This window comes from Protopterus annectens, chromosome 1.part1 (genome assembly GCF_019279795.1).
Source record: "Protopterus annectens isolate FY-2018-M chromosome 1.part1, PAN1.0, whole genome shotgun sequence".
NCBI lineage: Eukaryota > Metazoa > Chordata > Ceratodontiformes > Protopteridae > Protopterus > Protopterus annectens.
In genome coordinates this window covers 678,792,513-678,936,691 of record NC_056726.1, presented here as the reverse complement: position 1 = coordinate 678,936,691, position 144,179 = coordinate 678,792,513, and positions in this window count along the sequence as shown.

Below are 144,179 nucleotides of genomic sequence, written 5' to 3'. Positions count from 1 at the left end.
ACTATACCTCTACAGTCATATCCAGAAGAAAATAGTGTGTTCCTCTAATTAAGTCCTTGAAAAAAGCCAATATTAAAGCTCAAATTCTTTTTCCTGCGAGAATAAAAATCACCTTGCCAGAAGGAGTGAAGATCTTTGATTCCCTACAAGAAGCAGTAGAATTTATCCAGAAGAAGAAAATACTGTTGGACATAGAAGAAATGGAATCGTCATCCCAGAGTTTGAAGAGAGAGGCAACAAAAAATGGATAGTCTATGAAGGAAGGAGCAAAGAAAACTAAGAAACTAAAGGACAAATGAATAAATTCCTTCTAATTTTTAATGCTTTGTTTTATGAATCATAATATATTTGGTCCTGGAAAGTCCCTATGCTGTAAGGTAATGTGAATAATTTTTATTATTAACTTTCGCTTTTCCTTTCTATATCTACTTCTTCTAATTAATGGTAGTACTAAGTATCTAAATAACAGTCTCTCTCTCTCTCTTCTTTCTTCCGATTCTTTTTGTTACCAATGTTCCTTTTCCCCATTATAAGTTCTTTACATGCTTTCCCCTTTTAAATAACTACAAATGATGTATGTCTTCTATTTTTTCAGTAATAGTATAATTTGACTTAGTACCAAAGTGCATTTTTTACTAGTGGGTCAGTGGTGGGGTAACAAGGTGTTTCTGATTAGTGTTTCTAACTAGATGTTTTAGACTCTTTGTTTAGATACATTTAAACATTAATACAGCACATTAATGGAGTTTTATATATAGCTAAATATTTCTCTGGCCTGGTTAACTGGTGGGTAAATGATTGAAATGTTATAATATAATTTCTGATTTGAGGCAGCTGTTGTTACTTACAAATAGCTATTTTTATATGAAAGGGTTAATTTTTTCATGATGTTGATGTTTTGTGAGGAAACTGGTGGTCTGTATGAGTATTCTCATTGTGGAGATTCATGACATGCACTGACAAGGCAGCTTGAGTGTTTTTTTTTTTTTTTTTTTTTTTGCTTTCTGTAAACTCTAAAAGCTTCAAGATCTGATTTTCCCACAACATGTTTTTTTCTTCATTAGAGACAACTCCTGCTGTGCACGGGCCTATTTAGATACTTTTTAACAAGTTTATGAAGCTGTAGCTTGAGGAAACAACAGTGATGATATCATTTGACCTTTTTAACTTGTTAAATGGTTGCACATATAATTCTTTTCTCTTGAAATTCTGTTATCCATCACTAGATACTTTAAATGGTAAATAATTAGTTCTGATAAAAGTATTTAACTCCTATGAAAATGTCTATGTTCTCTTAAAGATGCATACATTCTGCATATTCAGTGACACTATTAGTAAATAAATTACATCAAGTGAACTAGGAGCTGAATTAGAAAAGTCATTATGCATATTAACATCAGACTTATGTTATATAACTAAACCTTTAGTAACTAAACAGAGGGTTGTGAGGCCCCTTTTTTTCTCTCTCTCTCTCCCTCTTCCCCTTCCTGATTAAATACATCAACATAGACATTGTTAATACATATGAGTGATATGTGTATAATTGCAAAATATAATAGTTATGTTGTAATAAGTGTTATATATATATTCAACAGATCCTTACATGAAAAATGTTAGATGACTGACACAATGGTTAGATTATCTGATGTTTCTTGAAAAGTCATGGAAATAATGACAATCTTCTTAACCTTCATCTTCTAATGTTTATACATACTTTGATCTGATGTGTATTTCTGGCATGTCTATGTATTAGAGGTGTTATTATCATATGTGACATATTCATATAGCTTCAGATATATTGGACACTCTCATTCTAATGTATATTTCATGGATTCAGATTTCTTTAGTTGCTTTCATAATGCTTTTCTTTTTTGTTTTTATAATTTATTCTAAGCAGAGATGGATAATTTGTTTAATTTTGTATTGGAGAGGTGGTGGATGGATGGTTTAGTTAAGGTATAACTAAACCAGAAACTTTATGTTTCATGTATGTGTTTGTAAATAGTTTTGGGTTTTTGAAAGTAGTGCTTAACACTCGTTAAGCATTCATGATAAGTATGTTTTCAGTAGATTTCAAGTCAACATGGAAGAAAGGTCTTTCAGTTAGCAATAACATACACATTATAGTCAATGGCTTATAAATGTTTATCATTAAATATTAATGTGTTGAACAGTAATGTCAAAAGAGCTGGTTTGCGTAAATATATCAAAATGCATAAAGCCCAGATCATCTTTTTACAGAAAACCCATCTACTAAAAAAAGATCTACAAAAATAATCCTTCAATGGCTATACCATGTTGGCTAATTCATGTTTTAAGACTAAGGGAAGAGGCACTCTAATTTTATGGAAAATACTTATACTATACCAAGAATTATAGATACAATTTCAGATAAAGATGGGATGTTAAGCATGGATATTTTGGAAATCAATAGGAAGTATACTTTGATTAATACATACTGGATAGCAGGACTGAGTACTAACTATGTTGACAAATATCTGGACCTGATCACTTTAAATGTAAAAGGGGAAATTATAGCAAAAGGTGATTTTATCTACCTATTATCAGACAATGATACTTCTAAAATTGGTAAAATAAAACTAACATCTCAAGCCAAGAAGTTAAATGACTTTACAAACCAGATGAATCTTAAAGATTTACATGGTGTAAGAGAACGTTATTCCTTATTCTCTACTCACTATTCATATCAGTTTGCACACAAACAAACATTGATAAGATATTTGTATCAAATAATATATCCTCTAAAATAAGTGACATCTCTATAATGACCTGTCCACTTTTAGACCATAATGCTATAAACTTTGTATTAACTACACATACAGATGATTTAAGATTTCTACAGAGAATTCTTGCTTTCATAACTAACTTAAAAACCTTTAGAGAATGGATAATGAAAGAAATAGACATGTTTATGGAAACAAATGATAATGGTGACGTGACTGATACTATACTATGAGACACCTTTAAAGTTGATATATATATATATATATATATATATATATATATATATATATATATATATATATATATATATGGTAGAATAAAATCTTGGTACCTTAAAAAAAGGACAGAGTGGGACAAATATACTTACAAGAAAGCATCGACAAGATAAAAATGGATGCAAAACCAAATAACAAAGTAGTACATAACAAAATTAAATCAAAAATACTTAGAAGTTCTGTATCTTAAGGTATCCATAAACCCGGAAAAAATGAAATTACAATCTTATGCTGTAAATCCCAAATATCTACATAAAATAGTGATAGGATCCAAAAAAATAAACAATCAAAATCTTATTAATGAGATTAAATATAAAAGTGATGGTTCATTTAAGAGTACATCTAACTTAATGGGCATATTAGAAGTGTTCAAAAACTACTATAAAGATATAAATAATAACACACCACATTTGGAGACAGATAATGTAATAAATACTTTTATTCATGAAAATATAACTACTAAGGTGCCAATGCAACAAAATAACATATTAAATAAACAAATAACACTAACAGAAGTGAAAGAGCAAATAAAAAAAATAAAAGATAATAAAGCTCCAGGACTGGATGGAATAATTTCTGAACTATATAAGATTTTTCCTGAATATATAATAAAGAAAATGATGAGTGCCTTTACTATGGTTAAGCAAAAATGTATAACACCCCAATTGTGGAAATACTCAAGTATCTCCCCCATATTAAAACAAGGTAAGGATCCCAAATCTTGTGATTAATATAGGTCAATTTCATTACTAAACACAGATCATAAAATTTTCATGACAATATTAGCTAATAGGATAAAGAAATATTATCTAATCTAATACATAATGATCAGACAGGGTTCATTCCTCACAGAAAAGTGCAAGATAGCATTATTAAATTAAATACAAAAAAAACTAACTATTATCAGCCTAGACATAGAAAATGGTTTTGATTCTATTAGTTGGTCTTAGCTACAAAGAATTCTGATTGGTTTTGAATTCTCCTTAGATTTTGTCAAATATTAATGAAAATTTATAGTGGGGCGCAAGCTTATGTGAAAATCAGATCATGTCTATCCTCACCACTAAAGATCCTCAAGGAAACTAGACAAGGTTGTCCTTTGTCACTATTATTGTTTGTTCTTTCAATGGAACCTTTTGCTACATATATCAGAAACAAGTAAGATATAAAATACTTTCAAAGTAATAAGGACTATTGTCCCAAGATACAGTTATTTGCTGATGATATATTACTAATGTTGGGTGATATTGATGGTTCTTTGCATGATGTTATAAATACCTTAAGCAAGTTTGAAAGAATTTCAGGGCTTACATTTAATCATACTAAATCCAAAACATTACTAATTAACAGAAAGATCAAAAAAAACTTAAGAGAGGATAGCTTGTTTAATTGGGAGAATGATATATTAGAATATTTGGGAAAGAGTCTGTTAAACTAAACTACAATAATTTAATAACCACCATTAGTGAACTAATCAAAAGATGGAATACAATGTTATTCACAAAGGAGGATAGGCTCTCTTTAATTAAAATTACAATTTACCTAAAATTTTGTTTTGTATACAGTCATTGATACTACCCCCTCCCAAAAACTTATTTAAAAAAATTAGATTCCATGCTACTTAAATTTTTATGTTTCCCCTTAAAACCTAGGATTGCATAAAAATGGCACATTAGAGCTTGGAACAGTAATAGGATAGCATTCCCTAGCTTAGATCTTTATTCCAAATCAGTTATAATTAATGTAATATTACATTGGATCACACCTGCCTATATATCTGGCTGGAAAACAATACATGAGATTCATATAACCAATGTCATAACTATAGAAAATCAATTTAAGAAACACTGTGGAATAAGTAGAGTTTATTGGCTTTTACGTGAATTTTGTTTATTTAATATGAAATGTGATCATTTTTCTTATGGCATTAATTAAATATTTACTAACTTTAAAAATATAATTGATTGTAATTACAAAATAAAACAAGTTCTATTTCTTATATTCCATATACCATACTCCCCTGATTGCCTAGATTCTTTCAACATCAATTTGATACAAACATTAAAGGAAAAATAACTTGATATTCTGGTATCAGTTTATTGAAAATAAGAGTATTAAACCACTAAACTCTCTTTTATGTAGTTTTGATAATAGTCAAGACGGTTGTTTATACACTCATGGCAGTTTATAGAAAACAAAATGAGAGTATCAATCAACCTAGAGACTGAATCTATACCTTGTTTGATTCAGCTTTATATTAGGTGTCTTGAAAAGACAGATAATAAAAAAATAAGTATCTCACCTATCTATAAGATACTAAGAGAAGACACTCTAAAGTTGGACTCAGATTTTTGGAATTACTATGTAAAGATTAATGGAGATCAAATATCTGATTAATCCAAAAAATTGTTATTGAATTCTACGTACGATACCTCTTCTTCATATTGGAGACTGTATTCATGGAAATTTATGAATAGGGGTTTCTATACTCCACATAAAATAAATCTTATACTCAAAATCAGTGAAAGTAAATGTTGGAAATGTGCTGAATTATTAGAGTCCATCTGGGTTCACATGTTCATTAAATGTAGAAATGTTGTTCAATACTGGAACGACTTCAGATATTTTGCAAATGCTTTATGGTCTGATAACTGTCATATTTTTAACTCACAAATCCTATTCAATGTTCCTATATCTAATGTAACACCTAAATCTCAGATTCAGTTACTCTGGTTAATTCTTGCAATTGTCAGAAAAGTTATTACTTTGAATGGGAAAAGTAAACAAGATTTGATGTTTAAAGATTTTATTAATTTAGCAAAAGTTGTTTGTAAAAAAGACCTGCAAACCATTTTTTTATAAAACTCATAACATTACTCATAAAAAAATATCATGGCAAAAATTGGAAAACCTTTTGAACAAATGCTGATAACTTCTCATGGATAAAATGATTATTTATAATGGATGAATGTAAATACTGTAAATAGATTTGGTATTGTTTTATTGTATTTGTTATATGTACATTTGCATATGTTTATAATGAAAACAAAATAAAAATGTTTTTGAAAATGAAAAAAAAAATAACTGCTGACATTATCATTTATCCAGTCTCTATACTCATCAACTGTTCCATAACAGAAGAGTATGTCCCTAAATCTGGCAAATATCTTATACTGGGTCTGCTACAGATGATCAGAATCCCAAAAAACAGACTTTCATATGGCTGAGACCATATGATTGACTTTTGGAATTTCGAAGGTTCAGAATGGGCATCTCCATATAGTGCAGAATGGGAAGATTTCCATTTTCCGCACTGTAGTACAATCTTGGAGTTGGTATATTTAAATTTCAGGGGGTGAGAGGGTGCAGCCCCCATGGGGGTGCAGGAGGGCTTGCCCCCTGCTAGCAACGTGTAGGTAAGTTTTTGTTTTTTGTTTTTTTAAAAGGTGTCTGAAATTCTAAAAGTCAGTCATATGCTCTCGGCCATATGACAGTTGGCTTTTTGGGATTTTGATCATCTGTATATATCTTATATTTTACCATTATATTTTATCATTACATAAAGGTGGAACCTCTACATATTTCTCTAACTACAGGCTCATTGCTGTCTTATCTTCCCTATCAAAAATATGGGAAAACATATTAATTTCCTGCTCATGAATTACCTACTTGCTAATAAACTTCTTATCAATTCTCAACATGGCTTCCGATTCAACCATAGTACAACTACAGCACTCTTAAGCTTCACAAATACAGTCAAGCAGTTTAGAAACAATAGATAACTAGTTTCCTCCATCTTTCTAGACATGTTCAAAGCATTTGATACAGTTTCCCACCAAAAACTGCTCAATAAACTCTCTACCCTAAACCTAAGCCACCCTGCCCTGATTTGGTTCTATGAGTATCCATCCAGCAGACATCAAGCTGTTAAATGGGGATATGATTACTCCTCTCTACAACCTAGCACAATATAAGTTCATCAGGGCTCAGTCATAGGTCCACTCTTATTTACTATCTTCACAAACAAACTCCAAATTGATTCCCACATTGCCTCAATTATACAATATGCAGATGACTCCACACTCATCTGTGCAGCCCCCACACTCTCACTACTCCAACATATTACTGAGGAGTCCTTTTCAGCTGTTGAATGTTGGCTCTCTGATTTTCAACTAATGCTCAATCCCAATAAAACTAAGTTAATGCTCGTTTCAAATAACAAAGCCTCAGACACCTTGTCCTCCTTCCAAATACAGTCTTTCAATAACACCTCTATAGCCCCTGTAACACATACTAATTTTCTTGGTATTGCAATTGATAACAATAGGAAATTTAATAAACACATCATTAACCATAAAAAAGTTCATATAAAAGTTTGCTTGCTATATATAATCAAACCTTTCCTCGCTGACTCTATGCCAGGACTCATTTATTTTCGACCCTATTTTATGCTTCTTCTATCTTTATCAATGTAAAGAAAACTTGCAAAACTAGATGCTTGTTATAATAAAATTGACCGATTTGTGTCTAAGTCCCCACACAGAACACACAACTGTATTGCTCTATGCCAATTAAACTGGCTTGAATCACCCGACCTCCTAACATGTTCCCAAGTCATGATAGCCCATGGCATAGCTTACAAACCTGACAAGTGCCCAGCGCTTCATAACCTACAGCATTCTCAAGTCAATAAAAGACAATTGAGATCCTCTGATAGATTTCTACTTCAATTCACAAAAGCCAACAACAAATATGGTGACTCTTTATACTCAAATCAGATTGCCAAGACTTAGAATTTAGTCCCCAGCACATTCTAGCCCTCCCCAATCCCTTACAATTTAAAATACTTCTTACAGCTCACCTAGCAAATTCTTGGCATTGCTCTTGTCTAACACCTGGCTGATCCTCACCCCTTCTATATTGTATACCTCTTCTTTGCCTTTTTGAGTATCACCATTGCATACTATTAGTTCTTTCATTGAGATACCATCTTATCTTGCTCACGATCTCATGTTTTGTCCTATCCATTTATGTTTTGCTGTATCTTCTATCTTCTTTGCCTATTCTTCATCCTCATTTTATCCTCTTGGTCCTATATTCTACCTTGTACTGCTATGTAAATGCATTATACTCCAAACACATGCTTTTTTCCCTCTTCATTTAAATATATTGATATTATTTACGTATTTTTAAAGATTGCTATGTATAAGACAAAGTCATTAGTATTTTTGGCAATTTTATTTAGTACCAGCTCTGTTTAGGTCACTTTTGTATTGTTTTGTACTATTTAGGGTTTTGTATGTAATAGAGCTTTTAGCCCCTGTCCTCCACTGAAATTGAGCTGTTGCCCACTCAGACAATCCTAGTAAACAAATATCAAATAAATAAATAAGATAAATAAATAAATATAACATTAAACACCAGTAAATAATTGCTATAATGGTAAATGTGTCACTAAATGTAGAAAAGCTTATTTTTTTACTCGTCTGCTTAGCAAAGTGACTTGTGGAAGAATCTGTTCTGGATAGTCATGTAAAGAAACTCTTATAAAATTCAGAATAACATATAATAGGGGTACCCCCCCGCAAAAAAAAAATAATATGCAATCATTAGTCGATGCAGAAATGCTTTGAAAACAAAATATTTATGAAAATTTAGAAAAAGAAAATTATACAGGTAAACATAGTCATTGACATGTCAAAATCCTTTAATTTGTGAAGAAGCCTGGAAAGAAGAGTACACCAAAAATAGTAAAAAATGCAAGTATAGTTGCAATTGTGTACTTTAATGAAATTCAGGATAAAAATAGGCATATTGCGATAAAGATAAATTCAAATAATGTACTGTATATACAATTAGAACATGAAGAACTAGACTGCTCTTTTTTATATTTTGTTTAAAGACACACGCACATACACACACACACACACACACACACACATATATATATATATATATATATATATATATATATATGAGAAAACATATCAACATAAAACAAATAATCAGTTACACAAGTGTCTATGTTAAGTCTTTTATATGTACCACTAAAATGCATTAAACAGCCATAAGCCACAACATAAACCATTGAACACAAATCAATATATCTTTATTGAGTTCAGTTCTTTATTAGCATTCCCAGTTTTATCAAACTCAGTCATGATTTTGTTTGTTTTGGTCTTAGCAGTCATTTCTTTATGACACAAATCTGTAACTGTATATTTCTTGAAACTGAAGGTATAACCTAATTTTTCAGGTTCATTGTAATCATTATCCAGGATATTGTCAATTTGCTCCGATGAAGTGGGAACTGAGGCTTGTGTACATATGCAGGAATCATACCATTCAACTGTCCAGATTTTTGCAAAATGTCCAGATTTTTTATTCATATTTTTGGTCTGTTCCTTATAAAATTTGTGCTTTTCTGGATTTTTGTGGCAAATCACTGATGATTGAATTCACTAAATAATGACAGGCATTTGAGTTTCAGACTTCATATTCTTCAGAAAATGTCCTTTATTCTAGCAACATTCTAAGTTCATAACAGCAATATTTAAAATGTATCCCTATTTTTGTGGCTTTACCTCCAGTTTTTTTTTTTTTTTTTTTTTTGGCATTGTCCAAATATTTTGTACTAAGATGTTAAGAGCTATGACAGGAACTGGAGTGTTAAACAACACAAAAAGTGCAGTCAATATGAATTTATCAGATCACATTGCTTATTGGAAGCATTGACTGTTTTTTTTTTACCAAAAAACATTGAAGTAAAACACCACAACAAGTACACCTATAAGTGCTCTCACGCTGCGACAATATGTAAAACTGAAGGCAGCAAGATGTATACTTATAATCTCAATTTATTAAAATAGCGACTAAAAACAGCATTAATCATAACAAGGAAAAACAAAAAAGTTAAGCGCTTTCACCCAGCAACTCTGGGCTTCTTCAGAACTGAACACATAATACAATCCAGGTGTTTTAAGCCTTTTCTGGCGCCAATAATTCAAAAAACTCAAATTTAAAGTGATAGTTGCTACAAAACAAATATCTGTTGCTGGTACGAGTGACTATGAATATAACTTATAATTGGGTCACAATTTAAACAAGGTCACTACCAAATATTATACTATTATTAGTTTTATCATAAAACACATCAAATCCTATAATAAATAACATAAAATAAAATAATAATATTATTATAAAATAGGATTTTAAAACAATCCATATAAACATAGTCTACAAAAATCTAATATATAATATACATTAATTCCTAAATAAAAACTATGTTCTAGGTATAAGGTGTTGCTATGAAAAATGTATTACTTAATAAAACCAATGAAATTTGTTATATATATCAAAATGATAAACTAATATATAGCATATGAAATATTCCCAATCACAATAATACATTTCTCTTAATGTTATGAGAACAATAATTATTTAGTGTAAAAATCTTTAAAAAAGTTATTAAAACTCATTAATAAGTTTATTAGTTTATCATTTTGATATATATATAAAATTTCATTGGTTTTATTAAGTAATAATTTTTTTATAATAATATTATTTTATTTTATGTTATTTATTATAGGATTTGATGTGTTTTATGATAAAACTAATAATAGTATAATATTTGGTAGTGACCTTGTTTAAATTGTGACCCAGGTATAAGTTATATTCATATTCACTCATACCAGCAACAGATATTTGTTTTGTAGCAACTATCACTTTACATTTGAGGTTTTTGAATTTTTGGCACCAGAAAAGGCTTAAAACACCTGGATTGTATTATGTGTTCAGTTCTGAAGAAGCCCAGAGTTGCTGGGTGAAAGTGCTTAACTTTTTTGTTTTTCTTGTTATGATTAATGCTGTTTTTAGCTGCTATTTTAATAAATTGAGATTATAAGTATACATCTCGCTGCCTTCAGTTTTACATATTGTCGCAGTGTGAGAGCACTTATAGGTGTACTCGTTGTGGTGTTTTACTTCAGTTTTTTGTTGCCATTCACCTCACTGATTCAGTTGTTACCAAAAAACATTGTAAAACTTTGCAGTCATAAGACATATGCTGCTTTGATGAAAGATTTACAACTTAGATAATCAATGGCTGTACATGCTTTTAAGTCCAGGTGCATTGATGCATAATATATGTAAAGATTTCCAAGAGGATAATCAGCAAAATAAAGTTGATTTTTGAGGATATTAAACTGATTCTTTATCTAATGTAGTTACAGTTGAGCCCTCGTGTGGACAGTATAAAATACCTCTAAACATCTTAGTGCAAGATACCTGGACAAAGGCAATACGTGTCATTGGATAAAAGTCCAAAATTGGACAAATTTTAAATATTGCTCGTACAAACTTATGAAATTGATAGAATAACAGGTTTTGCTTTAGCGTGCATTTTCTGAAGAATATGAATTATGAAACTAACATCTGTATCATTGTTTAGAGATTTAAATCCTCAGTGATTTGCCAGAGAACCACAGATTTTATGATGCACAGACCAAAAGCATGAGTGAAAAAATCTGGACATTCTGCATTTATACATAAGATTCAAAAGGTTTGTGTAAGTAGAATCAACAGGATTATTGGTGTTTTAAATTAAGTTTTTAACAGACACTTCATATTGTTATTCAAGGTTTAGATATGTTGTATCCTGAATATTTTTCTTTAATCAAATGGGTTCACACATTTTTCCTATTTGAATGAATAATAAGAATTTAACAATGACGCTACTGTTTTAATAACTAAAGCTACACACACACACACACACACACACACACATATATATATATATATATATATATATATAGAGAGAGAGAGAGAGAGAGAATTGTTTTTTGTTTGTTTTACATCAGAAAACCCTGCTCCACCATCTTTCTATTATCTTACCTGAAACTGCAAATATAGTCTGTTTGTTGGACTGCCATAAAAACTTCAGTCAAATATTGTTAACTTGTTTCATGTGTTCTTTAGATGGAACTAAAGAAGCTATCTGTAATGCACAGTACTTTGAGAGAAATAATTTTCATTAAAATCAATACATCTTCCATCTAATATAATTTATTCAATTTTAATTACAACCTTATTATTGTCTAAAATATTTTTTATAATGTATTGCTACAAATTCTTTACAATTGCATGTAACAGTAATTCTTAAATACTGAATCTTTTACTAACTCATTTAAATTTGGTAATTAATATAGTGTTTTATTCTGATTGAACTTTAGACCTGACATCAATTCAGAATATTTTAATGACATTTTTGTATAACTGAAGAATCAATGTTGCCTATTGCCTGCAGTATATCATCAGCAAATAATTGAATTTTGGAAGGATATCAATAATTTATTTTAAATCCTACTATATTGTTAAATTGTATCTTATTGGCTAGAGGCTTAATACCCAAAGAAAATAATTAAGGAGACAAGGATCAACCTTGTTTCATACCATTGCTTATCTCAATTGACTGAGAAAAAAATCCAAGTTTAATTTATGGGAACAAATTTTAATAAAGATAACTAATACAACATATAAGAATTTTTAGAAATGTGCTCTTTTCTAGTACTTTAATTAAATAGGGCCACATTACTTAAATGAAGAATTCATCTAGATCCAGGCTGATTATAGATAGTTCTTGTTTATTGTTATTACCGTAGGTTCATAGGTTCATAGGTAAGTATTAGGCTAACCACCCTTGTGTGCCATTTTAAGATTAGACAGTTACCATTTTGGTGCTTGAAGTAACCTATTCCATATGATGTTAAATTTGCATTACCCATGCTATGGTCAATAACTATATATTACCCTTTGTGAGAATGATTGGGATCATACCATGGATAATATGAGGAGACCTATGCATGAGGTAAAACATGTAGGTCTGTCATCTCAATTAGTTGTATGGGGACAGTATTGGGGAAAATGTTGTGTTTCTCATCCATAGATTAAAGTTGGACATGAATGAGCTTTCTTTTATGTGGCTTAGGAGTCTGTTTCAGAGCAATGCTTTCCTCTGTGAGTTAAATCTATACATACCATTCTTATAATGATGCAGATGATGTTTAGATCCCTAAACTAAGTATTTTTGATACTATTTGACTTGCAGATATGCAGCAAATCCATCACTACTGCGTCAGAGGAAGCCTTGTGTTTCAGAATAGGTCACCTCTTAGCAGTCTGAAGAATACAGAGTATAGTGACAGGGCTTTGACCTCTATGTAGGACATATTGTTTAATCCTTTTTTTTCTTTTAGTAAGGTAAGTCTGTAGGTATTTCAGTTGTTGCATGTGTCTGGACAGATATATGCCAAAGATGGCATTATTCTCAACAACTGACTTAATGATGGCTGCAGAAAGGAGTACAATGACATCCCTACATGTACATACAAATCTTTTGTTTAGAAGCTGTGCAGTATAGAAGGACATTCTTATGACAATGGCCACGTGTTGGTCAAGTGTTAGGTCACTGTCTACATAATTTCTCAAATCCCAAACAACTAAGTCAACTATTATGGGTGTATTGTCAATGTCATAGTTCTCCAAGTTAGATAACTTCCCAAAGGATACAATATTGCATTTTTTGGCATATAGTTTCAGTGCAGGATTTTGGCACCAGTTATTTATTTGCAACAAATATTCTTGCAGGATGGCTACATCATTTGGAAATTCATTGACTGCTCCTGGCCTGCAGTCCTCTGTAAAATTAGTCAACCAGAGCCTGTTGGTATTGGCTTTTACCTCAGAGAAGTAGATGGTAAACAGGAGAGGACCCAGCACAGAGCTCTGGGGGGAAGGTCTCCACTGATGAGTCCTTGTGGTGGTAACTTCCCATGTTTTGATTTCCTATATCCTATCTGTCAGACAGTTGGCAATCCATTGGATTGCATAGGTGTGTATTTTGCTTTTCTACTATGCCTGTGTGGGTGATTATTTCAAAAGCTCTGCTAGGACAAGGTATGTTGTGTGTACCATTTTACCTTCATCCATTGGTTTGGTGATCTTTTTAAAAAGTCCACCAAGCTAAGTAAGTATTACCTGCCCTTCAGGAATACAAACTGAGATGGGTCCAGTATTTGGAGGTTGTCTATTTTGTTATTGATTAGTCCCATGATATGTCTTTCCATGGCTTTTCATATGAGGCTGGTCAGACTTATAGGTCTGTAATTACCTGGGTGAGTTGAAGGTCCACTTTTATGCATGGGATTGACTGTAAATGTTTTTCATTTGCTTGGTGCAAAACCTGTATGGATGCTAAGGTTATGTTCTGAGGGGGTAGGGGGCTAAATCATGCTTCATGCTATTTAAGATGTATCCAGGGATATTTTCAGGACCCATGGATGCTGTATTTTTAGCTTTTGACAGTGCTTTTAAGGCTTGGTCTTTTGTGATAGTTGGAGGCGGACTAGTTTCAGGTATATCTTGAGGGACAGATGGAGGGGAGAGGGAGATAAAGTTAAAGCTAACTTTATCATCCATTAGGTTAGCTGTATCTTCAGCCAAAGTGTAGGTATGGTTTATGATCACCTTAGTGCATTGCTGTGTTGTCCTTTTGAGAATATGGACATAACTAAAGAAAGCCTTGTGATTTTCTTTGGCTTGGCAGCTATTTTAGTCTCAAACTCGGCTTTGGTAGGTTTCATTAAGCTCTTTTTTTGTTTGTTTATTTCAGTGGCAAGGGCTCTAACATCCTGAGAATTACTCTTCTTACTTTTGATCAAAATGCTCTCAGCTAAAGTATGATGATTTTAATTACCTTACTGATGCATGATGGGTATTCCTTTATTCCAATCAATATACATGTTATTGGGGAAAATGCAGGATGGCAAATAGGGGAAGAAACATTTCAGTTCAAAAAATATGTAAACTAATAAATATACTTCTATCCTCCACTGATCCTCAAGCCTGTGCATCCACTCAATGTACTTGTCTCTGTTCTGGCTGTGATCCTCCTTTCCTGAAATCAAAAAAGGCAACGTATGAATAATGCATTCCTCAAATAACACTGATATACATTTCTCAGCACAGTTTACAGAGATTTCTTTCTGAAAAACATTAGATGACCACAATACAGAGTTGACATTTTTACATTCAGGTGTTAACATCTTTGAACACAGATTGGAGGGCATGAGCTTCAAACCTTCAACCGCAGTCTACATTGAAACTCCAGCCTCAACAGCTACCTCCTACTTAACACATCTTAACTGAACAAAACATGTTTTGCACACAGTGAAAAGACTATGTTATGACATCATCTGGATATGGGGGATGGTCTACTAATAAGGATCCCGGCTTCCATTTGTAAAGTATGAGCACATGTTGCTCATGTAGCTGAACAGTTAGAAAATTTAATTCACATTATCACTGTGTTCAGAAGTGTTAACAGTAATGGTGAGCATACATTCTTAAGGCAGTGCGACAGAGTTATGTAACCTACAACTTCTGCGAACAGAACCATATGTTTATGTTCATAATGGACACGGTAAGATATGAGTGAGGACCAGGATATTCCTTGCAAAAATTGCACATAAGTAGAAGAATACATATATCTTGCCTGTTCTGGATTTCATCTGTTAGGCTGCCCAACCCACTCAGTCAAATTTTGAGAATGATATTGTTTTACAATTGACTTTAATATTTCATGAGCAAAAATACCTTCATTGCACTTTTAAAAGTATACAGTATTAACCAAATAATTGCTCAGACATGTAGCAGGATTTTTCAAGATTTACTGTCCTTGTGGTTAAATAGCTGATGTTAATGGAATATTACAGATTATGGATATGCTAGTAAGAGTTCGACAAATAATCCAGTTATTCGCAACTATGCTCAAAGTATATGTAATATCTGTAAGTGTAACATGCTTCTATAAATCAATGCTATGTGTATAATAAAGCAAGGTAACAGTTTCCAATATATGTGTGCTTTCTCTGGATTTGAGCACATAGCACTTCAACATGTAGATATGATGGCATGTTTCCATACAAACTAAGCTACCAGCCAACACATGCTATTCTTAAACAGACAGATACTGCTCTACAAACCATGTTATTAGAAAGCTGATGTTCTCATAGTGTTATGGATTATGGCCGTATTCATAGAACTTCAAAGACTAACTTAGTGAATGGTCACCATGTACAGTATAAAGATTAATGTAAAGTATTAGAATATGGTTCTTCAAAAAAATGCTATGGGTGAATTTAACCACAGTAACAGGTACAGATATATGTTTCCCCATATGGATTGGAACCCACAGCAAGCCGAGATTTAGACATGCTGGCCAGTTGTCTTACAGGACAAGTTAACAGTCAGCAAATGTTGTTTCTAAACAAACAGGTACTGCTCTACAAACCCTGTTGTTAGCAAGTTGATGTTATCATAGCACTATGGATTACAGCTATACTCGTAGAAATTTGAAGACTAACAGTGAGTCATTACCCTGCACAACAAAAACATTAATAAAAAGTATTGCAATATATTTCTTCCATATTGACTTTACAGGCCAAACTAACTTTTGACAAGGGTTTCAGTTTATAAAATAGGTAGTGCAGATGTTTATTAAAAGACCTGCAATGAATAAATGAATACTGAAAATGCAAACAATTATTGGACCTTTTATTGAAAAGAAATAATAGCTATCAACTCATAACTAAAACATATATGTAAGCAACTGGACAGGTGTTACTTTTTAAATTAAATAAACGTCGGTGTAATTTATTAGGATGAATGATGGAATGAAATTATATTTATATTTTTATTCCAATGTTTCCTTGTACAGTAGGTAATACTGTCGGACTGTAACAGAAAACTACAAAGTACACAGTCATCCACAGCCTAGGTGCTATAGGCATTAGTGATGCATGAGGAAAGTGTCAATGAGAAATTATGTACTTAGATGTTGTAAAAGATATGCACATCTACAAAGGTCATAATTATAGATAATATGCACATTATTGAATAAATTAACAATGTGGGACTCAAACATATAGTTATTGCTACAGGATTTACCCAGCCCACTTAATTATTCCCATGAGCTAAATGTCACAACAACTAATACATGGTCATAAAAACATCTGTTTGATGTATATGGGCCAGAGAAATATCTGTAAAATCTGTAGCAATACTCAGGTATGCATAGAATATTGATACTTACTGTAGGGATCTACAGGCAACCTCTGCACCTTGCCGACCCTCCTTCAAAGCTCCTCTGTGTCCCTCTGATGCAAATCTTCATAATGATGATTAACCTTCACTCCAGTGTGGTAGATCCCCTCCTCCATCGATCTCCTTTATGATCTGCATCCACACATCAATCATGTTAAAGTTCCTCATTGTGGCTCTTATCTTCTGTTACAATCCGATGTACACAGTCAACATATGGGTCATCTTCTTGTTATGTTCTAGTTGTATGGACATATCTCAGTCTCTTCAAAGTAGCCATTATGATCCTCAAGTTGAAGAAGTCTGGAAAATACAAACACATAGAAATGCTCACTGAGGTACCACTCAGTTAACAATTAGCAATGGTCTGATCAGTAAATGTATCAAAGTTTCAGTGCATGAAGCCAATTTGGTGGATGTGCATGAAAAGGATTCCAAAAAGTTGAATTTTAATGAACCTCATTAATTATGTATATCGCGAATGGTACTTAAAGGTGGGTGCACACAAGGTGCACTATAATTCTGTGATTCAGAGTGAGATACTCATTGGCAATTGGTGGTATTTCTGTTTTGGTGATTAGTAAATCTCTCAAAGTTTATTATTTCAAAAGTTACACGTTGAAATTAAATTGTTATTCTTAACAGACGTTGCTATAAGTTAATGGAGTGATGCTGTCTTGAACTTTATGCATACAGGTGTTGTTTTTTAAAATCGTTTATTTCAGTCTTATATGCAGTTGTATAAAAAGACTTCCATTGCAAATGCTGACAGTGTATAAAGGATGATACACAGATCATCTGCAATTCTTACTGATAATTCCTTGTACTCTGTGGTATATCTATGGAAACCTACATACCTCTCAACAGTACAGATTTTCACAGAATGTCCAGATTTTTGCCTCATATTTATGTTCTATTCCTCAAGAAAATTGTGTTTTTTTGACTAATCACTGAGATGGTCTAAGGATTAAAGTCACTAAATAATGACACGCATTTGAGTTTTAGACTTCATATAATTCAGGCAATGCATGCTAACACATATTACTAGCAACTGTCTAAGTTTATAAGAGCAATATTTAAAATGTGTCCCTATTTTTGGACCTTTGTTCCCCCTATTATGTCAGGCTTTGTCCATATTTCTTGTGCTAAGAGGTTAAGAGGTATGATTCTGACATTATCTGCATGTAGTATGTGATCATGATATTACAGATATTTCTTAATTCATGTCTCCTAACAAAACTGTTAAAAAGTGTGCTGTTGCTGTTATGGATATGTATTCAATGATGCTTCTTAACAAAGGTGTTATCAGTACTGGCTCACTATACTAATGATCTATACTGTCTGTGGCCTGGTTACAGATCCTAAAGTTTGCCAACATGTTCAGTGACTTTTTTAAATTTTAACTTGTTGTAGTATTTGAATGCAATATACAGACTTGTGGTATGATTCTGCTGTCTTTGGACCTCCATGCACTATATATGCATTGTCAGTGGTTCTAATTCAGTCATGATTAGAAAAGCTATTGCAAATTTGTTACTTGCAATATGTCACATTGGTATTTATCACACACAGTGTTATACAGACATTTTCATTATACAAGAATGCATACTATTTATTTTGGCATATGTTGGTCACAGAATTAAATGCATAAATGGGCTCAAACATGAATATTATCGTGTACATATTGTTATATTTCAAATGGCCAATCAATCTAGGTATAGCAGCTTCTCCCCCAGGAAAATGACATCATAATAGATGCTCTCAGCCAATATGGAAAGAGACTCCTAGGCCATTCAGGCGATACTGTCTGGAAAAATTAAATCTGAATAGACCTCATCAATATGAGCAATGCATGAAGCCTGTAGATGATGCTCCTAGGACATGATCCTTCATGCAACCAGCATCGTGACTCCTTATGAGAGATCAAGGGGTGTCACTGGTGAAGGACCACCACTAAGCCCCCAGTGGCATCACAATATTTCTGGCCTCACTGCATACAGCAAGAGTGGAATGATGCATTCCTGGTGATGGGATAGAAACTGGGGTTCCAGGATGAAAATGTAAGCCTGTATTTCCATTACAGGGCTGTGCATTGAGTCAATCACTGCATATTGCTGTAGCATGCATATTCATGTATTGCTGTTTTTGACTTACAGCAGCAGACTTGAGCCATGCACACACATCCACATAGGGTGAAGATGATGAACATAAGTGTAGTGACATGCATTGAGTCAAATAAGTTACAGACAGAGCAGTCCAAGCAACATTTGTAATGTTGTTTGCATTAATATTCACAGAGCCATCTACTCTGGGACTAAACTAGGGATCAGCAGGTGAGTGTCTCTGTATTGTTACTGTGAACACTACCTTGTTAGTGCTTCAGCTTCATTTCATTGCAGTGCTGTTTATTTTCATATTGTAGTTTCCCTTCCATTGTACACTACAGATACATCCATTGAAGGGACAAGCCATGCATTTTCAAGTGCTGACAGGCCAGGTATGTTACAGCAAAATTGTAATAGCTTTCAACAATGTTCAGCACATGTGATATCTGACATTCATGTCAATATTTGTCAATACAGTCCCATCTGGTCTACAGTTCCAGCATCTATCACGCGAGTATTTGCCACCCATGTTACTGTGTTGTATATGTTTTGGTGTCAGTATTCTTTTTGCTAAATACATGACTGTGCTGTCTTTCTATTTACTTTACCATTGCAGGATTCACAGTATAACCCACAACCTCTACACAGCAGAAATCTGTCAGTGGTATGCTATTACATATGTTTCATGCCGGCCCTTGCTACTAATCCTGTAGTTGACCTCCATTAATTCTGTGTCCTTCTTACCATTCTTAGGTCAGTATGCATCAACATCTTCAAGTGCACATACAATTGGTATATGTATTTCACACATTCTGTATGTTTTAACTGCATTCACCTGGTTAATGCTATAAAGGATGTGAGCATAAATGCTGTTATTTTTCCCTACACTAGCTGAAGTTCATCACTGTTCAACACCACCATCTTCTTATAGTTTGTTGCCAGGTGTGTGTTTTTTTAATCATCACATATATCATGTATGTTAGCCATGTAAACAGATTATATACTTCATTTATGTAGAATCCATGAAACGTACATACAGCAGACTGCATGTAAAGTCATTACTATTTGTAATATTGCAGATATATATATATATATATATATATATATATATATATATATATATATATATATATATATATATATATATACCATGTTTTTGATGATATCCATTATGTGATATAAGTACATTGTCCTGATCTGTGTCATTGCATCTTGTAGCACATCAACTATCTGTATCATCCAGCAGCTCATACAGCAATCATGATGGTGTTCAAGATGTGTCTCAGCATGGTAATATGGCCCCTAATACAGAGGACTTTGAGTTGTTTGGACAGTCCGTCCATGAGGTTGACAGTGATGTTGCAGCAGATATAGTAGCCTCAGATGTGGAGGTCCACTTGTCTAGCCATTCAGAAGATGTTGCCACAGTGGATGTTGAGCAGGGTCAGGCCATTGACCAACACACCACAGTTAACAGCACTGCTTCTGGCAGTTCCACACAACAACTAGGAATGGGGCATCACTTTTGATGTAGGAGAGCGGATGTTGTGCATGGCCAGGTGTCAGAGGATGTCCACCTCCTGCTGGAGGTATATGAACACTCACAGCAATGGCATCCTTCAGATGCCCGTGCACTTGCCCATGCCACAGATCATGTGACACACCAGCTACATGTCATGCATGAAGGACACAAGCAGAGATACAGTGATATTATGGCTGTGCTGGCCGCTCCGAATGAAAGTCTGCTAGCTGTGGCACAGTCAGTGGAAATTCTGGCCTCTATCGTACTGCAGCAATGCCATTCTACCAGCAGGATATGGTGTTCTGACTGTGGTTACCAGATTGAAACCTGTGAGAGGCAGGACACTTATTCTCAGAACCATCACTGACCATCGAAAATTACTGTCTGTGGTCTAATCTGCACAACGTTCAGTTGCTTGTCCATCTGTTGTGGTCTCACTAGTTACAAGGCCTTCAACTTGCAGTCATGGTCTTTCATCTCAATATAGTATTGTAACCCCATCCACCTCTTTTGAGGAGCAACCATGGCACAGTGCATCTGTACATGGTCAGGGCAGAGCAGACCATGGTGTGAGATGTCAGCAAGGTTGCAGTAGAATGTGTTAGAGTGTGTCCAACAATGTACTGCACATGGCCAGCTCATATTATTGAAATACCACTGTACTGTGATATGTATCTTCTGCAATTAAAATTTTTGCATTATGACTTGCATGATTTATCTTTTTTTTCACATTATTAAATTGCACAGATATGTATGTGTAGCACTGATGTGCGCCCTTATTGTTTATCGTACAGTGATACAACAATCTGAATCTGTTGCTGTGGTGGGGCCACAACTAAACATCAGTGCTCAATTTGTGTACTCATCTACATTTAGCTCATCACAATCAAATATTTTGGTTAGATGCTGCCATCTTGCCTGGGCCTATACTTGTGGTCCCATCCAGCATTGCTTACACCTGTGACTTCTGTTCCTTATGTCCTTCTGCTCCTCCTCCAATACATCTGGGATGTCTTCTTCAAATGTTTAAGGTTCCTGGTGTAGTTCACACACACCTGCAGCTGGAAGATAACCATGTGTTCTGGTTAGCATGCTGTGCAGCATGACATACACTGTTATCATCTTTGCTGCCTTTTCCGGTGTGTATCTCAGTGCATCCTCAGATGTGTCCAGGCATTTGAACCTATTTTCAATACACCAAACACACTCTCTATGCTGCTTCTGGTTGTTGCATGTGCTCTATTGTAGGCCTCCTGCACAGGGTTTGATGGTTCACAGTGCAGGGTCATTAGCCATGGCTCAAGTAGATAACCAATGTCACCTGCTGTGGAAAAAAAAACTTTTGGTTAGAATGGATATTGTTGTAAGGGGTATCCTTAATTGGTATCCTAGCTGTGTTCCTGCACATACCCATGAGCAGTCCATCAGGTATTTTGCCTTCCTGGAATGCAGCCCACAGTCCAGTTTCTCTACAAATGGCTACATCATGGACTCTTGCAGGGTGTATTGCCATGATGATTCTTATACTGCCATCTGCTGCACACATAACTTGGCAGTTTATTGCTGGTCTATATAATTCTACTCCCCCCCAAAACAAAAGTAAAGAACTGAAAACACATACACACGTAACTCAACCATAAGTTTAACACAAAATATAAAACAGTAAACACTTTCATACATATGCACTTACCTTACCCCGCACCCTAACCCTAAGGTCAGTAACTGTTGCACAATCATGCTCAGGAGCTATACCAGACAAGGGACCACACTACACTTCAGAAAACAGCAAAACAACAAAGCGGCCAAGCGACTTCTTTCCCAGGGAAAAAAAATTGCTGAACAGCCACTTCGCTGTTTTGCCTGTTTGCTCTACATGTGTCCACAAAAACGCATCTGACCTAATGCATTTTTGTTGTACTCATAGGAACCTGTTTATTGCTGGCCATCCCTTTATGTTTATGTATTGGTCTACTTCAGGAGGTGCTGGTATCTTGATAGGTATGTGTGTGGAATCTATTGCAGCAAGTACATGTAGGAAGTTTGCAAAGTTAAAGAACTGGTGCATTACAGTTCTCCACTCCATGGGGGTGGATGGAAAGTATATGTAGTCATCTACCTTGCTGCAAATTGCTTCCTGAAATTTTGCCAGGATATGACTGCATCTGTCTGTGATACTGCCAAATCATTGCCCATGTGTCACTGGAATATCCTAAATGTAAGTACACATAGGCTGAGACACACTTTGCTTTCAAGATGGATGGGATTTCATCACAGGATCTGTACAGACCTTTGTGTGGCATGCATGTTGCAGACAGCCTGCACTATTTGTCTGTCTAGATGGTATCTATTGATTATTTGCTGGTCTGACAACTGGTTTAGTTGCAGCCTTTCCCTGAGTCTAGCTGGTTGCCTTCTAAGATGCACAGCCACAGGCTCATTTATGGCTTGCATCACTGCAGCCTGTTGCAATATATTAACAACAGGTTGCATTTGTATATATGTTTTTGTTGTTTTGCTATGAATTTCATTGTAATCTGTAGTATTCACCTGAATTCCTTGGGGTCCAGAAAGCATGCACCAAGGATTTCAGAAACCAAATTGGTGTGGTGTGACTGTTTGTTAAATTTGAGTTGCATTGCATGTACACAATGTGTTTTGGACTCAGACCAGCATGCACGGAATCCCTAATTATCTTATGCTGAATACTTAAGTACTTGGTCTGCCTTCAGCATTTCTTCTGGAATTGTGACCACAGCTGGTGTGCTGAAGTCCTTTGGCATGCTGTGTTGTCTGCAAATAGCTTCTACAAACGTTACAGAATCTGGCCCTATATCTCAGAAATATTAATGCACAGCAAAGTAGCCAAAAGGTTATTATTTAAACTCTTAAATATCAAAATTAAATCAGACCCTAACAATCTATAAGCTGCTGAATAAAGAAATAATTGTTCAAGTCTCTTATCTTAAGATAAAAGGTCACATCCAACTACATGCCTGGTTAACATTCTTCATATACATTCTATTATCCTTAGCTGTGAAGCTCTCAGAATGCAAACAGAGGCAAAATATTCTGCAAAAAGACACATAATCATTGTCCATAGTTTAACTATTACATTTCAGTCACTAAGCTAGGATGTTTACTCTTTATAAGTCCATAACACGTCCTAATAATGTTATTAACATGCACAACAAATGTAAGGGAAGTGATCACTATAATACCCAAATCCTTCACCTGAGTAGAAAATTTTCAAATATGGTTGTCTAATGTGTAAGAAGAATAATGATTGATGGGTCCATATTGAAAAACATACTTTTTTTCTGTATTCAATTTCATACATTTCAGTTTTATTCATTCATTCAAATTATCAAGATATTTTAAATCTTATAGTTCATAGCTCATAGGTAGGTACTAGGCTATCGGCCCAAGGGCCTAAGTAAGCCTAGCCAACAAGATTCCCTGCCTTACGCCACCCAAGAAAGTTATTTTCCTGTGCCACTGTCAAGCAGAGACACAGAAGTGATCCTGGGGTGAATTTCCTTCTTCAGTAAATTTATAAAACCGTACTCAACAGAAGGTAAGGCAAGTATTCATAAGAAGTCCAAATAATAGTGTTTCCAATATGGACTCCTATGGAATACTTTTACAAACTGTTTTGAAAATAGAACACTTATTTCTAATTCTAATACTACACATTCTACCCAATAACCAATTTATTATTCATCTTGCAACATAAGAAATTATATTCACCTTGCATAAGATGTCATCAAAAACTGCATGGGGAATAGAATTGAATATCTAGGCCAATTTCAGATAAGCTGCATCTATAGCCAAACCTTCATCCAAACAATTTACAACATAAACATAAAAACTTATCAGATATGATATGTTTGATCAAGTGAAATAAACCCATGCTGAAAAAGTATTTGTCCTACAAGTAAGCATATGTTTAAATGATAAACTCATCACCCACTCAAAAAAGAATCCAAGAGAAGATAATAGTCGCTAGTAGTCCTAAAGTCATTAACAGAATAACAAATATTACTTTTTCAAATTGGAATAACAATAGGGTCTTTCCATTTATCAGGAACATAACCTTCAGTCAAAGATCTCTAAAATAAATATTTTAAACTAGAATAAAACTAATCTGTTCTTTTTCAAAAAAATACCGTAACAGGTACAAGCATGCAAAATCTGAAGGTAATGTTACTCAATGCTAGAAGTCTAAACCTCAAAATGCACTCTCTCGAGGCACTCCTAAAAATGGAGAACATCGATATCTGTGCAGTAACTGAGACCTGGTTCAAGGCTCCAGAGAGCATCCCTGCAATACCAGGCTACAACTCTTACCACACTTTTCGGCCACCAAACCAGGACCGAAACACTAAAGGTGGAGGAGTGTCAATATTCACCAAGGATATTCACACCACCAGGCTAGTTGGCCAACACAATGTGTCTGAAATTCTCCAAGTGCAACTAACACTAGGTAAGACTGCAATCCAAACTGTAGCTTGCTACAGATCCCCCACCATACCCCAAGATTCTCACTAAACCTTTCTAAACATACTGGAAAATATTAAGATAGAACCAAACACCCTAATACTGGGTGATTTTAACTACCCTGCAATTAACTGGGAAAACTACTCATGTCCCAACACCTTTGCGCAACGGTTCTTGGAATTCATAAATTCCAATGCCCTGGATCAACTAATCCATAGTCCCACCAGGGGCTCCAATATCCTAGACCTGGTCATTACCAACATGAGAAATCAATGCTCCATACCTATGGTCACCCCCTCGTTAGTCAGGTCTGACCATAAGCTAATCACCCTTAACATCCACATCCCACCCCCACCCCCCAGTAAAGAAACCACCATAAAAAACTTCTCCAAAGCCAACTTCATGCTACTCAAGTCAGAAGTGACAAACTTCATAACACCCATGCAGACGGGAACTGAAAGTTCAACTGCTGAATCCTACAATAAGGCACTGTATGAGCACATCCACTCATGCATGAATCGTGCCATCCCAAATAGAACCAAAATGCTCTCATCCAAAAAAAGGAAGCCAATATGGTGGTCCCCTGCCATAAAAAAACTTTACAACAAAAGGAAGAAACTTTTGCAGAAAAGAGGAAAATCCCAGGATGCAAAAAACTCCCTTACTGGCCTCAGTAAAAAACTGAGATGCCTCATAAAATCCTCCAAAGCTAATTACGAAAATAAAATTGCCAAAGATTCCAAAGACAACCACAAAGCATTCTATAACTATGTCAAGAATCTAAATGGCAATGCTCAGATCTGCGCTGAGCTAAAACAGAATGGCATTAAATATACTGATCCAAAGGATATTGCCAATATCCTGGCAGATCGATTCAGTGCCAACTTCACCCCCCTCTCACCCCCTAAATGGCCCATCTCAATACCGGAAGATTGCCAAATTCCAGTAATAACGGCCACACAGGTACAAAACGCACTCTCTAAAGCCAAGAATACAGCATCCATGGGACCAGATGACATCCCGGGCTGTGTACTACATGAACTACAATATGAACTGGCACCTCACCTAAGTGTCATGTTTAATCATAGCCTCACCTCAGGTTTTGTGCCCACTGAGTGGCGCAGAGCTACAGTTATCCCAATCCACAAGGGGCGATCCACCTTGGATCCCGGAAACTACCATCCCATCAGTCTGACAAGCCTTATCTGCAAGTCCATGGAGCGTATTATCATGGAACTTATAAACAAAGACATTGGCAACCTTCAAACACTGGACCCCACCCAGTTTGGGTTTGTGAAGGGCTGATCTTGTCTCCTGAACCTGATTGACTTCTTTGAATCAGTCTCCAGAGCCATGGACAAGGGTAAGGTGGTCCACACAGCCTATCTAGACCTTGCCAAGGCCTTTGACACCATCCCCCACTCTGGAATCATAGATAAACTTACTAAGTTGAGCATTAATCCCTATGTCACCCAATGGGTTGCTAAATGGCTTACTGATAGAACCCACACTGTAAAAGTAGCTGACTCCAAATCCAGCTCCAGACAAGTGACAAGTGGAGTACCTCAGGGTTCAGTCCTGGGGCCGCTCTTGTTTGGCATCTACTTCTCTGAAGTACAGGTCAACACTAAGGGACTCTGGCTAACAAAGTTTGCAGATGACTGCAAACTGGGAGCCATTATTGAATCCCCAAATGATGTGGATACTCTACAAAAGGGCCTTACAGAAACAGATGCTTGGTGCCAGAGCCATGGGCGCAAGCTCAATGCCAAGAAATGTATTGTTATCCCCTTTGGGAAAAAACATGTATCCATGAATTACCATATAGGTGGCAGTACACTAAACACAGAAAGTGTGATAAGAGACTTAGTGACACAGGTGGACAGTAGTCTCACCTTCAATAACCACATCGCCACAACAGTCAGGAAATCCTTCTATGTGGCACACCTCATCATGAAGGGCTTTTCATCCAGAAAAAAGGAGGTCATTGTCCCACTGTACTCATCCCTCATTAGACCCATTATAGAATACAATGCCCCATTTGGTATGTACCTCTCAAGACATCTGCAACAACTGGAAAGGCCTCAGAAATACCTCACTAAAAGAATCACAGGCCTAAAGCAGATGCCCTATGCTGACCGCCTTAAAAAACTCCAGCTATACTCTGTCGCATATTGTCTACTCAGAGGCGATCTCTGCTTAACATACAAGGCCATGTCAAACCCAGAGCTGTTGGACATGCTACACTTAAAGAAATCCCAATCCCTCAGAGCTACACGCTCCAGGGATCTAAACCTTGTCATCACAATAAACAAAACATGCTGGAGGGATAGGTTCCTGACCCAGAGACTCCCCAGACTCTGGAATAGATTGCCCATACATGTCAAGCAGAGTGCCTCTTTGGACCTCTTCAAGAGGAACCTTGACGATTGGATGGGAGAAAGGAAATTCACCCCAGGGATCACGTCAGTCACCCTGCTAGACAGGGGTCCAGGAAAGTAAATAATGTGGGAAGAAATAGCCAGGGAATTGTTATGGCTAGGCTTGTATAGGCCCTAGGGCTGATAGCCTAGTACCAACCTATGAACCTATGAAATAACCTATCAAACTTTCTTGGTCAGTGGGTGAAATATTCTTAATATTTAACATACCTTGCTTTATAATATCTTCCAGTGAAAATGGGCAGTTCTCAAATATATCACAAAATGTAGACATGAAATTAATGACGTGTGGCCTATTAAAAAGTAGAGCAAAAAAACTGACCAGCTCTTCAAGTTTCCTGATTAAATTTAAATCAACTTTTGAAATATTATTCCCAATGCTTCATCTAACCCATCATTTTGTAAGTATTTTAATAAGCTCTTGTTATTATAATTTAAATGTGTTGCCAATTTAATGTTATAAGAAGATATTGATGTATGTATAAGATTAGAAAAGGGCTTTTCAAATCTATTGTAAATTATTTTTTATTAGCAACGGTTGGATGATTCTTATAATAGCTCCATAATGCTTTCCTTTTTTGGTTTGCCTTTGCAAGTTGGCTATTCCACATGGGAAAACAGTTTACCCAATTTACATAAGCCTATGGCAACCCCCACTGTTACTGAAACACTACATCATTAAATATGAACACATTGTTATACAGCACAGTTTCTAACATAGAGCATAACATCCCAACTTTATGTGCTTTATAACTAGTATGCTATACTAGATATTACCTTATAGACTGTATACCATAATCATTGGGGATAACAGTAAACAGTGACTTTATGTCCATCATAACTAGAGTGAAACATTTACTTTTGACCTTATATGACCACTCTCTGAATGATGTCAAAAAATCATTTGTGTCTTTAACAACACTTTGACTAAATTTAAGTAGCGGACTGAATTGTTGTTCCAAATATTTAGGTGGTGATAGTGGCCCACTGATTCCTTGATACAACTGGTCTCATGTGGGGCACCCCCATTGCAAACACCTATGCTAACATGGTACTATCTAGGTGGGAATAGTAGTATATATTAAGTAATGAGATGCAAAATGGTTATAGGAATGAGAACCTATTATTATTTAAAAGGTTTGTTGATGATGTATTTCTGCTTGGGGGGGGCACAGTATCTGCTTTGAATGAATTTGTTATTGAATAACAAAACAAAACACAATTTTTAGTGTTTGATGTGAAGCATTCTGACAAAATGATTAATTTTTTCGATATCTGTGTCTTATATAAAGATATGAAATTTGAAACTAAAATTTATAGAAAGAAAGTGCAAGCTACTCGATAAGTACATTCTAGAAGTATGCATCCAAGACACATTTGTCCGAATGTATTGAAAGGACAATTTTTAAGAACTAGTAGGCTGAATACTAATGATAATGACTTTGTTACTGAGTTGAATTATATGACTGAAGACTTTAAGATATGAGGTTATAATGAGGTATTAATAGAAAGGGAAAGGAAAAATATAATGGGTGAACGTGAAAAGACTGTCAGACCATATCTGCATGGTCCAGTGACCAGGAGTAATGTTAATAACACTAGCAGGGAACAAAGGTTAAGATATATTACTAAACTTAGTAGACATGTTAATATGGTTAAGAAAATCATAAAGAAAAACCGGGCCATTCTGCAATCTAGTAGCGATATTGGACATATTGTAGGTATGCAACCCAGTTTTACATATAGAAGCGAGAGGAACTTGAAACATATGCTTTATTACAAAGATATGTCTAGGAAGATGTGTACTAATATAAAGAGAAAATGTACAATACCTGTTATAATTGTGTTTTTGTAGTGAAAGTAACAGAGGTAACTTTTTTACATCCTGTATCAAAAATTAAATTTATATTCAAAACCTATGCTACATGTTTTACAGAAAATGTCATATATAGAAGTCAGGGTAACATTTGGCTATGCTTATATAGGCCCTGGGGCCAATAGCCTAGTACCTACCTATGAACCTATATCTCACTATCTGTGCAGCTTGTGATCATTTTTATATAGGGAAGACAAATCAGAAACTTAAGGAATGCATTAGTTCTCAGATATACGTAGATGTGTTACTAATAATGCCCTATATAAACATATCAAACAGAAAGGCCCCAATCATAAGTTTAAATTTAAAGTTTTGCAAAAGGTATTTTCTGATATTAGATGGGGTAATATATCTAAACAAAAACAGAACTCTTAGTGTATAAGTGGATAAACTACTTCAGGGCAGATGTGTTACCAGGACTGAATGCACAACATAACATAAAGCCTGTTTTAAAAATTAAGCATAATTATGTATAAGATGGTTTTAAAAAGGAGTGTGTATTGAAATTGTTAAGTTGTTTAACTTTGGTTAATTTGCATAATTGATTGATAACTGTCTCTGCATCATTGGCTAGCTGGGTTCCTATTAGAACACCGAAAACTCAAAATAGAGAATGACCTAAAGGTCAGAAGGACTTCGATCTGCTTGTTGTGAGATCCCGGTACTGTGAAGATTGGAATATTTGCCCTTTTCCTTACTGTTGTGCAATCTCTGAGTTGGTATATATATTTATCAGGGGTGTAAATAGCGAGTGTGAGGTCCTGCATTTTCGACCTTTAGGTCATTTGCTATTTTGTATTTTCATTGTTCTGACAGAGACCCGGCTAGCTGATGCAAGTGCATAGCATTTAAAGAATTTTAATGACATTTTACCTTTGTTAACATTGAGAAAGAATTTGTCTTGAAAGCTTTGCTTGTTATTACTTTTGCCTGCATTAAAATCATCCTGTGGTGTAACGGTGTATCTTCAGATTTTTTGTCTGTTTGTTCAACTAAACTACAGATAAACTTATAAAATGTTTTCTAGTTATCTTGTATTGTAAGACCACTCATACAAGATTCCCATTCCGAAGAAGAAATGTCTGCTTTAATAGCTACAAAATCTGATTTATAGTATTTACTAATAATCTTCCTTTTATGAATGTGTGAAAAAGTAGATTTAATAATATCAAAAATAGCACATAAGTGATCTGACCTCCCCAAACATGTTTCAGCAATGCAAGACTAAGATTTCAACCTAATGCTTGGCAGTTATCTGAGAGTAACAATTAGTAATACTAACATGTTATTTGTAATGCTTCAAGAGGATATTGGAAGAGAAAAATCAACATTAGGGACATTTATGTGCAGTACAATTACATCAAAATGTTTATTAAAATATTTAATAATTTGTTAACGTAACTTAATAACAAGTTCCTTAGTGATATTTGAAGAATGATAAAATAAAGCTATATCTTTACAGAATATTTTATTAGTTGATCTAACAGTCAGGGACTCAAAAGACTCATCACAAAAAGCTGAAGTCAATGAAAGCCTGAAAATGAGGCACATCTTCCTCTCTTATTTGTCCTATAGATATGATGAATACAAAAGCCAAGAATAGTCATTGCTTTCCTATCATGAATGAAGTATGTCTCTCTTCTTAATAACATCAAATGAGTCATTTGTAATAAAGGGTTCCATTTCAGCTACTTTATTATTAATAATACTACATGCATTAGTCAGCAACCATTTAAAATGCTAGTACTGGATCTGGGACTAAACTCATGAAGCACCCTAAAAAAATGTAATTGTTTGATCAAATGAGTTCCCATCACTCAGTTCCCCAAAGGACTTATAGATAACAAATCCTTGCAAAAGTTGACTGATTTCTTGTCTAACATTTCCCATAATGTTACAACCTTCTATGGTTGTTTTAATGACGCTGCTAATAACATTTTAATCAACCTAGCCTCCAACCTCATAGGACTCTGATATCATGGGCCATGAGCTATCTCAAAGTAATGTATTTTATGCAAATCTATGATCTTCCATATCACTTTATAAAGAATATGTTCTCATTCATCCTTGTAACATCATTGATTCCACTTACAACAATTACATCATACCTCAAATAACCATTACATGGTTTCCTAATGTCATCTCTCATATCACTCATCTTAAAGCCACTGGAGCACAATACCATGACTTGATTTCTCTGTACCCTTGGAATAATATTGTTCAGACTTCTTAGCATTAGTCACCAGTTATCAGTATTTGTTTAGGGTGCTTAGATAATTTTAGAATGGGAAGATTTTCACAAAAATCACAGACTGTTTTTCCTTGTTATCATTTATTACACTTTTATGAATTCCCCTCAGGGGCCTTTCTGTTTTTCTTTTTTATTATAGCTATATTCTCTGCATCTGTAGAAATTGTTAAAATGTCACTCCATGTGTGCTTATTATGTATAGCCACATGATGTGAATCTACTGTAACTATACTATTTGACACAGTATGAACTAACTGATCCATTGCTTATGAGAGACTGCATTTCACAGACTGAATACCAACAGATAATGTATCTATTTAAACTGATAAATACTTAACTTGTACAACTATGTGTATTAGATTCAAGATGTTATTCAAAAAATTATTTGTTTGTATAGACATAAAATTATATAAGGAAATAAAAGAAGAACTGAGAAAACAATGGGTATATATTAAATATATCATAAAGAAGACCCTAAGACATAACAAATCTTAGGAAAATATTAAGAACTTAAAAATTCCTGTTTGGTATCTACTTCTCTGAAGTACAGGCTAACACAGAAGGCCTCTGGCTAATGAATTTCCCAGATGACTGCAAACTAGGAGCCAAAGTCAAGTCCCCAAATGATGTGGACATCCTACAGAAGGGCCTCACTGAGACAGATGCCTGGTGTCAGAGCCATGGCCTCAAGCTCAATGCCAAAAAGTGCAGTGTCATCCTCTTTGGTAAAAACTCTGTACCCATGATCTACAACATAGGCAGCAATCTACTTAACACCGAATGTGTGATAAGGGACCTTGGGACCCAAGTGGACAGTAGTCTCTCCTTTGATAGTCACATCGCCACAGTAGTCATGAAGTCCTTCTACGTGGCACACCTCATCATAAAAGGGTTCTCATACAGGAAAAAATAGGTAATTGTTCCCCTCTACTTGTCACTCATTAGACCCATTATAGAGTACAACGCCCCTTTTGGAATGTACCTCACAAGACATCTGCAGCAGCTGGAAAGGCCACAGAAGTACCTCACAAAGAGGATTACTGGCCTCAAACAAATGCCCTACACTCACCAACTCAAAAAACTCCAGCTTTACTCTGTAGCATATCGCCTACTCTGAGGTGATCTCTGCCTAACATATAAAGCTATGTCAAACCCAGAGCTGTTGGACATGCTACACCTAAAGAAATTCCAATCCGTCCGAGCTACACACTCTAGGGACCTAAACATTGTCACCACAATAAACAGGACATGCTGGAGGGATAGATTCCTGTCTCATAGACTTCCTATACTCCGGAACAAGCTACCCATCTATGTCAAGCAAAGGTCTTCATTAGCACTCTTCAAGAACAATCTTGATGAGTGGATGGGAAATAGGAAATATACCCCGGGGATCACTTCTGTTTCTCTGCTCAACAGTGGCACAGGAAAATAACTTTCTTGGGTGGCGTAAGCCATGGAACCTTGCTGGCTAGGCTTATGTAGGCCCTTGGGCCAATAGCCTAGTACCTACCTATGAACCAATGAAAGTTTACTAAAACAGGTATAATTCAAGAAGATACAGTAGAACTAGCCTTTTAAGCAATAAAAAAGGAGATAAGGAAATGCCAGCAGGCTGTCCACTGGCAACAAGATCATTCACCCCTTCTCTCTGTTACTTTAGGGGTTCCCCAAGGCTCCATCCTTGGTCCTCTTCTTTTTTCTGTTTTTACCAACCAGATTCACTCAGCTATACCTCAGGTCTCAGTGGCTCAGTAGGCTGATGCCACTACCCTGATTTGTTCAGCTTCCTCCCTCAAAGACCTCCATACTATTACTCAAGATTCCTTCTTATCTGCTGAATCCTGTTTCACTAGCTCCCAATTCATCCTAAATCCCAACAAAACAAAACTTCTCTTCTTCCCAACCAGATACAGTTTCCCCTCTAAAAATAAAACTATTATCACCCCAACAAACCATATCAAATTACTAGGAGTGGAAAATAATTTGAAATTTAATATTCACATTGTCCAATCCATTAAAAAACTTCACAGAAAACTAGGTCACCTATATAGAAACAACAGATTTCTAACAAATAACACAAAAGCCACCATAGCTGGAACCCACCTCCTCTCAACTCTCCTGTACACCTCCCCAGTCTTACCCAACCTCTGCAAGACAGATCTAACCAAACTCGAAGCCTGTTAAAATAAAATCTCTAAGTTTTCCACTAATGCCTCATACAAGTCACATCACTGCTTATCACTTAAGCAGCTCAAGTGGCTTGAACTCCTTCAGCCTCTTCTCTTTAATTAAGTTACCTTCGCCCACAAAATATTCAATCAATCGGAAAAAAAAACTGCGCTTAAAGATATCATTCAGCCATATTCCTCCTCAAGACCCCTTCGCTCCAGCAACAAACTACTTCTACACACCACCAAAGCTAACAATTCAGTAGGTGAATCATTTTTTTTCAACTTCATCTTCAAACACTGGAATAATCTACCAAACTCACTAGTAACTAAGTCCTCAACACTTGAATTTAAAAAACTTCTAATAACGCACCTTACTAACACCTGGCTCTGCAGCTGCAACTCCCCTGTAAAACCTAGTCCTCCTTTTCACTCTATTATCGTTACTCTTACTCTACTAGCATGATCTACCACTAATGGTAATTTCACTTTAACTGCATATAACCATTTGGATATAGCCAGTAAATGTAAACCACCATTTTTTATGTAAATTACTGTTTCTCTATTTATTGAGTATGAAACCACTATCTTGTTTGTATTTGCTTCTCACTTGGCTGTATTTGTTTCTCTGTTATATGTATTTGTTACTCTTGGAACTTTTCTACAAGGGCATCCACTGAAAAAGGACCTGTGCCCAGTCTAACTATCCCAGTAAACAAATGTAAAATAAAATAATAAATAATAAATAAAAGGAAAGCAAGTTGGGTAAAGTACATGAAACACTTCTGGTCTGATGAAGAGTGTTTATAAAAAGAAAAAAAGTACTTTGAGATGATTAATGAAATGGATATATTCAAAGAGTCCCAAAATTATTTTTGTAATGGAAAAAACTTACTGAATGTCCTACAGTCATGGGTGCAATCAGCTGCATTACACACCACTGCCAAACCACAAGTATACAAAAATATACTCATAATTACGAATAGCCCATGTCCTTTTTTCCTGCACCTCTGGATGCATCGATGGATTCTGTCATGAAAAAGTGGTGACACTTTGCCAGCAGCTGGGAGGTACAGGATCCCTAGTAAGTGTCATCTACACCAGATACCATGGTAGTGTTCATGATATATCCATATGGTGAGTGAATGGACTGCATGAAAGTTTTATGGATGGGCGGATCTCATGTGAACATCTAGCAGATAATTAAAAACAGGAAACTCAAAGAAACAGTACCAGATACTGGCCTTTCTTGTGGTGACTGAAGGCTCATTCATACAAAGAAATGTATAAAAAAATCAGCAACAGGGATGTGTAGACTATACTTGCCTTGGAATAATCTGTTGTGATATTCCTGGCCATGTACTCCTTGCCAAGTATTTGATTTGAATTTCTTTAATTACAGACTTTTTTCTGCAGGCCAAACATGAGCTCATTGTCCAAGATGACTGTAGGAAATTTACAGATTTTGTACATTAAATGGGAGTGTGGTCCATGGAGGCAATATGTATGTTGGGACTAGGTGGTGAAGAAGATGGCATACCTATAGAGTAAAAGTAAAATAATGTCTTTTGGGTTTTCGCGGTTAAGGGTCACCACAGCAGACTCCGGTCCACTAATGACTGGCAGTGGATTTTTACAGTGCCGAGTTGCCAGCCCGACTCCCAACCTTCAAAGAAGGCACACACATTCACGCACGCACCTACCTGCATGTGCATAATGTCACTTGACTGTGGGGAGGACATACAGACTCAACACAGAAGGTGCTCCAGCCAAGAATCGAACATGAGAACCTCTTGCTGTGAGGCGACAGTGCTAACTGCTGCACCACCACGGCATTACTTATACCTATAGAGTGACATTTTTTTATTTTTATTTTTGGATATTAAGGTATTGACCTGATTTTGATAACAGAAGTCTTACTGAGACATGGCTTAAATGTCATATAAAAGACTCAGAAATTCTTCAACAATGCTGCAGCATCATTAGAACTGACAGGCTAAACAAAAAAGATGGATGGGTAGCTAGCTTCTACCCTAATGCATATGAAGTCTCTCCTCTTAAAAAACTCTGTCCAAAGTAAACAATGCAGAGCTGTATATCTCCTACATAAAAGTACATGACCAACATTCTGTTGCATAATTGTTCTTTATATCCCCCCTGGAAACAATATATCCACCCTTGAAGGTATCATTTACTGGATCTCAGACAATATTACCAATGAAATAATCATCCTACTGGATGACAACATCAACTGTAGTATTTTCAGTTCTGACTATTATTCCAAGAAATGCATAATAGTATCCTTTGTAAAGTCATTCACTCTTGCTAATTATCATATTGACAACGCCCCTCTAAAAGATGACTCATTAGTCAGGGACTTGGGGACACACATAGACAGTAATCTAGCCTTTGACCACCGTGTGTCTATAGTGCTGAGGAAATCATTCTATGTTGTGTAACTTATAATAAACAAAAGTATGGCATCAAGGTTTAAGGAGGTTATTGTTCCACTATATTCAGCATTGCTCAGACCTGTCATTGAGTACAACGCCCCCTTTAGCATGCACATAACCAGGCATGTCCACCAACTGGAACATCAACAGAGGTTCCTCACTAAGAGAAAACAAGGTGTAAGTAACATATCTTATGCAGACCATCTCAAGGCCCTGTCCCTGTATTCTGTCTCCTACAGGCCTTTGAGGGGAGTTCTATGCCTGGCATAAAAGGAATTGTCAGACCCCACCCTGATGGAACTTCTATATATCCACAAAACAAATAGCACCATAATTACCCATTCTAAAAGCATAAAGCCTGCCTGTGATATAATTAGGACATTCTGGAGAAACAGGTACATATCCGAGAGACTACCCTTTCTATGAAACAGACTCTCCATCCATGTGAAGCAGATTTCCTCCCTAACCTAATTCATCTTCATCCCTAACCTAATTCAACTGCAACTTGGACGATTGAATAGGGAACAGGATATTATTTATCCCTTGCTTAGCACCTATGTCTCTAATGGACACAGGCAGCCTGGAAATTGTTCATCTCCCAAACACCTGCTTACATGTATCAAGGGTACCAGGACTTATTTGAGATATGAAATGCATGGCTAGGCTTACAAAGGCCCTTGTGGTCCTTAGCCAAGGAAAAACCTATGAATCTGTGAACTATCCTTCTTCTATCATCAACCTTCATGGCTTCAAACAGCTTATTACTTTTCTCACTCATTTTAAGAAATCCCTAGACACTAGTCTCATTTTAGATTGATTCTGGTCTATGCTCCTTGTAGCACATTGCATCAAGGAACCCTTCCTGAGTCCCTTGTCCTACATATGTAGTCAGATGCATAATTCACCATTGCCAAACAACAAGTATACAAAAATACTCATAATTTCTCAAAGGTTAATCTTGCATCCCTTTTAGCTGCTTTAAACTCATTTACTTGGACTATTCTAAAAACCTTGCCTTTAGATGAGGCATTAGAAAGTTTCAGCCTTTTAAGCATCCTAAACATCCTTCCACAGCTACATAAAAAGAAAGAAAAATGTAACTTTGTCCAGTGTCTTACTAATTATACCAGATTTTTTATGTAAAATACAGACAAAGCACAGAAAGGTTGTCAGCAACTTAAAACTCCAATTGTAACCTTAACATAAAGCAAGTAAACCTTAATAAGAAACAATACCATTCTGATTTACAACATGTCCATTAATATAACCCAACAAAAATTCTGGTCATCACAATAACTCCTCTTTAGAACAGTCATCAAGTTTAACTCTTACTTCATTGACCTCATAGCTGCCCTCACCAATAAATCCTTTCCTGACTCCCCAACTCATGTCTATCCCCAACCACTAGTGACTCCACCCTCACACTAAAATCAGTCACTACCTCCTTCACCGAATTATTATTCAGAATTAAACTCTCTTCACCCGCTGCTTATAACCTTCCTGCAGAATATCTCAAAACTGATGCTAAAGCCATTGCATATCCAGTCTCTACCCTTATAAACAGGTTAAGACAGTTGTCCTATATTCCTACAAACTGGAAAAAATGCCACCACATCCTTCTCCAAAGCATGTCACTTCTACCAAGATATCTAATTTCAGACCCTTTGCCATCTTATCCCTTTCTCAAAAATATTGGAAAAAGAGTCCATAAACAACTACTCTGGTATCTCTTAAAAGAACAATTACAAGCCAATACTCAACATTGTTTCAGAATTGCCCTCCTAAACTTTACAGATAACATAAATAAAACCAGGAATAAAGGTGACTTCTTTATTGTTAGCGTTGCTGGAATTGAATTCAACCCCAAGTCTTGGTGAGAATCTTTACAAGGTGGACCCTGTTTTTCTCAAAATCTTACCAAGATGACAGTGATATATAGACTGTATTTTATATAGCATATATCGTGTACAGAAGTAGGTAAAATTTTTTAAAAAAAGATACCCCGGTACAAAAGACCAAGGATAAAAAAGTGCCCAGGAATGGAAAAAAATGACAGTGTAGAATCCTCAAGGCATGGAAACATTCCTGCAATTGGAGTAGGCCAGGCCCAGGGAGAAGTTGCCCCAATGTTGTAGAAGGCAGTAGTAGTCCACAAAAATCACAAAAATTGATAGGCCAAAAAAGAACCATAAAGACAATAGAGTGTAGTATTGAGGATACAAAAGAAATTATGTATCATTACTTTTATGGAAGAAGCCCAGAATTTCCAGACAGAAGATGCACAAAAAGATTAAGAGAGAAATTAGAAGAAAGAAAAATACTTGCAAAAGGAAAAACTGTCAGTAGCTTCAAATAAAAATGGGTGTTCATTAATACAACAGATTTATGAAAAACATTATTTAGACCAATAAATCTTGATCTGTTTGGAAAAAGAAGCATCTGAGAAAGTGTTTAAATATAAAGAACAAAATCTGGAGACATTTGAAAGGTATAAAAAAGAAATGTGGTCATGGGAAAGAAAGAGAGATCTGATATAGTGCAATATTTATGAAAAGAAGAAAGCTAGTTTAATCAATACAAAAAGACAGTCCCAAGGATTTTTGAAGAGAAATACAGGCAAACACATCCAGTTATGGAAGATTTCACAGTACAAAAATAAGAGCACAAAGAGGGAATGTAGAACAGAAAGCTAGTAATGTAGAAGTTAAAAAAATAGAAGTTGAAGTTGCAAAATGCCTGCAAAGTGCATTATTTATTGTAGAATGTCTATCACAGATTATACCATGACCCCCCCAAAATGTGCACGCTGATTGGCCAGCGTGCCCGTTGTAAATCGAGTTATACTAATGGAAAAAGGTCCGGTCGCCCGGACTTTTTTCCATTAGCATAACTCGTTTTTTTAAAACACTGTCTCGCTATGTTAAATGGGTTTAACATAGCGAGACAGCTTTAAAATAAGCAACAGAGATCTCCGTTGCTTATTTTAAAGCTGTCTCGCTATATTAAACCCATTTAACATAGCGAGACAGTGTTTTAAAAAAAGCAACAGAGAAAGCAAGATCTCCATTGCTTTTTTTAGTGTTTCGCTATGTTAAATGAGTTTAACATAGCGAGACAGTTTTAAAATAAGCAACGGACATCTCCGTTGCTTATTTTAAAACTGTCTCGCTATGCTAAACTCATTTAACATAGCGAAACACTAAAAAAAAGCAACAGAGATCTTGCTTTCGCCGTTTGCCCACAACTCTGATGTACTGCGAGGCACAGTACATCAGAACTGCCTGGATGCCAGACATCTGCGGAAGGGCAGTAAACAGGCATTATACTATGCCATTATTTAAGAAAAGTAATAGTTTCTTTTCTTAAATAATGTCATGGTATAATAGCAATAACCCACTTCTGGGTGTGGGTAATGCTAAATTTACCCACGGTTGGCTTTGTTTGGTCCCTCGGCCCTCGGGACCAAACCACGCCAACCGTGGGTAAATTTAGCATTACCCACACCCAGGCGTGGGTTATTGCTATATTATATCACAGCATGATAGAACAAAGAGTCCCTCAGGTAAGGAGAAACAGCAGGAGCAGAAGATAACTGAAGAAGAAATGTGTATATGGGAAAGTGAAAGAGATCTTATACAGTTCAACATTTATGCAAAGAAGAAAGCAAAACTAATTAATACAAAAAGAGCAGCACCAAAGATATTTGAAGAGAAATTACAGGCAAAAGCATCTGGTTGTGGAAAAACTTACTAAATAAAAAGTAAGAAAACAAAGAGGAAAAGTAGAAAAGATGATTAGTAATAGAGGTTAAAGAAATAGAAATTCAGGTTATGGATTACCTGGAAAGTGAAGGTTTTAGTGTAGAAAATCTAACTTTGATAACATCACTAAAGGATACAGCAATGGATCCCCAAATAAAGGAGAAATCAGTCAAGCAGAAAACATCTGATCAGCTGCCATATGAGGATACTTTGGAGCCTTCTATAGGAAACCAGTACAAATGTTCATTTGGAGTTATACTGCAAGGGGAAGAACATGAAACTGTGGCAACACTGACACAGGCAATGTTGTGGAGTGATAGGGCTGTGAGTTCCCATATGAAAGAGCAACCTATGACACAGGATGAATCTGAAGAGAATGTGGCACAGGAAGATGCTGTGGAACTGTTTATAGAATGCCCACAGGGAATGGAGAAAAAAAAATGTCCCCTCAGTTTAGAAGAATATTATTTAAGAGAACAGTTAATTGATTTAATAGAGATGGACAGACATATTAAGACCAATGAAAGAAATACACTACAGAAAGTCAATAAAACCCCAAAATTAGAAGTTTGATAAAACAAAGAAACACACTAGTTAGGACTGTTTATAGAGATTCATGCAATATATCAGAGGTAAATAGGATATATTACTGTGCAGCTAAATTAATAACATATAAAGTCATACTACAGAAAAACAGGTCAGTAAGGGATAGAAAGGGGAAAAATCGAATGCCATCATGGAAGTATTGAATAGAGAAAACTATAAAGCATTAAGGCAAGAGGTGTCACTGTTAGAAGAGTATAGAAGATGGAACAGATCAACAAAATTCTCAGAAAGATAGACATGATAAAAGCAATGCACTTTATCACAACATATCAGGATCTCTCATGCACTATCACAAATAATAAACTCAAAATATCAGCACAGCCAGAAATACTTAGAAGATATGCAGATAAATTTAAAGGAAAAGTACAAAATAAACAATTTATTGATGGCCTCAAAAAGTTTTATAGAGAATCGGGAAATAAGGAAAAAGGAATTGAAACATCACCAAAAAAGAAGAAATAAATACATTTTGGAGAGTTATCTATGAAGATCCTGTGGAACATGACAAAGATGCTAAATGGATAAAATTAAAAAAGAATAAGAAGTTCAAATGTACACAATATAAAATTAGATATTAAGAACGAAGAACAGCAAGGAGGTCAGCACCACAGTTAAAAGTACAAGTCTTTAATATAAAACAGTAATCTATAGGACTTTATCAGACAAATTGCAAACATAAACACACTCAGCTTAAATCTCCCCTGCTTAATTGTCACATGACTTTTAAGATATTTATCATCATAACAGTTTGCATGAAAAAATACAGTGCTCCCACAACCCCTTAAAAACATATTAACTTCTCCTAAATCTGTTATTTAAAATTAACAGATTTATAATTCATATATATATTAAAACCATATATGTAAGTAAACAAATATGTTAATCCCTTATAACTAAGAATCCTAATAAAATTCTTTAAATGTCACAGCTATTGAACCATGCAAGGATTAAAAATACTTAATTATAAATGTGTACCTACCTTCACCCAACCTAATCCAAGGGGGTTCTCTCTCTCTCTGGTTCCCAAGCTCTGCAGCTCTCATAGTTATCTTCCTATGAGCCTATCTAAGCTCTCAACAATTTTATAGCTTCTTTCTAAGCTCTCAACAAATCCTACAGCTACCCTCACACAGCCTAACCTTGTAAATATTGTAAATAGCATTCTACTGTTGATGTGTGTATGTAAAGCATATTTACATTTTCTTAAAAGGTTTGTATGTAAACTGTTTCCCCACCTAACACATATCTGTTTTCCTCAAATGAAAATGTAAGATCCCTACCTTCAAGCTTAATGAATTTGTTAACTATGTAAGACATTGAATGCATTTATGTGTAACTATTCTATATAATGTTATCTCTAATATCACCTATCAGTTGTATCTAAATTGTATAATGCATCTTGGAGCATTTCTACCCGGGCCTCCACTGAAAATAGGTCAATTTGGCCCAGTGGACTTCCCCGGTAATCAAACCGCAAATAAATAAATAAATAAATAAATAAATACACAAAAAATGGATAATTGCTATTAATACAATAACTGTCAAGCAGTAAAACTTGATTAATTATATTACAGTGACCATAAAACAGTGGCGAACCACTTTGCAGCTAAGCCATGATAAAGGACAAATTATTATTCCAGGGATAAAATTTCCTCAAATATTTTTTTTATTTTCAATTAAAATAACATTTACATAATATTTTTAAATATCATTTTAAACTATATACAATATTTACAATAGCCTGACTTTCAGTTATATACACTGTATGTTATTAAATATAGAATTAACAGATCAGTTATCAGAGATAAAATATTGATTATTGCAGAGTGTCCAACAAAGATATAACTTTCTTCCAAGGATTATTTACCAATGGACTGGGATAGATTCATAATTCTTTGATTTTTATTTCCATCAATGCAATTGTCTTCAGTAAAGTGTAGAATTCTTCCAAGTTCGGGGGTGTATTTGAATTCCACCTTCTGGTTACTCATTTCCTAGATATAGCAAGCATTGTCCATAACAAATGCATATTTGTCTTATTCAGGTAGGGACCTTCATTTACATTTAGAATTATCAATACTTTGGTTAAGGTAAAGGATTCATTAAATAAAGCTTGTAAAAATGATTGATTCCATTCCAATATGATTTAAGTTTATTACATTCATAAAAAATATGAATCCAGTCTACTTTATTTGACTTTTCACACCTCCAGCAAAAAAAAAAACATTTGTAGTAGTACTGATCTTTTTAATTCTATCTGATGTTAAAAATGCTCTATGTAAGTATTTCCAGTTAAATATTTTCCAGTACTGTGTGTTAGAGGTGTAATTAACTGATAGTAAGATGTTAGTTTTAATTTCTTCTGTTAACTGCAATGGCTGACCTTTTGTTAAGAACTGCCAGTATGATGGTTTGGGAATTGTTTTATATGTTATTAACTCTTTATATAGATTTGAAATGAAATTTTTCTTTTCACATCTATTATATATAAATCCATACAGAAAATTTATTAGATTTGGAATATCTTTAAATGAGGAATTATTACTTAATCCGTATAAATCTTGAGTGTACATTATAATGCTTTGTAAGGTTAACCAGTCCCGTGTTGGAATATTGTAAGCAGTTTTTTATCATATGTATATCTAAAACATTTAATTTATTTATACATTGAAACCAGCATAAGGATCCATTTTGTTCCCAGAAGGTTATTGTTTCCCTATATATTTTGTGAGGAAAGTTCTTAGTGATGGTAAATGGGATTAAAAGATCAAACCAAAGTTTTAGATCTATATTTGCATTGATACGTTTCCTAAAGGAATTGATGTAATGATTAATCAGTGTTGTTTTAGAAGGTTTTGTTATATTGTATTGTATACTTATGCATAGTATGTACCAGAGTTTATTTGATTTGTCTACTATTAAAAATGTTTTAAACAGATTGAATTCATTTGTTAATATAGAAATTATTAATTCTTTCCAGTTGGCAAAATAATTTGGGTTTATCCAGTCTATTGTAGTTTTAAGCACAGATGCTTTTATATATGTTTCTATTTCTGGGAAGTTCAATCCTCTTTGTTTCCAGGGTCTAATGTGATGAGTTAGAGCAACTCTATTCTTTTTGGGATACCATCAAAATTTTATTAAATATGAGTTTATTTCTTTAAGAATGCATCTTTCAGGAATTAACTGTATTGCTAATGCTACATATATTATTTTTGGCAATTCATTTTTATGAATTGCGATCTGTTTTCAAAAGTTAATATAATTTTGTTCCACTTTTCTATATATATTTTTATTGTTTCAATAATGTTTTTATAATGTATTAATATTGTTTCATTTATATTTTTGCATAACACTATTCCTAAATAATTTAGCGTAAGTTCTTGATTTCCTATGATGGGTTTATCTGTAACTTGTAGTTCTTTTTTCTTATTTAAAAATAGAAATTTTGATTTTGATCTATTAAAGTGTAGACCTGAAATATTATAAAATTTCACCATTACTTCTTCTAGATCTTGTAATGAATCTCTGGAGTTTGATGAGGTTAATAAAATATCATCAGCAAAAAGCATTATTTTAGATAAGTACTGGTGATAGACTTCTATTCCTTTTATTCTTGGATTATTGCATATTATTTCAGCAGGTATTTCTATAGCCAAAGCAAATAAAATAGGAGAAAGGGGGCATCCTTCTTTAGTACCTTTTGTTATATGCATAGATTCTGAGGTGAAAGGACCTAATTTAATGTAGGCTAAGTTATTAATATATATGTATTTTAGTAATAAGATGAAGGGAGGAGGAAATTCAAATAATGCTAAAGTTTTAAATAGATATTCCCAGTTGAGGGAATCAAAGGATTTTCTATGTCTAATCTAATTACAAGTGTTTCTCTCTCTTCTTTATTCACATAATCTATAAGAGTAAGTATCCTTTTAATATTATCATGTGTGTGCCTGTTATATAAAAATCCAATTTGATCATTATTAATTGTCTTCGAAAGTGGGATTTTCATTCTGTTAGCTAGTATTGACATGGATATTTTGTAATCATTATTCAGTAATGATATAGGTCTGTATGAGGTGCAAAGGTGTGATGATTTATTACCTTTTAGAATTGGTGTTATGAGAGAATATTTCTATGAAGGTGGTATTTTTGCTTCTGACTGGACTTCTAGCAAAGTTTTATGAAAAAGGGTGATTACAGTTGAAGGGAAGAGTTTGTAAATTTCCATAATAATGCCATCTATCCCTGGAGCTTTGTTAGATTTACTTTCTAATAGCTTGTCAACAATTTTTTTGTAGTATATAGGTTTTTGTAAGTCTAGTTTTAAGTTTTCGGGATTTTTTTATACTGATAAGGTTTGTATCTAAGTTTATTTGGTTGGTATCTAAATCTTCTTTTTTGAAGTGTTCCATATAATAGACCCAAAATGCTTCCAGGATGTCTCGTATATCTGATACTTTTTCCCTTTTGTTTCATGATATATGCTACTAATGTTATTTGCTTTAGACTGCATTTTAATTCTTGTAGATAAGTTATGTAGATATTTTGGGGAGGTGGCTAATGAGTTTATTTTTAATTTTTCCAAGGCTAGACATATTTTGTGTGTTAGAATTTCATTCTATTTTTTATTTAATTCCTCTATTTCTTTTTTGACTTTTGAACAATTCTGATTTTTTTTTTTAGATTTTGCTGTCAAGAGTCTAGTTTGCAAGTCTAATGATTCAGATTCCCACTCTCTAATTTTGTTTTTGTACCAGCTAAGGGTCTTACCAAATAAATACACTTTTAATGAGTCCCAAAACATGACTCTACCGATTTCTGTTGTATTATTAATTTCAAGAAATAATTGTAGTTCTGACAACATCCAGGGTTTGAATTCTATAATTGTCATGATATATGATGGAATTCTAATTTTTGGAGTATTTGGAGCTTCATTATCAGAGAGTCATGATCTGAGAAGGGGCATGGAACTATTGAGAAGTTGAAGATTTTTGTTTGTAAATCTTGAACTACAAATAATTTGTCTATTCTGGTTTGTGTTCCAAATCTATGGTCTTTATGGGAAAATAATAAGAATGTATCATCTTTTACTTTAAAAGTGTCATTTAAATGAAATGAATCAATCTATTTTTAAGGATTTTGAAATAGTTGCTATGTAAAAAGACTTCTTGGTGGTTTCAGTAGCTTCTAAGGTACAATTAAAGTCTCCTCCCAGTATAAGATTTCCTTTATAATTGTTGGAAATAAAATCTAGGTGTTTTTAACTGTTCCTGCTCTAATTCCTCGAAACCAATATAGATTAGCTAAGGTCCATATTCTGTTATTAAATTTAATTATAACAAATGCTAGTAGACCTTTTTTGTTTTCATATTTATTAATAACTTTTGGATTGATTATGTTTTTCTTCCAGAGAATTGATACTCCTTTTGTCTTTGTTGTATAGGAGGATTGAGCTAAGACTGTATAGTCGTTAGGGTTCCAAATAAAGCTATCATTAGTCTTAAAATATATTTCCTTGAGAAATACTACTTGTACCTTATTTAGATTAAAATATTTCAGTAAGTTTGATCTTTTATTTGCATTATTTAAGCCATTGGTATTTAATGATAAGAATGTTAAATCCATTTCAAGTTATTAATGGAAGAAACTTTTGGCTTCTTTTTTTATTTTGATTATAGTAGTTATACCATATTCTCTGATAACAGTGGATGTTATTTTTATGTCTGTAAACTTGGGAGTGTAATTTAATGTTCTTTCTTCTTTAAATATAAGTAGGGTAAAATTCTGGTCAGGCTTTAAAAAAGTATTTCTATAAAACATTATGTCTAAAGTATCAAATAAAAGTAAATATGAATTTCCCATTAAACATGGAATGAAATCCATTCCTAATTCAATAGATAAAGATAGGTCTATTGGATTATCACTCATACCTTTAATCAAAAATATCAACTGAGCTCCATATGTTACATTATTATATGGATTATTTTCTTAAAAAGAGATATGAAATTCTATATTGTTCTATTATTGTTCTATAGTATTTTATATATCAGGATGGAATGTTAGTAGTGTAAACAATTATCATGTTGACTTAGAAAATATCCAATATTTAGTTACCCTTAAGAGATTCCAAACATGTCAGATATGTTATTTTGGATAAATTAAATGCAACAGAGTAGCATACACTAAATAAGCCAACAACAAATAGATTATTACTAAATTTGACTAAAAGGACTCTACAGGAGACAATGAGTGATTACCAATGAAATATGAATTTACTGTAGGTGTACTATCTTCCTTTACTTTCCCACTCTTCAGCTCACCAACTTCAACTTGCACTTATGAAAAGACATGGCTTTTCAGTGGTATCCTGACTCTGAGTAGAGGCACCCTACATTCTAGTATGCAGTGCTTTTACATATTTATATATTTACAAAGTAGAGTCTAAGAATGAACTATGATCACCCTGACAATTCCAAACCTGCATAGGACACCTCCTGCTTCCAGAATGGGTAATCCTATCATGTCTAGAATGAATGTGAAGGTACCTATATGGTAATCAAGACTTACCTTAGGTAAGTATTTATCAAATAGTATTTAGAGCATCTTAGAGAGTTCTCGGGGCAGTTAGAATACTCTTAAGCCTCTCCCCCTTGACCAAAAACAGAGATTTCCTTCCCTTTCTTTCCCTTGTTTTAAATCAGTATTAATAAAAGAAATTCAGCAAACATAGGTATACAGAAATAACATTCAGTAGTCTGACTTGTACATGACTCGCAATCCATTAAACAAGTCTGTGACTAACATCACTTTAGTAAACATTATAAAGACAAATTAGAAATAATTTCCTAGCTCTTTAAATTTTCTGATAAAGCAAAAAGTTAACAATAAGCTATATTAACTAAAAGTATAAAGCACTTCAATTTTTCCTTGCATGCATACATTTCTACTTATATTGTAGTGTCAATAACTGTCTTTGAAATCTGTACAACACTTCACTTCTTCAAATCATTCCTTTTTCAATTTAGGTTTTGTTTTGTCAAAACGGCAACAATATTTCAAGGGCACAATTAATATTTAGACTGATGTCAGTTGCCAATTGAGATAGTTTAGAATGAATGGTTAGTGCAAATATAGCATGTTGCAAAAATAATATGTATTTTTTTGTGTGCTGTAGAGACTGTCATATGCAATTGACATATATAATGTAATATATATAGAGAGCAGATAGCTTATAGATTCAGGTTGTTAAAGTAAATTATGCTTATTAATGAAGCAGTTTCATTTAAATTCACAAGTAATTTGGGAATATTTCAGTTGAGTTTCCAGGAATGTATAGTCCAATGTGAATAACTGAGTCCACTATTCCTCATAAACATATGTCACAATTCATTAAACTAAGCAGAGTCTAACATCCGTCTAATAATCATTATAAAGACAAAGAATAGTAATTTCCTAGCTCTTCAAACTTTCTGATATCGCAAAATGTTGACAGTAAGCTATTTTAACTGGAAGACTAAAACATTTAAATACTTCCTTGTGAATATATATATTTACTTTTACTGTAGTGTCAAGAACTGTCTTTGAAATCTATGCATTACTTCACTTCTTTCAAGTCATTCATTTTACAGTTCAAATTATATTTTGTCAAAATGTCAATAGCATTTCAAGGGCACATTTAATATTTAAACTGATATTTTAAATGAACAGCTATTAGTTATCAAGTGAGTTTGTACAGAGTGTGAGGTAACTGCAAAGATAACATGTTGCAAAAAGTATCTTTTCATATGCTCTAGAGACAGACAATTTCAACTAACATATAAAAGGTAACTTTTACAGTGCAGACAGCTTGTGAAATCAGCATGTTAAAGTGAGTAATACTTTTTAATCAAGCAGCTACATTTCAGTGCACATGTAGTTTGGGAACATTTCAGTTGTGTTTCCAGGAATATGTAATCCTGTGAGGATAAATCATAAAATATTTACAAATAATCATATTATGTATTTATTTTACGTTGTTTAGGTTGTTTTTCATCTTGATAACTAAACAACATTACTTTTTCGTATTATTTATCTGTGAGGCTAAATGCACTTTGCAGATTCACAGTGTCCTTAGAAACTGCAACGATTGTTTACTGTTGCTATGGCAATGCAAATAGAATGTGAAGAAAGCTTTACTTAACCAACAGTACATTTTTCCCTCCTTTTTTATGTATTTGTTAATACTAAAAGGAAATAATTCAAATGACATATGCACATGAATGGAATATTTCAGAGTTAATCACAAACATGTCCCCAATCCCAATAAGTATAACAGTGACCATCATTAATCTAATAAATATTGTAATAACAATTAATTAAGTTCACTATTCCAATTAGTCTACCTTAAAACTATATTATTTTGGGCTATTATTTATCTATGTATAGATAGTGAGCTATTAAATATATGCAGACTATATTAGTATAGTAAATAAGAGAGAATTTAGAAAGGGAGACAAAATGCTGTTAAAATAAATAATGAGAAAAGAGAGAAGAGAGAAAGAAAAGAGAAAATTAAGAGAGAATACACATATAATATGTATGTTGATTTACAGTAGAAATATTGTATGTGCTATATAGCCCTCCTTCTGTGAAAGAAAAGTACCCTGTTTTACATACCTGAAGTAATGTGAAAACTCTCATGTTCCATCTATTTTCAAAAAATATATAGATAAAGATTTCAGTAGTTAGCTACCTTTGTTTTAAAATTCCAAGCAGTAAAATTGGTCCTTTAAAGTAATGTTAAAACAATTCATATCATAGTAGATGCTTTGAGAGATTTGGCTGTAACAGTATCAGTCTTTTGTTTCTTCTTTTTGACATCTGTCCAGACATTTGTTTCTTTTGTTATCTCGAGAGAAGGTGACATCCAATCCATATCTTCTGATAAAGTAATCACATTATTAGTTTTAATAAATGAAGAGGCTTCCTCTAAGTCAATAAAAGTCCTAATCTTATTGGCATACAGTATTCTTATCTTAGCTGGATATGCAAGTCGTGCCTTGATATTATTTTGTTTTAGAAACTTTATCTTTGGTGGCCACACTTTTTTCCTTTGTTCCATTATTCTAGATGAATAGTCATTATCAAATCTTATCAGGCTCTGTTTATATTTTAGAGGTACCTTCCTCCAAGCAGATCTTAAAATCAGTTCCTTGTCCAAGTATGAAAGACATTTGATAATTATTGACCTAGGAGGAGAGTTTGAGTTAGTGGCAGGTTTCCCAAGAGCTCTGTGTGCCCTTTCAATGCAAAAGGAAAGTCCTTATTTCAAATTTAAAAAGTCAGGGATTCAGCTTGATAAAAAGGAAATAATATCCTCACCTTCTGTGTTTTCAGGTAATCTGAAAATCCTGATGTTATTTCTCCTCTCCCTATTTTCCAAGCCATCTACTTTATTAACCAACCAAGTGTTTTGTTTAAGAAGCAGTTCTTTCTGTGTCTCCTCTTCCTTAAGTCTGCTTTCTAATTTATTTAGAGAAACCTCTATTCCTGTTATCCTTATCTGGTATTGTTGTAGCATTTCCTTGAGGGTGTCAGCCTATTTTTGACTGCTTGTTTTCAGATTTTCCAGGTTTTCTTTCAAATCATCCATCTTCAAAGACAACTCCTGCAGGGTAGATGAAATCTGTTGTAGTGCCTTCTTTAAGGCAGCATCCTGGTGAGAATTCTTTGAGTTGCTCATTTTAACAAGTGAATATATCTCCAAGATTTTGACAGGAAATTATTTGTAAAACTTCACCAAAGTTTCTAATTATGTAAATTAGCCCTTTATCTATACGATTTTATACTTTGATGAAAAAAAAAAGAATATTTTTTCTGGCTTATTTAACTAGTTATATGGAGCTCTAAAATACTGCTGCTTTCAGTTAGCCATGCAGGCCCAGGGATAAAATTTCAAAGGGGCATATTCCAGGATGACTCGTTGTCACCACTGCTCTTTTGTCTTGCCTTAACCCATTAAGCTGTTTACTTAACAGATTAGGTCACGGCTACAATTTTGCTCCCAGAAAACAACAAAGTGTAAAGACTTCTCATCTTCTTTTCGTAGATGATTTAAAACTCTATAGTTCATCAGATGTTTGTGTCTTTCGGCTTTTTCTGGTTAGGGGTCACCACAGCGGAACTCCAGTCTGTTAATGATTGGCAGAAGATTTTTATATACCGAGTTGCCAGCTGTGATGCACAACCTTCAATGAAGGAAAACCCATTCACGCATGTCTCCACACAGAAGACACTCTAGCTGAGAATCGAACCGAACAGTGTCTTACTGTTAGGCGACAAAGCTACCGCAGCACCACCACTGCAGTCTTCTATAGTTCATCAGATGAGGAACTGAAAGCACTACTGCAAGTGGTCAAACTTTTTCAGATGATATAAGAATGTCATTTGGTCTTCCTAAATGTGAAAAAGCCGCCTTTAATGATGGAAAGCTGCAGCACCAAGAAAACATCAGTTTGGGACAGGAATCTGATATAAAAGAACTTGAGCAAGAGGGAGTATATAAATATTTGAGAATTTATGAAGGATAACAATAAAACATGAACAAATGCAAACAAATCTTAGTAAGGAATATTTTAGAAGACTGAAATCAATACTGAAAACAGCACTGACATCTAGAAACAAAGTTCAAGCTATAAACCAATTTGCTCTTCCTGTCCTAACTTACAGTTTTGGAGTGACTGGCTGGCCACAAAAGGTGTTGGACAGGTTGCTTTAAAAACAAGGATACTTCATGCTCATCAAATGATTTATAAAAATCATTGTATACCAAGACTATATATCTCCCATTCTGAAGGCAGTATGGGCATCCTTGAAACTGATTACATGCATAGATCTGCAGTCATGAGACTGCATACAGATCCGCTGACCTCACAAGACCCTAACATAGTGAAAGTTTTGAAACATGAAGAGAATTAGTTTAAGATGACTTCCCTGCTTATTTTAGCAGAAGCATATGGAAATCAAACCAGAAGTAGATAAAAAAATCAGGCAGTGACTGAATGTGCCAAAAAACAAAAGAAAGAATACTGGGTGAAGGATCAGATTAGAAGGCAAAAAATGTGGAAAATGCATAAATACAGTTGTAAATATAGAAATCTCTTGAAACAGCCTCGTATTGATCAGAATCAAATGCAGGAATGTTTAAGGAGAGGAGAATTTAAAGCAAAAGATGAAAGGTTAATATTAGCGGCCTAAGATAGTGGACTATACAATAGAGGAAGGAAACTAGTAGAGAAAAGAGTAAAATCCCAAGAAGGGAAGACATCCCTGATCAGTACCAGCAAGAAACTACGATCCCATCATACAATCGTCCAAGGCGAGCTTCGAAAGGAAAATTTCCAAGGACTCCAAAGATAACCACAAGGCATTCTTTAGCTATGTCAAGAATCTAAGTGACAATGCTCAGATCTGCTTGGAGTTAGTGCAGAATGGCACAAAATACACTAAACCAACCGATATTGCCAACATCCTGGCAGACAGATTCATTGTAAACTTCACCCCCCTCTCACCCCCAGAAGGGCTCATAACCATACCAAAAGAATATAGAGCCTAGACACTCAGGTTAAAACAGCACTCTCCAAAGCCAAAAACACAACATTAGTGAGACCAGACTGTGTCCCAGGCTGCATCCTACACAAGCTCAAAGATGAACTAACCCCTCACCTAAACACAATGTTCAAACTCAGCCTCTTCACAGGCTACGTACCCATAGAGTGGTGAACAGCAATGGTTATTCCGCTCTACAAAGGTGGAGCCACAACAGACCTCGGCAACTATCACCTTATAAGCCTGACTAGCTTGGTCTGCAAGGCTATGGAGCACATCATCATGGAACTCATTAACAGAGACATTGGGCACTTCCAATCACTGGACTCTACCCAGGTTGGCTTTGTTAAGGGCAGATCATACCTCCTAAGCCTTTTGAACATCTTTGAGACAGTTACCAAGGCTATTGACAAGGGAAATGTGCTACGCACAACCTATGTAGACCTTGCAAAGGCCTTCGACACCATTCCCCATTCTGGTATTATAGACAAGCTCACCAGCCTGAACATAAACCCCTATGCCACAAGATGGGTTGCCAGTTGGCTCACGGACAGAACCCACATGTTGAGAGTTGTGGCAGCTAGGTCTGACTCTAAATCAGTTACAAATGGCATTCCCCAGGGCTCAGTCCTAGGACCCCTCCTGTTCGGCATATACTTCTCAGAGGTACAGACAAGCACAGAAGGACTATGGCTGACAAAATTCGCAGATGACTGCAAACTAGGAGCTATAATTGACTCTTCAGCTGTCACAGACATCCTCCAAAAGGGTCTAACTGAGATAGATACCTGGTGTCACAATCATGGCCTCAAGCTAAATGCTAAAAAGTCATCTCCTTTGGAAAAAACAAAGTACCCACAAACTACCACATAGGTGGTAGTCCCCTAAACATGGAAAACATAATAAGGGATCTGGGGACACAAGTAGATAGTAATCTCTCCTTTGATAATCACATTGCCAAAGTGGTTAGAAAATCCTTGTATGCGGCCCACCTAATCACTAAAGGGTTTACATCCAGATCAAAAGAGGTCATTGTGCCCCTCTACTCATCAGTCATCAGACTCATCATAGAGTACAATATCATATTTGGGATGTACCTTACAAGACACCTGCAACAGCTGGAAAGAGCACAGATGTACCTCATCAAGAGGATCTCTGGCTTCACACAGATGCCCTATGCAGCTCGACTGAAGAAACTCCAGCTGTACTCGACTGCATACCGCCTACTCATTGGCGATATATGCCTGAAATACAGGGCCATGTCCAACCCAGAATTGATGGACATGCTCCACCTAAAGAAAACCTTATCCCCTCGAGCCACACACTATAGGGATCAAAACCTCACCACAACAATAAATAGGACATGCTGGAGGGATAGATTCCTGTCCCAAAGACATCCCATGCTTTGTAACAAGATTCCAGTCTACATTAGGCAGAGCTTCTCGCTAACACTCTTCAAGAGAAACCTTGACGAGTGGATGGGAAACAGAAAGTTTACCCTGGGGATCACTTCAGTGGCTCTGCTGGACAAAGGCACAGGGAACTAATCTAAGGGGGTGGCAAAAGCCAACACATTCTGGCTAGGCTTATAAATGCCTTAGGGCAGATAGCCTAGTACTTACCTATGAACCTATGAACCTATGCACACATTGGTTTACAAAGTCTATGGAACATGTGGTAGAAACAGGCAAATGTAGGTTTTGTAAAACAGAATTGGAAAGAGTTGCACATCCTGTTGTGGGTTATGATATACTAATGGCAGAAGGACAGTATACTGAAAGGCATAATAATGTACCAAGATTGTTGCACTGGGGATTGTGCAAACAGTATAATATTGAAACAGCTGAAAAAATGAGCCACAAAGCATTATAGAAAACAATGAAGTTTATATCACATGGGATCACCCATTACCAACAGTTCAAAAAATAGGTGCTACAATACCAGATATAGCAGTCCAGGAAAATAGCACTGATCATTGAAATTGCACTCTACCATGAAAATTACAGCATAAGCAGCTGAACTGTATGGTAATCAACCAATCCGAGATGAAGCTGCTATTCCACAATCTATAAAGCAACCAGGTAGACTCTGTTCTGGTTTTCCCTGAAAATTCCAAAAACTATTGGAATCTAGCCACGGAAAGGAGTCTACACAGAAACAAAGTTAGGTACTGCTGTTGCTTTAAATCATGTCTTTGTGCAACAGGCTGTTAATAAACCAAGGCCCAGAAGGAGAAGGGTTTTTGGACCCCGGGTAACTTATTGCAATCTACATGATATGGAAATTGTAGAGCACTACAGGATGGATAGAAACACACTGCAGGAACTGTGCAACTTCTGTTGTCCTCAACTCAGACCCACAACAAACCAAGGGGAACCCATCCCATTGAAAACAATGGTATGTGTAGCACTTAGAATTTTACTTATGGGTACCTTTCAGAGACCAACAGGGGACATGCTAGGGATGCCAGAGGCATTAGCATCCAGGATCCTCCATCAATTTCTAAATGCTATACTCCAACATGCTAGTGACCACATATAGTATGCCTGTACTTTTCAGGATAGGGCTAGAAATATGCAGGACTTGTACCCTGTAGCACACTGCCCTGAAGTACTGGGTGCCATAGATTTTATACATGTAGACATTAAGGCAGCACCTCGGGAACAGGGAAAGCTCTACTTTAATAGAAAGGGTTTCCACTCTAACTGCCTTGTCATGTTCCATGCCAAGGAAATCATGTTAAACATGTGTGATTGCAACCCAGGCAGTTACCATGACTCACATATCTGGCACACCTCCTAACTGTATCAGATTTTCACAAGGGGAATATTCCACATAGCCATTTACTGGGGGTTGTGGGTTATGCACTGGTGGCTGATAACATCCATCAGAAATACACACACACTTGATGAAGAACGCCATAATGAGGCATACACTCAAACCAGAAATATCACAGAGTTTGTGTTTGAGCTGCTGAAGTTACGGTTCCAGTGCCTAGATGCATGGTGCAGCCTTAAAGTATAGGAACTGAAATATTCACAATGTGTGCCATGCTACACAACATCATCTTGAGAAAACAGCTTCAGTAGGATCAACAAGGGGAAGGGGAACAGATCCCACTACCAATGGCAAGGTCACCACAGCCACATGCAGGTGAAGAGTCAGCGGGGAAAGCAGCAGCTGCTGTGGATGTAGGCAGATGTAGTTGTGCTCAATATGACCTTGCATTGGCCAACAGACAATACATAGCACACTCACTCACCAAATAAAGGACTAAAACCTTCCCCCTATGAACATACATGTAGTAACATTGATGCCAGACAATGTACACAATCCTTACCTACCCATGTGATGGCTGCGAACTTCTTGCATCAAACAGAGTCACCCCTGGACTAAAACAGTTGCAACTGTTGGATTTAAAAGGTAAGTGTTGAAGCTGGAGTGTATCATGTAATAATATGAATGACTGGCATATCCTTGCATGTATTTGACTTATATTTGTCCATTATTAAATAGTAGGCCTCAGGCATCAAAGATTCACACAGTCATATCTCTCAAAAGGAGTGATGGTAACTGCATGCCCTCAGTTTAGCACCATACATTTGTAGTGGAAAATTATTAAATAGAGAAATTAGAAAGTGATGATCCACATTTCAGTTTCAGACTTCACAACCCTCACCAGATCATTAATAATAAAATGAAAAAAAATTGATGCTATCAACTGTTTAACTTTCTAAGACCAATATATATCAATGGTATAATTACCAATTCAACATCACAAATGCAGATATACTATGCACAAAGCCAACTATGTACTCTGAGCATCATACACAAAGCATATGTATCCCTGAATCCAAAAGATAGAAAACAGGGATATGACAAAGTTATCATCACTTGCACAGGTTGTTGGGGGGGGCAGGAAACCTAGGCTGACAGAAAAGGTCAGTGCTTCTGTATGTGTAAGAAAGAGAAATAGGCAGGCATTGAGATAAAGTAAAAAATGGCCTGTGAGACAAAATGAGTTTTAAGCTTCACGGCTGGACCATGCAACTGTTGTGTGCGTGTTTGTAGAGGCCTCCAGGTGAAACTGGTGTGTGAGTGTCTGCATAAACACAGCCAGGTTCTGCGCTAGCTCTACATCTTAGTATGTTGGACAGGTGTGAGCCATACATGGCAGAGGTGGCAGTTCATCGTTGTCACACCCGACCATGAGAACTGGTTCTGCCAGGAGTTGCACTGGCATGACTATACCCAGGGTCAGATGCACTTCTGTTACTTGAATGTGAATGATGTCTGCTGGATGAGCCCCCTCACGAGAGTGCCCAGGACCATGACCCCATGGCCTGCCAAGTCTGGGTGTGAACAGCCCAACCATGACAGACCAAAAGAAGTACTGCCACTACGGGAGCATGATTGGGCTCTGCCACATTGGCTAGCAGCAGATGATGTGGCTTACCTACTCTCAAGAGGATGCCATCCCCCTCCCCGCAGACATTCCATCACAGACACTGCCCATTCCAATGTGCCATTCATCCAATCCATTGAACTGGCAACACAGTGGAGGGTGTCATGCATGTTAGCCTGTGTCACATCTACAACCCTAAGCATTTCTCTGAACGATTATGGCTGTGCCTTCACAATGGCCATAAACGTATGTTGAGTGGCACAGGAGGTGACACCTGCATCAGGTGGAGGATGGACAGCAGGCCTACTCCAAGTACCCCTAAAAACCCTCCAACATAATATCTCACCCACACTTTGGCTATGGCCAGAATCAACAGACATTGAAGCCAGAGGAAGCACACTTCCCTAATTGATTGTCTCACCCTCAACCTGTCCAATATTTGGGGGCTCACTGGAATGGGTAGGCATAGGCCTACTGGCTGTGCCTGATATAATTTCCGGGGATGGCTGCATGCAAACCTCAGTGTAAAATTCAACTTCTGCATCCCCCACTGTGCCTCTGTTTATCCACCATAATCAGAGTCTGATAATCTGACATCATGTGGTAGAAATCTGACACTTCTACTGTCAAGATCACCTGTGAATATAAGCAACAAACAGAAGAAAAAATGAATACCTACACTACTATAGTCCAATATATACTAGAAATAACAGTGGTGCCACTATTTCACAGTACAGCAATACAGACAACAGTCCTGTCATCAACATTGCACATTAATATATGGCTTTGAACTGCTCATCAGTACTGACATAAAAATGTTTGGCTTACCATGTACAGATGATAGCATTCTCCCTATGCTGAATGGTCCTGGAAGAAGTTAAGTAAAAGCTAAAGACAACATCATCACAATTAACAGTAACACAGGGGTAAACTATTTTCCCTTTATATGTCCATTAACCATACTTTCAACAAGAACTTGGATGACAAGCCCAACCTATGTTCCATGTGTAATCAATCAGAATGTGTTGATAACTGTAATAATCTTCAACCCTCCAACCAATTTCTTGTTAAACAGAACTAACCTATTGATGTGAATATTATACTATGGAACAGTATTTAACAATTGAGATATAAAAGCCTACCTGGAAGCTCCTCCTGGGACATAATTGCTGTCCCTGAAACAGTAGCACCAATGTCCAAGACATGCTTTCTGCACTTTCCTGAAAGCTGTCTAGATCCCTGCCAGTGTAGACAGGAACTCTTCATTTGCTGTTAGTAGTGGCTCTGTAGCAGCCCCCCTGATATCTATCTAATCACAGGTCACTGCAACTGCTCTCCTCTGAGAGGATTAAACCCAATTTTCTGAATGACGTTTCAGCACATCCATGATATAGCTGCAAAATGTAAGCATACCTTCTCAAGTCTGATAATATTCTGTGCAGATATATCCCAAAGTAGTAGCCTCTTTTCTGAGTTCTCCACATAAACAAGGCAACTCACCTTCAGGTTCCTTAGCTACATTGTTGCCTTTTTATTGTGTAGTTTCAGGGCTGTCAGCATGGTGAAGATACAAATGAGGTGTGAACTCATTAGAATTTCTGAATCCCAAATACTTGGTTTCATGTAGGAGATGTAAACATAGTCCAGGCAGTCCATCATTGTTTGTTGCTAATGGATTGCAACTGTGAATGATCACTGCTAAGGAGAAGCAAAAACAACAATGCAGACTGCCTTACCTGCAGTGGGTGTGTCAGTTTAGATTTACAAAGTGTAGAGAAGTAATTTTCTCAAGGTTGGAAATGTAAGTAAGTAGCAGATAATTCACATGTTATATTCATTAACATCCAACCTTCCTTTCATTTGTTGACAACTGTATATTATTGTCAAGTAATACTCTCACACATTTTAAGGATAAGGGTATAGAATCCCTTACAGACTGCATGTCTCAGATTACTAGTCAGATAAGACAAGCATGTGCCACAAACAAAGGGAGGTATGACAGAGTTGCATTTTTGCAAGCAATAGTCATAACTGGTTGCATGATCACTCAGTGGACTACATTTAAAATTAATGCATGTTCAAATAACCTTTAGATGGTTTGTTATTGTGGATAATGTTGTGGCTGGTTGCATGCAGAATGCTTTCAGTGCTTTGCTGCAAAGCTGTTTGTGTGGCAACGATAAATGTCGCACCCTTACTGTGTTCTGAAGGTTCATTGGATTGAGAGTTCAAATCCAGAACTATTTAGAAATATATCATGTGTACTAACAAACATTTTGTAGTGTTTATTTCATAGACTGCTTTTCTCATTTCAATTCTTTTTTCCTTTTACTTGTCTTTTTTTAAATACCAGTGCTTGTGTGGTGTGCAGCTTAGCACAAGCAAGGGAAACAGAGAAAATGTATATCAGGTATGACTGTGCTTATCTTATTTGTTCAACAATAAACAGTGCACAAATTGGACTAGTGGAACACAAAGGAAGCAGACAAAATGCCTACAATATACCTACAAAACACCTGCAGACAGGGCATCTGTAAAAGTGCAAAGGTCAAAAACAATACTTTGCTGCAATTTTTACTTTCCATCTCACAACTTCACTTAGCTGTGTTGTGCAGTGGTTAGCAAGGTTCCCCAGCACCTGCAGACAGGACTCAGATAGCCAATAATTGAAAACAGATGCATTCAATTAATTCTCTTTGGCACCTCACAAACACAATAAGCAGTGTTGCATGTTGGTTAACACAGAGAACTTAAGAATGAGTAGGAAATTATGGAACTGTCATGTATCTAGTCCTGTGACAGCAGATTTAAGTGTAAGACTGAGGTACAGATGGCTCTGTGTTCTAGTATAGGGTATGAAACCTATTTTTACTGTTATAGCAATGAACTGAAAATAGATATGTGTTATTTCAACATTCTTGTTGCAACAGGACTAAGGGTAGGACTGCCATACACATGGTCATGAGTTCTAATACAGGATATTCTATACATTTTACTATTGTTACACTTCCCATTAAATTCTCTCTCACTTATAACACTTTAGATAGTGGAGCTGATATGAATTATATGTATGAGGGATAAGATACTCTTACTGTGTTTTCAGATGTATGACTGATGTTATACTGTCTACTATATCTCTCTAAATATAATTCTATCTTGACCTGCATGGCTTTCACAATTACATAACGCACATACACAAGAGGATCTATATACAAAAACCTTCCCTGTGATGCATTAAACAAAACTGTCTGTGCAGGAGCAGTGTAGCCACTCCTGCTCAGAATATGACCACCGATCGATTCCGGAAATAGTTGATCTGACGTGCACAAGCCTGCCAACACTTGCAAATTAGGTGAATTTGAAATTCAGGAAGCAGGCAGGCATCCATGCAGGAACAGTGCTAGTTGCAGAAATGTGTTTGGTTACTAACCGAACACATTTCTGCAAATAGAAAAATGGAGGCATGAAAGCTCAACTAAAAGCATGTATTCTAAACCTTGGGCATGTCAATGGCCAAATATACTGCCATTGGTATGGGAAGGTGTTTAATTAAAAAAAAACAGTATTTCTTTGGCCAGTCTTGGCCTTTTAAGCATAGGGCAGCAGTGTGCAAACAGGATGCTGCTGAAAATAAAACAAAAAATGCAAAAACTCAATTTTAGGGGAAATCTTCATTTTGCCATTATAGTCATTGGCATGCAGAATTAAAACATTACCAGGGAAAAAAAAACTGATTGTCAAGGGGAAAGGCTCCATGTCAGAACAGTAACTATGGACTAAGGCAGTGGGGTATGCAAATGAGGGGAAATTTACTGAATCACAAAATATTCTAAGTCCACACATTGCACATAACTGTGTAGGTGCTAGAACAGGATAGTGTAGGCAGGAGGAGCCGCTAACATCAAAAGGGGGTGAGTCATGCTTGCTGTAAGCACATTGGAGTTCTGTTGCCTGGGTTTGTACATAGCTAAGCAAGGGTGTGTGTCTGAGGCTGTAATGTCTTACACCATGAAATGAAGAGCATGTTCTTGTTTGGGGAGGGTCTTTTCTGCTAAAATGTGCTTAACTTAGCTAAATGGTTGTGAGCGGTGTGCAATGGGATTTAAATAAAAAAAAGAAATGGAAATTGCAGCACTATTTACATTTAGCCAGCAGGTTTGTACGCTGCACCTAGGAGCTTAAAAGGGGAGGAAATGAGAAGGGAGAAAAGAAAAAAAAGGAAATAGCAAAATACAGCCACTCAAATAGAAGTAAAAGAGCTGGCAGGTGGAATGTCTCAAAGTCAGCCAATCACACAGGCAGCATCTGCAGCACACCACTATAAACTATGCAAACACCTTCCAGTCTGGTTTTTCCCACAAACTTTGCACCATAGGTGTACACATATGAGGGAATTTTAACTGACAAAACTAGCAAAAAATGGTAGGGGCTGCTGTCACTTTGATCTATCAGTATGTATAAGAGGCCAAGGGCGCTGATGAGGATAATGTTGACAGCTGATTAAGACTGAGGAGGAGAAGAGTGTTCAGACCCAGGGTAACCTACCAGGGGCTACATGATCTGGAGATAGTAGAGCGCTACAGGGTGGACAGGAACATACTTCAGCAACTCGTTGAGGTGCCGGTCTCACCTCAGACCCAGAACCAACAGACGGGAACCCATCACAATGGATACTAAGGTATGTGTAGCTTTAAGAATACTAGCTACAAGTACTTTCCCAAGACCAACTGGGGATATCATAGGGGTCTCACAGGCATCTGCATCCTGGATACTCCACCAGTTCCTGGATGCCATGCGACCACATGCTGTTGAGCACATTTACTTCCCCAGCACCCATGAGAAGAGGACCAGCAAATATACATCTCTTCCACCATGTAACAGAATACTGGAGATACTGGGTGCCATAGACTGCATGTACATCCAGATCAAAGCAGCACCCAGTGACCAGGGTAGGGTCTACCTAAAACACAAGGGGTCCCACTCCATCAACTGCCAGGTTGTGTGCGATACCCAGGGCATTATCATGAATGCGTGTGCTGGCAGCCTTGGAAGCTATCATGAGTCCTACATCTGGCATTCATCACAGCTGTACCAGACATTTGCCAGAGGAGACATCTCATATGGCCATCTGGTGGGGGATCCTGGCTATGCACTGGAGCTGTGGCTGAGGACACCCATCAGAAATGCACACCCACACAAGAATGCCATAATGGGGTGCATGCACAACAAGATCATTATAGAGTGTGTGTTTGGGATGCTCAAGTCACTTTTCTGCTGCCTTGACATATCCGGTGGAGCCTTGCAGTGATCTCTAGCCACATGTGCACACATGTTCATAGTATGTGCCATGCTACACAATATGATCCTGCAGAAACAGCTGAAGCAGGAACAAAACAGGGAAGGGCCACACATCCCCCCACCATTGCCAAGGTCCCCACAGGCACAGAGGGACTTTGACAAAGGGGCAACACATAACACCTACACTGACACTGTAGGGCCCGAGGGACTGATAGCTCTCTCTGACTCACACACACAGTAAAATGGATGCTAAGCATCACACCACCTATACTTTACCATGTATAGGCAGTGTACTGCATCATCTGACATAGTCATCCCTCAAGCACCATCTTCACAACTGCCTCCGGCACAAGGTAAGTCAGTCTTCTTGACAATAAATGAATGGAGTAGAATGTTCTGATAGCATATCTGTGGTATTGATGCAAGCATGCAAAGGAATGGGGTGGCTTACAGGGATAGCAGCAGGCAACTGACAGCTATGTGGGGCAGCAGGAAGTGTATGCCCAGCACTGGCTTACCCACACTATACAGTACCACCCTAGTTGACAAATACCACTGCAGTATATGTGCTGAGCCAAATAACTGGGAGGTCATAGGCCACATGCATGGATGTCAAAGTGGGGGTCCCATACTCACACCCAGATTCACCCAGCAGATCATCTGTAGAAAACCATACAGAAATGTCTGGCAAAGACCCCCACATCGTGACATCCATGACATTTTCACATAAAGACTTACACAGTAATATCACAACCGGTCTGGCAGTGACTGTATGGCTCTGAAAGGTAAGACGTCTGAAACTAAAAATATTTATGCCAAACCAATCTGACCTGTGGTCAATACTGTTATGCCTGTAGTCTCAAAGATAGGCCACACCACTATGCTAAATGGGACAAAAATGTTAAACAAATATCAGTACAGTCTGTGCAAATGTGTATTGTGTACAGATGCGTCACCCCCACCCACAGTATCATAGAAATGCAGTAACATGTCCCTAGCCTTAACCAGCATCCACCTGTCAACTAGAGTGATGTGGCTCAACATGATCAGAAAGCAATTGTCATTAACACCCAGTCAACTTACTAGAGCCATCCTAGGGGTGTCCACTGCCAGCAGCCTGGAAAAATATGATCATCAGAATGCACTGCCTTGCTACAGATGGCCTGCATCTGTCACACCTGGCCTACAGGCCTCTGACAAATGTCCGTGTCTTACATCACAGTGCCCTGTTAGGGAGGGTCATGGGGTCCATAACACCAACATATCACAGTCTACAATATGAAAAAAAGGTCATTCTGCTGACAGCTAGGAGCAAACCTGCCAGCCTCAGCAAGCCAGAAATCTAGACAACGCCATGAATAATGGGGAAATAAAGGTCCAAAGAGAAGGACACCTTTGAAATACTGGTCTAATAATCTTAGAATGTTGAAGGAATGATTGTATTAGCATGGATTTTCTGAAGGGTATGAAATGTGAAACTGCAATGTCAACTGTCTGTAATATCTGACTTCAACCCTGAGTGACTTCCAAAACACTTTTCCTTGAAAACCACACTCATTTGGGTAACCAACCAGATATATGAGTTACGAATTTGGACATTCTGTGATGCTCTGTACAGTCAACAGGCAGTGCTAGGAGTCTAAACATGGGAATGCACTCATTGTAGGCAGTCCTAACCCTGAAAGATGGTGACATGTCTGCATCAACAGAACCTTAGCCCACAGACATGTGGAGTAACACACTCTTTCTTGATCACTCATCCTATGCAAAATCCTGACCCCAAAATGTGGCCAGTCAAGCCAAATGAGGTGGGCAATACATATATGTGAGACACACACACCTCCAGGCTGGTCAAACACTCTGATACATACAATACCCTTCAAGTGCAGTCAACCTTTGAGAAGATCCCTATGCAAAGTACTGGTAGCTATAAACCAATATATCTGAACCATGTCACCTCCCCCCCACATATCTTATCCCCTACAAATCTATCTGGAGTCTGCCTGTCACCCTGATCCTGCCTGACTTATATTACCCAACCGTGGACTGGAGATCAGATCATGCCAGAACAGAAACACACAGAGATTCCACCATTGTAATATATCACCAAGGTGCTGGACTGTTTCCACAGCTCCAGCAGTCAATTGGCTGTAGGCACATCTCTCAACAGGCTGGATTGTGCAAGAATGCCTAGCATTTGGTGTGTACATCATCCATCCTGTATTCCTCTGGTAAATCATGTGATGATCTGAGGAGGTATGTCACGAGGTACTGAAACAATATATGACACTGTCAAAAGTCATATAGTTTAGATGTCTGCTAAAACAAACCCTGTAACCCTAGCAACCCATACATTACTAACAGAAATAGTCACATTCACCGTATGGCCCATTGTCTCCCCATTTTGATAGGCTATCTCCAGATATCCTGCACCAACAGGTTGAGAGGTATGGTTGTAGCACAAAACAAACCAGACTGGAGTGCAACAATCCCTGGAATGGAGTCCCATATTTACTATAGAAGGTCACACTGGACATTCTCATGCACTTAGAGAATTGTCAGTAGGATCTAGGAATTAAGAGGCCTTCCCATTGCCCTACTTTAGCAGTTCTCAGATAACAGTAACCTTATAAGTCCCTTTGATCAGGCCTTGGCATTACAAGCTCTGTGTGAGTGTGATAATTGCCTAACACTATATTACAAATAACTAGTTATGTTGAAGTTCTAATCTCAGTCCTGGCAAATGTAAAAGGGTGTGTACGTGTTCATAACTTAAAGCGTTTGGGTCCTTTCAAACCCAGTACACTTTCCATTGCCCTACTTTAGCAGTCCTGCAGATAATAGTCACCTTAGAAGTCCCTATCATCAGATCCCAGGCCTATAAGCTCTCTGGTGTGTGCAATAACTGTATAACACTATAGTACAAATAACTAATTAAGTAAGAGTTCTAATCTCAGCCCTGGCAAATGTAAACGTGGATGTGTGTGTTTATAAGTTAAAGCTTTTGGGTCCATTCAAACCCAGTACACTTCTCATTGCCCTACTTTAGCAGTCCTACAGATAACAGTCACCTTAGAAGTCCTTTTTTTCAGGCCTCAGTCCTATAAGCTTTGTGGCACATGCGATAATTGCGTAACATTATAGTACAAATAACTAGTTAGGTAGAAATTCTAATCTCAGTCCTATAAGCTCTGTGGTGCATGCGATAATTGTGTAACACTATAGTACAAATAACTAGTTAGGTAGGAATTCTAATCTCAGTCCTGGCAAAGGTAAAAGTGTGTGTGTGTGTGTGTGTGTGTGTGTGTGTGTGTGTGTGTGTGTGTGTGTGTGTGTGTGTGTGTGTGTGTGTGTAAGTTAAATATTGTATGTCCATTCAAACCCAGTACACTTCCAATTGCCCTACTTTAGGAGTCCTGCAGATAACAGTCACCTTAGAAGTCCCTTTTATCAGGGCTTAGCTCTATAAGCTCTGTGGCACATGCAATAACTGCATAACACTATAGTACAAATCACTAGTTAGGTAGGTGTTCTAATGCCAATTCTGGCAAACGTGTGTGTGTAAGTGTGTATATGTGTAGTTTAAAGTATTTTGTGGCCTCCCTCACCCAGTACATCACCCATTGCCATACTTAACAAGGGCTGGGGCTGGTGATGTTTCTCACCTTAAAAGTACCTTTGGACAACCTTCACCCTATAAGCTCTGTGGTGTGTGTGATAAATGTGTAACACATTAGTAGCAATAAATAGAGTGGTAAGGATTCTAATCCCAGTCCTGGCAAGTGTGTATGTGCGTAAGAACAGTACCCTGTCTGTTGGGAGTTTGTTCTGTTTGTGTGAGAACCATATCCATTGTGGGATGGGTTTTGCCACTTTTTGCTGTTGCCCACCCAGTACATGTCCCAGTGTCCACATTACAAAGCCCACAGTTCTCATGCACTATAGAGGGACCTGTAGATACTCTGCAGCCCTATAAGCATTGTGCCATGTGCATTAACTATGTGACAGTATGGAATAGATAACAAGATAGGCATAATATCTAATCCTTGGATATCACTACTCACTCAAGAATCATACACAAACACACTCAGGTAGGCAGCAACCCCTACATCAGTAGGGGCCGGTAAACTGGCTCACAGATAGAACCCACAGTGTAAAAGCAGTGGACTCCATGTCAGACTGCTGAACATGAGTGGAGCCCCACAGGTTGTGGACCTGGGTCCCCTCATGTTTGGGATCCACACATCTGAGGACCAGCCCAATACGATGGTGCCCCTGGCTGACAATATTTGCAGATGACTACAAGGTGGGTGCTATTATTACCCCCCCCCCCACATGAGGTTGACATCCTTCACAAAGGCCTCTCTGAGACCTATTACTGTTGTCCGAACCCTGGACATAAACTCAATGCCAGATGATATGCCACCTTCCCCTTTGGGTACGACATGGCTTCCATAAAGTAATACATTGATGAAAATCCACTGAACACTGATGTTGGTATAAGGAAACTAGGAAAACAGGTTGACAGTGAGCTCTCTGTTGACAACCATAGTGCCACTGTCTTCCAAAATTACTTCCATGTGTCACTTCTCCTGACTAAAGGTGTTGAATCCGAGAAGTAAAAGGACAGTGATTCTATGTACTCTTCTCTCAGTAGGTCAATCAATGTGTACTATGGCCCATTTGCCATGTACCCCACTGGATACCTGCAACAACAGGAGAGGCTGCAAATGTACCTCACAAAGAGGATCTTAGGTACTACACACTTACTCCATACAGACAAACACCAACAACTCCAATGAATCTCTGTCCATATTGGCTACTTAGGTGCAATTTCTGCCTGACATACACAGCCATGTCTGACCCAACCCTGTCAGGAATGCTACATCTGAAGAAACCAGTCTGCCCCGACAACATGCTCCAGATACCTCAACCCCATCCTCACAATCAACAGGACATGCTGGAGGGACAGGTTGACAACCACGAGACTGGCCACACTATGGAATAGATGTCACATACATGTAAAGCAGAACACATCACTGGCCCTCTTCAAGAAAAATCAAGAGGAGTGGATGGGGGCTAGAATACCCACTCTGGGGATCACTCCAGTGACTATACTCAGTAGACACACTGGGGAGTATCGTCAGGTGGCATGATGCCAGTGTATTCCCATGAGCTAGCCTTGCAAAGTCTCATTGGCCATTTGCCACTTACACACCTATGAATCTTTGAACCTATGGATCTCAGTTCTGTTAAATGTGTGTGTGTGTGTGTGTGTGTGTGTGTGTGTGTGTGTGTGTGTGTGTGTGTGTGTGTGTGTGTGTGTGTGTGTGCATCTGAATGCGTGTGTGTGCGTGTGTGTGCGTGTGTGTGTGTGTGTGTGTGTGTGTGTGTGTGTGTGTGTGTGTGTGTGTGTGTGTGTATTATTGTGTGTAAGTGTGTATATGTGTAGGTTGCAGTATTTTGTAACCTTTCTCAGCCAGTACATCACTCATTGTCATAATTTGGAAGGCCTTAGAAGTACCTTTGGACTAGTGTCACCACATAACCTCTGTGGCACATGTGATAAATGCGTAACAATGTAGTAACAATAAATAGATAGGAGTTTTAATCTCAGTCCTTGCAAATATGTGTGAGAGAACAGTATCTTATTTGTGTGTGTTTGTGTGAGAACAACATTCATTGGATGGGCATGGTTTCATATTTTATGCCATGGTACTCACCGTACACATACCTAGGTCTACTGTATGAGGTCCACTGTTCACATCAACCATACTGGTATCTGTAGACACTCTTCAGCCCTATAAGCCCTGTGCAACAGTATAGAATAGTATGGTACGAATAACAAGATAGGTTGGTCTGCTAATGTCAATACTGGCAAGTGTGTGTGAGCGTGTGTGTGTGTGCATTGGTGTGTATAGCAGTGATTGTGACTGTGTAGACTTGTATGTGACACTGTTATGAGTACTCTAACACCCAATACAGCCACCATTGCCATATCCCACAAGACCAAGTGATGTTATTCACCTTTCAGGTACCTTGTAACACTCATCACACTAGTAGTCCTGTGCCACCATAATACTGTTTTACCACAACTTGATGGGTAGGGGTTCCAAACACAACACTGGCAATTGTGATCCTATGCGTGCATGTATGTGTGTGTGTGTGTGTGTGTGTGTGTGTGTGTGTGTGTGTGTGTGTGTGTGTGTGTGTGTGTGTGTGTGTGTGTGTGTGTGTGTGTGTGAACAGCATTCTCTGTGTGTTTGGTCGACACAAAATCTTTTGGGGTTGAGGGCATTAGCACTCAGAAATAAAGCATGGGCCAAATGGTGCACCACAAAAGCCCCGGTAGACCAAATTAGATACCGGCAGCTAAGAAATATGACAAAAAATTCATCTTGCTAGATAAAAAAAACATTCTATTACCATCTACAACAGACTAATCAAAATAACCCTTAGAAGTTCTTGGCAGGTATAAACAAACTACTTCATCCAGGACAATCTTCATCTCCTACCCCCTCAGCCTCTATCCACAAATCTCCAAAGGAGGTGGTAAATACCTTCAATTGTTTCTTCACAGAGACCATCCAGTCCCTAGCTAGTCAACTAACTCATTGCGCATCTAAAATCAATGCGACTATACCCTGTTCTCTACTCTCTTATAACTTCCAACCAGTTTCTACATCTCTTAGTCAAACCCTAATTAAAAAACTAAAACCCACTACCCTTTTGGCTAATCTTCTCCCTGCTGAGTATCTGCAAAAAGCTGCAGAAACCATAGTATACCCCATCTCTATCTTAGTCAATAGAGCCATAGCTGAAGCTTCCATCCCCTCCATCTAGAAAATATCACATGATATACCACTCCATAAAGGCGGCAGCTCTACTGAACTGTCTAATTACAGACCCATAGCCATCTTGTCTCCACTTGCATAGATCATGGAGAAGTGCATACATAAACAACTGCTGCATTATCTCATTCAGAATAACCTGTTGGCCAGCTCTGGGCACGGCTTTAAACCTTATCGCAGTACCACCTTAGCCCTCCTCTCTTTCTCTAATGTAATTAAGCAGAACCAAAATAACAATAAATTATCCTCAGCCATCTTTCTGGATCTTTCTAAGGCTTTTATATGGTGAACCACCAACTACTCATCCAAACACTCAAAACCATTTCCTTAGATACCCATGCTCTCCAATGGTTTCAGTCTTATCTGGATGGTAGACAGCAGGTTGTACTATGGCAGGATAAAAATCTCATGCCTGTTACCTAACACCATAGGGTTCCCCCAGGGCTACATATTTGGACCCCTTCTCTTCTCAGTCTTTATTAATGACCTCCACACAGCCATCCTGGATGCATCCTGCCTTCAACATGTGGATGACTCCACTTTGGTTTGCCCTGACACCTCACCAACAAAACTATTCACAATAACCCAGAATACTTTCAATACAGTTGGAAACTGGCTCTCTGATTGCCACCTGATCTTAAACCCTAACAAAACAAAGCTCTTACTATTCTCCCCTACTTGTAAGTCCTCAGCCCTATCCTTTACCATAAATTCTAATAATGGTACCATCATCTCCCCAGATGCCTATATAAAACTCCTTGGAGTTATCATTGATAACAACCTCAGATTTGACATACATGTCAATCACACCATTAAAACCATTAATAAAAAACTGGGTTCGCTGTACAGGATTAAATCTTTCCTAACTCCATCTGCCAGAACAGTCATCGCCCGATCTCATCTACTTTCTACCCTTCTTTATGCCTCCCCTTTGCTCACCAAACTAAGTAAATCTCATCTTAGCAAATGCTCTAGCTGCTATAATCACATTGCCAGGTTTGCCACTGGAATTCCCCACAGGACACACCCCACAGGACACACCACTGTCACAATCTAAAACAGCTCAGCTGGACAGAACTGCCAAACCTACTTCAGTATAACCAGCTTACAGTGGCACATAAAATACTTAACCAACCAGATAATACGCCAGCACTTAAAAATATAATCATTGCATATAGCAACCTTAAATCATTTCACTCATCCAACAGACTGCTGGTGCAAACAATCAAATCCAATAACTCAGCCGGTAATTGTCTGTTTGCAAACTCTGTTGGTAAAACTTGGAATTCCCTCACAGCTGAACTCACTCTAGAACCTTCCTTAGCCCAGTTCAAAAATAGTCTCAAACTATATCTCAAATTACACTGGTTATGCCCTTGCGCTAGTCCTGGTTAGCTCCCTGCTTTAGAATTGTGTGTTAAAAATATTTCTTTGCAACTTTAGCTGAGTCAGTATTCTGTTTGTTTACAGCCTCATCTAATTGTACAGTTTATTGGACTGTATAACTTGCTTGTCATATTAAGTTAGTAAATGGTGCTTTTCATGTTATATGTAATACCTTTTTCCATATGTATGTTGGAGCTTTTCTCCCCAGACCTCTGCTGAAAATGGACATGTATCCAGTCGGACTATCCTGGTCAACAAATGTAAAATAAAATAAATAAAAAAATAAATGTGTTCCACCCACCAAACTTACCAGTGTCCACTCTACTAAAGTTGATGTCATCCACCATAGACTTAGATACAACCCCTCAGCCCTATAAGCTGTGATGCACATGCAAGAACTGTTACACAGATAGGGAAATGTGTGTAGATACAGCTGCACCTTGGCAATGACATGGTCAATGTGTTACAGCACTGCCATACCCCTAGCTGGTGATGTCTACAGTGCCACATCATGCTGACACACAGACACCTGGAACACAAACAGAAAACAGAATGTGAGAACACATTCACTTAGTGTTACTAACACCAATAATGCATCATGGCTGAAAAGGTATACACAGACTCTGATGTGTACCCATTACAAATGCCAGATGACAGCACTTACACAGCATTAAATAGCTACACTCTGCTAAAGTCACCTTGTGCATCTGACCCATATTAACATGTCCCTGCATCGATGGTATGGAATGCAGGGATGTGGCAACAGGTATCATCATATGTATTGCACAGGGTGTTGTGTGAGGTTGCCAGAAGCCTAGGCTGGGCCATATGGTTGACATTATGCGTGTGTGTTTAGGGGGTGTTCATTAAATGGGCTGTGCAGGGGTGGTGTGTGTGTGTGTGTGTGTGTGTGTGTGTGTGTGTGTGTGTGTGTGTGTGTGTGTGTGTGTGTGTGTGTCTGTGTGTGTAGGTGACTTGTCTGATGGTGATGTATGTGTGTGTTTGTATGCACACAGTCATGCCATGTGGGCACCCTACATAGGGGTATTTTAGACAGCTGTGGGCCATACATGGCAGGGTGTACATTTCACCATCTCTGGCCATGGAGACAGGAACTGGGCCTGCCAAGGGTACCATCAGAACCACCAGTGCTGAGTTCAGGTGCAGTACTGCTCCCTGATGGTGACTGCTGCCTGCTGGATCTGGTTCCCTGTTGGGACTGGCCAGGATCACGTGTCCATGGCCTGCTGGGTCATGGCATGGACAGCACACCCCCTTCAGTAGTCCTGGTGATACTGCCAGTATATGAATGTGATGGTGCATGGCCAAGTAGACCCTCAGCTGATCATGGTGCAGCCTTATATCCACATGCCTGCTGTCCATTGTCTGCCAAATGCTCAAGCACAGATATTCCATTGTCGAAGAGTGCCAAATTCCCCCCCACCATCTATCCATGACCTCAGTACATTCATGGATGACGGAAGGGAGTTCGCAAATATCGCCAGAGACACCAGGGATGTGCTAATCCATGACCCTGCGTATATGTCTAGTGATATGTCCATTATGTGCCTGTGCCTCCATGATGGCCCAAAACATGGGTCTGGTGACTGCTGCTGTGTCACTTGCAACAGGGGCATGATGGGCTGCAATCCTCCTCCAAGCACCCCTGCCCATCACCCTGTGTGGGACCTTGCCAGCACTATGGCTATGGCTAATGCCTGCACCCTCACTTTCCATAGTCACCACAGTAGCCTGTTCTATACCACCACCTGCCAACTGTCCATTATCTGTGGCCACTGGTGACGGGGTATGTGTGGCCATTGTGACTGTGTGCGGGGAAGGGGTAGACAATAGTGGGATGCCAGTCGATGCACAGATTTATCCACTGACAAAGCCACCTGTACCTCAATATGAGTATCATCATGGTCAGAGTCTGCAAAGACCCTGACATCAGAATCAGAGTGGGAGGGACTGCAGCCACCATATCCACCTGTGAGGGGAAAAATTACATATGTAAATTACTACCGGCACTATAAGGTTTGCTGACACGCACACACACACACACACACACACACACACACACACACACACACACACACACACACACACACACACACACACACACACACACACACACACACACACACACACACACACACACACACACACACGCGCGCGCGCGCGCACATGCAAGTGAGATGCCTCAAAGGCATTACACAGACCTCACATTAAATAACTGAGGGCATTCATGACACACAGGCAGACAATAATATACACACTCTGGACAGACCCTCAGCATCATGCAGTGCAGCCCTTTCCAATTAACATTATAACTAATATACACCTCTGGGATATGTGAGTGGTGTTAGTAGGTGATGGCCATTCACCAGGCACACACTGCACCCATGTAAATCATTGCTATTCACCTATATATCACTGTGGCAACTCCTACAGAACATACCTCCCAACTGTACAGAGTTTTGCTGAATGTCTACATGTGTGGCTCATATGTTTGGTCTGTTCCTCATAACTCCTGTGTTTGTCTGCTACATTACTGAGTTGACCTGTGGATTGGTGCCACTAATTAATGTCCTAATTTGAGGTGCAGACAGCATAACCTGCACTACATGTATGTTAAAACAAAGCCAGTTACTCAAACAAATCCCCAAGCTTAAATGGATATAGTAAGCGTACAGCACCTGTTAGCATGCCAGGTTTTTCTTTTTTACCACATGAGACCACAGAAATCAGGTCGTAACACTACCATCATTTCATATGACATATAACCTGTGCAATCCAACTGAAGAACACACACATCAGTTAAAGGTAATATATGGTAAATGAAATATGTACAATAGGCTGGTTGCATGAGTGTGCACACCCTTTAAAGTAATACTCTGTTAAAGCACCTTTTGATTTAATCACAACATGCAGTCATCTTGGGAAGGTGTATATCAGCATGGCACATCTTGACTTGCCAATGTTTGCACAATTTCCCTTGCAAAACACCTCCAACTATGTCAGATTGCAAGGCCATCCCCTATGCACTGCCCTCTTCAGTTCACCCTGCATATATCCTATTGGACTTAGGTGTGGGATCTGGCTCGGCCAGTGCTGAACATTGCATGTGTTCCAATGAAGCTATCCTTTTGTTAATTTGGATGTATGGTTTGGGCCATTGTTGTGTGGAAAGGTGGAATTCCTCAACATCCACAGCTATCTGGAAGACACCAGAAGGATTGAAGCCATAATGGACCAGTGTTTGGACCTGTTCATAATCCCCTATAACTTGGCTACAGCCAGAGTTACAGCATGTGAACAGCAGCCCCAAAGCAGGACACTGCCATCAGCATGCTTCACCATGAGGGTGATGGTGTTGTGGTGATGTGCAGTGGTGTTATTGAGCAAAACACACCTGTCAGAATTGTGGCCAAATAGTTCAACTGTGGTCCCATATTACCATGACACATTTTCCCACTTGCTTTTTGCAGACTTGATGTATTGTTTTCAGACTTTCACCAGGCCTGGATATTGTTTTCTGTGAGGAACTTCTGCCATCTTCCAATCCTACCCTATGGGCAGGACATATGGAGACCATGGAAGATTGTTTTGACATGTAGTACACACCCAGTACTTGCCAGAGATTCCTGCTACTCCTTCACTGTTGCTGTAGGGCTCTGGTCAGCCTTAATGGCCAGTTTTGGTCTTGTATTCTCATGGACTTTGGTGGGATGTCCACTCCTTTGCAATGTTATTATAGCCCCATATTTTCACCACCTTTTGATGACTGTCTGCACTGTGTTCCACTGTATGTGCAATGCTATGGAAATGTTTTGGTAACCTTCTCCAGGATGATTCATCTGAAACATGTGGTCCCTTAGCAGCTTCATCAGCTCTATGCAAACCATGGCTGTTGCTGTAGCAGGCAACTGTGTATATGTTAGGATAATCTTGGTAGGACAGCTGACCATTATTTTCTGTTAATCAAAAAGTCTCGGTAATTGATGGCAGGTGTGTACCCAATAAGATGTACTATTGTAGTTATATCAAAAGCTGCCTCAACACAGTAGTAGCTTCAGCCTGTGCACACATATGCATCTAAATTGTTGTACTATTGTTATGTGTCATTATTGTTCCCCTAACAGATTTGTTTGCTTTACAATTAAATTGTACAGGTTATAGGTCACATGAAAGTTTGACAGTATATTGAACTTGTATATTGTGCTCTCATTTATGTATATCACAAATACCTGGCATTCTAGCAGGTGTGTACACAAGTTATATGCACTGTATACCACAAAGTTATACAATATGATCCTAGTTTTGGGCCTTTGTCCCCCCAGTTTGTCAGTATTTGTCCAGATGTCCTGCAATGGCAGGTTGTGAGATTTGCTACAGATATGTGACATCTTCTGCAAATAGGCCCCAGTGATGACCACAGTGCTGCAATGCAATAAACACCATCACAAGTGAACATGCAGATATTGCCAAATAGCTGAGTGTAACAGTTGTGTGCATGGTTATATGATTTAACTTTAGCATGCCTGGGGTACTGGTCAGCCACAACAGGAAAATCCCATACTACCGGCTTCAAGCTGCTGTCCCATTTGCAAACCAGTGAGTCCTATGTAGTTGTGAGGGAGAAGTATTGTCAGCAGATTCACATTAGGCATTGGCACAAGATGAATGCTACATTTCTGCACAGGTACAGTACACACAATATTACACAATTTGCTGTCCTTCACCATAAATGTGCACTTGTGTGCATTACTAAACCCAACCCACTAACCCATTTTACAATGACATATGCATTTAGAGACTCTACAGAATACAGTGTAAATGTTACTTTATTACATTGATGTGCACTTTGGCCTTACATGGATGCTCTTCACCTGTTGCCTGGGTGCCACCCACCTCCACAACTGCTGTTTCCCCATGTTTGAGGTTGTGTTGGGGCTACCACAAGGTTGTCACGTAGCTCCTCTGTCACCGTAAGTGGGGCCTGTGCAGCTGGTCCTCCACTGGTAGCAGTACGGTCTCTCACTACAGCAGCAGCCCTTTACCGGGCATGATCAGTTGCTCTATGCCTGACCTGATCATATGTGCATCCATGGTGGCCCAAGATGTTCACTCTTTGGATGATCTCATCTCACACGGCAGTCCGCTCCTGCAGATTTTGCCAGCTACGGCCAGAAAAGATTGCATAGTTTAAGATTGCAACTTTTGTGATGGCTGCTGTCTCCACATCGGTGTAAAGTGGTTGCCGCTGCATGGCACCTGGAAGACATAAACAGGGAAACACATCACAAGACCTCAGACATTGCCCATAGTTCTTTACAGAGCCAGCACATGAATATGGACTATCAATAGCCACCACTTACAAACACATCATACCCCTGTACCTGGCAGCACTGTATGAACATGCATTGTACTCCTGGTCCTGATGTGTCATGTCCCCCCCATGAGGGCCAGTACATTGCATAAATCATCATTCATCATTCACATTTGTGTAGAGGGATGATAGTGGCCGTGTTCCTTGCAGATGGGATGTCTATGGTGCTCAGGCTTTGCTTGCATACAGTGTGTAATGAAATTGGAAGCATATGCCTAGGTTCATGTAGGATGCAGACAGGTATGTTATCAGGCCCCAAGGGGACTTGCTTTTGTTAACTTTGATTAGGCAGTTTGCACCTGATCCACAATGATGAGGGGAGGGGTGCATGTGCTGTGCATATAAACCTATACTAATGGTGAGCCGGGGGCGATGTTTACCCTAAACCTGTCTGCAGCAGGTTGGCTGTATCTATGGTGTGTGTGTATGTGCTGTGATTGACCACAATTACAGGGTAGGTTGGGTTGTTGCCTGTGAGACTGCAGACATATGTGAGGATGGTCTTGTGATTGCCCTTAGTGGATGTGTCAAACATGTACTCATAGTTAGCCTTATAGTACTCCACCTGTGACCTAATATGCTCATTCAGGCAAAAGTTGGCATGCTGCCCAGTTGGTGCCTGCTCCTACTTTGCCCTGTACAGCCAATATAGCATCACATTATGTGCTTTGTGCATTGCTGCTTTCCAGCAAAGTGGTTTACTCTACTTTGGTGGACACAGGTTTTATAACTAAGGTATTGCTGAAGCCATACAGCTATGTGGGTGGTCATATATCTGTTTGAAGTAGGCATGGACACAGAGTCAGAACACAGTGGGCCACCTCTACAATTTCAATGTGATACTCATGCTTATTATACTACCCATGTCTGTGTCAGGGCAATGCCACAACCAGTAGCTGTAGAGGTGTAACTCTGCTGGATGCACAGAAACTAAGGTTACACACAGTAGAACATGTACAGCTTATTCATCTGACGTTCTGCATTCCCATGTCTGTTGTTATGAGGCAGACAGGTACACCTACCCATACATACATATGTAAAGATAATACCCGCTACACATTTCTGCTATATGTCAGTATGGCACACTGTAATTACAGTCTTGCTGCTCAGTTAGTTATGTTAACCTGGAAAAAGCAAAATTTCACCAACCAGAAGAGCAAAAATTGCCAGCAAAGGATGTGAAACACAGGTGCAAAATCCAGTAAAATACCATTTATTGGTAAGTGCTTTCATCAGGTTTAAAATCACCAAACTTCTTCAGACCCTCAGGGTCTGAAGAATTTTGTTGATTTTAAACCTGATGAAAGCACTTACCAATAAACGGTATCTTACTAGATTCTGCACCTGTGGTTCTCATCCTTTGCAATTATGTCACCTTGCTAGGGCAGGACATCTGGAGGACACTGCACATACATGGTGGGCTAAGGACCAAAATTAGTGACACTTTCTTCATATTGCTCTAACACACATACATCATTTGATAGTGCAGTAGCCTTTGCGTTCACAGACATACCCTGGAGGATGTCTGATGCTTATAAGGCAGGCAGATAGGATAAAGGCTAGGGATGTGTTAGTAAGAGTAGGAACTGTTAATGTTGTGAGTATAACTGGTATGTGGATAGAGCTAGCTGATATGCTGGACAGAGGAAAGGTGGATATATTGTGTGTGCCAGAGACCAGATGGAAGGGGTGTACAGCTGTCTGTATCGGAGTCAGGTACAAATAGTTCTATCATGGTGCGTATGGGAGGGGAACTAGTGTAGGGGTTAACTTGAAGGAAAATTATGCCAAGAGACTTTGTGGAGGTGATAAAAGTGTTGGGTAGTGATGTTTAGGAGGCTGGGAATTGATGGTGTAGTGATGACAGTTGTTAGTGCATATGCTCCGCAAATTGGGTGTGTGATGAATGAGACAGACGTACTTTGGTGTGGTTGCATGAAGTGATGATGAGTGTACCCAAGGGTGTGAGAGTGGTGATTAGAGCAGATTTCAATGGCCATGTTGGTGAAGGGGACAGAGGGGATTCAGAAATGATGGGTAGATATGGTTTTAAGCAAAGGAATGGAGAAGGAGAGATGGTGGTGGAGTTCGCAACAGGGGTTGGAAATGGCTGTGGTGAATACTTGGTTTTATAAGACTCAGGGGCATAGGGTGACATGCAAGAGTGGAGGAAGATGCACACAGGTTGATTATCTCCTGTGCAGGTGGGCCTGTTTGAAGGGGATTGGTAACTGTAAAGTGGTGACAGGGTAAAGTGTAGTTAGGCAGCATGGAATGTTGGCCTGTGGGATGATGATGATGATCAAGAACAGGGGTAGGAGTCTGATGGCAGCACCACTGATCAAATGGTGGATACTGAGAAAGGGTGATTGTGAGGTTGAGTTCAGGGAACAGTTAAGACAAGCAGTGGGTGGCAGTGAAGACTTAGCAAATATCTGGGTAACTACATCCGAGTTAGTAAGGGTGATGTGTAGAACGGGACCTGGTGTGACATCTGCACAGAGGAAGGAGGACAAGAAGACCTGGTGGTGGCATGAGGAAGTACAGGGGAGTATACAGAAAAAGATGTTTGCAAAGGTGAAATGGGATTGTCAGACAGATGAAGAAAATAGATAGGTGTATAGGGAGATGGGGTGCATGCCAAAAAGAGAGAGTGCTGGCAAAGGCTGAGGATGGGGCATCTGAAAGGTTGTATGAAAGGTTGGACACCAAGGATGGAGAATAGGACCTGTACCAATTGGCTGGACAGAGGCACATAGCTAGGAAGGATGTGCAGCAAATAAGGCTGATAAAGGATAATGGTGGAAGTGTACTCACAAGTGAGGAGAGTGTATTGATCAGGTGAAACTATGATGGGCTGTTGAATGAAGAGAATAAGAGAGAGAAATGGATGATGTGGGTATGGTGAATCAGGATGTGCAACAGATTATCAAGGGGGAAGTAAGGACTGTACCAACTGAGTAGAGTGGAGGAGAGGTGTTGACTACAACTCTTAGCTGAGATATATAAGTATCCTGTTTTTTTTGATTATTTATACTGATTATTGGTTTCCTCCGGGTGCTCCGGTTTCCTCCCACATCCCAAAGACATGCTGTAGGTGGATTGGACACTCTAAATTGGCCCTAGGTGTGAGTGCGTGTGTGTGCCTTCTGTGGAAGGTTGGGTGCCGGGCTAGCAACTCGACACCGTAAAACTCTACTGCCAATCATGAGCGGACATGTGATCTGCTGTGGTGACCCCTAACCAGGAAAAGCCGAAAGAAGAAGAAGATTGTTTTTAGCAATTTATATATAGCACTTTTTATTGCCTGCTTCATAGTTTTTGAGTGTTTTGTATTGCTATTAACTAATCTGCATGGGGTAACTGATTTGTTTGCAGTTAAAAGCATTCTGTAGAGTCTCATTGCTCCTTTATATGTTTAAAAACTTCCATTTTGTGGCTTTCTGTGGTGCTTACTGTCTGTAGGCTAATAGCTTTAGTATACTTGGTGGCTTTGCAGTCGCCGCCCCTACTGTAAATCTGATCTGGGACACTCCTCCCAGTCTAGTGTCATTAGTTCATTCTACCTAATACAGAGAGAATATTTGATACGGCCTTCTGTTTCTCCTTTTTCCCTTTCAAAAAAAAAATTGCCTGAATCTCCTTGTGTCCTGACTGTGCTTCTCAAACATTTTGGAAATATAGAGTATATTTTAGAGCATTTATTATAACTGTAATTGCCTTAATATTGCTACAACTCAAGTGCTGTAGGTTGCACTGCATCTGAAGTATTTGTGTGTTTTAGCTGCTTTTCTGTATATATAGACTTCTCTGTATATGTAGACTAGCTACTTATTCTGGTGTGTTACTGCCTCTTAAATCATTTTTCAGTTGTGCACTTGCCTTGCTTCATTTAATAAGTGTTAAATTGCTAATTTTGTAGAGTTTTAATTGCATTTACTGTTTAGGACTACACACCCAAGTGTGTAAGCCTTTTATGTGTTTATTTACTGTATTATTGCATTGTTTAGCCTTTTTCAACAAAAAAAATACTATCTTGTTTGCTCGTTTCCCACCTTTTCCTGCCAGTCCATATCCCAGGCTTTGCTTGTCTCAGGACTTTATTTTCTGTGCTCAGAGCTATCCAGACCTTGCTGTGGTAGAGGGAAGTCCTACTTCTTACCAGTGGGACTGGTGAGCATTGTACTGCCTATCTAACACTAGAGGAGTGGTTTCCAGCTCTGAAATTGTAATTTTATTAGCCTCTTTGGGCTGATTTCTATCCCTTTCAACTTTCTGGCTTAAAAACGCATGTGTTTGCACATTTTTCACATCATGCAGCACTGCGAGGCTACAGTTAATCTATTCCACATGCCAGAAATTCTGCTCTTCAAATTTTCCCTTAGAACTAGCTAGTTTCTCAGTAGTAGCACTAAAATCTGAACCCCTGTGACTAGCACTTTCTCTAGAACCTGCTGGATAGCACTAGGAAGCCTGAAACTGATACAAGCACTCAGTTCTCTTTGTCAATAAGGAGAAATTATTCATAGACACTAAACAGTCTAGAATTGCAAAGTACCTTGCAAAGGTAAGGGAAAACAGCACTTAAACTTTACAAAAAAGCACCTAAACAGGCATGTCCATGGGTCAGCTTCCGGTGATTTCTCCTGTCCACCTGGTGAATCTGGGCATACTGGGGCAATGTGGCAACTGCCTCATGTATACAGACAATCCTCTCCTCCTAACACCCAACACTACTACCTGCAAGAGATACACTTACATAGCCAAACTGGAAGCAAAGCTCTCTCCGGCCAAAATTGTGCTAGACAGTCAAGAGGAGAAGATTAACAGCTGCATTACACCTCAAGCAACTCATAGCCTTTCAAAATCCACACCATCAACACCCACACATAGCAACACTAAACCCACATGTGCGGAGGCCCTTAACATTAACCTGCCCAAGCAACAAGGACCTCCGAAGCCGAAACGCAAACAAATACCAGTCACAACCAAAGTGACACATAGCTCACAACACCAGTGTGCCACCCAACAACAGCACCTAAGGCAAGACAATGTACCCAACACTTTAGTCATAGGTGACTCTATAGTCAGGCACACTGATGTCCCACTCACTAGGCTGAACAAGTAGAAAATTACAGTCAACTGCCTGTCGGGTGCCAGGATCTGCCACATAATGCATGCACTAAAGTCACTCCAAAGAAGTACAAAGACAACTCTGTCATTGTCCATGCTGGAGTGAATGACTTGAGACGTACCTCCCTGTACTACATGAAAAGAGACATGGAAGAGCTCTTGGATCATGTGACCCAGGCAGGTATGACCCTAGCCCTGAGTAGCATCCTGCCTTCGCCTAGAATGATACCACAGTATAAGGACAAAATGATTGACTTCAACAACTGGCTAAGCTTCTGGTGTCATTCAAAGGGGATCCAGTCTTTGTCTGCCTGGGAAGACATGATCGACAAACCACAATGCTTTGCCAGAGATGGTCTGCTCCTGCCACCCCTGGGATTCAGGTTACTGGCTAAAGCTCTTGCCACCCCTATAGTGCCTTCTTAAGGCAAGGTTCAAAGGATAAAACCACCACCTTAACAGATACAAGCATGCAAAATCTGAAGGTAATGCTACTCAATGCTAGAAGTCTAAACCTCAAAATGCACTTTCTCAAGGCACTCCTAAAAATGGAGAACATTGATATCTGTGCAGTAACTGAGTCCTGGTTCAAGGTTCGAGAGAGTACCCCTGCAATACCGGGCTACAATTCTTACCACACTTTTCGGCCACAAAACCAAGACTGAAACACTAAAGATGGAGGAGTGTCCATATTCACCAAGGATATTCACACCTCCAGGCTAGTTGCCCAACACAATGCATCTGAAATTCTCCAGGGGCAACTAACACTAGGTAAGACTGCAATCCAAATTGTAGCTTGCTACAGATCCCCCACCATGCCCAAAGATTCTCACTACACCTTCCTAAACATACTAGAAAATATTAAGATACAACCAAACACCCTAATACTGGGTGATTTCAACTACCCTGCCATTAATTGGGAAAACTACTCAGATACCAATTCCTTTTCCCAACAGTTCTTGGAATTCATAAATTCCAACACCCTGGATCAACTAATCCATTGTCCCACCAGGGGCTCCAATATTCTAGACTTGGTCATCAGCAACATGGGAGATACATGCACCACACCAGTGGTCACCCCCTCATTGGTCAGGTCTGACCATAAGCAAATCACCCTTGACATCCCACATCCCACCCCCCCCCCCCCAGTAAGGAAAGCTCCTTAAAAACATCTCCAAAGCCAACTTCATGCTACTGAAGTCAGAAGTGACAAACTTCACAACACCCACGTAGATGGGATCTGGAAGTTCAACTGCAGAATCCTACACTAAGGCACTGTACTAGCACATCCACTTGTGCATGAATCCTGCCATCCCAAATAGAACCAAGATGCTCTTCTCCAAAAAAAGGAAGCCAATCTGATGGTCCCCTGCTACAAACAAACTATACAACAGAAGGAAGAAACTGTTGTAGAAAAGAGGAAAATCCCAGGATGCAAAAAACTCCCTCACCAGCCTCAGTAAGAAGCTGAGATCCCTCGTAAAATCCTCAAAAGCTAGTTACGAAAATAAAATTGCCAAAGATTCCAAAGACAACCACAAGGCATTCTGTAGTTATGTCAAGAATCTAAATGGCAATGCTCAGACCTGCTCTGAGCTACAACAGAATGGCATTAAAAATACTGATCCCAAGGATATTGCCAATATCCTGGCAGATTGATTTAGTGCCAACTTCTCTCCCCTCTCATCCCCTAAAGGGCCCATCTTAATACCAAAAGATTGCCAAATTCTGATAATCATGGTCACACAGGTAGAAACCGCACTCTCCAAAGCTAAGAATACAGCATCCATGGGACCAGATAATATCCCAGGCTATGTACTACATGAACTACAAAATGAAGTGGCACCTCACCTAAGTGTCATGTTTAATCATAGCCTCACCACAGGCTTCGTGCCCACTGAGTGGTGCTCAGGTACAGTGATCCCGCTCCACAAGAGTAGATCCACCTTAGATCCCAGGAACTACCGTCCCATCAGTCTGACAAGCCTGATCTGCAAGGACATGGAACGCATTATCATGGAACTTATAAACAAAGACAGTGGCAACCTTCAAACACTGGATCCCACCCAGTTTGGGTTTGTGAAGGGCCGATCTTGTCTCCTTAATCTGATTGATTTCTTTGAATCAGTCTCCAGAGCTGTGGACAAGGGTAAGGCGGTCCACACAGCCTATCTGGACCTCACCAAGGCCTTTGACACCATCCCCCACTCTGGAATCATTGATAAACTTACTAAGCTGGGCATAAATCCTTATGTCACTCGATGGGTTGCCATCTGGCTTACTGACAGAACCCTGACTGTAAAAGTAGCCGACTCAAAATCCAGCTCCAGACAAGTGACAAATGGAATACCTCAGGGTTCAGTCTTGGGACTACTCTTGTTTGGCATCTACTTCTCTAAAGTACAGGCAAACACTAAGGGACTCTGGCTGACAAAGTCCGCAGATGACTGTAAACTGGGAGCCATTATTGAATCCTCAAATGATGTGGCTATTCTACAAAAGGACTTTACAGAAACAGATGCCTGGTGCCAGAGCCATGGGCTCAAGCTTAATGCCAAGAAATGTATAGTTATCGCCTTTGGAAAAAACATGTACCCATGAATTACCACATAGGTGGCAGGACACTAAACATCGAAAGTGTGATGAGAGACTTAGGAACACAGGTGGACAGTGGTCTCACTTTCGATAACCACATTACCACAACAGTCAGGAAATCCTTCTATGTGGCACACCTCATCACTAAGGGCTTTTCATCCAGAAAAAAGGAGGTCATTGTCCCACTGTACTCATCCGTCATTAGACCCATTATAGAGTATAATGCCCCATTTGGTATGTACCTCACAAGACATCTGCAACAGCTGGAAAGGCCACAGAAATACCTCACTAAAAGAATCACAGGCCTAAAGCAGATTGCATATGTTGACCATCTAAAAAAACTCCAGCTATACTCTGTGGCATATTGTCTACTCAGAGGATATCTCTGCTTAACATACAAGGCCATGTCAAACCCTAAGCTGTTGAACATGCTCCACTTAAAGAATTCCCAATCCCTCAGAGCCACACACTCCAGGGATCTAAACCTTGTCATCACAATAAACAAAACATGCTGGAGGGATAGGTTCCTAACCCAGAGACTGCCCATGCTCTGGAAAGACTGCCCATACATGTCAAGCAGAGTGCCTCATTGGCCATCTTCAAAAGGAACCTTGATGATTGGATGGGAGATAGGAAATTCACCCTGGGGATCATGTCAGTCACCCTGCTAGACAGGGGTCCAGAGAAGTAAATATTGTGGGAAGAAATATCCAGGGAATTGTTATGGCTAGGCTTGCATAGGCCCTAGGGCCAATAGCCTAGTACCAACCCATGAACCTATGAACCTATGATAGCTATGAAGAGATTTAAGAATGGAAAGGCTGTTGGTCCAGATGACATACTTGTGGAAGCATGGATGTGTTTAGGACAAGTGACAGTGGTCTTGCTAACCGGATTGTTTACTGTAATCTTGGAAAGTGAGATGATGTGTGAGGAGTGGATAAAATGTGTTTGTTACTAATTATGACAATAAGGGTGGTGTGCAGAGCTGTAGTAATTACATTCATCAGTCACAGCATGAAGTAATGGTAAAGGGTGCTGGAAGCTAGGTTAAGAAAGGAGGTGAGAATTACTGATCAGCAGTATGGTTTCATGCCAGGAAAGAGCAGTACAGATGTGATGTTCGCTCTGAGATTGTTGATGGTGGCATACAGAGAAAGTCAGAAGTAGCCATGTTGTGTCTTTGTGAACTGAGAGACAGCATATGACAGGATGTTTAGAGGGGAGCTGTGGTATTGTATGAGAAGGTCAGGAGTGGCAGAGGAATCCATAAGTATGCTATAGGATATGTACAAGGCTAGTGTGACAGCGATGTTCTGCATTGGGAGTGGCAGGTGCATTTAAGGTGGAGGTGGGAGGACATCAGGGATTAGCTATGAGCCCTTTCTTATTTGCAGTGGCGATGGACAGGTTAACAGACATGATCACACAGGAGTCCCCGCAGACTGTGTTGTTTGCGGATGACATTCTGGTCTGTAGCAAGAGTAGAGAACAGGTTGAGGAGACCCTGGAGAGGTGGAGGTATGGTCTAGAGAGGGGAGGAATGCTTCTCAGCAGGACTAAGACATAACATATGTGTGTGAATGGGAGGGAGGATAGAGGAATGGTTAGGATGCAGGGAGTGCAGTTTGCAAAAGAGGATAGGTGTAAATACTTGGTAACAACAGTTCAGAATAATGGCGAGTGTGGGGGAGAGGTGAAGATGAGAGTACAGGCAGGATGTGGGTGGTGGAGAAGATTGTCAGGACTGATTTGTGACAGACAAGTACCATTAAGCGTGATAGGGAATGTCTACAAGAGGGAAGTGACACCAGCTATGTTATATGGGTTGGAGACATTGGCATTGAAAAAAGGCATGAGTCAGAGCTGGATGTAGCTGAGTAAATGATGTTAAGATTTACACTGGGTGTGATGAGGGTAGACAGGATTAGTAATATTTATGTTAAGGGGTCAGCCCAGGTTGGACAGCTTGGGGACAAAGCCAGAGTCTGGCAGAATTATGTTGGTTTGGACATGTGATGAAGAGGTATGCTGAGCATATTTTGGAAAGGATGAGGCTGCCAAGTAAGAGGAAAAGTGGAAGGCCTGAGATAAGGTATATGTATATGGGGATACCTGACATGCAGGTGGTTGGTGTGACAGAGCAAGATGCAGTGGACTGGAAGACATGGAGACAGATGATCTGCTGTGGCGACTAGTAACGGTTACAGCCAAAAGAAAGAGAAGATGATATTGTAATGTCATTATTCACAGGTTTACAATTATTTGCCAGACATAATACAACTTTTGAAAACATAGCTACAAATATGAGGCACACATATGGTCAATGTGCATAACACTGGACAGTTGAATGGTATGAGCTCAGTATATCACATGCAGTTCAACACACACAGCTGTGACAGTATTTCAGTATGCAAATATCCTGTATAGGTCCACCACATGTTGAGACAAACATGTATATCATATTTATATTGACAATTAACATATGGATAAATGTGACATCCCAGTAGCTGGCCTAGCAGTGTCACAGTCAGTATTGTGCAACACACACTCCAGTAGTGGTCATATGTTAGTCATCCTTTCCTAGGGTGACTCAGGACCCTAAGCTGTGTTCTATGTCACTGCAGACAGACACAGATGCTATGGACCTAGGTTCTGGTCAGCAATATATAAGAACAGCATGTGTTAGTGAGACATAATATTGTTTGAACTTCCTATTTTCCACGTTTGCATACCCCCTACTACATTCCATTACATGCTTAATTAGTCGACATACCTGTGTTTTTTTTTTTTTCGGTTCAGTTGGTATAATCCATAAGTTTCAGTGTGTGTGTGTGTGTGTGTGTGTGTGTGTGTGTGTGTGTGTGTGTGTGTGTGTGTGTGTGTGTGTGGGTGGGTGTGTGTGCATGTGCATGTGTGTGCGTGTGTGTGCGTGTGTGTGTCTGTCTGTCTGTTTGTCTCTCTCTCTCTCTCTGAGACAGATGTGGGTTATACATCTGTTTTGTATAGGCAACAGCTTGCCTTTTGTGGGTAATGCTCATGAGCAGCTGATAGTCTGTGCACCAATTGGAGTCCCCGACTTGCTAATTGCATGTAAAACAGCTGTGGTATCATTCCCATACAAAACAGCATGGAGACACACTCCCACAACCGAGTACTTCATGTGGGGGTTGCCCCTTTTCCTTGCCTGTGAGGAGAACGTCATGGAGGTGTGTGACAAATAGCATCACAGAGAGTAGTGGGAAATATCTCTTACAACAAACTCTGTGGAGACAGCCCAACAAACTTGGGGAGAATGTTCCAGACATAGGGACAGAATGTAAGCTACTACATGATAGAGCAAAATCCCAAAAAGGGAAGGTGTCTCTGGTCAGTACTAGCAAGAAACTACGATCCCTCATAAAATCATCTAAGGCCAGCTTCGAAAGAAAAATTGCACAAGCCACTAAAGATAATCACAAGGCCTTCTTTAGTTATATCAGAAACCTGGGAGGCAACTCCCAGATATGCTCTGAGCTAGTGCAAAATGACAAAAAATACACTGAACCCACAGAAATCCTGGCAGAAAGGTTCAATGCAAACTCCCCCCTCCCTCCCCCAAAAGAGCAAATGTCTATCCCAACAGAGTGTAGCCTTCCTGAAATCACAGATGCACAGGTGAGAGCTGCCCTCTCCAAAGCAAAAAACACAGCATCAATGGGACCAGACGGAGTCCCGGGCTGCGTCTTACACAAGCTCCAAGAAGAACTAAACCCTCATATAAAGTCACTGTTCAATCTCAGTCTTACTACAGGATATGTACCCAAGGAATGGCGTACAGCAACAGTGGTCCCACTCCACAAAGGTGGTGCCACAACAAACCCCAGAAACTATTGGCCTATAAGCCTGACTAGCCTGGTCTGCAAAGCTATGGAGCATATCATCATGGAAATCATCAACAAAGACATTGGGAACCTCCAGACACTGGATCCTACCCAATTCGGCTTTGTTCAGGGCAGATCTTGCCTCTTGAACCTAGTCAACTTCTTTGAAACAGTTACCAAAGTCATAGATGAAGGGAAGGTAGTCCATACACCCTACCTGGACCTTGCAAAAGCATTCAACACAATACCCCACTCTGCCATCATAAATAAGCTCACCAGCTTAAATATCAACCCCTATGTCACAAGATGGGTTGCAAACTGGCTCAGGGATAGAACCCACATGGTCAGAATAGCAGGTGCCATGTCAGACTCTAAACCAGTTACAAGTGGCGTCCCACAAGGCTCAGTCCTGGGACCTCTCTTGTTTGGCATATATTTCTCCGAGGTACAGGCTAACACGGGTGGACTATGGCTGACCAAGTTCGCAGATGACTACAAACTGGGTGCCATAATTGACTCTCCAGCTGACACAAGCATCCTCCAAAAGGGTCTCACAGAGACGGATAACTGGTGCCAGAGCCATGGCCTAAAGCTAAATGCCAAAAAGTGCATAGTCATCCCCTTTGGGAAAAACAAAGTGCCCACAAATTACCACATAGTTGGTAATCCATTAAGTACGGAAGAAGTAAATAGGGACTTGTGGACCCAAGTAGATACCAATCTCTCCTTTGACAATCACGTTGCCAAAGTGGTTAGAAAGACCTTCTATATAGCCCACCTTATCATGAAAGGGTTCACATCTAGATCAAGAGAGGTCATTGTGCCCCTCTACTCATCAATTATCAGGCCCATAATTGAATACAATGCCCCATTTGGGATGTACCTTACCTGACACCTGAAGCAACTGGAAAGACCCCAAAAGTACCTCACTAAGAGGATCAAGGGGCTCAAACAGATGCCCTATGCGGTTCAGCTAAAGAAACTCCAGCTCTACTCAGTTGCATACTGCCTACTCAGAGGCGATCTGTGTCTGACATATAAAGCCATGTCCAACCCAGAATTAATGGGCATGCTTCACCTCAGGAAATTAAAATCCCTTAGAGCTACATGCTCCAGGGACTTGAACCTCAGCACAGAAACAAATAGGTCATGCTGGAGAGACAGATTCATATCCCAGAGGCTCCCCTCACTCTGGAACAAAATCCCAATCCATGTCAGGCAGAGCCCCTCACTGACCCTCTTCAAGAGAAATCTTGACGAGTAGATGGGAGATTGTAAGTTTGCCCCTGGGATCTCTTCTGTGTCCCTGCTTGACAGAGGTACAGTAAACTAACCTTAAAAGGACTACCTTCTTTGACCTACTATACAGAGGCACAGTCAACTAATCTAAAAGGGTGTTGAAAGCCAAACACAATCTGGCTAGGCTTATAAATGCCCTAGAGCAGATAGCCTAGTATCAACATATGAACCTATGAACCTATGAACATATGAAGTATTGCTGTTATACAGCTGAAGTAATGTTAGTTTGACATGGTCTGTGTGGATATGGCTGCTCTATGTGAATTTAAGTCTGATAGTGTTATGTGGTTGACATAACTCCAACTGTAGGGCTATCCGCAGACTGGCCAGAGTTTAGACTCTTATATTTGGTGTGTCACTCACACATTCTTTTTGGCCTTGGAAATTCAGTAGCATACTCTAAGGATTGCAGTTAATCAGTGGCAACATCCATGTGTGTTTCTGACTTCATATCCCTCAGAACAGATATGTTACAACAACCCTGTTACACCAGCAACTTTCTCAGTTTATAACAGCAATATATCAACAATGCCCTTTATTTGGGCCTCTGTCACCCCCCCCCCCCAAGTATGTCAGGATTTGTCTAGATGTCATGCTGTAAGAAGTAGACAGGTATAGTATATCATTATATAGTGACTTAATTCCTGATATCATTCCAGTGATGTATCAGCCTGCCAGACATGTTATGTGTAGGAGGCCTTATATATGAGGACAAAGCCTGGACATTCTGTGGGACTCTATATAGTTGAGAGGACTGTGTATTTGTGACAAATGTTGACAGACTATCAGGATTGCGTAGCAGTGTATTGTGAATGTGTTATTTGGACTGTGTAGGGAGAGGGATAGATGTAAGTGTTATGGGTCCTTTTCTATCTGACTTTGCATGCTGCTCCAGTTTCTGGTGCTCTATCAGCTGTATATGTTTGTAGGGGCAGACTGACACATGTCCCATACCATAGTCAGGCATCAGACTACACAGTGAATTATGCCAGTATATGTAGAGATAGTGTGTGAGTGGCAGACATGCTGATTATTTTGTTCACACAGTCCATATACTCTACTGTTTATGTGGCTTTCCAGTATGCCACTTTGAACTTGGTGAGATTAGTTATGGATATGCACTTTCACACTGGTGTCTGTTTGTCAGTGCTGTTACATCCCCATAGTGCCTGATATATTTGCAATTACATGTGTATTCCCCCATAGCAAAACTGGTTTAGTGTTGTGTCAGTCTGCCTGTAGTTTAGACAGTGCTTGGTGACATGCCTAGCAGCTCATTGTAGTTTCTCTACTGTGATGTTATATCCAGATATTTATCAGATGATCTGTTGACTGACCCTATATGTGTTGTGTATTTCTGACACATCAGTGGGATGATGTGAATATTTATGTCAGTAACTAGTGGGGAGTAATTTGGTTTTGGACTTGGGCTATTCCAGTCAATATATGTTGCAACAGACAGGAGGGTGTTACTGCATCAACTATGTCACCTTATCTACTTCAGTGTTTGGGATATGTTCCCAGTTTCAAGACTTCACCCCCCACCCCGCCTTTGTCAGACTTGGTCCAGATTTGTTGCACTAAAGAGTTCTGAACATACCTCTCAACTGGCCAGATTGTTTCAGTCTGTCCAGGTTTATTGCTCATAATTGTGGTTTGTTCCACAGAATCATTATTTTCATTTCTGTGGTAAATCACTGTGATGATGTGAGGATTTCTGTCAGTAAATGATGACACACATTTTAGTTTCAGAACTCACATCCTTCTGAACATGTATGCTGATGCAAACCCTGTTACTGTAGCAATATTCTGCATTTATAACTGCAGTACGTACATTATATCCCTGGTCTTGGCTCATTGTCCCCTAATTTTGACAGTCTTTGTCAAGAATTCTTGTACTAAGAGGTGGAGAGGTATGGTGCTGGATATTACCCAACTACATTTTATGAGTATATATATATATATATATATATATATATATATATATATATATATATATATATATATATATATATATTCCAGTTTTGATATCTACACATATATTTATATAACAATATATATTTATATATTCTATATGTATGTGTTTTATATGTATTGCTCCATATATCTGATGTATATACATTTTCATATTTATCTATTACTATACATATCTATATGTGTATATTTATATATACTAAACATGACTGATTCCACAGTGTTCGTTCCCTACATTCCATTACATGCTTAATTGTTTGACATACCTGTGTTTCTTTTTGGTTCAGTTGGTATACTTCATCAGTTTCAGTGTGTGTGTGTGTGTGTGTGTGTGTGTGTGTGTGTGTGTGTGTGTGTGTGTGTGTGTGTGTGTGTGTGTGTGTGTGTGTGTGTGTGTGTGTGTGTGTGTGTGTGTGTGTGTGTGTGTGTGTGTGTGTGTGCGTGTGTGCGTGCGTGTGTGCATGTGTGCATGTGTGTGTGTGTGTGTGTGTGTGTGTGTGTGTGTGTGTGTGTGTGTGTGTGTGTGTCTGTCTGTCTCTCTCTTTGAGAAAGATGTGGGATATACATCTGTTTTGTATAGGCAGCAGCTTGCCTTTTGTACGTAATGCTCATGAGCAGCTGATGGCCTGTGCACCAGTTGGAGTCCCTGACTTGCTAATTGCATGTAAAACAGCTGTGGTATAATTCCCATACACAACAGCATGGAAACACACTCCTACAACTGAGTACTTCATGGGGCTGTTGCCCCTTTTCCTTGCCTGTGAGGAGAACTTCATGGAGGTGTGTGACAAACAGCATCACAGAGAGTAGTGGGAAATACCTTTTACAACAAATACTGTGGAGACAGCCCAACAAACTTGGGGAGAATGTTCCAGACATAGGGACAGAATGTAAGTATTGCTGTTATACAGCTGAAGTAATGCTAGTATGACAGGGTTTGTGTGGATATGGCTGCTCTTCGTGAATTTAATTCTGATAGTGTTATGTGGTTGACATAACTCTCAACTGTAGGGCTATCTGCAGACTGGCCAGAGTTTGGACTCTTATATTTGGTGTGTTACTCACACATTTTTTTGGCCTTGGAAATTCAGTAGCATACTCTGAGGATTGCAGTCAATAAATGGCAACATCTATTTGTGTTTCTGACTTCATATCCCTCAGAACAGATATGGTACAACAACCCTGTTACACCAGCAACTTTCTCAGTTTATAACAGCAATATGTCAATAATGCCTTTTGTTTGGGCCTCTGCCCCCCCCCAAGTATGTCAGGCTTTGTCCAGATGTCATATTGTAAGAGTTAGACAGGTATAGTATATCATTATATAGTGACTTCATTCCTGATATCATCCCAGTGATGTATCAGCCTGCCAGACATGTTATGTGTAGAAGGCCTTATATATGAGGACAAAGCCTGTACATTCTGTGGGACTCTATATAGTTGAGAGGACTGTGTATTTGTGGCAATTGTTGACAGACTATCAGGATTGTGTTGCACTGTATTGTGAATGTGTTATTTGGCCTGTGTAGGGAGAAGGATAGATGTGTTATGGGTCCTTTTCTATCTGACTTTGCATGCTGCTCCAGTTTCTGGTGCTCTATCATCTGTATATGTTTGTAGGGGCAGACTGACTCATATCCCATACCATAGTCAGGCATTAGACTACACTGTGAATTATGCCAGTATATGTAGAGATAGTGTGTGAGTGGCAAACATTCTGATGATTTTGTTTACACAGTACATTTACTCTACTGTTCATGTGGCTTACCAGTATGTCACTTTGAACTTGGTGAGATTGGTTGTGGGTATTCACTTTCACACTGGTGTCTGTTTGTCAGTGCTGTTACATCCCTGTAGTGCCTGATATATTTGCAATTACATGTGTATTCCCCCATAGCAAAATTGGTTTAGTGTTGTGTCAGTCTGCCTGTAGTTTAGACAGTGCTTGGTGACATGCCTAGCAGCTCAATGTAGTTTCTCGACTGTGATGTTATGTCCAGATATTTATCAGATGTACTGTTGCCTGGCCCCCATATGTGTTCTGTATTTCTGGCACATCAGTTGGATGTTATGAATATTTATGTCAGTAGCTAGTGGGGATTAATTTAGTGATGGACTTGGGCTATTCCAGTCAATATATGCTACAACAGACAGGAGGGTGTTACTGCATCAACTGTGCCACCTTATCTACACCAGTATTTGGGATATGTTCCCAGTTTCATGATTTCACCCCCCACCTTTGTTAGACTTGGTCCAGATTTGTTGCACTAAGGGGTTCTGGGCATACCTCTCAACTGGCCAGATTGTTTCAGACTTTCCAGGTTTATTGCTCATAATTCTGGTCTGTTCCACAGAATCCTTATTTTAATTTCTGTGGTAAATCACTGTGATGATGTGAGGATTTCTATCAGTAAATGATGACATACATTTCAGTTTCAGAACTCACATCCTTCTGAACATGTATGCTGACACAAACCCTGTTACTGTAACAACATTCTACATTTATAACTGCAGTACATACATTATGTTCCTGGTCTTGGCCCATTGTCCCCAGTTTTGACAGCCTTTGTCCAGAATTCTTGCACTAATAGGTGGAGAGGTATGGTGCTGGTTATGACCCAACTAGATTTTATGAGAATATATATATATATATATATATATATATATATATATATATATATATATATATATATATATATTCCATTTTTGATATCTACACATATATTTATATGACAATATATATTTATATATTCTATATGTATGTGTTTTATATGTATTCCTCCATATATCTGATGTATATACATTTTCATATTTATCTATTACCATACATATCTACATGTGTGTATTTATATATACTAAACATGACTGGTTCCACAGTATTGGTTCCCTACTATTCTATACTCGTACTGATTGATATATTTGCAAAAGCAGAATTCGTTATTACAGTTCAGATGGTGTAGTGGTACATTGCTCTGACTACGGTGTACAGAATCCTGGGTTCAAGAGCTGGCTGGGCTGATTATTTTGTTGCTGAGCAGAACAGTGGCTGATGGAGACAGGGTGATTAAGGCAGTTTCAATTAGTTGTAAGTGGGTTTGCATGGGCTTGTGCAATGGTAAGTGATGCCAACACATGGTTAAACAGGAAACTGCATAGGCATCACTTAGCATCTCAGAAAGCCACTTACTGCTGTTTACTGCTGCGTACTGTCACTTACTCCCGCCTACCCCCATGCTAATTTATTTAAAAGAAAAGAAAAAAGGAGTAATAGGAATGTGGTGAAAAAAGGTCACGCAGAGGGAAAAACAATATGAAAAATAGCTAGGGATGTGCAGGATGGGATTAGGGAAGGTCTATAGCTGTCCATTTCTTCTACAGCAATGGCTGTGCACTTCTACAAAATTTGGAGGTAAATTTGGACATTCAAACCCCTGAGAGAGGGGTGAGGACAACAGTAATGTGTTGTCAAGCCATTTGGACCGGATTACATGTGTCCAGTGGACATGTGTGCAGAATGGACAGCTATGTATGGCGCATATTTTTTTCTTGGGAACAGATTGCCCTTTTTTTGAGGTGCAAGTGTGATGTTGGGGAAGGATAGCAGGTATATTTTAGGAGGTAAGTCGGGTAGGAAGACAGACAAGACAGACAAGACAGCAGATAGGGGCAGTATATGACACATGTGGGGGTAAACACCTTGGATGGGGAGGTTGGTTGTGAATCAGATGCCCATGAGCCCCCAAATGGATACAGTGGGACTGTGGTCCCTACCAATGGGCAGTCACCACTGTACCTTCACAACCCCAAAAGGTGGCTGTGCTGGGGGCTGAGCAGGAAGGGCAGGCTAACGCTCACAGTGCACCACTCAACCCTCAAGCTTGCATAGCTGATCTCCAAACTGCTTTTGGATCTCGCTATGCACTAAACCCCGGACCACTGTACCTTCACAACCCCAAAAGGTGGCTGTGCTGGGGGCTGAGCAGGAAGGGCAGGCTAACGCTCACAGTGCACCACTCAACCCTCAAGCTTGCATAGCTGATCTCCAAACTGCTTTTGGATCTCGCTATGCACTAAACCCCGGACCTGACTATGGGTGACATTGTCCTGTCTGCTCCCGGGGGGGGCCTCATCCCCTGAGAAGATTCCACCCAAAGGTGGTGCAGGACCAGCGGATGAGGAGGTCCCAGTTTGGGTTTCAGACATGCTGGGGCTTGGAGCCATGGCCAGATGAGGCAGGAACAGATGGATTTGCTGGGATTGGCCTTCCCAGACATGCTATGATATTGAGGTTTTACAACATATGTTGGTTACTCCTTAATGACATATTCTATGATTAGTTATATCGGCATGCATGGGTGTTCCAACTGACCCCTTAAAATAGATTTGAAACAGTTGCATAGCAAACAGAACACATGCATATAAGGAACCACCATGGACATTATAACAGCATGCAGGTTACATTGATAGCAAAAGGCCACCAATGATAGTATTTGAAAAGGGAACATTAATAATCAAACATTTAAATAGTTGTAGAATAATAGAACCCATGTCCCAACAGTAGGTTTGGTGAAAAACATACCCGTTGATATATGTGTATAGATTATTGGTGCAGATAAGGTGGGGGTAGAGAGAGAGAGATGTCAACTAACAACTGTATAGCCTTCAATTGCTCAAGCTGTGGTGGTGGTGCTGCGGTAGTGTTGTCGCCTCACAGCAAGACGTTGTGCCATTCTATTCTCAGCTAGAGCGTATTTTGTGTGGAGACATGCATGAATGGGCGTACCTTCGTTGAAGGTTGTGCATCAGGGCTGGCAAACCTGGCACGTAAAAAATCTACTGCCAATCATTAGCGGACCGGCATTCCGCTGTGGCAACGCCTAACCTGGAAATGCTGAAAGACACAAACAAATAGGCTTCAATTGCTCACAACAGTAATGATCATTACTCTACTCCTTGCTCTACATGTATGACCTCACTTTACATCTACCTATGGCCTTGTGTTGGGCAGTGGTATGTTTGTACACAGTGTAATAATGCCTTTCTAAGGCTGATATGAACATTCCCTTATCTGGCAGACCTGTGGAGGTAATGTCTGTTAATACTACCTGACTGTTTTTATCCAAACTCACTTAGTCAATTTTACTTATGTACACTCATACTGTGTGTGTGTGTGTGTGTGTGTGTGTGTGTGTGTGTGTGTGTGTGTGTGTGTGCGTGTGTGTGTGTGTGTGTGTGTGTGTGTGTGTGTGTGTGTGTGTGTGTGTGTGTGTGTGTGTGTGTGTGTGTGCTACTACCATACTCTGTCATAATTTCTATTGGTCACCCTGGGTGTTGGCAGCAGTGACCACTAGCCATGACAGCATGACACTTGGGGGACATTTATTTGAGGAGACTACTTGGTGTATGTACTTATCTTGCTGTCATTCACAGCCTTGGGTTGGACAGTGGGTGTTATACACAGTGTATAAGGACAGCCTTCTTACAGCTAAGATATACCTTTTCTTACCTGACAGACCTGTGGAGGTAATTTCTGTTAACTCTACCTGACTGTTTCTATACATATTCACATATTCCTGGGTGAAATTATGCATAGAGGTCACTACCACTCCTGGGATTTGAACTGTGCTTTTTTGTGCAAAAAATACAAGTTTGTGCTTCATCAGAATGAACTGTTGAGAAACTGCTGTCTCATTTTCTGCCTAATACTCTCTTGGTTGTATTCTGATATTCATTCATAGCAGATAGTTCTTATACTGTGTATTCATACTTTGACATAGCACAGTCTGGGAAACACTATTTAACACAACATTACTATTCAGGTGTCAGATCTTGGTGCATAGAACATTTCATATAGTTAATCTCTTGTTTTACAACTTCACAATCATTGTCAGATGAGCCTCAATTATTTAATGCTTTCAGAGCTATAGTTGCTGTGCAGAACCTGTACATATTTAGATTCATACCAACACATAACAAAGTAAACACAACCAGTCTGGGATTTTGAGTTTTAATGACTGGTACTGACAATTTTATTGATATATACCCTGTACGTCACTATTACTCTGCTAGTATCTTGTTTATTCAGTACAAACAATGCTCATTTTTAAATACTGACTGGTGACATACGACTCCTTTTTATTTATTTGCCCTGAATACTACAAGCTATATTTGTACTCACCAGCCGCGCGATGCAGCCTTAGCAGCCTGCTGGTGTAGGCATCCAAGTTTGTGGCCCTGTCATCTGCAGCTGTACAGGAGATAGAGAAACATTTATGCATACCTATCCATCACTTACACAGGCTGGACTTTGGCAAACACTAATTGATACTGATGCTTACACACGTCTGGGACATTCCCTTCCCATGCATCTTGGACCCACTGGTCCAAGAGCTTCCTATTCCTATGCTTCAGGTCAGTGAAATTATGTCAGACCTGCTCATCAGTCCAAGGGATGCCAGTGGCACTGGTGAGATCACATGTGAGATGCTCCCAAGCCTCTGCTTTGTATCAGGAGCCCTGGTACTAGTACTGCAGCAGTCTCCCTTCATGGTCTTTTACTATGAGTCCAACCATGACCCTGGACTCCTGAATGTTCCAGTGCTGCACCCAAAACTGCACACCCTCACGAGCACCAGCCATAGCGCCTGCAGTGAAGAGCTACAACTGGTTATGGGCTTTATTCACCCCTGCGAGGTTTAAACAGGGCTGCTTTCCTGCCCATTGCTGTGATTGGACAATTTAGAATATAATGTGCTAAGCTAAGTGACGGGCAAGCCCACTTAGCAAAGATAAGCATTGCTTAAAGGGGTAGATGCTAAGCATTGCTTACCAGTATGCAAATTCACTTATCTATGCTAGTTATTGCTAAGCATTTAAATTTAAGCAATGCTTACTCTGGCTAAGCATAGCTGAGCACAATTTAGCATTGTTCAGCATTCATTTTATGGACTATCAGATTGTGGGGTTGATTGGTCATCAATGACATATTATGATATGCATGTTTACCTTCCATAACATCCCCCTATGTGCTTTCCTTACATTATATTCTTATGTGCCTATACTGCATGGGACACTTGCATTTATATGGGAATTTCACATCTTTACTACACTGACACCTCACAGTTGGACCTGCTACACTACCCTGGTTAACAAATATATATTATTTACTAACTATTTATAAAAAATAATTGTTAATGCTGCTTTCACATATAAAAATTAATGGACTGTATTTGGGGTTCAAACTGTGAATGGCTGCATGCGAGGTGAAAGCTCTAACCACTACGCTATCTTACATTGGATATCTTGGCTATATATTTCTATTTAGCTCCTTCAGATGTTTAAGCTATGCTGGACACAACTATGCAATGCTCACACCCGCTAAGCTACGCTTAAACTTTAGTAGGGATGGGAAAAAAATATTTGTTTTATTTTTCTTAGTTTAGAGATATGCACATAGCTAACAGTCATACCTCTCCACCTCTTAGAACATAAAATCTGAACAAAGCCTAGCATGATGGGGGACAAAGAGGGAAAGATTTTAAATATTGCTCTCACAAACTTTGAATGTTGATAGAATAATAGGTTTTGCATTAGCATGACTTATTTGAAGGATGTGGAGTCTTAGACTCAAATGTTTGTCATTATTTAATGACTTTGAGCTTCACCACTTTGCCAGGACAGTAGGAGGAACACACCTAACATATGAGGCACAAATTTGGACATTCTTTGAATATCTGTTCAGTTGGGAGGTATGCTAACAGTGTCCAAGACACTGTTTTTGTTTTCCAAGTGCCGTATAGCACTTCCTGAATACAGGGGGCATGTTTACTGTGCGGACACTGCTCGGACACACCCCCTGCACTTGTTCACAGATCGTGCCCATGCAGGTTATACAGCAGCATGCCTTCATGAATATGCAAGTTGCACTGCTGTGCTGCACGGGCAAGATCCACTCCGTGCAAGAATAGACATATTCTTGCATGGAGTCTTCATGAACCCCTGGCCTTGTCAAGTCATGCACATGCATGTGTAACACCTCAAACTGTCACCTTTATTAATGAATGATTCCTGACTATGTTTGAGCAGCATTTTTTCTGTGGCAAAGATGGAAAATCAACATTGTAGAAAAAGCATGTTTTGTCCTTATGTCTAGGTTTGAATCCCACAAAAATCAATTTTATCAGTGTTTAAAGGCAAAAAACATGTCAGGTCATGACATTCATGCCCTCAATGCATGTCTGTAAACTTAATTCACCTAACAGTTTCCACCAAATTTCCAATAAATATTTCCAAGCTACATCTCCAGACACCCCTCAAACAAAGGTCAGGTGTCAGATTAACCTTCCTATTTCAAATATTTGTCATCCCTGCTTGGCACTGCTGCTCTCCGCTTAAATCATGCAAACATGGTTGGCATTATTGCTTGGATTTGTGCACTACCAGTAAATGTGATAACTGGAACTGGCGGGAAAGCATCATTTTACATTGCTCAAGGTTGGGTGTTAGACATGGCTGGAGTTAGTGGAGAAGCTGCCAATTTTAAAGTGCAGAGATTGGGTCTCCAGGAGTCCAGGATATTTACTGGACTCTTGGTAAAGCACAACAGCCAAAGGCTTCTGCAGGGGGACTATTCTGGCTCCCAGTACAAGTCTGAGGTCTGTAGTAGTTTAGCTTAACATGTGATGAGTGCTACATGCATTGCACACACTGGAGAACAGTGTAGACATCATTTTAATTACCTACATAGGCACAAAAGGGATACTGCTGGTTGAATGAATTTGAGACTGTGGACATCTCACAGCAGTGTAAGTATGATAATAAGAGAGAATTTGTAATACTTAGAAAGCTAAATGCAGACAAGACTGGTATGCTTAATGCTTATTTGCTCTTTTCTGTTCTTTTCCCAGCTAACACTGACATACAGTTCAACAGACGGGTTCATGTTGCTCGACTGGAGAAACTGAGGGAAGCAAGAGGTATGCATGCAGCACAAGAGGAGTAAATATAAGGTAGATCTTTTGGGTTTTTATATAGTTGTAGCAAATTGAGCATGCATATCATAACTGTAACAGCAAATATACATGTAGTAGTCTGTAGCACAAACCAACTTTAGGAATCAAATATAAGTCTATAGTCGCATGTTATGGGTTCAGATACCATAAGTAACAAATATACTGTACATGATTCCTTTAATAAATATTTACATTAAATTAAATCCTATACAAGTGGCATAAATGCCCTGCTGTTAACTGTATTCTGTGTAATTGGAAGTCACATATGTGCACTATATGTAGGTTTTAAAGATTATTTTCAACAATCTGTAGTTATAGTGTGTATTTGTTAGGACATATACTTAAATGTAATACTTCAAATAAAATACTAATTTTACATCTTTTTTCCTCATTCCAATCCTTATTCCTTTTTTTTTAATTTGATATTACATGTCATCAAAATGTCTCCATGTCATCCATCTGTACCAAACTACTAAATGCTACACAGCACAGCGAGGTAGGTGAGCCCCAGTGGATCAGCCTGCTCCTGTTCCGCCAGCTAAAGCGATGATGCCCAGCATGTCTGGATGCCAACCTGCACCACTGGCTCTGCTGCCCCTGCACTGCCTGTGCCCTCAGGTAGTACTGCCCTGGCAGCTGGTGCAGTAGTACCTTAAAGGAGCAGTGGCAGAGGTGGTGATTTCATCACCCACTGACAGATGCCAGAGTTGGTGCTTATGCTTATGCATCGCACCATTGGTGTACCCCTACACCAGATGGAGAGTGGGTTCACCCTCATGGTCCATAGGAAGAGAAGATGCCAAGCATTGCAGCCACCAGTAGAGTAAGAGGACATTGATGACAGTCCAGTGGGTGAGGACTCAATTCTCACTGTCTCCATGTTTGACAGGCATGAGCTTGTGATGTCCCACCCTCACCCCAATTATGGTGTCCCCAACCATTTTTGCCCCACACCATCCTTGTCTTTTGTCTTTCTTTCTTTGCATTTGCATCCTCAACTACCCAATGGACCTGACCCAGAAATACCTATGTCCCTTACCCAGCATTCCTCTCTTACTGAAATAAAAAAATAAAAATGGGCTCCTGTCCCATAAAAATATTGTCCTATACATAGTTCTCCATCTTGCACGTGTCTTCTTGACACATTTGATTCGGTCCAATTGAACATACAACATGATTACTTTGTTGTCACCTCTCTCTCTGGAGGTGACATTCCAAATTCAGCTAACATTCTGCACATATTATTGTTTTTTACTGTTGAAGAAATTGATAACTATTGTTCTTACCTTTCCTGCATGGTTTTCCATTTGTTCTTCCCTCTCTAGCTCCCCATTTCACCACTTTCCTATCTACCTCATTTTAAACCCTATAATCTGGTCAAAAATAGAATCACACACAACACACATAAGTAGCAGTAAAAGCAATGAATCCCTTCGCTCTTTGGCCTCTGTATATGAGTGGAATTTGACATAATGCCCCTATGCCAAGCAACAGTGAGTGGGTCTGTAAAGCTGCAGTTACATGCAATGTCACTTAACCCTGCTGTGCTATGCCAACCCACAGTAATACATTCTGAATGTACTATACAGAATAATGTCATTGCATTAGCATTATTTTTTAAAGTATTAGATACAGTTGGATTTGAACCCAGTGTCATCTGGGCTCAAAAAGAAACATATTGATGCCTTTACACCTGCTGCCACAGAGTCAGCTAAGCAGCAGGTGTGTTTTATGCATTCAGTATTTCAGCAGTGTGGCTCACATTTGCACACTGCTTAACTATGTGCAAACATGGTAAATTAATGGAAGTGTATCTCACACATACAAACATTTTGCCAACTGTTGCACAAAGCCTCTGTACTATGCCAAGGCATATTTATCATGTATTAGTACTGTTTACTTTCCATTTTACTTTTTATGCTATGAAACTACAAGTGGAAATTTATCAAACAGAACAATATCTCATATTTACAATGCAGCCATGTGTTGCCCCCCCCCCCATGCACTGAAACCATGGTGTCTCCAGTACTTTTTCCCAAACATGGCGACTACACTATGTAAATTAGTATCAAATGTTGTGTGATATGCAATGTATCTCAATCTGGTAACATGCAGAACTAGAACTATCTTCACAGTTGAACATAACTACACATCCATTAACTGACCCTGAGAATTACTGACCCATAAATGTAAGCAGCCTTATCTGCAAGGCTATGGAAAGATTCATCACGGATCTTATCCACAAGGACATAGGTGACCTTCAACACTCTTGACTCAACCCATATTGGTTTTGTCAAGGGTAGATCATGCTTATTAAACCTAGTGTACTTTTATGATAATGTCCCCAAAGCCCTGGATGAGGGAAAACAGGACATACCACATATTTTGATTTAGTCAAGCCCTTTGATGCAATTCCCCATTCAGGTATCATAGAAAATCTCTCCCATCTGGGGATTAACCTATACATTACTAGATAGGTAGCCAACTGGCTCACTAACAGAATAGACACTATCAAAGTTGAGGAGTCCACCTCCACCAGTAGACCTATTTCCAGGGGAAGTACCACAAGGATCTGTGTGCTGGGTCTTGTACTGTTCGGGAACTTTCTCTCTGAAGTCCAGGAGAAAGTAGATGCCCTGTGCCGTGCCAATTTCATGGATGACTGCCAACTGCATGCAATCATTTAGAGTCCTTCAATGATGTTAACGTATTACAGAAAGGCTTGACATAGACAAATGATTGGTGAAAAACTCACAGACTGAAACATAATGCATGAAAATGCCTCATTGTCTCCTTTGTCAGAAAAGTAGCCCTGCTAATTATGTTCTATATAGCACCCCTATAAGCAGTAAGTCAGTGGTACAAGACTTGAGAACACAGGTTGTTTGCAGTCTAAACTTCAATTACCATGTGTCCATCATGGAAGACATACATTCTATATTATCCACCTCATAAGTAAGGCCATCACATCCAAGACAAGGAAGATCATAGCTCCACTCTACTGGATCTTTATCAGACCACTCATTGAGTACAATGCTCCCTTCTTTATGTACCTCACCAGACACCTGCAGCAACTGGGGAGACCACAGAGGTTTTTGACCAAGACTATTCAGGGCCTCCATAACATGACATATATGGAAAGACTGAAAGCTCTTTTACTGCACTCAGTATCAAACAGGCTGCTGAGAAGTGACATGTGCCTGTCCTACAGATCAGTCTAGGACTATACCTTAATGTAAATGCTGGTCATCTGCAAAGCAACTGGGACAAGAATAACTTGCTACAGGGATCTCAGCTTAGTCTGTGACATAAACAGAACATGCTGGAGAGGCAGATATATCTCCCAGCGATGGACACTCCTCTGTATTAGGCTCCCACTGTATGTGAAGCAGTGCTCCTCAATGACCATATTCAAGCACAAATTTGACAACTGGATGGGGGATTATAAATTCACCTCAGGGGTGGCAACTATGTCCTTCATGGACAAGGCCATTTGGTGCTGATCTCAAAATCACTCTGCTAACAATGAACAGCTAACTATGGCCAATAAGGGTACTTGGGTTTTTACATGGCTGGGCTTGTAAAGGCCCTAGGACCATTTGTCTAATAACCTCCTAAGAATCTATCAAGCTCTGAACCTATGCAGGCCTACCATTATCTTCTCTCTTACATTCAGTGCTGATGTCATGCCCTATAAGTTGTCCTGCAGCCTTGTAAACATCAGACTAGTGCCATGGTGCTTGCATAAATTACTGAGTTCTGTAGTCTGTGTACTGAGATAGGTAGGGGTTCTGTTTTCACTGCAGTCAACTGTGTGTGTGTGTGTGTGTGTGTGTGTGTGTGTGTGTGTGTGTGTGTCTAGCCAGAAACGCAGAAGTATGTATCCTACAGTTACCGCTTCAATGCCGTGTTGACCTGTGTGCATGTGTGTATGTGTGTGTGTGTGTGTGTGTGTGTGTGTGTGTGTGTGTGTGTGTGTGTCTAAATAGAAGAGCAGAAGTATGTATCCTACAGTTACCTTCCAATGCCATGGAATGACAGCTTTTTCATACTTGCACATGCCTACACATCCACTTTATGCAAGCCTCCCAGCATCCTCTCTCCAACATACCCTGCTGATGTTGTACACTAAGTTGACGTGCACTCATGTAAAAGTCAGACTTGTGCCATGTTGCTTGCATAAAGTACTAAGTTCTATAGTCTGTGTACTTAGAAAGGTAGAGGGTTCTGTTCTCAGTACAGTCAACTGGTGTGTGTGTGTGTGTGTGTGTGTGTGTGTGTGTGTGTGTGTGTGTGTGTGTGTGTGTGTGTGTGTGTGTGTGTGTGTGTGTGTGTGTGTGTGTGTGTGTGTGTGTGTGTGTGTGTGTGTGTGTGTGCACATTTGCTTGACATTACATAAACCCTTTTTTACCAGCATGTAGCACACTTTTATCGCCATATTCTTATCCCCATATGTGTTCTCAATGATTACACCCAGTATGCAAGAATCAGCAAACACAGTAAGTCAAAGGCTGCATATTTTAGCCTGAACTGTCAATAAATAGACTCCAAACAGTAAAGGGTCAAGCGAAAATCCCTGTGGTACACCAGTGGTGACAGTTCTGCTGGTAAAGGTTGATTCACCAACTTTCACAGTATGTATTCTGTCAGTTATCCAAATGGTTACCTATCTAGTGACATAACATTTAATCCTCAGCTAGGAGAGTTCCTCAATGATACCTGTGTCAGGAATTGTGTTCATGTTCTATTGTAGTTGAGGATAGCCAGTATAGGTTCATAGGTTCATAGGTAAGTACTAGGCTATCTGCCCAAGGGCATCGATAAGCCTAGCCAGAATGTGTTGGCTTTCTCCACCCCCTTAGATTAGTTCCTTGTGCCTCTGTCCAGCAGAGTCATTAGTTCCCTTTGCCTCTGTCCAGCAGAGCCACTGCAGTGATCCCCGGGGTAAATTGTCTGTTTCCCATCCACTCATCAAGGTTTTTCTTGAAGAGTGTTAGTGAGGGGCTCTGCCTAATGTAGATTGGAATCCTGTTCCAAAGCATGGGGAGTCTCTGGGACAGGAATCTATCCCTCCAGCACATCCTAATTATCATTGTGGTGAGGTTTAGATCCCTAGAGCATGTGGCTCTCGGGATTTGTTTTTTTTTTTTTTTAGGTGGAGCATGTCCATCAAATCTGGGTTGGACATGGCCTTGTATGTCAGGCAGAGATCACCTTTGTGTAAGCGGTATGCAACTGATTACAGCTGGAGTTTCTTCAGTCAGGCTGCATAGGGCATCTGTTTGAGGCCAGTAATCCTCTTGGTGAGGTACTTCTGTGGTCTTTCCAGCTGTTGCAGGTGTCTTGTAAGGTACATCCCAAATGTGGCGTTGTACTCTATGATGAGTCTGATGAGTGATGAGTAGGGGGGCACAATAACCTCTTTTGTTCTAGATGCAAACCCTTTTGTGATTAGGTGGGTCACATAGAAGGATTTTCTAACCACCTTGACAATATGATTATCAAAGGAGAGATTACTATCTACTTGGGTCCCCAGATCCCTAATTACATTTTCTGTATTTAGGGGACTACCACATATGTGGTAGTTTGTGGGTACTTTGTTTTTTTCCAAAGGGAATGACTATGCACATTCTGGCATTTAGCTTGAGGCCATGATTTTGGCACCAGGTATCCTTATCAGTGAGACTTTTCTGGAGGATGTCTGTATTAGCCAGAGAGTCAGTTAGGGCCCACAGTTTGCAGTCATCTGCAAAATTGGTCAGCCATAGTCCTGTGTTTGCCTGTACTTCTGAGAAGTATATACTGAACAGGAGGGGTCCCAGGACTGAGCCCTGGGGGACGCCACTTGTAACTGGTTTGGAGTCGGACCTAGAGCCTGCAACTCTCACCATGTGGGTTCTATCCATGAGCCAGTTGGCAACCAATCTCATGACATAGGGGTTTATGTTCAGGCTGGTGAGCTTGTCTATAATACTAGAATGGGGAATGGTGTTGAAAGACTTTGCGAGGTCTAGGTAGGCTGTGTGGACCTCCTTTCCCTCATCTAAAGCCTTGGTAACTGTCTCAAAGAAGTCCACCAGGTTTAGCAGGCATGATATGCCCTTAACAAAGCCAAACTGAGTAGGGTCCAATGTTTGGAGGTTTCCAATGTCTCTGTTAATGAGTTCCATGTTGATGCACTCCATAGCCTTGCAGACTGGGCTAGTCAGGCTTATAGGGCAACAGTTCCCAGGGTCCGTTGTGGCTCCACCTTTGTGGAGCGGGATAACTGTTGCTGTGTGCCACTCTATGGGTACATAGCCTGTAGAGAGGCTGAGTTTGAACAGTGTGTTTAGGTGAGGGGTTAGTTCATTTTGGAGCTCGTGTAGGACACAGCCTGGGACACTGTCCGGTCCCATTAAAGCTGTGTTTTTGGTTTTGGATAGGGCTGTTTTAACCTGTGTGTCAGTGATTGCTGGGGCTCTACATTCTTCTGCTATGGTTATGGGCCCTTTAGGGGGTGAAAGGGGGGATGAAGTTTGCACTAAACTTGTCTGCCAGAATGTTGGAAATATCAGTCGGTTCAGTGTATTTTGTGCCATTCTGCACTAACTGAGAGCAGATCTGAGAGTTTCCACTTAGGTTCTTGACGTAGCTAAATAATGCTTTGTGGTTGTCTTTGGAGTCCTTGGCAATTTTTCTTTCGAAGCTAGCCTTGGATGATTTTATGAGGGATCGTAGTTTCTTGCTGATACTGATCAGGGTTGCCTTTCCTTCTTGGGATTTTACTCTTTCCTGTACTAGTTTCTTCCTTCTACTGTATAGCTTGTTTATGGCTGGGGTCCACCAGACTGGTTTCTTTTTCTTGGAGGTGTGAGTCTTGTTTTTTTCTAGGGATAGCACGATCCATGCATTCTTACAGGTGCTCATAGAGTGCCTTTGTAAGGGATTCAGCAGCTTGGACAGCATTGTCCTTTAGCATGGGGGCTGTGAACCTTTCCACCTCAGTCTTAAGTAACGTGAATTTTGCTTTTGAAAAGTTTTTCACAGTGGTTTCCTTTATTGGGGGTGATTAGTCTATGGTCTGATCTAACCAGCAAGAGGATGACCTCTAATGTGGAACACCAGTCGTCCATGTTGGTGATGACCAGGTCCAATATGTTGTCAGCTCTGGTGGGGGTGTTGACCAGTTGATCCAGGGCATTCAAGTTTATACATTTTAGGAAGCATTGAGCTAAGGAGTTAGTACTTGAGTAGTTCTCCCAGTTAATGTTTAGGTAATTGAAATTACCCAGTATTAGGGCATTTGGTAGGACCTTCATATTTTCCAGTGTCTCCAGAAATGTGGAATTGGGGTCCTGGGTCATGGTTGGTGATCTGTAGCAAGCTAAAATTTGAATTGCAGGTTTTCCCATTGTTAGTTGCACATGGATAATCTCTGAGGCATCCTGCTGCACCACTAACCTGGAGCAGTGGGTATCCTTGATGAATATGGATACACCCCCGCCTTTTGTGTTTTGGTCCGGGTTCTGTGACTGAAAAGTATGGTATAAGTTATAGCCTGGTAGTGCTGGGGTGCTCTCTGGAGCCTTAAACAAGGTTTCTGTTACTGCACAGATATTGATGTTCTCCATACTGAGGAGTGCCTTGAGTGCATGCATTTTGAGATTTAGACTTCTGGCATTGAGTAGCATTATGCTCAGTTTTTGGTTACTAGTGCTATTTATAGTGTTGGGTTTGTCTTTTGAGCCTTGCCTAAAAAAGGCACTATGGGGCCGGCAAAAGCCTTGTCCAGTATTCAAAAGCCTAAGAGTGACAGATGGAAGCCATCTCTTGTGAAGCAACGTGGCTTGTCAAGCATGTCATCCCAGGTGGACAGATACTGGATCCCCTTTGAATGACACCAGAAACTTAGTCAATTGTTGAAATTGATAATTTTTCTTTATACTGTGGCATCATTCATAGTGAGGGTGGGATGCTACTCAGGGTCAGGGTCATACTGGTCTGGGCTACCTGATCAGAAAGTTCTTCCATGTCTCTTTTCATGTGGCCCAAGGAGGTACATCTCAGGTCTATCACATCAACATGGACAATGACAGAGTCATATTTGTACTTGTTCTGGAGTGACCTGAGTGCTTGTGTTATGTGCGGATCCTGGTGCTTGACAGGCAGCTAACTGTAACCTTCTCCTTGTCCAGCCTAGTTACTGGGACATCAGTGTGCCTGACTATAGAGTCGCCTATTACTAGTGTGTTGGATATGTTATTTTGCCTTAAGGGCTGTGTTTGCATGGCACACTGATTATGTGAAGTATGTGTTTCATGGTTTGTGATAGGGTGTGGAGGTATGCACTGTCTTACCTTCATCCAGACCTACTACATAGAATCAATGGGCTGTGACAACATCACAGATTGCCTCAGATTGCTTATCACATGACTCATCACATACACCTTGCCAAGATGGTTGAATACATACATCAACACACCCTGCATACAGACTATGTTCCCGTAAAAGGGTTTACATCATCATGTATCCATCTAAGTTGGGGGAGGCAGTATGCAATGCATGCATGTATAGACACATCCTGACTCTCCAAATCTTTGAGGTAGACCAGCATGTCATAATGGACCTATTCTAAATGGACACTAGTGATATCCTGACTGTATACAACAGCCCTGTGTGAGTTGCTAATGCTGCATCATGTCTTTCAAATCTATTAGATGCCCTCAAAGAGGTCATTGAAGGCATACATGACAACAGCACTGTCACCCTTTTGAACATGACAAGCCCAAGGCATTTGACACAAATCCACACTGAGGTATTCACTCAGCACTGTCAGATGTAGCCATATACACCTATATCACCAAGTAGGTAGACCACTGAATCACATATTTGGAATCTAAATATGCTGACATGTATGAAGTGACCCATATCGCAGGTCCAGTGATTAGGTTCATACATCAGGGTTGTCTACTAGGCCCTTTCCAGTCCATTATTTAAGTGACAGACATCACAGATGACATACACATCCTGTGTCCAAACATCTGTCTGAAGGACTACCGATTGTGGGCAATCATTGACTCCAACTGTGATATTAGTATAATACAGACAGTATCAACACACGACAAAGACTGCTGCCACAGTCATGACAATACCTGCAATGACACGAAAACATGGGAGGATTTGTTACATCAGGAAAATAAACATACAACCTAAGTATAATGTAGACATCACACCCCATAATCAGACCAATAAGTATGTGACTATACATCATCATGTTACTTAGGTAGATGGTAAGTGGAACATCCACCAGCATGTGGTCACAGTGCTGACTACTCTCTTGTATGTAACATAACTACTGAGTACACCAAAAATAAGACCAATCTGAAAGTGGTAAAACCATATCAAAAAGCAGAAAAAAAAATACTAAAAGGCGCAGCAGGAGCAAAGAGGAATTAGCATAAAAATCTTTATTGACTGCTTTCATCCACAAGACTTCTTCAGAAACATTTGGTTTCAAAAAAATGCAAGCTTATGTGCATTCAAACCACCCATTAAAGTACAACTGCCAATTAAACAATTAAGCAATTATGAAAAAAAAATCAGTTAAACCTTAAAATAAATATAGTTTGTAAAAAGTGATAGTATAGTATCACTTAAATAACCTTTAATTTTCTGTTGCTCAAAAAACACTTTATATTAATCATGTCATTTAAACCAGGAGTTTGTTAGGCTCAAGTTTAATTTGCCATTCAGCTTTTTTTCATTTCAACCCTGCTTAATAGCAGTCTACCCTTAAATCCAATGGGACTTGTTCTAATACTGAAGATAAGAACTTTTTACATCTTTTGCAGACTTTTGAATGTTTAAACAAAGCATTTTTTTCACTGTTAGCCTTAATAGAATACTACAAGTGATCTGTGGCTAAATCTTCATGTAAAAATGTTAACACTTTTAGCCAGAAGTTACATACTGCATCTGGGCCTAGAGTATTCCATTTAGGAGCTTTTCTTAATTTGTTTCAATTTCTCTGGACTTTACTTCATCCCATTTCATATCCTGTACTTTTGAACTTCTTATTCTTTCTTTTACTTCTTTTATCCATTCAACATCTTTTTTATGTTCCACAGGCTCTTCACAGGTAATTCTCCAAAATCTATTTCTTCTTTTTTTGGTGGTGTTTCTATTCCTTTTGTCTTGTTTCCCAATTCTCTATAAACCTTTTTGGGTCATCAATAAATTCTTTTGTTTGTACTCTTAGTTACATTTATCTACATATTTTCTAAGTTTTTTTCTGCATGTGCTGATATCTTTAGTTTATTATTTGCAATAGTGTGCAATAGATCCTGGTCTGTTCTGATACTACACATTGTTTTTATCACATGTATCTTTCTGAATATTTTTATTGATGTGTTCCTTCCTCTTTAGTCTTCTAAAGTGACACTTCATGTCTGAATTCCTTTATAGTTTTCTCTGTCCGATACTTCCACAATGGCATTGGATTTCTCCCTTTCATTTCTCTTACTGTCCTTTGTTTTTGTGGCAAGACTTTATAGGTTCATAGGTTCATACTAGGCTATCTGCCCAAGGGCATTTATAAGCCTAGCCCATAGTTATGTGGCTTTCGCCACCCCATTAGTTTGAATAAAAAACTATGCCTATCATTTTTCTGTGCCTCTGTCAAGCAGTGACACTGAAGTAATTCCTGGGGTATATCTGCGATCTCCCATCCATTGGTCAAGATTCCTCTTGAACAAGGCCAGCGAGGTGCTCTGCCTCACATGTACCGGGATTTTGTTCCACAGCATAGGGAGTCTCTGGGTGATGAATCTGTCCCTCCAGCACGTTCTATTTATAACCGTGTCAAGGTTTAAGTCTCCCACCCTTGTGGTTCTGAGGGATCTAGATTTTTTGAGGTGAAGCATATTCATCAAATCTGGGTTTGACATGGCCTTATATGTCAGGCACAGGTCACCTCTGAGCAAGCGGTATGAGACTGAATAGAGCTGGAGTTCTTTCAGTCGGGCAGCATAAGACATATTTTTGAGACCCTTTATCCTTTTGGTGAGGAACTTTTGGGGCCTTTCAAGCTGCAGCAGGTGTCTGGTCAGATACATTCCGAACGGGGCATTGTACTCAATCATAGGTCTAATGAGTGATGAGTACAGGGGGATGATGACCTCCCTTGATCTAGATGTGAATCCCTTCATGATCAGGTGGGCGATATAGAAGGTTTTCCTAACTACTTTAGCAACATGAGTGTCAAACAAAAGGCTACTGTCAACTTGGGTCCCCAGAACCCTGATGACTTTTTCTGTGCTCAGTGGATTGCCACCTATATGGTAGCTAGGGGTAACCTTGTTTTTCCCGAAGGGTATGACTATGCATTTTTTGGCGTTTAACTTCAGGCCATGGCTCTGGCACCAGTTATCCATTTCTGTGAGGCCTTTCTGGAGGATATCTGTATCAGATGTGTTTTCGACTATGGCGCCCAGTTTGCAGTCATCTGCAAACTTTGTCAGCCATAACCCTCCTGTGTTTGCTTGTACTTCAGAAATGTAGATGCCGAACAAGAGTGGACCCAGGACTGAGCCCTGTGGGACACCACTTGTGACAGGCTTTGAGTCTGACATGGCTCCAGCAACTCTGACCCTGTGGGTTCTGTCACTTAGCCAGTTTGCAACCCATCTTGTGATGTATGGGTTTACATTCAAGCTGATGAGTTTTTCGATGATACCTGAGTGGGGTATTGTGTCGAAGGCCTTTGCCAGGTCGAGGTAGGCTGTATGGACTGCCTTTCCTCATCAATGGCCTTGGTGACTGTCTCGAAAAAGTCAACCAAGTTTAAGAGGTAGGATCTGCCTTTGACAAAGCCAAACTGGGTTGGATCCAAAGTCTGCAAGTTCCCTATGTCTTTATTTATGAGTTCCATTATGATCCTCTCCATGGCTTTGCAGATAAGGCTTGTCAAGCTAATGGGGTGGTAATTTCCAGGGTCTGTGGAGGCACCGCCCTTATGAAGTGGGACCACAGTCGCCGTGCCACTCCTTGGGTAATGATCCTGAGGTGAGGCTAAGATTAAACAGCTGTCCTAACTGTGGGTTTAATTCCTCGTTGAGTTCATGAAGCACACAGCCGGGGACACCATCCGTCCCATGGATGCTGTGTTTTTGCCTTAGTGAGGGCAGTTCTCACCTGGGCGTTGGAGATGTTTGGGGCTACAATCCTCTGGAATAGATATCTCTCCTTTTGGGGAGGGGGAGAAGTTTGCACTGAACCTGTCAGCCAGTATGTTAGCAATGTGTGTAGGTTCAGTAATTTTCACATCATTTTGAACTAATTCTGAGCATATCTGGGAGTTTCCTCCTAGGTTTCTAACATAGCTAAAGAAGGCCTTATGATTGTCTTTAGAGTCCTTGGCGATTTTTCTCTCAAAATTTGCCTTGGATGATTTTATGAGAGCTCTTAGTTTTTACTTATAATGATCAAAGGTGTCTTACCTTTCAAGGATTTTGCTCTATCTTGTAGTAGCTTCCTCCTTTTGTTGTAGAGCTTGTTTATGGCTGGGGTCCACCAGACTGGACGCTTGCCTTTGGTACAGAGAGTCTTAGTTTTGTTTGGGATTGCCTGATCCATGCAGTCCTGTAGGTGCTGGTAGAAGGCATTTGTAAGTGATTCAGTGGTTTGAGTAATGTTTACCACTGGCTCAGGGGCCTTAAAGGAGACCACACTAGTTTTTAGAAGTGTGAAATCGGCTTTTGAGAAGTTTTTCACTGTGGTCTTTTTTGTTTCAGGTGGGGGCGGGATGAGGACCTCCAGCGAGATTAGTTTATGATCTGATCTCACCAGTGAGGGGTATACTTCTGGTGTTGAACATTTTGATCCCATGTTCGTGATGATGAGATCAAGTATGTTTTCTCCTCTTGTGGGGATGGTGACTAGTTGTTCCATGGCATTTGAGTTTATGAACTCCAGGAATCTTTAGGTTAGAGTGTTCGGGCTTGAGTAGTGTTCCCAGTCTATATTAGGGTAGTTGAAGTCACCTAGTATGATGGTGTTTGGAGATACATTTATCCCCTCCAATGTTTTCAGGAAGGCCATGTGAGTTTCCTGAGTTTGAGAGGGTGGCCTGTAACATGCTACAAATTGCAGAGCAGTCTTGCCTATGGTTAATTGCACCTGGATGGTCTCCGATGCATCGTGCGTTGCCACTGTTACTAATTTAGCTGCACAGTAATATATATCCTATTTATTGCTGTTCTATTGCATGAATTTCTAAGGACAGTCAATTACTGTGTTCATTTGTTTTATAACTTCTAACATTTTGGGTCTTATTGACTGTCAGTAGTCTATTTCTTTCATTGATCTTAATAGGTATATCCATCTCTATTAAATCAAGCATTCCCTTAGATAATTTTCATCTAAACTAAGGGCACATTCTTTATTCTCCATTTCCTGTGGGTATTCTACAGAAAGTTACAGAAAATCTTCCTCTGCCACATTCTCTTCACCTTCACCCCGTATAATCCATTGCTCTTCCATATGGGAACTCACTGGCCTATCACTCCGCAACATTGACTGCATCAAACTTGCCATAGTTTCCTGTTCATTCCCTTCCTGTGCAACTCCAAATGAACTTTTGTACTGGTTTCCAAGTGAAGGCTCCACAGCATCTTCATATGGCAGCTGATCAGAAGCTTCCTGCTCCACTGGTTTCTCCTTCATTTGTGGATACATTATTTTGTCATGCTGTGATGTTATCAGAGTTAGATTTTCTACACTAAATTCTTCACTTACCACGTAACCCATAACTTCAGTCTCTGTTTCTTTATCATCTCCATTGCTAATCTTTTCTTTCTCCATTTGTTTTCTAATTTTTTGTATTGTAAAATTTCCATATATAGATGCCTTTGCCAGTATTTCTTTTCAAATATCGTTTGTGCCACATTTTTTGTATTGATTAGTTTTGCTTTCTCCTTTGCATAAATATTGTATCATATTAAATCTAATTTTCTTCCCCATGTCCATATTTCTCTCCAGATGTTTCCCGCTCCTCCTGTTTCTCCTTAATTGGATGGCTAGTTGTTCCATCATACTGCAAAATGACCTGTGTTAGACCTTCTACACTAAATCATTCACTTCACAGGTGTTCCATAGGTTCAACTTGTATTTTTTCAGCGTGTACTTTACTAATCTTTTGCACTATATTCCCCCATTGTGATCTTATTTTTTGTGTTGTAAAATTTTTCATATATGTGTGCCTTTGCCTGTATTTCTTTATGAATTTCTTTGGAGCTTCTTTTATGTAGTAATTAATTTGGCTTTCTCCATTACATAGATAATGCACTATATCAGATCTCTCTTTCATTTCTATGTCCATATTTCTTTTTTATACCTTTCAAAAGTATAGATTTTGTTCTTTATATTTTTGCACTTCCATAGTTGCATTTTTTTCCAAACGGCCCATGGTTTCTTAATCTATATAATGTTTTTCATGAATATGCTGCATTAATGAACACAAGTTTGCATTTGAAGATTTTGAGAGTTTTTTTCTTGTGGAAGCATTTTTCTATTCTCTAATTTTTCTTTTAATCTTTTTGTATAACTTCTGTCTGTAAATTCTGGGTGGGCTGATTGCATAATAGTAAACAATACATGATTCCTTTCTTATCCTTAGTCCAATGTATCATCTTTACGGCTCTTTTTTTGGCTTGTAAGTTTCTGGGATTTTTGTAGGACTGTCACTTACTTCTACAACTGGGGAGTAGGCAATATCCTCCCCTGAACCTGGCCTAACCCCATTGTAGGAATGTTTCCATGTCTTGAGGAATCTACACTGTCATTTTTTCCAGTCCTGGCACCAGTGCACCTACAAGGATTGGGCACTTTTTTATCCTGCGACTTGTGCACCCAGCTGTCTTTTTTTTATTTTTCAACCTGCTTCTGTACATAATATATGTTATATAAAATGCAGTCTATATAACAGTGTCATCTTGATGAGATTTTGTAAAAACAGGGTTCACCTCATGAAGGTACTCACCAAGACTTTAGGATGAATTCAGTTCCAGAAATGCTACTCTCCTTTGCTTGCTGATTTTATCATCTCTCCATTCAAAAAGGTAGTGTTGTTTAACCTCTTAATGTCATCTAGCAACTGTAGGTTAGCAGTGTGTTGCCTCAGAAGTACTTAGTTCAATTTTCTACTTTCATTAATCAATTCTATTTTCCTAGCCAATACCAAAAAAAAAAAAATCTGTTTTACATGAAACACGGCTTAAACTTGAGTGAATTCATAGCACAATATACATGACACATTGATTCTCCTGTTTTTGACACCTAATTTAACAAAACTTAAGGAGCAGTTGTCATTCTGCAAATACTATATATATATATATATATATATATATATATATATATATATATATATATATATATATATATATATTATTCAAACCATAGGGCAAAAGGATCACGCAGAGAAACCATTTGGTAAAAACTGCAAGAAAGACTCAGCCAAGCTAAAATCTTCACTGTTTAATATATTAAACATCCTTTAGTGGAGGCCCATGAGATATATGCAAATGACCAACATAAGCTGTACTGACATGGTCAAAAAATGAAGCAACATGCATGTCTACAGCTAATGCCCTTGTTTTTTTGGGCATCAATATATGCATAAAGACTTAAAAAATAAAGAGAAGAAAGTTATGGGTATTTAGTGCCACTTTCATATATCCCATGGGAATCCACTGATGGGGATTTACGTTTTTGCACAGTGAAGACTTTAGCTATAAGTATATGTCTATATGTCTTTTGGGTTTCTAATACCATGGCGGGAATGGAACTGCATTCCTAATTCAAAGTATGATTAAAGTTCATGAAATTAGTATTGCCTTGATCTTTGATATTAGCCAGAAGTACTTTTCCCAGCATCCGCAATGTGCCCAGTAATGACTCCTTCAGCAATTCGTATTGCGTTACATGTACTGATAACATATCTAAGTATAATTGTAAATTCTTTTTTATAAGACCCCATGGCCTTTACTACAACTAAAACTGTCTGGGTATCTTTCTTCCATATTGCCCTTGTTTCTGTTTGCAAATCCTGGTATTTTATGACTTTGTGTCTCTCTGTATGTAAGACACTGTAGTCACTGGGTGTAGCAATTTCAATGATCAATGCTACTTTTGTCTTCTATTCATGGACTACTATATCTGTTTTTCTCACATCTATTTTTGAACTGTTGGTAATGGATGATCCCATGTGATATAAACTTCATCATTTTCTATGATGCTTTGTGACTCATGTTTCCAGTGTGTTTCAGCTACTTCAGTATTACAATGTTTGCACAATCCCAATGCAACAGTCTTGCCAAATTATTATGCATTTCAGTATAAAGTCCTTCTGCCATTAGTATATCACAACCAGCAACAAGATGTGCAATTGTTTCCAATTCTGTTTTACAAAACTTACATTTATCTGTTTATCCCACATGTTCAATGGACTTTGTAAACTAATGTGTATATAGTTCACTATCTAGGGCCTCCAATATTAACCGTTCATCTTTTCGTTTAAATTCACCTCTTCTTAATTATTCCTGCATTCAGTCCTGATCATCATGCAGTTGTTCCAAGAGTTTTCTACACTTGCAACTATATTTATGCATTTTCCATATTTCTTGCCTTTTCATCTGATCCTTCACCTTATACTCTTTCTTTTGTTTTTTGGTTCATTCAGTTGCTGCCTGATTTTTATTTACTACTGGCTTGATTTCCATTGCTGCTTGACACGGATATGCTTCTGCTAAGCTAAGCAGGGAAGTCATCTTAGATGTATTCTCCTCATGTTTCAAAACTTTCACTTTGTTTGGGTCTTGTGAGGTCAACAGATATGTATGCAGTCCTACGACTGCAGATCTATACATGTAATCAGTTTTGAGGAAGCTCCTATCTCCTTCAGATGAGGGAATATATGATCTTGGTATGCACTGATTTTTATAAATCATTTGTTGAGCATGAAGCATCCTTCTTGTCTTACTGTTTAACTTATTCAACACCTTTTGAGGCCAGTTAATTACTGCAAAACTGTTAGTCAGGACAGAAAGAGCAAATTGGTTTATAACTTGAACTTTGTTCCTTGATGTCAAAGCTGTTTTCAGTATTAATTTAAGTCTTTTAAAATATTCCTTACTAAGTTTTATTCACATTTGTTCATTTTTTATTGTTGATCATTTCTCAGTTCTCAAATATCTATATACTTCCTCTTGCTCAAGTACTTTTATATCAGCTTTCTGTACCAAACTGATGCCTTCTTGGTGTTGGAGTTTTCCTGCTTTAAAGGTTGCTTTTGCACATTTATCAAAAACAGATGACATTCTTATATCATCTGAAAAAGTTTTGACCACCTAAAGTTGTGCTTTCAGTTCCTCATCTGATGAACTATGCAATTTTAAAATCATCTACAAAAAGAAGCTGAAAAGTCTTTACACTTTGTTGTTTTCTGGGAGACAAATTGTACCCATGACCTAATCTAAGTAGACAACTTAATGGGTTAAGGACAAGACAAAATAGCAGCAGTGACAGAGAGACACCCTGGAAAATGTCCCTTTGAATTTTTATTCCTGAAATAATAAACTGTCTTTTATCATGGCTTAACTATAGGGTGGTTTGCCACTGTTTGATGGTTGCTGTAATGTAATCGGTCAGTGTAAATTGTATCTTATACATTTTAAGCATTCTTTTATGCATGAATGTGGGATACTGTCAAATGCTTTTTTATAGCCTATCCATGCCATACTTAGATTCTTCCCCTTTTTGCAGTTCTCCATTATGACTTTATTTAATTAAAAAAATCCTTTGTTCCATATGACTTTCTTTTATTACCCTTTTGTTTTATTGCTCTATTGTTCCTCTAAATGACTATAAACTCTGTCAGCATCAATTCCACTGTATGGTTTATATGCCATTGGACTAGTTATTGGTCTATAGTTTTTAGGATAGCTTGCAGGTTCACTCTTAAGTAGGAGTATTGTTTTTCCTGTTGTTACCAGGCTGGGTCTGGTCAGGGTACACATATAAATAGTTCTTACTCATGGCTACATTTTCACATAAACATATTAATACTTTAAGCTAGAAGTTAGGTACTGCATCTGGGCTTGGAGTTTTCTATTTAGGAGCATTTCTTAACTTTGTTTTATTCTCTCTGACCATTAGTTCATCCCATTTCACATCTTCTACATTTGAATTTCTTATTCTTTCTTTTATTTTGTCTATTCATTTAGCATATTTGTTATGTTCCACAGGATCTTCATAGACATTTCTCCAAAATGTATCTATTTCTTCTTTTTTGTGGTGTTTAAATTCCTTTTGCCTTGTTTCCCAATTCTCTATAAAACTTCTTTGGCTCATCACTAAATTGCTTAGTTTGTATTTTTCTGTAAATCTATGTACATATCTTCTAAGTTTTTCTGCCTGTGCTATCTTTAGTTTATTATTTACAATAGTTCATGATAAATCCTGATCTGTTCTGTTACTGCACATTGCTTTTATCGTGTCTTTCTGAATATTTTGGTTGATTTGTTCCCTTTTCTATACTCTTCTAACAGTGACGCGTCTTGTCTTAATCACTTTATAGTTTTCTCTACTTGATCCTTCCATGATGGCACTTGATTTCTCCCCTTCATTTCCCTTACTACTTTGTGTTTTTTTTTTTTTTTTTTGGTAAGACTTTATCTGTTATTAATTAACAGTAATATATGTTATTCACTTCAGTTATAACACACAAATCTCTATGTACAGTCCTAATTACTATGTTCATTTGTTTTATCAAACTTCTAGCTTTTTGGGTTTTATTAGTCTTTTTATAGTCTATTTCTTTTATTGATCATAATATGTTTGTCAATTTCTATTAAATCAAGCAACTCTCTCTTAGATTATTTTCTTCTAAACTGAGGGGCACACTCTTTGTTCTCTATTTCCTACGGGCATTCTATAGAAAGTTCCAAATCATCTTCCTGTGCTACATTTTCTTCAGTTTCATCCTGGATCATCCATTATGCTTTCATATAGGAGCTCACTGGCCTATCACTACACAACATTGACTGTGTCAGAATTGCCACAGTTCCCTGTTATTCTCTTGCTGTGCAACTCCAAATAAACATTTTGTGCTGGTTTCTTATGAAAGGCTTCAAAGTATCTTCATATGGCAGTTGATCAGATGTTTCCCACTCCACTGGTTTCTACTTAATTTGGAGATTGTCAAAGGAAAAACAACTTCAAAATGATCAACACATGACAGGTTCAGGTTAAGGCACTTTAATCTTGCAGCAAGGAGACAAAAACATGCTAATACAGAGTTTGTCTAACTAGAATCAAGAAGTGAAGCTATTCTTATACATTTCTTACAAGGCATTGCCTACTAAGCTGACGTAATAAATCATAAGTTCTTTCAATATTATTTCACAGCAGCTGTTTATCCATGATTTTCTGCTGGCATATCAAACTTACAAAAAAAAACTTCCTAAGAAAAACAACGTGACCTTGATGACCACTGGTCAGATATGACTTCTCACTATGCAATGTTACCATTCAAGGTACTATGGCTAATTTGAGCACAAAGCAAGTACAGATCATAGTTCATTTCTTCAAGCAGTCTTTGTTTGATGTATCTTTTTTTTTCTCAGCTGTGCATGTTCTCATAACACGAACAGAGCTGATTCTTCATATTCAATCACATTATAGCAAACAGTATTATTCTATTCATTCACTATTCATTCATTTTCCTGACCTAGCAGATAATCACCTGCTTCTCAGTAAATTTCCAAAAGGCATAAACATGAATTTTGCTGTGCTAGCAAATACTAGGTCAGAGAGCATCTTGCAATTTCAGGAAGCATACTGCAGTTTGAAAAAGCATCTTATAATTTCATACAGAATTAAGCTGTACATAAAATAGAATGAAATGTGTTAGCCCTTTTAGCGTCTAATAAGCACTAACCATATACGTTAATACATATTTTTCTAACATTTCCCCCCTGTTAATACTTTTTATTCTATTTTCAAAAGCATAAACAGTTTGCTTCTTCTCCTAACCTCTTCTGTTCAAGATTTGCAGTTAAGAGAGTCATTTGGTTTAAACTTATGAAAGTGTTTCACTTTTCAACAGTTCTTCAATTTCGGTACTTTGATATAAAGTCTCAGAAACTGACATGTCTATAAAATCTTTGATTAATCTTTTCATGAAGGGAATACCACAACAAACACACACTCCCAATAGGAGTAATCACACACAAATGGCAATCAGGATGTTCATTAGGATGCTACTCCACCCCCCCAAACAAATTCTGGAAAAAGTCCATCAGTGGGTTTGGGCCTGGTTTGGTCATGGCTGACACTTGCTGAATCGCCTCAAGATGGTCGTTTATCTCATGCTGGTTGTCAAGAATATACGAACAGCACTCCTCTTTTATTAAAGCGCACGTACCACCTTTCGCCGCTAGGGTGAAGTCAAGAGCCATGCGGTTTTGCAGCACCACAGTTCTCATAGCGTTCAGTTCATCAGTCATTAATTCGAGAGCGGAAAAAGTTGCATTACTCATTACTTTGAGACGTTTGGACAGTTTTCTCAGCTCCAAAATCAATTTCACTGCGTCATATTCAGGGGCTATACCTGCCCATGATATAATAGTGTCACTCAAGTCCATGTGTGTCAGTTTATCTTTGTTTTTCATGGAATTATGGTTTTTCCAGCCTGCTTTGATTCTTTCCACTGGATTTTCAGGCCTTTTGATTGGATTTCCAGTTTTCTTGGTGACCTCTCTGACATTTTGAATTTTTCCCTGAGGCAAGACTGCAGTGTGTCGTATGGCCGGAACCAGGTAACCCAAAAAACAACTGCCGGACCAGTTCTCAGGTAACCATTTGTATGCCTTTTTCCCACAAACAAAATAACAATTCTCTACTTTAGTATTAATATACACTTGCCCTGCATGAAACATTTTCTTATCAATAATAGATTGTTGTTTTAAAAGAACAGGATTATGTTGTATCTCATCAATAGTTTTATGTATCGACTCAAGATATGAGTCATAGTTTGCATCACAGATATAACCTGCATTATTGGCTTTGGTATAACATTTGTAATGAACAGTCACATTACAATTACTCCTACCTACCTGAACAGTATTATTTTTGTAAAAACATACAATTCCCTTTTGTGTAACAGGCAGGTACAATGCTATTTTGTCTTGTGATTTTACAATTGTAGCATCAAAAATCAAATTTTTCCAGGTCTCATTGACCCCCAGGGGGACAGCAGTCATTAATAATCCCCCGTATGCTGTTGGTATAGCTGTGCAGATCCAGCAATTCGAAACATTAAAAGTTTCAGCATACACATATTTAATTGCTTGATAAGTGTTAAAGTTCGGATGCCAGTCTATGAGTGATTCACGTTTATTCAGTTCAGCTCATGTGGCTGGAAAAAGGAAAGGCCACAACAAAAAGATTAATGTTATCAGTATGGCCAACAGAATGATCATGCAATACTTCTGAGGTTGTTCAACATTTCTATTTGCTCCATATCTGGTCATTTTGTTCTTGTGTAACAGTAACAAGTTTTTTGTCCAGTTCAAAATTTTTAACCATTTTACAGTGTGTCAGATGAATCCAGGACGCTCGCTCTGTGATCTTGACTGCAGTGGGTGTTGACAGTAGCACTTGGTATGGCCCTTCCCACTTCGGTGTGGTCCAATTCTTCTTCTTGATAACTTTCACCCAGACCCACGTGCCTGGGACTACTGCTGCTTCTGATGGTCTGGTTTGTTCTTTATCTGAAACAGAATTTAACTGCAAAAGTTGTTTATTACTTAAAAGTCATCTCATGTATACTGCAAGTGAACTGTCAGCCTCCTGGTCTACAGGCATGAGAGTTTTCCACTGAGGTATATAATATGCCCTCCCAAACAGTATTTCAAAAGGAGTTAACCCCTTTGAATTTGGAATAGTTCTCATGCTCAACAGTGCCAGAGGCAGGCAGTGCACCCAGTTCTTCTGTGTCTCACTAATCAATTTCCTAAGTTTGTTTTTCAGAACCCCATTATGCCTCTCTACTAATCCTGCAGATTGGGGGTGGTATGCACAATGGTTCTTTAAGGAAATTCTGAAATATCGGCTCAACTGTTGTATGGTTTGATTTGCAAAGTGTGTGCCATTGTCACTACAGATCTTTTCCGGTATGCCAAATCTAGGAATAATTTCTTTAACAAGGACTTTTGCAACAGTAGCTGCATCTGGATTTTTGGTCGGAAAAGCTTCCACCCATTTGGAAAACATATCTATAATGACAAGACAATATTTCTTATTTTCACATTTGTTTAGTTCTATGAAATCCATACAGATAGTATGGAATGGGTATGGTGGTGTTGGGAAACTCCCTTGCTTAGGCTTCAATGCCTCTTGTGCATGATGCTTGTTACAAACATGTCATGCTGCACAAAAATTTTTTGTGTAGTTTGTAAATCCATATGCAGTGAACACTCAGTTCACTAACTGTACCATTCCCCCCTATTGAGACATGGCACTGCCCATGGCTCAACAAAGCTGCATATCTAAACAAGTTAGACGGCAAAATTGGTTTTCCTTCTTTGGAGATGTACAGCCCTTTCTGAAGAATTGCTCCTCGTTTTATCCATTTCTGTTTTTCTACATTTGTAGTAAGTTTCTGCATTGTTTTCAACATTTCTAAATCTAAAATCTCAGAAGGTTGTAATTCCTCACTCAAAAGAAATACTTCTGAAGCTGAAGCTGCCTGCTTTGCAGCTGTATCAGCTCTCGCATTATCTTTTGAAATCTTATCCTGTTGCTTGGTATGAGCTACACATTTACAAATAGCTACTTTCTGAGGTAACTGAATAGATTCTAACAAATCTAAAATAAATTGCGCATGATTAATCGGTTTACCAGTAGATGTTATCATTCCTCTATTTTTCCACTGTTGTGCAAAAACATGTACAGTAGAAAAAGCATACTGGCTGTCAGTAAAAATGTTTACACATTTACCCTTTGCTAAGGTACAAGCCCTTGTCAAGGCAATCAATTCTGCTGCTTGTGCAGATAAGTTGTGTGGTAAAGACTTCGCTTCTAAAATCTCAGTATCAGAAACTACTGCATACTCCACTAGGTTCTGTAATGTAGGACCCATTCTGCATGAGCTGTCCATGTAATATGTCACCTCAGCATCATCCAAGGGAACATCCGTTAGATCTTTTCTAGGCAGTGTCTTTTGCTCAATCTCCTGCAGGCAGCTGTGTGGTGTGCCATCCGCAGGGGTTGGGAGCAAGATAGACGGGTTTAAAGTTGTACATCGTTCAATTGTCATATGAGGTTGGCTCAAGAGTATAGTCATACAGGAATGATGTCTAGCAGGAGAAATATATGCTACTTTTTCTTGCAGTAAAATAATTGCGAATGCATGAGGCACTCTCAATGTGAGAGGGTGGAACAACACTACTGAGGCCGAAGCCTGTACTGCCATTGCAGCTGCAACTACTGCTTGTACACAGTGGGGCAGGGATCGCGCCACTGGGTCCAGCTGTGAAGAATAATAAGCTATGGGGCGTTGCTTATCCCCATGTTGCTGTGTTAACACTGATGTCATGCAACCTTGCTTACAATCTACAGTTTGGAAAAAACGTTTATGATAGTTTGGTAATCCTAAAACTAATGAGGATGCTATCAGTTGTTTCAGTTTGCAGAAAGCTGAGTCTGCTTCTGGTGTCCATTGTAATAAATCTTGTGCTGCCCTAGGCTTCTTGTATATCAAGTTGGTCAGTGGAGCAGACTCCAAGGCATAGTTTGGAATCCAACACCGACAGAAATTAGTCGTGCCCAGGAAGGACATCATTTCTTTCTTGGTAGTCGGTTTGGGTGCTTGTAAAATTGCTATTTCCTATCTTCATCTAATGTTCTGCCTTCTTTGGATATTACATATCCCAGGTATTTAACCTGCTTTCTCCAAAGCTGCAATTTGTTTTTGTTTACTTTATGTCCTTGAGTGGCTAAAAATTGTAGTAATGCTATGGTATCTTCCCTGCATTATTGCTGGATGGGGGCTGCCAGCAGGATGTCGTCTACATAAAGTAAAATTTGGCTGCCTCTTGGTGGTCTAAATCCCGCCAAGTTGCTTGCCATCTCTTGTGCAAATATTGTTGGGCTTTCACAATACCCCTGTGGTAGTCACGTATATGTATACCTTTTCCCCTGAAATGTGAATGCAAACCAATGTTGGCTGTCAGGGTGTATCGGTATAGAAAATAACACATTGCTAATATCTACCACAGAAAAATACTTCTGTTGAGGCTTCAAATCATTTAATAGGGTGTGTGGATCTGGCACCGTAGGTGCTCTAGGTATTACTGCATCATTTACAGCTTGCAAGTCTTGGACCATACGCCATTCTCCATTTGCTTTCCTGACAGGAAATAAGGGTGTGTTACACGGTGAATCGGTAGATTCTACCAGTACTCCTTCCTTAAGTAAAGCTGCTATTATAGGTTTGATTCCTAGTTCTGCATCCTTTCTTAAGGGATACTGTCTCTTTTGAGGTCTGAATGCTGATTTTGGCATAATAGTAACTGGTCCTGCTGTACGAATTAGTCCTACATCTGATTTCCCTGTTTACCAGAGAGTTTCTGGTATGCTCCGTAAAGCTTTTTCTTCCTCTTCTAATAAGAGTGCTAATCAGCTGTCCTCGCTAGACTGCAAGTGTACAGCTGGGTGTGTCTGCATTATCCAATTTAACTTCTGCTTTTGTACTGCCTGTTCTGACAATTCTAACTCTGTTTGTTTTTCCCACTTGGTGACTTTTTCTCCAAGATCTGCCCATCTCATATCCTTGTCGTTAGTTAAACTAACATGTGGTAATTGATTAGATTTATAGAGTGCAAAGAATTCCTGGGGCAATGAACAGCTAACTACACTGTTCCCTTCTGTGTCCCAGTACAGATTATGTAATACTAATCTGTTTGCATGGTTTTTAAACAGTTCTTGCTCATATTCGGGCGGCACAGTGGTGCAGTGGTTAACATTGTCACCTCACAGCAAGAGGTTCTCCGGTTCGATTCTCGGCTGAGGTGCCTTTCTGTGTGGAGTTTGCATGTTCTCCCTGTGTTCGCGTGGGTTTCCTCCAGGTACTCCGGTTTCCTCCCACATTCCAAAGACATGCATCTGGAGCATTTCTCCCCGGGCCTCCACTGAAAACAGGCTCTGTGGAACCTAGTCGGACTTTCCCGGTCAACAAATGATAAATAAATAAATAAAATAAATAAATAATATTCCTTATCAGGTCCTGGTGTGCTACAATAATACTGTGCTTCCATACCCTGCATAGTCGGTACTACTGCTATGCCAAATATCTGCATAAGATCTCTGCCCAAAAGGTTCACTGGGCATTTTGCAGAAACAACAATTTTGCTTTTCTGGGTCATCCCTGAAACAGGGTCACTTATTGCTATGTTATGGGAGAGTGGCTCCCGATACAGCTGTCCATTAGCTGCTTTCACTAATATGTAATCAAGTGACTCCGAATTTTCTGGTAGTTTGAAAGGATGTATCAGTGTTCGTGAAGCCCCTGAGTCACACAGGAATTTAACTTCCCTCCCCTCTACCAGAAGTGTAACTTCCGGTTTTGTGTCTGCTAAACAGAGCTCTAGGCTTAATAATGCTAAGTCCAAAATTTTACTTTCTTCACCATCGGTGATTTCTTGTACTTCCTCTATTTCTTCTATCACATTCTCTATTCCCTCTATCACATTTACATTTGTCTTTTCTCGGTTACTCTCTTCTAGTGATTCTTGACTATCATATAATCAGTTCTCACCCTCCTTATATTCCATGGCTACCTTCTTATTTTGCTTGCAATCCCTTGCTAAATGTCCCTTCTTTCCGCACTTAAAATATTCACCCATTTTCTTTCTCTCTTCAAACTCTTCTGATCATTTATCAGATTGTTTGTTTCCCTGGGCATTTTTCTTGCCCTTTTTTTCGGACTGTACTACATAAACTTCTGCTCCATCTTCTACAGCAAATACTTGGGCTTTCTTTTTCTTTTTACTGTTAAAATGCCTTTAGGCATGCCTAGCATTTTCAAGTAGTGACTGTAATCTACTCGTACGATGGTCTACCATGTGCTTTGTAATAAAGCTGCTTATAGGCAAAATACTGCCTTTCAAAAATGCATTCTTTAATTGCTGCTCATACAGGGAATCATGTGTTTGGTCTTCAGTTACCTGCATTCCACAATGGTTGTTAAAACACTCTAATAATCTAGCATAATATCTGTCAACAGTTTCACCTTCCTGTTGAATGCATTGATTAATGCAAGTCCAGTCTGCCCTAGGCTTCCACTTCTCAGAGATTCGGTCTGTTAGACCTTTCACTCTGTTATCCAGTTCTGCGTTGCTATGTGGGAGTGGCTTATGTTCTGCATCACGGGGATTGCAGTTGCCACTGATCATGTGCCAATCTGGACTTACGATTTGTCTGACTACTTTTTCTACTTCTTCTCCATTTAAATGATAACTTAACCTCATGCCCTGTAAGTCTTCTAAGAATTTTCTAAAATTAACCTTTGGATGGGGAATTCCCTCTGTGGCTTTCCGGATATGTTCCGGTGTCCACGGTCTATATACTAGGAGAGTTGAGTCCTGTCCTGCCTGAGGATTTGGTACTTCTATGAGTGGACACATCTCTTCTTCACTCATAGCTCGTGAATTTTTGTTTATTTCATATAACTCAGTATCTCCTCTTAAGTTACGTGTTTGAGACCTAGTCTCGATGGGATCGCTAACATATGGTCTTGGCTTTGCGGTAACAGCCGGGTATAGCGGAGGTGGACCAGTTTGCCCACTCGCTTCATATTCTGGTGCGGGAAGCAGAGGGGGTGGAGGGGCTGATGCTATTACCAAATTATTATCTTCTTTATCTAAAAACATAGCTTTTGAATTATTACTTTTTTGTTCTCTACGGTTTGCTTCCTCAATCCACCTGTGTGCCTGAGGAATACCAAATTGACGTTGCTTTTTTACCTGTCCTTTTGCGTTGGTTTTAAGCTGTTCGACGAGTTTAATAAGCGAGGATTTTTCTAATTTGCCATTAAATACATATTTATTAACCCATTTTGTATAGTATCTAACATTGTCAGCATGCTGTAATTGCATATATTTTGCATCTTCAGTTAGCGGTGGGTCTTGGGAACTTTTTGTGCACTTATTACCCACATTGTTCTGACTGTTAAAAAATGTATCGTAACCCTTCTTATTTTCACGTGGTACCACGATTTTCTGTTTCACAGTTTATCTAGAATAACTGTCTTGCCTATTCTGTTTCCCTGATCTATGACAAGACTGCAATCTTTCTGTCCCTGACTTGTACAAAACAAATCTCCTGACAGATGATTCAAATCAAGTCCCTGATCTAAAACAGAAAAAGGTAAATCTCACCTTACCTGAGCCTCTGTGATTGACCGTCTCTGGTTCGTATACTAACTCATCCTCCAGTCGCAGATCAGAAAAGTGGCTGGCCTCTTTTGAATGACAATTCAGTCAGAGGTCTTTCAAAGCAGAGGAACCAATGTGGTCTCTTCCCCATACGGTTTCATGCCATCTGGCCCATCTGACCTGAGGCGAAGTGAGAGTTTCCGGTCTGAAGAACCAATCTGTCAAAGGAAAAACAACTTCAAAATGATCAACACATGGCAGGTTCAGGTTAAGTCACTTTAATCTTGCAGCAAGGAGACAAAAACGTGCTAATACAGTTTGTCTAACTAGAATCAGGAAGTGAAGCTCTTAAGTTCTTTCAATATTATTTCACAGCAGCTGTTTGTCCATGATTTTCTGCTGGCATATCAAGTTTACAAAAAAAACTTCCTAAGAAAAACAACGTGGCTTTGATGACCACCGGTCAGATATGACTTCTCACTATGCAATGTTACCATTCAAGGTACTATGGTTAATTTGAGCAGAAAGCAAGTACAGATCATAGTTCATTTCTTCAAGCAATCTTTGTTTGATGTACCTTTTCTTTTCCGCAGCTGTGCATGTTCTCATAACACGAACAGAGCGATCGTTCATATTCAATCACATTATAGAAAACAGTATTGTTCTATTCATTCACTATTCATTCATTTTCCTGACCTAGCAGATAATCACCTGCTTCTCAGTAAATTTCCAAAAGGCATAAACATTAATTTTTCTGTGCTAGCAAATACTAGGTCAGAGAGCATCTTGCAATTTCAGAAAGCATACTGCAGTTTGAAAAAAGCATCTTATAATTTCATACAGAATTAAGCTGTACATAGAATAGAATGAAATGTTAACCCTTTTAGCTTCTAATAAGCACTAAACATATACATTAATACATATTTTTCTAACAGAGATCCATTTCCTACCCTGCTGTGATGTCATCTGAGTTAGATTTTCTACACTAAAACCTTCACTTTGCAGGTAGTCCATAACCTCAGTTTCTATTTCTTTAAATTCTCCATTGCTAATCCTCTTTTCTACTTTTCGTCTTTGTTTTCTTATTTTATGTATTGTGATTTTTTTCTTGTTCCGCTGCCTTTGCCTGTATTTCTCTTCAAATATATTTGTTGCTGCTGTTTTTGTATAGGTTAGTTTTGCTTTTTGCTTTCCATAAATATTGCATCATATTAAATCTCTTTTTCTTTCCCAAGTCCATATTTCTTCTTCAGATGTCTTCTGCTCCTCTTGTTTCTCATTACTTTGTAGACTCATTGTTTCATCATGCTGCGCTATAACCTATTTCAGACTTTCTGCACTAATCCATTCACTTTGCAAGTATTCTATAACTTCATCTTCTATTTTTTTTACTTCTTTACTAATCTTCTGTTCTATGTTCCCTCTTTGTGAGCTTTTTTTTTAATTGTGAAATGTTCTATAACTGAATGCTTTTACCTGCATTTCTCTTCAAATATTTTTGGGTCTGGCTTTTTAGTATTGATTAATTTAGCTTTCTCCTTTGCAGAAATATTGCACCATATCAGACTTGTCTTTTTTCCCATGTCCATATGTCTTTTTTATACCTTTCACACATCTCTAGATATTGTTCTTTATATTTTCACACTTCCCCATTCTCTTCTTTATCCAAATTGCCCAAGGTGTCTTGGGATATATGATGTTTTTCATAAATCTGTTGTATTAATAAACACATTTTTTTATTTTAAGCTTCTGACAGCTTTAAACCTGCTTTCAGGATACTATTTATTGTATAAATTGTATTTTACAAGTAATTTGCTGTATATATCTGTTTTGCTTGACATGATTCATATGTGACCTACTAAACAACTCTAGAACATGCCATGAAATTTATATGTATGTTCCTACTACAAGAAATCCCTTAACTTAAAAGAAAAAAAAAACAATAAAACAGAAGATGTATAAGACAGAGGAAGACCTACATATAGCCTATAAGTCTGAATCAGCAAAACAATTAACCAAGCTCTGTAAAGAATTGCATTTATTATATGCAATGCAACACGTTATGAAGCAAAAACATTAGCTAAATATTCAGAATGGGTCCAAGCACCTTCTAAATTCCTTGCTAAATTTATAAATGTCAATAGATCCACTCCTCTAATAACAGACATCTTATAGCAGGATAAATATTATAATTCTAGAGTAGAGATAATAAAAATATATTCTCAAATCTATGGGGACCAGAACCTTTCATCTAACCCTCAGGAAAGAGGTCAACTTTTAAGTTGTCTACCATTTCCAAAAATGAATCAAAACCAACAGAATCTTCTTATTAGGCTGTTTGCTCAACAAGAAGTCTTACATTCAATCAATAATCTTAAGGCTGGTAAATCTCATGGTCCAGATGGTTTTATTGCTGAATTTTATAAAACATTTGCCCCAAAAGTTTCAAAAATATTATTCCATGTATTTAACTATATTAAAGAAAAAGGATTTAGGACTTAAATCTAAATAACTCTAAAACAATATTTATTCCTAAAAGCAACTCCAACATGCCCCTAAAGTACAGACCAATTACTATTATATATATATGGGTTCCTATGAGTTCATCGAAATGCCAAAACATGGACGCTCACTTCTTCGACACGAAAACATCGACTCTTCATATCATCGACATTTCACGTAAGCGATCCTCCCCCTCTCAGGACCCATGGTAGCACTTGTTTGTCTGCTACAGCGCATATGGTTCAAGTCACTACCTCCAATTTCCCTTGACAGCGTTGTAATTTACCTCGCAATACACACACAAGTGCTACCATGGGTCCTGAAAGGGGGAGGATCGCTTACGTGAAATGTCGATGATATGAAGAGTCGATGTTTTCGTGTCGAAGAAGTGAGCGTCGATGTTTTGGCATTTCGATGAACTCATAGGAACCCATATATATATATATATATATATATATATATATATATATATATATATATATAGTACACACACACACACACACACACACACACACACACACACACACATATATATATATATATATATATATACATACATATATATGCAGACATGAAAATATATGCTTCTTTATTAGCAAATAGACTGAAAATTATATTACGAAAACATTATTTCACCTAATCAATCAGGCTTCACTCAGGATAGACAAACTTATGATCATATGCTTAGCACTGATACTTTGATTACACTTTCTAACCAAAATAATAACTCACATTTTGTATTTGCTTTGGGTGCTGTAAAGGTTTTGATCAGCTTAATCTAGGATTTCTTTTTTCTGTTATGACAAAGTTGAATATACCATAATACTTCATTGATTGTATCAAAATTCTTTATACTAATGAATAAACAGCATTATACATAACATTTCTTCTTCTCTAATAAGAATTATTAATGGAACAAGACAAGGATGCCCATTATCTCCATATTTATTCAACATATACATAGAACCACTATTTCATTTAATAATACCGTACTCCTGAATTATAAAATATACAGATACCATTAATGGCATCTACAGATGACTTAAACCTTTACTTTTCTTTGCCTAAGACTGACTGAACTAAAATTCTGCATTCCATCTACACATTCTCCACATTTTCTAAATATATACCTATAATATACATATTCTGTCTTTAGAATAAAGCAAAACATAATCTGATTAACTATTTTCCTGATACAGAAATTAAATTAAGTTACACATTTAAGTATCTAGGTAAAAACCTTTGTCATGACCACATTCTTTTACATCAAGCAAACTTATTGAAATTATGGACTGCTATGAAGCTACACATCCTTAAATGGAACAAGCTTATCTCTTTTATCTAAAGTTGCTGTAATGAAAATGAACATATTCCCCAGATTTTTATTTCAAATTAATGCATAACATTTTAAAATTCAAAATAATTTTAAAAAGATTTTAACATTAATTTATCAAAATATCTCTGATTTCCAAAATCTATTATAATCAGCTATCAGAAACTGATGCACCCTAAAAATGTTGGTGGCTTAGCCCTCCCAGACTTTAAGACCTTGTTTGATACAATAAACTCTAATAAGCATATTTCAATAATAGAATTTAATCCAAATCATAATAATTTGAAGCCCATATGGGTTAAACTGTCATCTAGCTTCATATTTAAATATAATTGCAATCCTAGAGCTTTACGTTTTTCAAATGAGGAAAATCATAGACCTTTTAAAATACACAAATTATAATTAAAATCTTTCAGGATCTGATGAAAATGATTGACCTAAAAGAATCACTGTTGTTATTTCAACCGATCCATCTTAATCCAAACCAAAAATTAATTAACTTAATGACAAATCTTTCTAAATTCCCCTTACTTAAAGATAAAACTGTCTTTAACTTCTTCAACTATAAATTCTTTCAAATGTTGACATGACAGTCACTTTTAAGCTACCTAAAAACTATTATATAATTTTGAGACAAATAAAAGACCTTGTATCAAAGATTCTAGATAGCCCAAAAATTAATAAGCATAGTACAAATATGTGTAAACTATTATGAACTGCATTCACTTCTAAAAGGAAAATATCAAATGTATATAAATTAATAGCATCTATTCTTCTTCTTCTTTCGGCTTTTCCCGGTTAGGGGTCGCCACAGCGGATCACCTTGTCCGCACATTGAATGGCAGTGGAGTTTTACAGTGTCGAGTTGCCAGCCCGGCGCCCAACCTTCCACAGAAGGCACACTCACACGCACACCTAGGGCCAATTTAGAGTATCCAATCCACCTGCAGCATGTCTTTGGGATGTGGGAGGAAACCGGAGCACCCGGAGGAAACCCACGCGACCACAGGGAGGACATGCAGACTCCGCACAGAAGGCACCCCAGCCGAGGATCGAACCGGAGAACCTCTTGCTGTGAGGCAGCAATGCTAACCACTGCACCACCGTGGCCGCCCACAAATTAATAGCATCTATTAAATATCAAAATTCTATTGTTTATTCTAGTAACTGTACCACCTTAAATCCTTCAATTACACATAATCAAAAAAGTAAATCAATTCAATCATCTGCGCCCTTAAAAACAGGCTAGAGAAAATATTACATAAACCCCATTCTGGTTTAATACAACTTGATATACATGCACTAATTGCTGTTTTCTATTGATTAAACTTTATATAACCAGAAGCTGGCTTGACAGGGCAAAAAATGCCATTGGATTGATTTAAGCAAATTGCAATAAATTATATATCAGCATATAAGCTTATAAAATCCAATCAAAATAAATGTGCTTACTATAAATAATACTGGGAAAAACTTTATAACTTTATCTGATAATCAAGTTGCATGCATGTTTTTATATTTAAATATACATAAGAAACTAGCTATGGGAGCTAACAATATTAATTATCATCAGACTACCCCGTATCCTACTTGATTAATTTTGTTGCTGTTAATGTGAAGATATTTACAGGCATTCAACATTTTTGCACATAGTTAATGTTATAGAAATGATCCATCTGCTTTGTGTATCTTTAACTGATGTTTTTAACAAGTTCTTTAAAAACAATTAAATAACGATATTGGAAAAATATGTGTATGTTTTTCTTTGCACATATACAAGGTGTTTTCTTATAATTTTTATTTTATTTTTTTTTATTTATTTAATTATTTAACATTTGTTGACCGGGAATGTCTGACTAAGTTCCACAGAGCCTGTTTTCAGCGGAGACCTGGGGAGAAACGCTCCAGATGCATGTCTTTGGAATGTGGGAGGAAACCAGAGTACCCGGAGGAAACCCACGCGAACACAGGGAGAACATGCAAACTCCACACAGAAGGCACCCCAGCCGAGAATCGAACCGGAGAACCTCTTGCTGTGAGGCGACAATGTTAACCACTGCACCACTGTGCACCACTGTGCCGCCTGGACCGGATTATGTACCGGAATTTATGCATTCCAGTATCTGGCTATTTTTGGAAAATTGAAAATTCATCCATGATAAGTTACAGGCCCTTTATCACTTGTTGTACCATCACCTAACATACTGCATTCTTTCCACAAAAAGGCAAGAAATCCTTAGAACTGGAATAGAAATCCAAGCAAAGAACAAACAACTGACCAGGAAGCCAAAGGCCACAGCAAATGAATCAAACAAAGGGATCACAGCAAATGTATCTAACAATGGTACCACAGCAAATGAATCCAACAATGGGACCACAGCAAATGAATCCAACAAAAGTACTGGATTAGTTTCTACCATTGTTGGATTCATTTGGTGTGGTCTTTGGCTTCCTGGTCAGTTGTTTGTTCTATGCAGCATTCTTTCCCCCATTTCTCACTCCCCATCATCCAATAGCTTACCCCACCTCCTTTGCTGATACAGCCACTATTAACACAAAGGCTTTCAGGGATACTGCACATCTGGACTGCATTCTTCACCTGGCTCATATAGTTTGTGATAGTGTTTTATTGTTTTGGTTGGGCGTCGGGCTGGCAACTCAGCACCATAAAAATTGACTGCCAATCATTAGCGGACCGGAGTTCCGTTGTGGCCACCCCTAACCAGGAAAAGCCGAAAAGACAAACAACAACTATCAGGCAAGCTGCGCATTTATACCAGAATCTGAAAAATTCAATAAGCAACCTATCAGATAATTGGTCACATGTTCATAAATATGGTACTGCAGGAATAAGGTTCACCTATCAGATAATTGAACACATAAGCATAAATACGATGCTGTAGGAATAGAATTCACCTAAATATAGTTTTGCCAGAATAAATCCTACATAAATGCCGTATTCTCTTTCTGTAGGCATATAAATGCAGCCATATTAAAGCAGGCCTATATCTTCATTTTATGTTACATTTTACATGCAGTTTCAGTAAGTGCAGTTTCAATAGAAAGGAATGTTTCAATGAAAGATGTGAATAAGCTCAGTGAAATAACCTTCAGGCCAAAGGACTGATAAGGATGAGACGTGATAACAGAATGTGCAGAACATTGGTACAAGAACAGATTTTGTTTACATGGTACAAGGCTTGGGAAGTAAGGTTAAACAGGATATAGAACTTATAGGAAACTTACAGGGTTTTAACATTATGAGGGATACTTTCTAGTTAGAATTCAGTTTGGTTGAGATACTGAGAAGAGTGAGTGGAGCATTTTATATTCACCCATACTGCTGTATCAACTACAGCTGTACTATATTGTAATCAGTTTATTAGGTGTGTATCAAGTGTGTGTATGGAAGCTTTTTATATTCACCCAAACTACTATGTCAACTATAATTGTAATACATTGTCATTAGTTTGATTGTGTGTATCAAATGTTTGTATATATTCTAAATGTACTACTGTTTTAAGATTGTTTTCCTCCATTTGTGCTGTATATACTCAAAATGTTTGCCTTGTGATGTACTATACATCTTATTTGTGTTTCTTGAGGAACTTTTTTCCCCAGGTCTCCACTGGAAATGGACTCTGCATGGCCCACTGAACTTTCCCGGTAAACAAAGGCCAATAAATAAGTAAATACAGCAGTTTACTTAGATACTGAGAAGATTGAGTACAGTTATTCAGAAGTCAGAAAAAGTCCAAAAACTACTGAAAACAGTGCAGTTTGTCTTAATTTTGCCATTATATAAGGAAAAAAACAATTCTGAATTCAGATTTACAACAGACAGTATAATTCAATCTGGTTTAGTTTGTCAGTATATGGCTTTAGTTTGTCAGTATATGGCTTGTTTTGATCTTGTTGAATTACTGTGTCTGCCCCACAATTCATGCCGCAACTATATAATAAACCACATGTATGAGACCTGCAGTGTCTACACACTTTTATTCTGAAAGGAACAAGATTTGGCACATAAAGGAGAAACTGAGATATTTGGAACTTGTTCAGCACAGCTCCAGGAAATTAAAAATAAAGACATTTATGCCTTTTCTTACTGATGCATTATAATTGAGTATCAGAAACAAGTTGTTAGTGGAAATGGGTCACCATTTTACAACTGATTTGGTAATGACCTGCTGCTATTGTTTTAGAGGTTCATAGGTTCATAGATCAGTGCTAGGCTAACTACCCTTCTGGGCCATTTTAAGTCTTGCCCATTTCCTTTTTTTGTGCTCAAATTCACTTCTTCTATTAGGTTAAGACCTTACCCTTCCCATGGTTGATAATTATATAACATCACTAATGAGAATAACTGAGATTATACCATAGATAGTTTGAGGAGATCCGAGCATTTAGAACTTTCCCCTGTCCATTATTAATATAGGCCCTTGGTACATATACAAATAACCCCTTAAGGATATCAAATATTTTAGCTATATGGCTTCTGACTTTTTACTTTTTTTCTTTTTAAGTCTCTGTGGATACATTTAGGTCAATAAAGCCAAACCCCACTAGCTGTGGATATGCATGTTTCAGCCTTCGTATGACCTCATCAGCACAGCATAAGTGGACTGTTTGGCTAGATTTTGACACACAAGGTCTTTATACCAAGCTGATGTACATAACCATTAAGATATCTACAAAACATTATAACCAACAACCAGACCAAAAAGTAAAAAGGTCACACAGACAAACCAATTGGTAAAAACTACAAGAAAAACCAAGCCAAGCTAGAGTTATGACTGTGTGATACCTTAAATATCCTGAAATAGAGGCCAATGGGATATATGTAAATAACCCCTTAAGGAGACCAAGTCTTTCAGCTATATGGCTTCTGAATGTTCATGACTTTTTACTTTTTGTTTTTAAGTCTTTGTGGATACATTCAAGCCAATAAAGTCAAACCTCACTAGCTGTGGACATATATGTTTCTGCCTTATGGTCAACTCTTCAGCACAGCATAAGTAGACTGTTTGACAATAGTTTAGAAACACAGGGTCTTTAAACCCAACTGATGTCCATAGCCATTAAGGTGCCTGCAAAACATCCCAATCAAAAGACCCCAATTAGGGTGCTGTGTTTGTAGGCTACCAATATCATAATTTATGATATCCACGACTATCCTCTCTATAGCTTTGCATATCAGGCTAATCAAGATGATGGATTGGTAATTCTCTGAGTAACCATTGCAGTCCACAATTCATTTGGTATGAAGCATGTTTGGAGGCTGTAGTTGAACAGAGATTCTCTTGGGATGAATAGTTTATGTTTCATGCTATTAAGGGGATATTATCAGGACCCATCAATGTAGTGTTCCTGACCTTGGAGAGTGCCTTGAGGATCCTCACTATAGTGCTGGTTGGGAAGTGATGGATGTTGGAATTTATTGAGAAAAATTATTCCATTTTGATTTTCTAACTGATGTCATAAGTCTTTGATGTGCAGCATGGTATTTTGTGTGAGATACTATTGCTCCCTAAGAGTCTATAAATTCTTAAGGCTGTACAGGTAATCACTTTGCATTCTGCATGGAGGTACAGCAGTGTTTATGCAAGCATACTAAATACAAACATCACATAATTTTTTTTAACCTTTGTAGTAGAGTGGCATTATGGGGTGAGTAAAGTGAGACTGGGAAAGGCTGAAGTTAATCCTAGGTGGATGAGCATGGATTACTATTGATTTTATGGCCTATGTGGTTAGAAGATGAGAAATTGTATATGACACTTTCAATTGTATTAAGATTTTGTCATTCTGTGTGCTTGGTAAAGGAAATGGTGTAATCCTAGCAGACACATAGATATCTTTCTTCTGCTCTGTTAGTAAATATTACCTTTTTGACTAAATATTATCATATGTAGAGTTGTAGCAGCTATTTCTGTGTGCACTGAATAATATAACAGTAGATTTTTGGGGGTGCTATTTCCTACTCTATTTGACTAATAAACAGGAAAAAAGCACCAGCAAGCTGTAACCACCTTAAAACATTTAATGTGTTCCACAGCAAGCAAAGCACAACACAGCACATGTTTTAAGGTGGTTATGGCTTGCTGGTGCTTTTTTCCTGTTTATTGGTTTTGTTTTGGGAACCTCATCCTCCTGGACTTGGTTTTCTATTTGACTAATCCCTATCCATATTGTTCTAAAGTCTGTCTGTAGATTATTCATCAGTATGGAGTAATTCCTCTGGCTTCTTGTTAAAGGCCTATAGCTAGAGTGATACTGCCCACTTATAGAATGCAGTGCAAATCAGGAGGTCAAATGCAGATCACGTATAAACATTGAGAAAAACGGTGGACCTAACTAATTGTGATGCCTAGACTGAAAAGGAAGCCCATCATATCAGTTATGTTTTCCTTTAACTATTCTGCTGTAGTCCATTCAGAAGGGTTCTTTTGACCCTCGGACTGCCTAACACAATCAGAGGTGCCTGCTTGAAAACTTGCTTGTACAGGTCTCATCATAAGTGAATGTATTCTAATGGGGTTTTGCAGAAGTTGGCTTCTCTTTTCAAGTGAGTTTCCTTGTAGCAGATGTCTAAATTTGGGTGAATAATGTTATGTTCTGTAGTCCACAGTATGCAGTTATGCAGTGAAAAAAATTACATAAAATGCTGAATCTGGCAGAGACAAATTTTGCAGTATCTTTCGACTAAAGGAATGCCAGACACTTTATTTAATTTAATTGAAATGTGGCGTTTTGGTGACTGAACTTCACTTGACTGATATCTTCCAGTCAAAAAAAAAAAGCATTTGCCATTATATAACTTAGTTATAGAATTAAATATATAACTATTTACAGAACTAACTAGAGAACACAAGCTATTTTTATAGAGTCCCCAAACTGGACTGAGTCCCTCAAGGCCACATCCTGGTACCTTTGTTTCTTTCAACTTTTATAAAAAAATACCCAATGATCTTCACAGTTTGTCAATAATACTACATGCTGACGACACGGTCATATGTAGGGCCAATCCCAACCAAACCAGGCTAGAAAAGCTACTCTAGGGAGACCTTCCAACACTCAGCCCTTCTCTCACATCTAAGAAAAAAGCTTTTTCTTAGCCCACATAAAACAATGTTCAAAACATTAAGTTAACTGCAAAAATGTCCAAATAAAAACCAAAACACCACATAAAAAAGTCCCACTGGAAAAAAAAACACATAATCAAAATGATCCTGGCAAGCCAGAATATTCACTGTATAATACCTTAACCTTCATTTGAAAGAAACCCATTGAAAAGATGCAAATCGCCCCTTAAGGACAACCAGATGTTCTAGTCACATTACTTCTGAATGTTTCCTGGCAATTTAGTCCTTAGTGAGGCACTCAAGGGTCAATAAAGACATAAGCCACTATCTGTAGATGTGACTAGCCAAACTATCAAATTACGCTGCGATAAGCCAATAAAAAGGGCAAAACATGTAGAATTGGCTAAAGGTGTTTGGCAACATAGCATACTCTGCAGCAGGCAAGCTGCATTTAGGATTAACATCATGAAAGTATTTCACTCTTGGTTTTCATTGACTTTTCTTACACCCCCCCATCCACACTTGTGGCTTTGCATGGTCCCCATTATTTATTCATTTATTTATTTATTGGTGGGGGGTATTTCATACTGTCCAGCACTATTCTTTAATTTTCTCTCAGGATTATATATTTAAATTTTGAATGAGCCAGTAATCAAAAAAGTCAGAAGCAGGAATAGCTGTTAACACAAAATGGGAGGCCAAAGTTCAAAGAGAATTTCAAAAAAAGCCAGAATGAGACAGAGTGACACGTTATTTTCAACAATGTACAGTGAAAAAGTTACTTATACATTTGGTACATATCTGTAGCATATTGTCAAAGTCTTTCTCAGATGTTTACACCAGCACTAGTGTACAGGGACAGAGATTCCAGGACTTTGTCAATACAAACTCCCTGGAACAATTAGTCAGAGTATCCTCTATGGGGAATAACACCTTGGATTGTGTCCTTACTAACATAGGAGCATCCTGCATGATACCTTGTGTATCTTCATCACTTGTTAGGTCAGACCATGGATCAGTCTTCTTCGAAATAAAACTGAAACCAGAGATCCTGTCCACCCAAGATTCCTTTAGAAATTTCATTTGAGACAACATCCTATTACTAAGTGATATATCGGCAAGCTTCAAATCCCCAACAAACCCAGTTAATTCCACTAAATACACAATAATGTATACCACCACACTATAACAGCATTTAAACAGCTGAATAGATGCAGCTGTACCCCATAGGGGCAAGTGTATATAAACAAATCCGCATGGTGGAATGATAATATCAACAAACTTTATAATAAAAGAAAAAGGATTTTGACCAATGTAACAAGAGTAATTCAAAGAATGGTAGATCTCTTGTCGGTGAAATAAACAAATAACTCAGGAGTTTAATAAAATCCACCAAAGTCAAGTTTGAGGCTAAAATAGTGACCATAGCCAAAGACAATCACAGAGCATTTTTTATTTATGTTCATAATCTCAAAAGCACAATTCAGCAATGCACTAAAGATGTTACCTACACTGAGGTGGAAGATATAGAGAACCTACTGGCCAATAAATTCAGCTCTTACTTTACCCCTGTCTCCCCTCCATATGTCACTTAAGATATAACAGAGACTGTCTCATCTCCAGCTATCTCATAAGACCAAATCCTAAAAGTGCTATCAAAACTAAGTTCTAAAAGTGCTATCAAAACCTAAAAATACTGAATCATTATGTTCTAACAATATCATTGGATGCATCTTAAATACCAAGAAGCATGATTTAGCCACACCACTACCAGCATTAGTAAATCTCAGCCTCTATACAGGTTTTGTACCAAATGAATAGAGAACAGTGACAGTCATTGCCCTGTATAAGAGAGGACCTTCCACAGACTCAGGCAATTATAGACCCATAAGTCTGACCAGCCTCATAGGCAAAGCCATGGGAAGACTTATCATGGAATTAATTCTTCAGGACATAGAAAACCTCCAAACACTGAACCCATCTCAGTTTGGATTCATTGAGGGCAGGTCGTGCTTACTCAACTTGCTGGATATTTTTGGAATGATCACCAAAGCAATGGATGAAGGTAAAATTGTACACATCACATACTTCAACTTGACCAAAGCTTTTGAAAATTTCCTCACTCAAGCATGGTAAAAAAGCTAAATAAACTGGGAATAATAGTAAAAGCCAAAAGGGATATGGCTGATTAAGTTTGCAAATGATTGCAAGGAAGGAGCATTCACGGAGTCCCCAAAAGACTTAGCCATCCACCAGGAAGGTTTGTCTCAAATAAATAACTGATGTCAAAATCATAGTCTGAAATTAAATGCCAACAAATGTATTGTTGTATCTGTGACACAGCCAGCCCAGCTATCTGGAATTTTGTAAATAATTCTATGTCATTTGTGAATATTGATATGATTTATGCAGAACTGTATGTTATGTACTGAACTTCAAGAATGTAACCACAACATACCCTGCTAAAAAATAGAAGATTAACTTACAAAACTTCAAGAAAATAAGTTGAAATTAAGTGCTTTGCAATGTGCTATAAAAGTTAGTTTCATTGCAGCAAGAAGACAGGATATCTAGAGCTAGAAAGTGTTTCTATTGTCTTGGAGAGAAGCATTTTCTATCTTTAAAATTTAAAGTGTTTTATTGCTCTATGTCTTCATAGAAGCTGCACATCTGAGAGATAAGTACTTCTCACACAGAGATGTAAAAATTCTGTTAGTATCCATTAGCCTGGGAAATTAATAGAGGTGACAAAGAGTGATGTCATCAAAACTGACCCAGCAGTAATGCTTGATAGTAATTTGAGAACTCTGTCAGAGAGAGACTGTGTACATTTTGTATCTTGTCTTGGACCTAGCAAAAACATCCACTCATTTGCATTTGCCTTGCTCTGTAAGTAAGTTATTTAGGGCATAGTATCTGTCAGATTTAGATAGGCATATAGTAAAGATCAGTTTAGATGTTTTCTATATTTATTTGAGACTGTCCTGCAATGTTATTGTAAAATATTTCCTGTTATTCTGAACTTTGAGGTAACTGTGTTGTTTAAGTATTGTCTCTTTCTTTTATTATTATTAAATATATTTAAACCTATCTTTGTGACTGATATTTGTGAGACATATTTAAGCTCTTAGAATACTTGCATATGTATTTGGTGACACTGTACAGGTCACTCGTAAATGACCTTGCTCTTGGTCACAGTTACCATTTTGATACTAGTAACATTACACAGTAGGATTTTTCACCCTTTGTAAGGGCCTTAAGTAGCTGATAAAGACGGGTTGGTGGCAATGATAACTAATAAAATCCAAGTGGAGGCAAATGTACACAACATGAAACCAATAAAAACCATGAAAATTGCACTGAAAGTGACCCAATGAAGCCACTGACGAAGGCAAACAGTATATGTAACGTTTTATTAAAGAATAAATCACACTAAAAACACTCCATCTCCATTAACGCTGTTTAAAAATCCGTTTTCATTTCATCACACTTCATCAGATGTGGGTTAGAGTGAAGACTGCCCTTTTATATACAATCAAACCTGTGTCATCAAACAACTTTGAGCAAACCAAAATGAATTTCTAATATAAAATAAGTTAAACATTTTCAAATTGTAATAAGAACGTTAAAAAATATTTATATTAATATTTATTACCAAAGATATAATGACTATGGAATAAATTAAAACACAATTAGATTAGCACAGGATGTTCATGAGTGTAAGTAAATAAATGAAAGCTATTAAGTTAATAAAAATTATACATTCCTTGTTTCATTTGTACATCCATGTCCATGAGCCATCTGCTGGTTAATAGGAGCAAATTATATAAATAGCTATAAAAACCATGGGATATAAATAACAATCTTTGCATATTTAAATAATAAATAAAATAGTAAAACACTGTTCCAAAAATGTCATATACATAAAAATGTATATCAATATAAAATGTTATAAAACCTATATGAGCAGAAAAATGTATATCAGTGCAAAAAACTTTTCGTGAACCATTCGTAAACGTTATAATTTAGCTGCTCTCAATTTTAAAAGTGGGGCAAGTGATAAGTGTTCATTTAATCCTGGTCTTTTACTGGCCTGCAAAGTCACTTGCCACCACAATTCTCTATATTCAATAGTTTCTTCCCACGTGCCGCCTCGTCCACCTATATTTACTTTTTCTAATACAAAGAAAAGAAAGAAGGCATTTAAACATTCCAAAGAATGCTTAAATAAAGCATTGTTATCTTTTTTAGTCTGGATGTCATAGGAATGCTCATAAATTCTTTTCTTTAACCTTCTTTCAGTTTTCCATATGTAGAAAGATTGGCAATGGTGGCATGTGGCTAAATAAACTAAACCTGCTCTTTCACAATTACTAAATTCTTTACTTTTTAACTCAACTTTCCTACTTTCCAAAATATAGGATTCTTTAATCAAAATATCTTCACATTGTAAACAACGCCCACATTTAATAGTTCCATGTCTCATTCTACCATATCCTATCTGAGCATTGTTAGTGTTATTTTGTAATAAGTTTTTCAATTTCCTTGCATTCTTGTAAACTACTTTAAAATTATCTTTGTTAAGCATTTCAAGGTCAGTAAATAAATAGACAAATGAACAAGCAGATACAAAATTACTGTAATCACGGTAAGTTACATGCAAATGGTTTTAATTTAAATGCATTATTTTGTCAGTATGGTTTAAAGCTTTATAGGTTCATAGATGTGTACTAGGCTAATGGCCCTGGGGCCTTTACAAGCCTAGCCATAGGATTACCCTGGCATAGTTCCACCCGACTTTAGTTTCCAGTGCTTCTGTCAATTAGAGCCACTGGAGTGATCCCTGGGGTGAATTTTCTGTTTCCCATCCACTCATCAAGATTTCTCTTGAAGAGGGTCAACAAGGGGCGCTGCTTGACATGTATGGGAAGTCTGTTCCATAGCATGGGCAGTCTCTGGGTTATGAACCTGTCCCTCCAGCATGTTCTGTTAATTGAGCGTGTGGTGTGGAGGGGTTGGGATTTCTTTAGATGTAGCATTTCTAACAGAGCTGGGTCAGACATGGATTTGTAAGTCAAGCAGAGTCCCTTCTAAGTAGGCAATATGAGACAGAGAATAGTTGGAGTTTTTTGAGTCTGTCCATATAGGACAAGTGTTTAAGGCCTAGAATCCTCTTTGTGAGGTACTTTTGTGGCCGCTCCAGTTGTTGCAGGGGTCTAGTGAGGTACATGCCAAATGGGGCATTGTACTTGATGACTGGCCTAATGAGGAAAGAGTAGAGGGAGACAATGACCTCTTTCTTCCTGGATGCAAAACCCTTAGTAATGAGATATGCCACACAGAAGGACTTTCTGACCACAGTGGCAATGTGATGATCAAAAAAGAGGTTGCTGTCAACATATGTTCCCAGATCTCTTATAACACCTTTTGTGTTCAGTGGACTACCATCAATGTGATAATACATGGGAACTGGGTTTTTTCCCAAAGGGGATGACGACCCATTTTTTGGCATTGAGTTTAAGGCCATGGTTCTGACACCAGTCGTTGGTCTCAGTGAGGCCATTCTGTAGGATGTCAACATCACTAAGGGAGTGAATAATAGCTCCCAAATTGCTATCGTCTGCAAACTTTGTCAGCCAAAGTCTCTTCCTGTTGGCCTGGACTTCAGAGAAATAGATACCAAACAGGAGAGGACCCAGGACCAAACTCTGTGGGACTCCACTTGTGACTAGTCAGCAGTCTGACTTGGAGTCAGCTACTTTCACACTGTGGGTTCTAGCCGTGAGACAGGTTTCAACCCACCTAGTGATATAGGGGTTGATGCCAAGCTTAGTGAGTTTTTCTATTATTCCTGAGTAAGGAATGGTATCAAAAGCCTTGGCCAGATGAAGGTAGGCTGTATGAATCACCTTGCCTTCATCCACATCTCGGGTGACTGACTCAAAGACGTCGACCAAGCTGAGTAGGCATGATCTACCCTACAAAACCAAACTATGTGGGATCCAGAGATTGGAGATTCACTATATCCTTGTTTATTAGGTCCATGATAATGTGTTACATAGCTTTGCATATCAGACTTGTCAGGCTAATAGGGCGATAGTCCCCAGGGTGTGTAGTCACTCCTCCTTTATGG